The 144,179-nt window shown below is 38.8% G+C and overlaps 1 protein-coding gene and 1 long non-coding RNA gene across 19 annotated transcripts in view; one reads left to right on the top strand and one right to left on the bottom strand.

Annotated features, from left to right (window-relative positions):
- LOC102554306 (uncharacterized) overlaps positions 1–8,706 on the top strand; it is a 14,506-nt gene extending 5,800 nt beyond the window's left edge. Inside the window, exons 2-4 of one of the 2 annotated variants that reach the window (XR_590807.4) lie at positions 2,194–2,306; positions 5,893–6,084; positions 7,484–8,706. This is a non-coding gene — a long non-coding RNA (uncharacterized LOC102554306). The remainder of the gene's footprint in view (positions 1–2,193; positions 2,307–5,892; positions 6,085–7,483) is intronic. The other variant, XR_010064032.1, reaches the window with a different exon arrangement.
- Positions 8,707–44,739: 36,033 nt separating this feature from the next.
- Positions 44,740–127,005, bottom strand: Tmem161b (transmembrane protein 161B). Of its 17 annotated transcripts, none has more exons than XM_063282659.1 (12): positions 122,737–127,005; positions 89,081–89,184; positions 77,105–77,188; positions 75,265–75,362; positions 65,808–65,964; positions 57,906–58,057; positions 57,408–57,468; positions 56,673–56,813; positions 53,835–53,948; positions 47,986–48,164; positions 47,101–47,193; positions 44,740–45,996 (listed from the first exon to the last, which is right to left on the bottom strand). In XM_063282659.1, exons 1-12 carry the CDS (start codon positions 122,737–122,739, stop codon positions 45,719–45,721), a joined length of 1,464 nt encoding a protein of 487 aa, XP_063138729.1. In that variant the 5' UTR covers positions 122,740–127,005; the 3' UTR covers positions 44,740–45,718. The 17 variants fall into 17 exon arrangements, 16 of the variants coding, with proteins under 16 accessions (XP_063138729.1, XP_063138738.1, XP_063138731.1 ...); XM_063282668.1 differs by having other exon boundaries at positions 123,909–123,928; XM_063282661.1 differs by having other exon boundaries at positions 123,548–123,691.
- Between the last annotated feature and the right edge of the window lie 17,174 nt (positions 127,006–144,179).

The raw sequence follows: 144,179 nt of genomic DNA, 5'->3' as shown, positions 1-144,179 counted from the left end.
GAGATGTGTGGACTGTAGAGAAAAGCACTACACGAAGGCAAAAGAATAGAAGCACGCATGTAAATAACGCACACAATCACATCAAGAACACAAAACACAAGGGCAGATACAGACAGATCACCCGGAGAGAACATGGGCTGCTCCCAAGGTCCTCAGAGTCTACATGCTTCTCACACGCTGAAGCACACACCCGCTGACGAGCCAATGGTCTTTCTGAACACACAAGCACACACAAGCACACACACGCACACGTACAGAATCCACACCTCAGAAAATGCATTCATGCAAATTCACACGCAGAGAAAATATTGCCGAAGAAATACTAGAGCAGAATTAAAATGGTTCATCCCCTCCCCCTCCAAAATATACTCAAGCAGAATGATTCTATTTGCATATTACTAATACACGCAGGGCGCTAAAAGGGGGAAAATGGCTCCATTTGAGGCACACACTAGAGAATACATGTATACAATACACACGCACGCGCGTCTGTGGGCGGGACACACCCACAGCCTGTGTCCTCCGCCCATGGGCACAGGCAGAGGACAGATCAGCAGCAGCGCTCAGTACAATTGTCGGAAAAAGAAACCCACCCTATTCAGCTATGAAACATGTCAGAGAGCCAAGGGTTTCTAAGACCCACACCAATACATTCTTGTTACCAAAGTGAGTTGGATTCAAAGAAATAATTAATGCATCTTAGATAATTGAGTGCTGGAACCTATTCGCTCAAACAATACTTCGAAATGACTTCAGCCTGAATATAGCTTTCTGAAACGCTTCTTTAAAAATCTCTAAGAAATTAGACATTCATTTGCTATGCTTTCCGTTGGTTTGTCTTTTATTATTTTTTTTGAAAGCACGGTAGAGACAGCATTTTTCTCTTTCTCCAAAAGACGGGAACTGATCTAGTTTTGTGAACCCAGGAGCTTCCCAGTTGTTTTCCCAGTAAAAAAAGGTGGCAGGGAAGGTCCTCTGCTTACCCTCCCAGCCAGACAGCACCACAAAAGGCATTATTACACACCCCAAATTGCAAGGGCTGTCTATATATTTACGAATCTGTTCAAATATTTAACCTCTTAACTTGCTAAATACCCCCCTCTTCTTCTTTTCTCCCTTGTGCTCTCTCTCTCCCCCCTGTCTGTCTTCTCTCCAGTCCTTTCTTTTTCTCTTTCTCTTTCTAAAAAGGAAAGGCATAGAAAGCCCCCTTTCTGGAGTTCTTGGCGTTAATGTCACAGTCTCCACCTGACACTGTTTTACTCTCGATTTCATACCCTAACAATTGTGGGAGCTTTTTTGTTTGTTTGCTTTTTGCGGTCCCAAAGACCGAGTTTGAATCACCAGTTACGTGTCTTAAGTAGAAGCATTGGGGCTGCCCCCACCCCGCCCCCTCTGCCAGCTTTTAACAGCTCCTCGGAATGCTTCACCTAAATCCGAAGGAGCTTACTGACACTCTAGAAATCTTCAGATTCCCCACCCTCTCCGTCCCCACACTCTTCATCCGTGATGAGCGATAAGCGCTTCTTTGGTCCACTTCTTTCCTGTCAAGGAATGAGTAGGGGGACAAATACATTGGAAGAGACCTTCCAAAGACAACCTGAAAATTTTGTCAGTGTGTGGTGACCTACCAAGGCCAGGGGCGAGGTGCACATCTATTGCTGGGACCGACTGGGACTGACTGGGACCATCACAGAGAATTTCTGCCTAAACCTTCTTTTATGGGTCAAATAACACATTCTAAGGGGTAAAGCAAAAAACGAAGGTATCTGGTGGTGGGCCTTTATTACAGCAGGTGCATACGCTTTGGAAAACATTGAGGTTTCCTTGTATTGATGGGTAGAACGTGGGCACAGCGGTCTATGGAACTGATCCTTCATCTCCCAAGCTGCTGCCCAGCACAACTCTGCAGGCGGCTGCCGAGCAGAGGATTCCCTTTGATGGGCAGGTTCACAGATCCATTCCCCAAGGTGCTCTTGCATCACCTAGACTTTCTCCTGTGACACCCTTTAAAGTAGCCTGAAGGTGCTTCTCTATGCCACTGAGGGAGAGGGAGTCTCAAAGAATGTCAGGGAAAACAAAATAAAATAACGGTGCCTGTAAAGTTGATTCAGGAAAGGAGTTGACTCTCAGCGAACTTCCTCTGGCCTAAAAAACAATAGCTTTATTTATAATCTGTTGCCAACTTTCTTTCAGAGATGGTGAAACAATGAGGGGGCAGTTTGGCCAGAGAGTAAGATGAGTTTTCATTGCCCTTTGTTCAATGGTTGACGCATACCAACATACTTCGGGATCCCTCAGCCTGCAAGGTAATCCAGCTGGCAGCCCCCATAAGCATCTTACAAAGAGCCCTCATCCTCGACACTTGCCCTCAGCAAGCTTAAGTTGAGATCACACCTGTGAGTGCTCCAAGAAACTAGCGCCCCCAGAAACCCCCAGCAGCTGGCCTGACTTACTAAAAAGCTCCCTTCTGTAAGGCAATGAACTTTGCTCGCTGCTGTCGTCGGAGCTAGCACCAGGCATCAACAGCTCTCAGAGACACAGAAGCCTTGAGCAAAGGGATAGCAGACATATTTTCAAGTGGTTTACAAATAAAAAGAATCTAAAAAACAACAAAAATAAAAACATTTACGCTTGCTGAAGAGGATGAAAAACTGTTTCAAAACCAACCAGCACACAAGTAATGCTCTCTTTGTGTGCCACCTCCGAGGTGGAGGGACACTGGTACTGCGTACCTTAGGCACTCCCTCTAAAATGTGTGGGTTGGCAGGACTGTGTGATTGTCCACCTACTCTCAAACCCATAAGAAAACTGCGGCGGTTACTGTTGTTCTAGTTTCTTATCAGAAAAGATATTCATTTGGACACATTATCTAAATCTGCGTAAGAATGAAGGCTGCTTGTCATGCGTCCTTCGTTTTCAGTAATGTGTGCCACCCAATTAGAAGCAATTTAGGCAATCAAGACCGTAGGAGAGAAGAACGTGTTAAAAATAGGTTTTCTAAAGCCTCAGAACTCTAATTTGGAGGAAAATCTAAAATTACATATGTAACGTTTCTTTACATAAAATAAATACATAATCTGGGAGTCTCTTGTTCCTTTTTCCCTCGGGGTACCTCTTTCCTTGCCTGCCTGGTTTTTAGGTATTCATAATAGAAGGGAAGTGTAAAGCTCAGGAAAAAAAGGATCTGAGGTTTCTAAAAGACCAAAAGGATCTGGATAGGGCTTGGGACAGTTTTTTCCTGGTTTCTCTCTGTCATCATGTCCGGGACCTTGGTATCCTGGCTCCATCTGCCCTGGCAGGAAAGTGCGGGGAGCCTTAGGGACTCCTTTTCAGGACTGGAGTTTAGAGCCACAGGCCCCTAGCTGGTTAGGGAAGGCAAACTGGGGAGGTGTGCTCAAACCATTGGGGCAAAGTCGAGAAAGCAATCAGCACCTTCTGAGGCTTGGAAGTGCAGAAAAAAGATGAAGACATTGAGAGAAAGGGGGAAACACACGGAGGTGCACTGCACGTGTCCACACAGAAGGGAGAAAGCAAAACTAAAAGATGAAAAGGAAATGAATCCAAGTGATAGCCTCCAGAGGACAAGAGAACGTGCAACTTAGAGATTTCACTTGGCATCCATTTTTTCTGAGGTCTTACAGTCAGAATGTGCTATTAGGGGATGAGAGCGGGAAAGGAGGAACTGAGGCCCAAGGATGGATTTAGGCACACTCTTCTAACCAAGCCTGCGTGCCCAGCACCCAGGCGATGTTTGTGTTTCCATCCCAGCAATCATAAGAGAACTGGTACAAAATAAGACCAGAGTGAAGTTGGCAGAACTTCTCGGAAGTGGTTCAGAGAAGGCTCAGCCCCCTGTGTGTGTGGGGGGGGGGGTGTTCTTTGGATGGGGGAAGGAGCCCTTAATCCTTTTGGCCTGAGGATCCAGATTCCGAGAAGTGAGTATCACTCGAAGTTAACCTCCCAAAAGCTGAACCTTGAGGCTCCTGGATGAGATTGGTGGACTGGAAAGAAGTTTACAGAGACAGTCAGAGCACACCCAGACAGTCAGGCAGGCAGACACGGGAAGTCCTGTCAAGCAGGACGGACATCTTCCAGAACAGAAATTCTACAATAACCCCCTTCCAGAAGCCAGCCACACAGACAGAATTTAAAGTCAAACCCACAGCTATTCCCTTCTGTGGAGGCAGGGAGGAGCGCAGAAGTGGAGACAGTTCTTGCGGATGACTTGTGCATGCCTCTGTTGTTTCAAAACAAAAGAGTCTCCTGAGGAGATGGCCATGCCTCCGCAGGACATGCTTGAGGATGAACTGCCCCCAAGCACAGGCAGATGCCACAGCCTCACCCCAGGTGGCTTTTTGCAAAAGTGTCTCAGATGGCAATCTTAAAAACCCTTTCTAACAGCACCTAATTTATTAGCCATTTGTTCTGCTTGTTTGTGTCTGACACATGAATCGAAACCATTTTATTATTAACAAATTTATCAATTCAGAAATATTTTCATTGTCAAATAATTTCCCCAAAAATAATTAAAAAATTCTTGAAAAATTCTTTTAAAAAGTAAATAGACTGCATTTTTTACAAAATTGAATTAGAAAGGATATTTAAATATATGCATATATAATATTTATGGTAATGAAGTGTTCTGATTCGGTAGAGATAAGCAGTTCTAAATATAATTTAATTCCCTTTTCTTTGTAACACCCACTCTGTTGGTGTGCAAAATAGAATACATATTACTGATGAGTTACACATTGTTTTTTCTTCCAGAGGCCCTCGGTTTGTTAATTTAAGGGCTCGAACTAAATAAAATCCACACTTTGAAAGTTACGAAGTTTTAAAAAGTTTATTTCAGTGAATTTTGCAATTACATAAAATAACAAGTTACTAATACTAAAAAAAATTACCAGTTTCTTATGTTTTTCTGTGATTAGCACCAATAGTTCTCTATGTGTTAACTCTCCACAAGGACTTCCTAATGCATCACTCCATCACTCTGAGTCTATGAACACAGAGCACAGACAAGGAAGACGTCAGTATCTTTATGTACATCTACTTATATGTAACGGGAGTGTCTAAGAAGCATTCTACAGTACTCTGGACATTTGCAGAACCAATGTACAACAAGGGCCACAGCACTTTATATTTACTCTTTAGATCTCCCAGATACAAGATACAAGTATAATCACGTTCCTAAACACCTTGGAAAGCACAAGGTCACTAAATTGAGCATTAGGGAATTTGAATCTGGAATCCCAAGCTCTCTTCTAAATACCTAGTGACCCTAGGAGGCACCTAATCCCCATGAGCACTATTTCATCTGTGAACAAATTAGAAACCAGATCAGACAAGCTCCACATGCCATCCAGTTCAAACAGTGCATAGGTTTCACGTTCTGTGAAGAGTCAGTAGGTCTACAGCTATTCAGCTGTTTTCAGAGCAAACAGCGTTAGCTCCTAATTTAGGAAAGAGGTCCATGCTTCAGGCTTCTCATCATTGAGATGGGCTCCTCACTGTAGATTTCCCTTTGCACAGATAAAAAGGTTGACTCTTAAAGCAGCTTAAGGGCACCAAATGCTATGTGAACTTCTCCAATACTGCTACTTTCAGTTGGAGGAAATGAAGTTCTCAGGAATGGTGTTATCTATAAGAATGTCATGTGTCTAAAAAGAGCTTGAATTTTCCCTTTAGCTGTTGAAGTTGGTGAATCAGTCCCTTTGGTAATTTTATAACTTTCTTTAGGAGACAGCTGGTTCACCTCGACAATTATAAGAATCAAGAATTATATTGAAAATGTGCTGTCTGATAATGTCCTTGAGGTTGTCTTTTTCTACAGTAACAGAATCGTGTCTCAGTTTCCTGTCTCTAGCCACCTCTGTTCCCTCTGCTTCCCAGGGCCAGCCCCCGACTAAGGTCCAGCTTATTTACCTGAAGTAACACATTCTGGAATCCATGGCAGCAGATTACAGTGACCTCTTTGCCTCAATTCAGTCCTCAGTCTATGAAATTAATTTCCATTTTGATAACCAAAAGGCTTTCTTTGGAAATATCAGTGACTGCACAAGCCACAGGACAGATCGAGGGCAGGTAGGTGCTCCATCGGGAAAACAAGACTGGGTTATAGCTTCAGTCGCAACAAGGTATTAAGTGACCAAGCCTGGACCGTAGACATAGCACTCTCATCAAACACCCCCCATACCACCCTTTTTTGTACTAAAAAGCACAAGGACAGTTGATCTTTGGCCCTGAAACTCTCCAAGGGAAACATGGAATGCTACCAAATATCATGTATGCTAATAACATACTGACTCTTCCTATCCCATCCCAGAATAAATGCTGAACAGTGCTTTGATACCTCCGCACATGTGCACGTGCACAAACACACACACACACACACACACACACACACACACACACACACACACACACACACACTGTTTATTTTCCTTCAGTCAACTGCTAAAGATACTCTCCCATTCATTGAGAAGATTTTTGGCTTATTCTGCTATACAAATACATAACCTTAATTGTTAAATGTTAACACCTGACAAGTGATTTAGGTCGTATGGAGAGAATTCCAGGCACCAATCTGGGTCTTACCTCACTTAACATTTACACAAGATAGATGCTCCAACAGCAATTTGAGCACCTTGCGTTGCCTGCCTTGGACCTGATACAATTAGAACAACAGCTTAGCAATGTATTACTCGTCTCAGCATGCTGGACACATGACTGAGGAAAGGACTGAACTAGCAAATGAATGAAAATATACATGACACCAAACATCTGTGTGTCTGCTTGGCTATTGGGACTGGGAAGAGGTGAAGATCAACAGCCTTTTCATGATTACTAGCATTTGAAAATAGAAATTAAATTCAATACAGTTAACAAATCTGCACTTAGACTGTTAAGCAGTTCATTATCATAAAATTCCCATAATTCTTTCAGCTCACCAAAGTGGGAGAAGTGAAAACTAACTAGTGAAGTGAAGCAAGCTGCAGCATGTTTCCATGTTTGGTCTGGGATCCTTCCGAGGCATGGACTGGGACCAGTTTACAGGGAAGAAGCCAATGTCAAGAGAGTTAACTCCATATATTCTGTGATCTTGATGGCTTGAATATAATGGTGACTAGACTCAAGGGAAGGTTCCTGACTCCAGAGTTGAGGCTCAGTGTTAAACTGATGACAACACAATCTGCTGAAAGAAGTGTGAGATTCAGAGATCAGCTAAGGCTTCTAATAATCCAAAGACAATAGCCATACTGCTAGTAGGGAGACTGGGGAGGGGGGACATGGTGAGGGAGGAGAGAGAGAGCAATAAGGCATGGCATGGTGGCATGGGCCACAGAGTTTACTAAGAGGGGTTCACTCCCCATGTACTAACAGTGAGGCCTTTGAAAAGTCTGGCTCTTTCTAAACCCCAGCTCTTTGGCCATTCACGGGCAGTAAGAATGCTAACTCACCTCTCTGTTCCTCCCTGTTTCAGAAACAGCTGAATCTTCTTGCACAGTGCCAGCCTTATCCCTGAGATGTGATGCTGGAGGTTGAAGTGAACAGATTTGGCTGAGTTGGGTGCCTGGTTACCAGGGCTTCTTTCATGGCTGAAAATGTACATGCTGTTGTCACCAATGACCCCTTCCTTGACCTCAACCACATTATCTGCATGTTCCTTATGACCCTTCCATATAAAGCTCAACTGCACAGTCAGGGCTGAGAAGAGGAAGCTTGTCATTAATGGGAGGGCTGTCACCTTCTTCCAGGAGAGTGATCCTGCCAACAGCAAATAGGATGATGTTGGTGTTGGGTGTGTTGTGGAGTCTGTTGGTGTCTTCATCACTATGGAAAAAGCTGGGACCCACCCACTTGAGTGGTGGGGCCAAAGGGTCATCATCTCTGCCCTTTCTGCTGCCGCCCATGTTTCTGATGGGTGCAAACCATGACAATTCACTCAAGATTGTAAGAAACACTTTCTATATTAACGATGGATTAGCCACCTGGCCAAGTCATCCATGACAACTTTGGCCTTATGAAAGAACTCATGATCATGGTCCATGCCATCACTACCACCAGAAGACTGTGGATGCTGTGGTAGGATGGCTGTGGGGCAGCCCAGAACCTCCTCCCTGCATTCACTTAGGCTGCCAAGGCTATGGGCAAGGTCATCTGAGAGTTGAATGGGAAGTTCAATGGCATGGACTTCCATGTTCCTACCCCCAATATGTCTGTCATGAATCTGACATGCTGCTTAAAGAAAGCTGCCAAGTATGATGACATTAAGGTGGTGGTGAGTTGGGTATCTGAGGAACCACCAAAGAGCATCCTGGGCTACACTGAGGACCAGTTTGTTTCCTGTGACTTTAACAATGATTTTCATTCTTCCACCTTTGATGCTGGGTCTGGCATTGTTCTTAATGACAACCTTGTAAAATTCATTTCCTGATATGAAGATAAATATGGCTACAGCAACAGAGTGGTGAACCTCATAGCCTACATGGACTCCAAGGAGTATGAAGCCCTGGATCACCCACCCAAGCAAAGAGATGAAAGCAAGAGAGAGGCCCTCAGCTGCTGAGGAATCCCTGGCCCAACTCAGCTCCCTATACTGAGTATCTCCCTCACAATAATGGGAGGGGCCTATGGAGCCCTATTCTCTTGAATACCATCAATAAAGTTCACTGTACCTCCAAATGAATAAATAAATACAATGCTAACTCTATGGTCTTATAACTATTATACATACATATATACTTAAAACGTGTTCTAATAGGATACAGTATTAAGTGGTATCCCAATTGCTATTTGATTAAGATTTATTTGACAATTAAAAGGCCAGCATTTAGTTAGGTTGGTTTGCCCATGCTGCTTGTCCAACATCCTGACTCTGCTTTCCTAATCTGTTATTTTGAGATAATTATCTGTTGCATTCAATATGAAACCAAGCAGCTAGAGTCTTTTGAATTTCAGAGGTAAACTTACATTCATTTTGCTCCACAGAAAGGGCTGCCTTTGGTGATACAGAAGCCCAACTGAAGGAGGTCTGTGAAAGAAGACTAATTTGAGATCAGACTTAGACTTTCGTTACATAAATTTTTAAAATGTATTCTCTCATATATTATTACATCCTGACTGCAGTTTCCCCTCCTTCCTCTCCTTCTAGTTCCTCCACACCTCTTTCCTTCTCCCTCAATCCATTTTGTTTCTCTTTAGAAAATAGCAGGCCTCCCAGGGATAACAACCAAATAAGATATATCGAGTAAGACTAGGCATCTCTTCTCAGTAGGAAGGAAAGGGGCCCAAAAGCACACAAAAGAGTCAGAGACAGCCCCAATCCCACTGGATGGAGCCCCATGAGACCAAGCTACACAACCATAACATATATACACAGAAGGCCTAGATCAGACCCACGCAGGATCCCTGATTGTCAGTTCAGTCTCTGTAAGTCTCTGTGAGCCCAGGTTAGTTGATTCTGTGGGTTTTCTTGTGGTTTGACAGACTTTCTAATCAAGTCATCTATTTTCCTGTAGGAGGAGATTTCCCTGTTCATAATGCTTTGCATGTTTAACATTTTTAATTGTATTAAGATAAAGCATATACAAAATTTTAAAATATTGTAGAATAACTTATAATGAAAACCTTTAATCTCTCTCCTCTTTTACCCACCTTTGGCTTTTGGATTTTCTCCTCTGTTCTTATTTCTTATGAATTTTTTCCCATAGCCTTTTTCATTCACAGTGCAGATTTTCCTCAAATGACTAGAAATACTTTGTTTCTTTTTATAATTAAAGAATAATGAAAAGAGTTTAAGTGTGGTAGTGTGCACCTTTAATCTTAGTACTGGCAAGGCAGAGTCAGGAGGATTTCCGTGAGGCCAGCCAGACTACACAAGGAGATACTGTTATAGTAAAACAATAAAAAATAATAAAAATAAATCATAGTAATAAATAATACAGTAATGTTATAAATTGACTGGTAGCTCCCCGATACGAGTGGAAGTTCACTGGTAGTTCACGTAGTGAAAATTGGCTGTATATGAAACACCCATACATTCCACAAGTTTGGAAAGCTTACATGCCTGTGTCAGCTTCCCCGGACTTTGCTAAATTATAGATGATCTTCCTATTTGCCTGGGAATTTGTATGGTTGTCCATATCGTACACAGTAGGGACCATTGATACTTCACCTAAAGTCAGTTTAAAAGACTGACTTTCCCCACAACTCTTGCCCATCTCTGATAGCCTGGGCTGTGAGCCTTCCAGTGTTATACAGAGCTGGTAGCTCCCTCCACTGTAGTCATTTCTGGGTGCGTTCTGCAGAGCGGTTGCTTCAGCCCTAGTCCATCATGTGCCATTTAAATCCATTTCAAAAGATGATTTATTTTTATTTCTTTGTTTAGTTTTGTTGTGTATGTGGAGGAGCACTGTTGGTGAAAGTGCCACTGGAAGCCAGGAACAGTTGTCAAACCCAAGGAGCTGACCTTCCATATGTTTGTCAAGGTCTGCAGCAGATGCTGGGAACTGAACTCCATTCCTCTGTCTGCAAGTGCAGCACTTAACTGATAAGCTCAGTCTCAAGGCCTCATCCCTGATTTTTAATTTTGAGAACTTTCCAACTCTCTCTCTCTCTCTCTCTCTCTCTCTCTCTCTCTCTCTCTCTCTCTCTCTTGCTTTTATCATTTTTCAGTGTTGAGTGCTTTCTGAAATTTTATATGGTTTCTGATAATTTATTTATGTTGTAGGAAGGTCACATTGATCTATATTGAAGAAGAAATTTGTTTTAAAGTTTTAAAAAATGTTAAGTATAGTTTTCTCTTATTTAATACAACACCTTCCATTGACTTCTGTTGAAAATGGTAACCAGTCATCAGTCTGAGATTAATTTACTGTGCAATTTGGAATGCTCATTTTGTTCTAAGGTGACCTCTGATTATTTTAGTGATCTCACACAAATTTTCAAACTTTTGCTTTATACCATGAAATAAATGGGAAACATTTCATTTGCTATAGTCCTACATTTAGTATCAAAAACCTGAAGAAAAAAAAAACCTTTCACGTTTATTTTAATTTGTTCACACCCTTCATCTTTTCAAAAGCAACTTAAAGAAATAGGAAATCCTCCTTGAACCACAAATATTCAGACCAAGAACTGGCAATCGAACAGTGGCTCTAAGTTTGCTTAGTACAAAAATGGGATCTTTGATTCCTCCTCAAAATTATCATCACTGCCACACAGTGTCTAGTGTGTCACATATAATATTTTGAATGGCATAGATCCTTAGACTAACTCTTGCATTCACCATAGGTCGTACCTCTGCATTTCACCATTATACCTCCAGAGCCTAGGAAAAGTGCACATCATGATCTATAGGGAACATTCCTAAGTTAGAGGGACACACATCCTGACAATGTTCTGAAACTGTCATGTGAGAATGAGAGATGAGATGCATCATCTTTACACCAAGAATAAGAGTTTGCAGCACGTACATGTCATATGGGTCACCTAAGGAGAATGCAATAATAAGCATTCGAAAGCTGAATGAACGATTAAACAGAAATGACCAAGTACCCAGAAGAAAAGTAAGGGATAGAATACAGGGGCCTGAAGAGATGGCACCAAGTGCTCTTCCAGAGGACCCAGGTTCAAACCCCAGTGCCTACATGGCAGCTCAGAACTGCCTGTAACTCCCTCACACAGACATACAGACAAAACACCAATAAAAATAATTTTTAAAAGAATAAAAGAAAAAGAACCTGGATAAGTAGGAAGGAGCAGGGAAGAGCTTCAACTTGTGCCAAGATCTTAAGTCAAATATGAGCCAGCTTGCGTATTTAACAAGAGTAACAAGCTTTAAAGAAACAGTTCCCTTATGAATCACTGACAATAGAGGCTTTCTTTTTCCCTAGATCTATTTATTAAATGATAGGTTTAAATACTCATGAAGTTGTATTCATCATGTCATATAAAACCATGTTTTTATACAGGGGAGGAGTTTCATACTACATCTGCTTAATTTGGGGCAATTCCTTACTTGTGGTTGGCTGCTCAGAAAAGAAGGGAAAATACAATTTTCTCCTAGTTTGTGCAGATTCTCAGTTTCACCTCATGACTCTAGATCTCCTTTACTGAAAACAAAATGCCTAGGCATTTCTCTAAACATTCAGATGTGTGTACCATAGTCAAATGAACTGGAAGGTGAATTTAGCAAAATTCTGAACTGACATGAGCAGATCACGGCTCTGGGGTACATATTTGCAATGGGACCGCCCTCCGAACAGAGATGGAAGTCACCATCAATTCTAGTTTCTCTGACATGGGAAAACAGCATTTCTACCAGAGCAGAGACATCCAGGACTGAAGAAATATAGCAGGTAAACAAGGGGAGAAAGTAATGATGGTAAAAAGGTCAATTGCCCTTGGTTCCTCATTCGCATTAGTTCATCTAAGGAGCCAAAAAAAAAAAAAAAGTCAGAAAGAAACAGTGTGTGTAGGGTTGGAGGTGGTAAATTCATTTTCTTAAAGTGTTGAGTTTCCTTACAACCACATATGACCTTCCTTTTGCCTTCTCTGAGGAAGGAGGAGGAGCTGTTTCTCTGCCTTATCTATTGTGGCTCTTAAGTCTTGTGAGACAGCAACCAACCTACTTCTCAATACAGGATAGAGAAAGCAGACAGAGGTATGCTTTAGAAATGCAACCAAGACTGCTAAATAGATGAAATAGTTAGGAGCTTTAAAAGTAGGCACTTGGGTTAATTATATTAACAATCTTAATGCAAAAGTTTCCTCTATCTCAACACCCCTTCATGATAAAAGTCCTGGAAAGAATAGGAATTCAAGGCCCATACCTGAACATAGTAAAAGCCAAATACAGCAAACCAGTTGCTAACATTAAACTAAATGGAGAGAAACTTGAAGCAATCCCACTAAAATCAGGGACTAGACAAGGCTGCCCACTCTCTCCCTACTTATTCAATATAGTTCTTGAAGTTCTAGCCAGAGCAATCAGACAACAAAAGGAGGTCAAGGGGATACAGATCTGAAAAGAAGAAGTCAAAATATCACTATTTGCAGATGATATAATAGTATATTTAAGTGATCCCAAAAGTTCCACCAGAGAACTACTAAAGCTGAGAAACAACTTCAGCAAAGTGGCTGGGTATAAAATTAACTCAAATAAATCAGTAGCCTTCCTCTACACAAGAGAGAAACAAGCTGAGAAAGAAATTAGGGAAACGACACCCTTCATAATAGACCCAAATAATATAAAGTACCTCGGTGTGACTTTAACCAAGCAAGTAAAAGATTTGTACAATAAGAACTTCAAGACTCTGAAGAAAGAAATTGAAGAAGACCTCAGAAGATGGAAAGATCTCCCATGCTCATGGATTGGCAGGATTAATATAGTAAAAATGGCCATTTTACCAAAAGTGATCTACAGGTTCAATGCAATCCCCATCAAAATACCAATCCAATTCTTCAAAGAGTTAGACAGAACAATTTGCAAATTCATCTGGAATAACAAAAAACCCAGGATAGCTAAAACTATCCTCAACAATAAAAGGACTTCAGGGGGAATCACTATCCCTGAACTCAAGCATTATTACAGAACAATAGTGATAAAAACTGCGTGGTATTGGTACAGAGACAGACAGATAGACCAATGGAACAGAATTGAAGACCCAGAAATGAACCCACACACCTATGGGCACTTGATTTTTGACAAAGGAGCCAAAACCATCAAATGGAAAAAAGACAGCATTTTCAGCAAATGGTGCTGGTTCAACTGGAGGTCAACATGTAGAAGAATGCAGATCGATCCATGCTTATCCCCCTGTACAAAGCTTAAGTCCAAGTGGATCAAGGACCTCCACATCAAACCAGATACACTCAAACTAATAGAAGAAAAACTAGGGCAGCATCTCGAACACATGGGCACTGGAAAAAATTTCCTGAACAAAACACCAATGGCTTATGCTCTAAGATCAAGAATCGACAAATGGGATCTCATAAAACTGCAAAGCTTCTGTAAGGCAAAGGACACTGTGGTTAGGACAAAACGGCAACCAACAGATTGGGAAAAGATCTTTACCAATCCTACAACAGGTAGAGGCCTTATATCCAAAATATACAAAGAACTCAAGAAGTTAGACCGCAGGGAAACAAATAACCCTATTAAAAAATGGGGTTCAGAGCTAAACAAAGAATTCACAGCTGAGGAATGCCGAATGGCTGAGAAACACCTAAAGAAATGTTCAATATCTTTAGTCATAAGGGAAATGCAAATCAAAACAACCCTGAGATTTCACCTCACAGCAGTGAGAATGGCTAAGATCAAAAACTCAGATGACAGCAGATGCTGGCGAGGATGCGGAGAAAGAGGAACACTCCTCCATTGTTGGTGGGATTGCAGACTGGTACAACCATTCTGGAAATCAGTCTGGAGGTTCCTCAGAAAATTGGACATTGAACTGCCTGAGGATCCAGCTATACCTCTCTTGGGCATATACCCAAAAGATGCCCCAACATATAAAAAAGACACGTGCTCCACTATGTTCATAGCAGCCTTATGTATAATAGCCAGAAGCTGGAAAGAACCCAGATGCCCTTCAACAGAGGAATGGATACAGAAAATGTGGTACATCTACACAATGGAATATTACTCAGCTATCAAAAACAATGACTTTATGAAATTCATAGGCAAATGGTTGGAACTGGAAAATATCATCCTAAGTGAGGTAACCCAATCACAGAAAAACACTCGTGGTATGCACTCATTGATAAATGGCTATTAGCCCAAATGCTTGAATTACCCTAGATGCCTAGAACAAATGAAACTCAAGACGGATGATCAAAATGTGAATGCTTCACTCCTTCTTTAAAAGGGGAATAAGAATACCCGTGGCAGGGAATAGAGAGGCAAAGATTAAAACAGACACAGAAGGAACACCCATTCAGAGTCTGCCCCACATGTGGCCCACACATATACAGCCATCCAATTAGACAAGATGGATGAAGCAAAGAAGTGCAGGCTGACAGGAGCCGGATGTAGATCGCTCCTGAGAGACACAGCCAGAATACAGCAAATACAGAGGCGAATGCCAGCAGCAAACCACTGAACTGAGAATAGGACCCCCGTTGAAGGAATCAGAGAAAGAACTGGAAGAGCTTGAAGGGGCTCGAGACCCCATATGTACAACAATGCCAAGCAACCAGAGCTTCCAGGGACTAAGCCACTACCTAAAGACTATACATGGACTGACCGTGGACTCTGACCTCATAGGTAGCAATGAATATCCTAGTAAGAGCACCAGTGGAAGGGGAAGCCCTGGGTCCTGCTAACACTGAGCCCCCAGTGAACTAGATTGTTGGGGGAGGGTGGCAATGGGGGGAGGATGGGGAGGGGAACACTCATAAAGAAGGGGAGGGGGAGGGATTTGGGGGATGTTTGCCCGGAAACCGGGAAAGGGAATAACACTCAAAATGTATATAAGAAATACTCAAGTTAATAAAAAAAAAAAAAGAAAAAGAAAAGAAAAAACGGGAAAAAAAGTTTCCTCTATCATGACTAAAGTCTAGAGTGACATATTTATTTTAATAAACTATAACTGTTGTTACAACATAGGTCTTATTTTACAGTGGTATATTGTGAACTTTAATGAGAAGAATGGGTAACATGGTAATAAATCGCACACAGCCAAGTGTTAGAACATGTGCACTCCAGCTCCCACTGGGAAACATCATCGATACGAAAAAAACCACACACAGCAAAGTTACCCAGACACCTGTGACCTTGCTAGAACCTAGGGATCTCACAAACCCCTCCAAATAGGCTATTTCTTTGACCTTCTACATCTTCAGCTTTTGTCTAGTTGAAGATGTCTCTTTTCCTTAACTAGTTGAGCCCCACAATTGTCATTCTACAGAGGACAATGTACTGTTAACAGTTATGACACCAAGGAGTCTACATTTCACTCAGACTGTGTCTCAGCTTCATGAAACCAACTGGAGAAGCAAAGTTAGCAGTGTGCTGAAGTCGACCTTTAACATTACAAGTTAAATCTTGAATTGGCTGTTCATTTTAAACACCAAAGATCATGTCTCATTTTCCAGTTTTATAAAAATGGAGCTGTTCGTTGTTTAAATATTTAAATCAAAGTAATGGTAACTAACGGTGGGACAGAAAGAAATTTTCAAAGCCTACTTTTTACAAAGCTTCTCAAAAGTATCAGATTTTACAATGTTAGTCTCTAATGTACTGCATACCTGCCTAGCCTCTTTCAGGCACCAAACGGAAAGCCCTACAATTGAATTCTGTTCTCATTAGAGCAATTATTTCTTCTTTTGAAAAAAAATAGAGGGTTACCTTAGAGTCTACATCATTACCCTAAATGGGATCTGTGTGTGAGCAGGCGTTTTGCTGTATCCCAGCTCTGAGGACAGGCACTCAGCTGCTGCTGCTGCTGGGCATCTCTGTGCACGTTGGTTCCAAGTCCCCATGTGTAAAGGGAGGGATGCCTGGGAAGACTGTGGCTGCAGGCTGGACACAGACCCCAAAGCTCTGTTGAGTCTGTCTGCTCTTGTTCTAGTCTGTCCCAAATTGAAGCACTTTATAAAATTTGTGGCTCTTCGATAACTTTGAATCATTTTAACCTGCTCACGAAGTCTTTCTTAACCACTGCAAATGAACGAAAGGCACATCATCAAAATGACAGTAATCAACTTCTTCAATTTTAGGTATGAAATTTTTTCTACCTCTCTCCTCTGTCTCTGTCTCTCTGTCTCTCTCTCTCTCTCTCCCCCTCTCACTTCTTCTCCCTCCTTTTCTCCCTCTCTATCCCCTCTCTCTCCCTCCTTCCCCCGTCTTTTGCTTACCAAGTGAAAACAAGCAACAACAAGTCTTAAGGACAACATGGAGAACCTCCCTTTCTCAGCAGAATCAAGTAAGCCAATTCCAGAAGGTTCTTAGATAAACAAACATATTTCTTTTGGATCTCTCAAAGAAAGCTGTCTCTGCTTCTCTGCTCTCTCTCTCTCCCTCTCCCTCTCCCTCTCCCTCTCTGTGAATGTGCATCTGTCCAGGATCCTACATAATTGGAAAGAAGCCATCTAAAGGTACAAGGACCACTAGTGTAAGTCTTTAAGAATATTCTTGAAGTACGTACCATGTGGTCAAGGGGAGTGGTGCTGCAGCTGGAAGTGGAGCACGCTGTAGGAGTCATTTCCTTTGACCTGCTCAGAACAGCAGCACTGCCCACCTCAGTGCTCCCTGGTTTTCCTCTGTATTTAAATTACTGAGTAGATTCTACTCGGGTTAGATACTCTCAGCTAATGCATCATTTCAACTCTTGTTCACAATAAAAAATAAACACATAAAACTAAGTACTGGTTTTTCAAGGAAAGTGTCTCAGGCAACGTGTTGAATAACTGTCTTCCATATCCAGGATAGTTTAGTACAAGCATCCTATATCCATTTGGAGCACAATTTAAATATACTTTATAGGAATGTAGAAATGCCTCAGCGGTTAAGGGCACTAGTTGCTCATGCAGAGGACACAAATTTGTTTTCCAGATTCCATGTGGTGGCTCACAACTGTCTCTGACTCCATTTTTATGTCTTTTTCTGTTCTCCATGGGTACCAGGCACACACGTATATGCAGATGAAACACTCATACACATAAAGTATTATAACATTTAAACACAGTTAAAAATACGTATAAAAGTAAAAACAGTCTTCAGAAGGTAAGGCTGTAGGAACACCCATTATTTCTGTTCCCCTCTAGCTCCCATTGGATGGCACAACCTGTCACATTGTTCCCCATGTACACAACAAGATAGAAGGTGTCTTTAGAATTTCAGAAGGCATGGCAGGAGACACTGAGTGCTGTCCAGGCTTGTTTCCTAAAAGAAAATATTGACTATAGAAAGTGTGAGATTTCATTATGACATTTGTACACATACAAATAATATACCATGACCATAATCACCATTGCCCTTTTTACCTCACTTTTCTCCAGGTTTCGTTTTTTATATAGCACTTTTATTAATTGAGAATTTCCTGCATATGTACAATGCAGTTTGTTCATATTCATATTCCCCTAATGCCTTCAAGATCCACTCTCTACTTCTTTCCTCTCCAAAACCTTTACAAATTATTTTTCCTCCACATTAACAATGTTCCTCTTATTTCCATCCTGCCCCACTCAGATTTCCAAATATGAGAGAAAAATATATGATGGGTGTTCTTGAGAGATGAGCTTTCTCATGGCTGAATACAACTCTATGGTGTTCTTCTTTTCCTACACAGTCTTCATATACTCATTCAACGATTGTCTCCTGCACAGAGCCTGTAACTTTAGCCAAGACCTCCCCACCCAAGGGGGTTGCTTGTATAAACACTAACCCAGCTAATATACACAGCTTCCATTTCATGAGGTGGGCCTTAAATCCAATCAGAGAGTGGTTGGTTATCCCTACATTTATGCCACCATTACACCTATATATCATGCAAACATGTTACCACTGTAGATTTCAGTGTTTGTAGCTGCATTAGTGTACATTTCTCCTCTGGGAGCATACAGCGTACTTTCCAGTGCAATGAATATCTAGTAGAAGTGAAAGCTCTAGTTAGGAATCAACTCGACTTCTTCATGTTTGATGAGATACGTAAGTGTTGTCTTCAGCAATGCGGTCTCGGCATCAATTTTCAAAGAGCTAACAATAGCTTTGGCAGCAGCCTTAGTGGTTTGGGAGTTTCCATAGGGTCTTTTTGGCCAACAGCTCAAAATATAACCCATTCTCAGCATTGGAAGTTTCATGTGGTGACAGGAAATGTCTAGGCTTTGTCTCTCTTGTTATTTTAGCCCAGACATTTGAAACAAGATTTTGGTTTGTCTAAATAAGAGATAATCTTAAATTTGTATGAAAATAGATAAGAAGTCAATAGAACTCATATTTCACACATGGCACTTACACCTCCCGTTAAAGACTTTACTTACAATTGCTTCAGATGATCAGGTACCTCTGGAAGTTTTATGTTCATTCAAGGAACATTTCAGTAACAGTGAAACTCCATTTTAAAGTAGCATCTGCTTTGGGACCTCTGAATCCCAAATAAGATCAATAGGGAACACTTACCAGGGCAATCACAGTGTGATATTTCTTTTTTTTTTTTTAAGGTATCTTAATGCTACAAAATTAGAATACTTTTGTAGAAGAAAACACCAATGTAGGTCTCCCTGTGAGTCAATCTGAGCCTAGGAATGTACTAGAAGTCACTATTGTATGAGTTGTAGAGTTCCGAGGATTATCAATTTTGGGGGATTATCATACTAGGAGCTACTTGAATACTTTATGGTTGCCTTTGTTTTTATATTTTGACAAATATTTTTTATTTCGGGGTGCTGGGTAGATAGAATGGGGCAGCTCCCTAGTGACAACAGTGAAGGGGAATTTGGGTTGCAAAATATCTTTCAATGTTAGCGCAGTCCTATCATAGAAACTTGAGACTACTAAAAGTGTTTCTTTGAGAAATACTCAAATGTATAAACACAGATATGCTTAAGAATAAAATGAGAAAGCACCAATGTTTTGTTATATTACTCTTCAAAAGAACAACTCTTCCCATCAAATACTCAGGCAAGTGTAGATTCTTCGGAAAGAAATGAGACACACCTAGAGATTAAAGATTATGGAACAAAGACAACAATATTTTGTTTTAATTTTTATTTAGATATTTAAGGAGTACTCTTTTGCTCCTTCCTTTTTGTGAAAATGTAGTCTTAAAGACGTGGGATGGGCTGAGCAAGGTAAGTGTCTATGTTGCAGGAGAAAGCTCCTGCTATAGTCTGAAGAGATGATTAAACTCAAGTTCATAGGATGGAACCTAGGACCCTGGGAATGTTCCAGAATTAAGAGGTGGGGCCTTTAGAAGACGATTAAGTCCTGAGAGTTCCAGTCTCACATATAAGGTCTTAATTAAATGAAATAGACTATTTTTCCCTTCTGCTTTTGAATGCTTTATGGTTGCCTTTGTTTTTATATTTTGACAAATATTTTTTTATTTCAGGGACAAAATGTAAGGGGACAACACGTGTTCCACCTAGAAGATGTAGTAGTATGGTCATCATTTCTGAAACGGATACCTAGGGCTCACTCAGACACCAAATCACTAACCATGACGTTCCAGTGTCCAGACAACGAGTACATAAATTTGTGTTATTTATACATTTTCCAAGCAACAATGTTTTTCATTGTTTTTAAATTGTTTTTAAAAAAATGTATATGCATTGGTGTTTTGCCAGGTTCCCTGGAAGTAGAGTTACAGACAAGTGTGAGCTGTCATGTAGGTGCTGGGAAGTGAACAGAAGTCTTCTGGAAAAGGAGCCAATGCTTTTAACCTCTGAGCCATTTCTCTAGCACCCTACCTCCCACACACCCCCACATATAGTGGTTTTAGTAGCAACATAAATGGACAAAGATATGCCTCATGTTGTAAAGCAGTACACTGAGCATGTCTAAGGTCTTAAGAGACACCTTGCAGAAGGTAGATAAGTCTGGTATTAATGCACATGAAATAAAAGTGCTAATAGATAATGACTCATACAATCAATGTTGTAAACAAGTTGATTCCTTTATAAAAATAGCCAAATTATTTCTATTATTTCTACATACCTCTCCATAATATACTGAAACATTACAGAATAGAATGCCTTTAAAGAGGTAAACAGTATCTTAATCAAGAGATTAAAATGATTCTCACCAGCAGTTGTGTACCAGCCTAACAGGACACAATGAGAGCAGCAGCAGCACAGGGCTATTCATGTCATAACCCTTCCCAGTGAGCAACTTGAACAGACACATGTGGAAACATCCAGGACATCTAATCTAAAGATCATTGCACAATCACTACATAGTCTTCAAAAACAGTTAAAATCAAGAACAATAATTCAAGACAGAAGAAATGTAAGAATTAAACTCATTTTTAATTGGATTTTTTAAATTTGCATTTCAAATGTTATCCCCTTTCCCAGTTTCCCATCCATAAACCCCCTAACCTATCCCCCCTTCCTCTTCTTCTAGGACGGTGTTCTTCCACCGAGCAACGAACCCCTTCCCACCTTTCCGCCCTGCCATTCCCTTCCACTGGGGAGTTGACTTTGGCAGGATCAGGGGCTTATCCTCCCATAGGTGCCCAAGAAGGCAATCCTTTAATACATATGCAGCTGAAGCTATGGGTCTGTCTATGTGTACTCTTTGGGTGGTGGTTTAGTCCCTGGGAACTATGGTTGGTTGGTATTGTTCTTCTTATGGGGTTGCAAACTCCTTCAGCTCCTTCTTCCTTTCTCTAACTCCTCCAAAGGGGACCCCATTCTCAGTCCAACAGTTGGCTGCCAGCAGATCCCATCTCTGTATTGTCCATGCTCTGGCAGAGCCTCTCAGGAGACAGCTATATCAGGCTCCTATCACCAAGCACTTTTTGGAATCATCGTGATTGTCTGGGTTTGGGGGCTGTATGTATATGGGCTGGATCCCCAGGTGGGGCAGTCTCTGCATAGCCAAAATTCCTTCAGTCTCTGCTCCAAACTTTGTCTCTGTATTTCTTTCTATGGATATTATTGTTCACCCTTCTAAGAAGACTGAAGCATCTACAATTTGGTCATCCTCCTTCTTGAGTTTTATGTGGTCTGTGGATTTTATCTTGGGTAATCCAAGCTTTTGGGCTCATATCCACTTATCAGTGAGTGCATGTCATGTGTGCTTTTTGTGATTGGGTGACCTCACCCAGGATATGTTCTAGTTCCATCCATTTGCTTATGAATTTCATGAAATCAATGTTTTTAATAGCTGAGTAGTACTCCATTGAGTAAATGTACCATATTTTCTGTATCTGTTCCTCTGCTGAAGGACATTTGGGTTCTTTCCAGCTTCTGGTTATTATAAATAAGGCTGCTATGAACATAGTGGAGCATGTGTCTTTATTATACATTGGAGCATTTTTTGAGTATATGCCCAAGAGTGGTATAGCTAGGTCCTCAGGTGGTATTATGTCTACGTTTCTGAGGAACCTTGAGACTGATTTCCAGAGTGGTTGTACCAGCTTGCAATCCCACCAACAGTGGAGGAGTGTGCCTCTTTCTCCACATCCTCTCCAGCATCTGTTGTCACCTGAGATTTTGATCTTAGCCATTCTGACTGGTGTGAGGTGGAATCACAGGGTTGTTTTGATTTGCATTTTCCTGATGATTTAGGATATTGATTATTTCTTTAGGTGCTTCTCAGCCATTCGATATTCCTTAATTGAGAATTCTTTGTTTAATTTTTAGTACAGTTATTTGGTTCTCTGGAGTCTAACTTCTTGAATTCTTTGCATATATTTGATATTAGGCCTCTATCAGATGTAGGATTGGTAAATATCTTATCCCAATCTGTTGGTTGCTGTTTTATCCTAATGACAGTGTCCTTTGCTTTACAGAAGCTTTGCAGTTTTATGAAGTCTCATTTGTCAATTCTTGATCTTAGAGCATAAGTCATTGGTGTTCTGCTCAGGAAGTTTTCCCCAGTGCCCATGTGTTCAAGACTCTTCCCCACTTTTTCTTCTATTAATTTCAGTGTACCTGGTTTTATGTGTAGATCCTTGATCCACTTGGACATGAGCTTTGTACAGGGCAGTAAGAATGGATCGATCTGCATTCTTCTACATGCTGACCTCCAGTTGAATGAGCCCCCATTTGTTCAAAATGCCATCTTTTTTCGACTGGAAAGTTTTAGCTCATTTGCCAAAGATCAAGTGACCATAGGTATGTGGATTCATTTCTGGGTCTTCAATTCTATTCCACTGATCTATATCCTGCCTCTGTACCAATACCATATAGTTTTTATCACTATTGCTCTGTGATACTGCTTGAGGTCAGGGATGGTGATTCCCCCAGAAGTTCTTTTGTTGTTGAGGATAATTTTGGCTATCCTGGGTTTTTTGTTATTCCAAATGAATTTGCAGATTGCTATTTCTCACTCTATGAATAATCGAGTTGGAATTTTGATGGTGATTTCATTGAATCTGTAGATTGCTTTGCCAAAATGTCTATTTTTACTATGTTAATCTTGACAATCCATGAGCATGGGAGATCCTTCCATCTTCTGAGATCTTCTTCAATTTCTTTATTCAGAGGCTTGAAGTTCTTGTCATACAGATCTTTCACCTGCTTGGTTAGAGTCACACCGAGGTATTTTATATTCATTGTGACTATTGTGAAGGGTGTCATTTCCCTAATTTCTTTCTCAGCCTGTTTGCCCTTTGAGTAGAGGAAGACCACTGGTTTGAATTAATTTTATATCCATCCACTTTGCTGAAGTTGTTTATGAGCTGTAGGAGTTCTCTGGTAGAATTTTTGGGGTCACTTATTTATACTATCATATTATCTGCAAATAGTGATATTTTGACTTCTCTTCCAATTTGTATCCCTTTGACCTCCTTATGTTGTCTGATTGTTCTGGCTAGAACTTCCTGTACTATATTGAATAAGTAGGGAGAGAGTAGGCAACCTCGTCTAGTCCATGATTTTAGTGGGATTGCTTCAAGTTTCTCTCCATTTTGTTTGATGTTGGCTACTGGTTTGCTGTATATGGCTTTTACTATGTTTAGGTATGGGCCTTGAATTCCTATTCTTTCCAGGACTTTTATCATGAAGGGGTGTTGAATTTTGTCAAATGCTTTCTCAGCATCTAATGAAATGATCGTGTGGTTTTTTGTTTGTTTGAGTTTGTTTATATAGTGGATTACGTTGATGAATTCCCATATATTGAACCGTCCCCTGCATTCCTGGGATGAAGCCTACTTGATCACGGTGGATGATTGTTTTGATGTGTTCTTGGATTCCCTTTGTGAGAATTTTATTTTTGCATTGATATTCATAAGAAAAATTGGTCTGAAGTTCTCTTTCTTTGTTGGTTCTCTGTGTGGCTTACATTTAAGTGTAATTTTGCCTTCATAGAACGAATTGGGTGGTTTCCTTCTGTTTCTATTTTTTGGAATAGTTTGGACAGTATTAGTATGAGGTCTTCTATGAAGGTCTGATAGAATTCTGCACTAAACCCATCTGGTTCTGGGCTTTTATTGGTTGGGAGACTTTTAATAACTGCTTCTATTTCTTCAGGAGTTATGGGTTGTTTAGATGGTTATCTGATCCTAATTTTACTTTGGAACCTGGTATCTGTCTAGAAAATTGTCCATTTCATCCGGATTTTCCATTTTTGTTGAGTCTAGGCTTTTGTAGTAGGATCTGATGATTTTTTGAATTTCTTCAGATTCTGTTATGTCTCCCTTTTCATTTCTGATTTTGTTAATTTGGATCCACTTTCTGTGCCCTCTGGTTAGTCTGGCTAAGGGTTTATTTATCTTGTTAATTTTCTCAAAGAACCAGCTCATGGTTTTGTTGATTCTTTGTATACTTCTTTTTGTTTCTACTTGGTTATTTTCAACCCTGAGTTTTATTATTTCCTGAAGTCCACTCCTTGTGTGTATTTGCTTCTTTTTGTTCTAGAGCTTTTAGGCTTGCTGTCAAGCTGCTAGTGTATACTCTCTCCAGGTTTTTTTTTTTTTTTTTTTTTTTTTTTTGAGGCACTCAGAGCTATGAGTTTTCCTCTTAGGGCTGCTTTCACTGTGTTCCATAAGCTTGGGTATGTTTTGCCTTCATTTTCATTAAATTTTAAAAAGTCTTTAATTTTTTTATTTCTTCCTTGACCAAGTTATTATTGAGTAGATTGTTGTTCAGCTTCATGTGTATATGGGCTTTTTGTTGCTTTTGTTGTTATTGAAGACTAGCCTTAGTCTGTGTTGATCTGGTAGGATGCATGGGATTATTTCAATTTTCTTCTATCTGTTGAGGCCTGTTTTGTGACTGGTTATATTGTCAATTTTGGAAAAGGTGCCATGAGGCACTGAGAAGAAGGTATATCCTTTTGTTTTAGGATGAAATGTTCTATAGATATCTGTTAAATCCATTTGGTCCATAACTTCTGTTAGTTTCTCCGTGTTCCTGTTTAGTCTTTGTTTTGATGATCTGTCCATTGATGAGAGTGGGATGGTAAAGTCTCCCACTGTTATTGTGTGAGGTGTAATGTGTGCTTTGAACTTTAGTAAGGTCTCTTTTATAAATATTGTGGCCCTTGCATTTGGAGCGTAGATATTCAGGATTGAGAGTTCATCTTGGTGGATTTTTTCCTTTGGTGAGTATGAAGTGTCCTTCCTTTCCTTTTAAGATAACTTTTGGTTGAAAGTCAGTGTTTTCTATAGTAAAATGGCTGCTCCATCTTGTTTCTTGGGAGCATTTGCTTGGAAAATTGTTTTCTAGGCTTTTACTCTGAGGTAGCTGTCACTGAGGTGTGTTTCCTGTATGCAGCAAAATGCTGGGTTCTCCTTACATATCCAGTCTAGGTCTTTTTTTATTGGGGAAATGAGTCCATTGATCTTGAGAGATATTAGGGACCAATGATTGTTGTTTCCTGTTGTTTTTGATGTTGTAGGTGGAGTTATGTTTGTGTGGCTATCTTCTTTTGGGTTAGTTAGGTAGTGTAATGCCCAATTTTCTGAGGAACCTCCAGATTGATTTCCAGAGTGGTTGTACCAGTCTGCAATCCCACCAACAATGGAGGAGTGTTCCTCTTTCTCTACATCCTCGCCAGCATCTGCTGTCACCTGAGTTTTTTATCTTACCAATTCTGACTGGTGTGAGGTGAAATCTCAGGGTTGTTTTGATTTGCATTGCCCTGATGACTAAGGATATTGAACATTTCTTTAGGTGCTTTTTGGCCATTGGATAATCCTCAGCTGAGAATGCTTTGTTTAGCTCTATACTCCATTTTTTTTTTCCGGAGCTGGGGACCGAACCCAGAGCCTTGCGCTTCCTAGGTAAGCGCTCTACCACTGAGCTAAATCCCCAGCCCCTATACTCCATTTTTTAATAGGGTGATTTGGCTCTCTGGAGTCTAACTTCTTGAGTTCTTTGTATATTTTGGATATTAGCCCTCTATCAGATGTAGGATTGGTAAAGATATTTTCCCAATCTGTTGGTTGCCATTTTGTCCTAATGACAGTGTCTTTTGCTTTACAAAAGCTTTGCAGTTTTATGAGGTACCATTTGTCAATTCTTGATCTTAGAGCATAAGCCATTGGTGTTTTGTTCAGGAAATTTTCCCCAGTGTCCATGTGTTTGAGACTCTTCCCCCCTTTTTCTTCTATTAGTTTGAGTGTATTTGGTTTGATGTGGAGGTTCTTGATCCACTTGGACTTAAGCTTTGTACATGGTGATAAGAATGGATAGATTTGCATTGTTCTACATGCTGACCTCCACTTATACCTAAACCACACATGGCTTCATAGAAGGAATTTGGTAGTACTCCATCTGTTTTAATTTTGTGGAATAGTTTAGACAGAATTGGTATGAAGTTTTCTATGAAGGTCTGATAGAATTCTGCACTGAACCCATCTGGTCCTGGGCTCTTTTTGGTTGGGAGACTTTTAATAACTGCTTCTATTTCTTTAGGAGTTATGGGGTTGTTTAGATGATTTATTTGTTCCTGATTTAACTTTGGTACCTGGTATCTGTCTAGAAAATTGTCCATTTCATCCAGCTTTTCCAGTTTTGTTGAATATAGGCTTTTGTAGTAGGATCTGATGATTTTTTTTAATTTCTTCAGATTCTGTTATGTCTCCCTTTTCATTTCTGATTTTGTTAACTTGGACACACTCTCTGTGACCTCTGGTTAGTCTGGCTAAAGGTTTATCTATCTTGTTGATTTTCTCAAAGAACCAGCTCCTGCTTTTGTTGATTCTATGTATAGTCCTTTTCGTTTCTACTTGGTTGATTTCAGCTCTGATTTTGATTATTTCCTGCCTTGTACTCCTCTTGGGTTTATTTATTTCTTTTTGTTCTAGTGCTTTAGGATATGCTGTCAAGCTGCTGACATATGCTCTCTGCTGTTTCTTTTTGCAGGCACTCAGAGCTATGTGTTTTCCTCTTAGTACTGCTTTCATTGTGTCCCATAAGTTTGGGCATGGTGTACCTTCATTTTCATTAAATTCTAAGAAGTCTTTAATTTCTTTCTTTCTTCCTTGACAAAGTTGCTATTGAGTAGAGCCTTGTTCAACTTCCATGTGTATGTGGGCTTTTTGTAATTTTTGTTGTTATTGAAGACCAGTCTTAGTGTGTGGTGATCTGATAGGATGCATGGGATTATTTCTATCTTCCTGTTGAGGTCTGTTTTGTGACCGATTATGTGGTCAATTTTGAGAAGGTTCCATGAGGTGATTAGAAGAAGGTATATCCTTTTGTTTTACGATGCAATGTTCTATAAATATTTGTTAAATCCTATTGGTTCATAACTTCTGTTAGTTTCTCTATGTCTCTGTTTCATTTCTGTTTCCATGATCTGTCCAGTGATCAAGGGGGGGGGGGTGTGTTGAAATCTCCTACTATTACTGTGTGAGGTGCAATGTGTGCTTTGAGCTTTAGTAAGGTTTCCTTTATGAGTGTAGGTGCCCTTGCATTTGGAGCATAGATATTTAGGATTGAGAGTTCATCTTGGTGGACTTTTCCTTTGATGAGTATGAAGTGTCCTTCCTTATCTTTTTTAATGACTCTTGGTTGAAAGTCAGTTTTATTTGATATTAGAATAAACTCTATATTCTGAGAATACAACACAGAATCTTTTTCACGTAATCTTCAAAGTGTAGCTGGGAAACAGGACTGTAGCTTTATTTGCCAAGGACAGCACTGGCTGAACATGCCTTGTGGTGCGAGCTCAGCACCCCTGGAGGACAAAGGGCTGAAAACTGAATGTCCCAAACTTTTGCTCTGTCAAGTGACATAAAATACAAAATGCTACCACCTTCAGATTTATAGATAACATAATAATTTTCTACTCGAAAATATCCTCCGAACTTGATACTAATACTTTCTTTATATGCTTTGTCCATTAAAACTTTGCAAGATTAAGATGCCATATTAAGCACCATTGTGAGAACTAGTAATCTTGTAAATGTACAGAAAGTACCAATCATTTCTAGTCTACACTGAAACTCTTTTAACATAGTTCAGGGACCATTGAGGTGATGGATGACTTTAAAAAAAATGATGTTTCCCAACCACCGCAGAGCAGCTCTACATATGAACTAATAGCTCGGGGGCAGCAAGTAAAGGGCCTGTTCAAGCAGGATACAATTCCAGTATGGAAAAGGAAGATGGACATTAAGTCCCACCTATAGTCAACATGCTACTAGGCGAGGGGTAATTCAGTTGTTTTTAAACATATAGTCCCTGAAAGGTAAAACCATAGTCTAGTGGGAGGCACACATCCAAGAGTATATGGGGAGCAGTAATTGGATTTGATGGATTTGACAAAAAAGAGGACACAAAGTTGCACTTGGATGAAGGGGGTTCTGAGAAATAGAGATAAATGTGATCGGGATACATTGTGTAAAATTCTCAAAGAACTAAGAGATTCCAGAGCTGACAGCATTGATATAGTAAAGAGGGGTTACACCAGCTGCATGCTTCTAGAACATGTGATATCATTTGGCACACTAGCATATAACTGCTAATTAAATGACCTTTAATCATGCAGTCCTATTTAGGCCTCCAGTCTTATCTAGAAATTCCACTCATCTTGTGAAAATTAATTTAAAGTTAAAATGTTGCCTCAAGAATTCTGTAAGTAAAATTTCAGAAGTACAGCTCTCCTATTTATTTACTTTGAAACAGAGGCACAGCCCTCAGTCAGTTTCTTAAATGAAGGACTCCTGAAGGGAAACTTGTGATGCAGACATGAATTCTAATTCTATACCACTGAACATGTCTGTCAATCCATGTAAGCTCTGTGGAGGTTGGGTTTATGCACACTCACACATTCCCTCCCTAGTGCAGCCTCTCACCCTCCCTGTTTCTTATGAAACAGGGTTTTCATGTAGCCCAGGAAAGTCTTGAATTCAGTTTATAGCTGAGGATGACCTTGAACTCTGGATCCTACCTCCCCAGTGCTCTGTCTGTCTATCTGTCTGTCTGTATGCATGCATGTATTATTTAGCAGCTGACAGAATCCTAACCTTGGGAATTTAAGTAATTCAAGAATATGAATGTAAGTTTAACTGTTCACATTACTTTTCCCTTTTTCCTTCACATTGCTACTATTCTTCAATTTTTTGACTGAGCTTTTAAAACTAATAATTAAAAATTTAAGAAAACTTTATTCTTTTTATAACCTAGCACTCTGATTTCTAGCCATAACAGAACACTTTTAAACTATAATCTACTTATTCAAAATAGGTTTTTAAAAAACTTCCTTATCATAACAATATAAATTTGAACATTTGGTAGAACTTTATTTCATGCTCGAGTTAACTATTAAAAGCAGTAAGGGAAGAGCAAGCATAAACATATCCACAAAACAACAATTGCAATAATTTCTGTACCCTTTCATTGCTGATTTGTACTTTCTTACTTCTAATCTTGGGATTTTTTTTATCAAAAGTATGAATTACCTCATTTTACTATTACAGAATGAAAAATCGATTACAAATACAAATAGGTGCTAAAGCCATGTAAAAGTAACTTTTATCTGCCAGATGTAATTGTTGTCTTGGAGGCTTACTGCTGAGTAAGTTCACCCTTTCTAGTTCTTTATGAACTCTAGCTGGCTGGTTCAACTCAGTGATTCCAGCTCAAAACTCCTCTCCGAGCTGACAGATTCAATCTGGCTTCTCTTGGCTTCTCAGTAAATTGCTCCTGCTTGGAAAAACTGCCTCTGAACTCTGAACTCTATGCACTGAACTGCATTGACTTCATTGACCACCAGAGCTGAACAGAGCTGAAAAGAACTACACAAACTCACTACAGTGCCTGGACTCAATTGAATTGCTCTCCACACCTGATTCACTCTGAGCTGCTCTCAGGAAGCTACTCTTTTCTGTGTGCTTTCCTGAGAGTTGGGCATATCCCATCTCTGACTCATTCTGTCATATCTTTCTCTAATTTGTCAATTTGTCTGCCTCTCAATTAGATGTTGTTTTCAAACATACATGCTTCCTTCTACAAACCAATTTTACTTTCATTGTTTGTGGTTAAAGGTGTATTGTAAGGGTGTTTCTGTATTCCAGCCAGAGGATTAGAGGGTATGTCATTCCAGCTGGATCGTACAGACCAGGTCTTTGAATGTGACTCCTTGCAAGTACAGCCATATTGCTGGATTAAAATCTATGAAGCTAATTTTGGTAGACAACGTTAAAAACAACACAATATCATCTTTTTCTTAAAAAATAAATAAATAAAAGCCATGCTGGAATCCAAATTGCACATGCTTTCAATCAGAGGTATCTACCACCTATACCATATTATGGTATTTAATACATTGTATTTATTATATATTAATATCAGTATGAATTAAAATGGTAAGGTATATACACATTTATTTCCACGGTGGTCTCATAGCAAGGAAAGTCCAATAGTCAGGCTGTTTGTCTTCTAGTGAGTGCACTACAGTAATAATGATATTATCAAGCTGTGTTCCTCTGTGCACACCTGTCCTTCATGTTCTGAGAAGCCAATCTCAGTGATACTTTCTGAACTCAGCCTACTTAAAATTTAAACGTTATCTCCAAGTCCATGTTCCCCTTTGAGGACTTAATCTCCTACCTTGAACTTGCCAGATCTCATGCCTATTAACACATCCTATGAGAGAGACATCCATTTGTTTATTTTAAGCATCCCTCACTAAATTCCGTCCAAGGCAGTTTAGCTGCATTTAATTAGTAGGAATTGAGGGCCCAGTGCAAAAAATAAAATAAAAATAAAAACAAAAAACCCAAACAAACAAACAAACAAACAAAAAACCAAAAAATAAAACCAAGCAGCAAATTGCAGACTGAAATTGAATGAGCTAATTTTTTATTATTAAGTTAGTATTTCTGCAAAATCATGTTAGTTCATTCAAGAACATAAACTGTCTTTTGCCAAATAGAAAGGCTTATATGGAAGAAATGCAAAATGGATAAAAAAGAATGGAAGATCACAGACTATAAGCCTGTACCTTATTTTTCTTCTATAGGAAGAAAACGCAAATGAGTGAGAATATTCACTAGTCTAATGAAGGGAAATGTTGACCTCAGCTTTCTAAGCAAGTGTCAGGGCCTATGCAGCTTGTAAACAGCATAATGCATAATGACAAGAGTAGGGGCTAAGAGACCACATGTCCTTAAATCTGAATCTTCAAGCTACTTGAAGTTCTGTGAATATGAAGAATGAACCACATCAAAAAAATCACTTAGTTTTATTTTTCTGCATAAAGCCATGTACTATAGGAGTATTTTCAATTATGTGATGGCTCAGAAAACGTGTATGAATTCAGAGAATGTTGAAATCTTATGCTTCACAATACTGAGAATTTAAAGTTTGCATTGAAAAGAACTTTAGTGATATTCCAATTATATATTTTATAATGAATTTGACTCACTGCTTCCTGGACCTAATAGTTCCATCAATACATGATTATCTGTTCTGAATCATGACTCTAGAAGACACGGCCGTATTTTTTTCCAATGGCATTTATTTAAAAAACAATAACACCTAGCACAACTGGAATTTGAAGGAAAGATAATAAATACCCATGTAAATACAGAGAAAAAAATGACAGGCTTTCGTTTTAGAAATGTGGGAAAAAAGCTGTCATGAATTTTATAGCATTAGTTGGGAAAGGGCCAAAAATTGTCAAATAAAATTCTACAAATTGTGAAATGCAGTGTTGTAAGAGTTCCTACTTAACGTTTCAAACATAGATTTTAAAGAATGGACTTCGGAGCAAATAACAATGAGTCTAATACAAAAAGCACAAAGAACTATACTGGTCGAAGTGAAGGATATGAATATTACTTAGCAGATAGGTGTGGTGGTGCAAGCCTTCATTCCAGCATTTTAGAATTTAAGGCCAGCCTGGTCTACACAGAGTTCCAGTTTCAAGACACCCAGACCTACACAGAGAAACCCTGTCTTGCAAAACAAAACAACAACAGAGAAAAGAATAATAATTAAAAAAAGAAAAATGTGAAAATATTATTTGGTTTATATAAATTATAAAATATGATTCAATTAAAGAACATAATTTTGGGCAGAAAGGTAGTTAAATATACTAGTTCAAATAAGAATAAAATAACTTATTTAAAAAATGTGTCTTTTGCCTAAGTCTACAGACTACTTAGGGAGAGTTCTATAAATAAATGAGCCCACAAAACATTAAGTATATACTGTTCCTTACAGCACTGAAGCATGTGTCTTTCATCTGACATGCCATATGCAATATGTGAAACATAAAACAGAAACCTTTACAATTGCTGACCTTTAGTAGAAACAATTATAAACATGGGGTGCAATTCTCACCAAGATTAGCATCTCAGAACCTACATACCCAACATAAGCTCAAACTCACCCAATACAGTATTGTTATAAGGTATTGTACTGACTGGTTTTATGTGTTAACTTGACACAAGCTGGAGTTTTTCAGAGAAAGAAGCCTCTCTTGAGGAAATGCCTGGGAGCTCTGGTTGGTTGGTATTATTGTTCTTATGGGGTTGTAAACCGCTTCAGCTCCTGCAATCCTTTCTCTAATGCATGCAATGGGTACCCTGATCTCAATTCAATGGTTACCTGCTAGCCTTCAACTCTGTATTTGTCATATTCTGGCAGAGCCTCTCAGGAGACACCTATTTTAGTATATGTGCTGCCGAAGCGAGCACTCAGGAGACACCTATATCAGGTTCCTGCCAGCATTCACTTCTTGGCATCAGCAATATTGTCTGTGTTTAGTGGCTGTATGTGAATGGGTTAGATCCCCAGGTGGGGAGGCTCTGAATGGCAATTCCTTCAGTCTCTGCTCCAAATTTTGTCTGCATATCTCCTCCTATGAACATTTTTGTTCCCACTTTTAAGTACTGAAGCATTTGTACTTTGGTGGTGCTTCTTGAACTTCATGTGGTTTGGGGATTGTATCTTGGGTAATTCGAGATTTTGTGCTAATATCAACTTATCAGGGAGTGCATACCATGTGTGATTTTTTTTTTGTGAGTGGGTTACTTCAATCAGGATAATATTTCTAGTTCCATCCATTTGCCTATGAATTACATGAAGTCATGGTTTTTGATAGCTGAGTAGTACTCCATTGTGTAGCTGCACCACATTTTCTGTATCCATTCCTCTGTTGAAGGACATCTGGGTTCTTTCTAGCTTCTGGCTATTATAAATAAGGCTGCTGTGAACATAGTGGAGCATGTGTCCTTGTTATATGTTGGAGCAACTTTTGTGTATATGACCAGGAGTAGTATAGTTGGGTCCTCGGGTAGGACTATGTCCAATTTTCTGAGAAACCTCCAGACTGATTTCCAGAGAGGTTGTACCAGTCTGCAATACCATCAACAGTGTTCCTCTTTCTTCACATCCTCGCCAGAACATGCTGTCACCTGAGTTTTTCATCTTAGCCATTCTGACTGGTGTGAGGCAGAATCTCAGGGTTGTTTTGATTTGCATTTCCCTGATAACTAAGGATGTTGAACATTTCTATAGGTATTTCTCAGCCATTCAATATTCCTCAGCTGAGAATTCTTTGTTAGCTCTGCATCCCACTTTTTAATTGGGCTATTTGATTCTATGTAGTCTAACTTCTTGAGTTCTTTTTATATATTGGATATTATTCCTCTATCAGATATAGGATTGGTAAAGATCTTTTCCCGTTGCCATTTTGGTCCTAATGACGGTGTCCTTTGCATTACAGAAGCTTTGCAATTTTATGAAATACCATTTGTCGATTCTTGATCTTAGAGCATAAGCCATTGGTAATCTGTTCAGGAAATTTTCCCCAGTGCCCATGTGTTCAAGTCTCTTTCTCACTTTTTCTTCTATTAGCTTGAGTGTTTCTGGTTGTATGTGGATGTCCTTAATCCACGTGGATTTGAGCTTTGTATAGGGGGATAAGAATGGATTGATTTGCATTCTTCTACATGCTGACCTCCACTTGAACCAGCACCATTTGTTGAAAAGGCTATACTTTTTCCACTGGACGGTTTTAGCTCCTTTGTCAAAGATCAAGTGACCATACATGTGTCGGTTCATTTCTGGGTCTTCAATTCTATTTCATTAATCAACTTGCCTGTCACTGTAATAATACCATACAAGGTGGGTTTTTGTTGTTGTTGTTGTTGTTCTTTCGTTTGTTTGTTTTGTTTTGTTTTTTATCACTATTGCTCTGTAATACAACTGGATGTCAAGAATGGTGATTCCCACAGAAGTTCTTTTATTGTTGAAAATAGTTTTTGCTATTCTGGGATTTTTGTTATTCCAAATAAATTTGTACATTGCTTGTTCTAACTCTATGAAGAATTGAGTTGGAATTTGTGGTAGATTTTGCATTGAATTTGTAGATTGCTTTTGCCAAAATGGCCATTTTTACTATATTAATCCTGACAATTCATGAGCATGGGAGATTTTGCCATCTTCTGAGATCTTCAATTTCTTTCTTCAGAGACTTGAAGTTCTTGTCATACAGATCTTTCCCTTGCTTGGTTAAAGTCTCACCAAGGTATTTTATATTATTTGGGACTATTGTGAATGGTGTCATTTCACTAATTTCTTTCTCAGTCCATTTGACCTTTGAGTACAGCAAGGTTACTGATTTGTTTGAGTTAATTTTATACCCAACCATTTTGCTGAAGTTGTTTATCAGGCTTAGTAGTTTTCTGGTGGAATTTTTGGGGTCACTTAAGTATACTATCCTATCATCTGCAAATAGTGGTATTTTGACTTCTTCTTTTCCAATTTGTATCCCTGTGACCTCCTACTGTTGTCTAATTGTTCTGGCTAGGACTTCGAGTACTATATTGAATAAGTAGAGAGAGAGTGGACAGCCTTAGGTAGTCCTTGATTTTAGTGGGATTGGTGCAAGTTTCTCTCCATTTAGTTTGATGTTGGCTACGGGTTTGGTGGATATTGATTTTACTATGTTTAGGTTGGGCCTTGAATTCCTGGTATTTCCAAGACTTTTAACAAGAAGGGGTGTTAGATTTTGTCAAATGTTTTCTGATGTGTTCTCTTTCAGTTTGTTTATATAGTGCATTAAGTTGATGAATTTCGATATACTGAACCATCCCTGCATCCCTGGGATTAAGCCTACTTGATCATGGTGGATGATTATTTTGATGTGTTCTTGGATTCTGTTTTTGAGGACTTTATTATTTTTGCATCTATATTCATAAGGAAAATTGGTCTGAAGTTCTCTTTTTTTGTTGGGTCTTTGTCTGGTTTAAGTATAAGTGTAATTGTGGCTTCATAGAAGGAACTGCATAGTGTTCCTTCTGTTTCTCTTTTGTGGAATAGTTTCAACAGTATTGCTATTGGGTCTTCTATGAAGGTCTGCTAGAATACTCCACTAAACCCATCTGGTCCTGGGCTCTTTATGGTTGGGAGACTTTTAATAACTGCTTCTATTTCTTTAGGAGTTAGGGGACTGTTTAGATGGTTTATCTAATTTAACTTTGGTACCTAGTATCTGTCTAGAAAATTGCCCATTTCATCCAGATTTTCTACCTTTGTTGAGCCTAGGCTTTTGCAATAGGATCTGATTTTTTTGAATTTCCTCAGATTCTGTTGTCTCCCTTTTCATTTCTGATTTTGTTAACTTGGACACACTCTCTGTGACCTCTGGTTTACTCTGGCTAAAGGTTTATCTATCTTGTTGATTTTCTCAATGAACCAGATCCTGGTTTTGTTGATTCTTTGTATAGATCTTTTGTTTCTACTTTGTTGATTTTAGCCTTGAGTTTATTTCCTGCCTTCTACTCCTCTTGGGTGTATTTGCTTCTTTTGTTCTAGAGCTTTTAGGTGTGCTGTCAAGCTGCTAATGTATGCTCTCTTATTTCTTTTTGGAAGCACTCAAGAGCTATGAATTTTCCTCTTAGCACTGCTTTCATTGTGTCCCAAAAGTTTTGGTATTTTTTACCTTTATTTTCATTAAATTTTAAAAAGTCTAATTTATTTCTTCCTTGACCAAGTTATTATTGAGTAGATTGTTGTTCAGCTTCATGTGTATATGGGCTTTTTGTTGCTTTTGTTGTTATTGAAGACTAGCCTTAGTCTGTGTTGATCTGGTAGGATGCATGGGATTATTTCAATTTTCTTCTATCTGTTGAGGCCTGTTTTGTGACCGGTTATATTGTCAATTTTGGAAAAGGTGCCATGAGGCACTGAAAAGAAGGTATATCCTTTTGTTTTAGGATGAAATGTTCTATAGATATCTGTTAAATCCATTTGATCCATAACTTCTGTTAGTTTCTCTATGTCTCTGTTTAGTCTCTCTTTCACTAATCTGTCCACTGATTACAGTGGGGTGTTGAAGTCTCCCACTATTATTGTGTGAGGTGCAATGTGTGCTTTGACCTTTAGTAAGGTTTCTTTTATGAATGTAGGTGCCCTTGCATTTCAAGCATAGATATTCTAGAAGCGGTTTCATAATAGCAATTTTAATACTCCATCAGAAAACGCTAGAAGAAAAAGAAGAAATCATACCCAAAAGTAGTAGATGGCAAGAAATGAACTCAGGGTTGAAATTAATAAAGTAGAAAGAGAATAATAGGAAAGGTAAAAAAAAAAATAAATGAAACAAAGAGTTTATTGAAAAAAAAATAAATAAGATCAACAAACCTTTATCCAAATTAACTAAAAGGCAGAGGAGTACACAGCAATAGACACCAAGCAAAGCCAGGTAATCATAAAGACATACTTTAAAAATATGTACTCTACGAAATTGAACAAAATCTAAATAGAAATGGATAATTTTGATATATACCTTGTACCAAAGTTAAACCAAGATCAGATAAACAATTTAAAAGACCTATAATCCCTAGAGAAGTAGAAGTAGTTATCAAATGTCTCCCAATCAAAAAAGCCCAGGGCCAGATGACTTTAGAGAGAACCAGATGGTTTTAGCTCAGAATTCTACAAGACTTTCAAAGAATTAAAGCCAATACTCCCCAAATTATTCCACAAAATTGGTACAGAAGGAACAGTGCCCAATTCTTTCTTTAGGGCCACATTTACCTTGATAACCTAAGCAAACAAAGACCAAACAAAGAAAATTATAGATCAAATTCCCTTATGAACATAGATGCAAAAATACAAACAAACAACCCACAAAAGATCATCTGCCAAGATCAAGTAGGGTCCTTCTCAGAGATGGAGGGTGCTTCAAAAAAAAATTAATGAAAGTATTCTACCATACAAAGTGCAGGAAAATGAAAACACATCATTATCTCATTAGAAGCATAAAGGGCCTTTGACAAAGTCCAATACCTTTCATGATCAAAGTCCTGGAGAGAGTAAGGAAACAATGGAAATATATAAACATAACAAAGGCAAAGGCAATTTACAATAGGCCCATTGCCAACATCAAAATAAATGGAGAGAAACTCAAAGCAACTGCACTGAAAGAAAGATAAGAAGGCTGTCCACTCGATAACTAGTCACAATAATACCTGAAGCCTGAGACACTTTTAGCTGATAGACACAGAAAAATAGCTGGGTACAAAATTAACTCACACTAATCAGCCCTCTGTGGTGGTTTGAATATGCCTAGTCCATGGGAAGTGGCACGATTAGGAGGAGTGGCCTTGTCACGGGAGGTGCAGTCTTGTTAGAAGAAATGCGTCACTGCAGAGGCAGCGCTTTGAAGTCATGTATGTCTATCTTTCTCATATCTGGTCAGGTCTACACTGCTCGAGTTTGCCTTCACACTCCCACGTTTCCCACCATCATGATGTTCTCTGAAACTGTAAGCTAGCTCCCACCAACTATTTTCTTTTATCAGAGTTGCCTTCGTCATGGTGCCTCTTCACAGTAATAAAACCCAAACCAAGAGAGAAGTTGGCAGAGACTGGGGCATTGTTGTGACAGGCCTTTTTTCCTTTTGTCTGGAGGGAAGTGGACTTTTGGGTGTAGCAGTAAATAATACAAAAAACCTGTGGAGACCAGTTCCGTGCGCACTGCTCCTTTCTTTCTGTCCCAGGCTCCCTTTGACCTGGGCAGTTGGCCAGCTGCTTTAGCGTGGCACCCTGCCACATCCTGCGCTCACCCAGTTCCCTTGGCAGGTTGCCACCATGCCAGACATACACATCCCAATTCTGTGGCAAGGCCCAGTGCAGCCCACCACCTCACACTCTTTTGAACTCAATTAAATAGCCACATGAAAGAACACACCACACAATAACCTCTGATCCAATTGATGATATAATTTGTCCATCAAGACAACACAAAATCCTATACACACCCATCCCTTAAAAATAGTCATAACAACTTGTATCTGTGCATATAGAAGAATCTTAAATTCTGTCGCCATGTTCTCCCAGCTTCTCTTTCTTGCTCAGGCTCCTTCTCTCCTGCTCCTCCCTCCCTTCTAAAACCTCTGTCCTGGCCTTCCTTCTTTCTCGTCCAATGACAGGCCTCATTTTATCTTGTCTGCCTTCACCTGCACAATGACATCAATCTACATTTGGGGAGCACTGGAATGCTTTACGTGGACCATAATAGGCCATACTAGTAAAAATATCAACTCTGGGGACCTAGCTCAAAAGAGATTTCAGAGAAGAATGTCAACGTTGCCTAGAGATTGTTCTTGTGATAGTTTGGTGAAGAATGTGGTTGCTTTTTGACCTCGTCGAGTCTGCCTGACGCTAAAGTGATTTAGGTTAATTGCCTTGAGAAAAGAAATGTCAAAACAGCTTACCATAGACTTTGTCCTGTGGTTCACTCTTATGAAAAATGTTTTGATCAAGAATACCAAGTTTAGACAGAAAAAGTACATGTATGGTTTATATCACAAGGACACGTGTTCCACTATGTTCACAGCAGCTTTATCTGTAATAGCTAGAAGCTGGAAACCCAGACGTCCCTCAACTGAAGAATGAATACAGAATATATAGCCCATTTACACAATGGAATACTATTTAATTACTTAAAATAAGGACATCATGAATTTTGTAAACAAATGGACAGAACTAGAAAATATCCTGAGTGATGTAACTCAGACTGAAAAGGTCTTTATGTACTTACTGATAAGTGGATATTAACCAAAAAGTACAGAATACCCATGATATAACCCACAGACTGTAATAAGTTTAACAAGAAAGGCCAAATTGAGAATGCTTCAATCCCACTTAGAAGGGGAAACAAAATAACCATGGGAGGAAGAGAGGATGAATTGGGGGTAAGGGGGCAGGATCTGGTATGGGAAGAAAACAGGAGAGAAGCCCAGAAGAATGAATGAAAATATGCAGCTGTCTAGGGTAGGGAAAACCTCTACAAAGTTCCAGAGACCTGGGACATGAGAGGCTCCCAGGATTCAATGGAGATAACCTTAGCCTATATGCCCAAGAGTGGGGAGATACAATCTGAGGAAACCACTTCCACTAGATAAGACAGGGCCTTCAGTGAAGGAATGGGGTCACCAACCCACCTTCAAAATTTTGACCCAGAATTGTTCCTGTTTAAAAGAAATTTTTGTACCTGTAGGTACAAAAATGGAGCAGAGACTGAAGGAAAGGCCACCCAGTGACTGGCCCAACTTTGCATCCATCCCATGAGTAGGAACCAAACCCTGACACTATTACTGATGTTATGTTGTATTTGCAGACAGAGCCTAGCATGGCTGTCCTGAGAGGCCCTATTAGCAGCTGATTCAGACAGATGCAAATACATACAGCCAACCATTAGACTGAGGTCAAGGACCCTTATGGAAAAGTTAGAAGGATTGAAGATCTGAAGGGGATGGCAACCCCATAGGAAGTACAACAGTGTCAATTTGGACGCCTGGGAGCTCCCAGAGATTAAGCACCAATTAAAGAGCATACAAGGGATGGTCGACGGCCCTCAGCACATATTGTAGCAGAGGACTGTCTGTCTTATCTGGGCTCAGTGGAAGAGGATGTGCCTAATCTTGTACAGACTTGATTTCCAAGGGAAGGGGGATGCCCAGGAGGTGAAGGGAGGTACCCTCTCAGAGGCAATGGGGGAACATGGGGTGAAGAACTCTGGGAGGGGGGACCAGAAGGGAGGCTCAATATTTGGAATGTAAATAATTAAACAAACAAAAATGTATGGTTCAAGTATTAAAAGAGCAACAGGAAGTAGATGCAGCTAAATTCTGTGTTCAAGAAGATAAAACAGATTAAGGTTTTGAGTGGTGACCTTGGGGCAAGATCGAACCCAGTTATGCTTATTGTTTCTGTGTTTGCAGGTGAACAAGGAATAGTTATATCTTATTAGGTTATGCCCTCGTTATACTTTTCATTTGGACATAGGAGATATTATCCTGTGTCAAATTGACAAGGGATGATTGTTGATGGCTATTCTTGGTTGACAACTTGACTCTATCTGGAATGAGCTACAATCCAGAAATGGAGGACACATCTGTGATCCAGATCTTGAGGCATAGTTTACCAAGATCTTTGAAAAATAATTAAAGAAAAGTTACAGCAGTACACACTTTTAATCCCCAAGGTAGAGAGGCAATCAAATCTCTGAATTCAAGGCTAGCTTGGTATAGTGCAAGTTCCAGGCAAAGAAAAGCTTAGGTCCAAGTGTGGTGGTACACACCTTTAATCACAGCACTCAGGAGACAGAGCCTTGCAGATATCTGAGTAATATGTAATAGAACTAGGGGATCATGTTCCAGCTTCAGGAAGCAGCCAAACATGGTTGCTTCTGCCACGTGGCCCTAGCTTTAGAGTCAAATATAGAAGGGATTACTGGGACAAGTGATGCTTGTTAGCTAAGAAATTGGTGGTGATTAAGAAGAAACCAACATCACTGAGGTGAAATCTTCTGGGAAATGTTCTCTGAAAGCAAAGAAGCTGTTCTAGAGATAGACATCACGCTGTCAGCTAGACTTGGTAATGTGTAAGAATTACCCAGGTGGTACTAGTTTTGAAGACACAAAGGGCTCATAGAGAGAAGCTGAAGGCTAAAGATCGAAGGTTTCATGCAAAAAAGTTGAGGCTTGGCAGCATGAAGAAGCTAAGAGAGGCTACTGGCGAAAGTGCAGTCTAGTTGCAGCAGAAGACCCTGGCATACTGGAGATGTCAGTATTGTGGTGATAACCAGCACAAACAGCAGTAGTAGAGTGGAGTCAGCCAGAGCATGCAAAGTGCTACAAAGAGCAGAGCTGGAGATGTGACCCAAGGCATTTGGAGATGCTCAGACGACCATGTGTGGATCCCAGTCACTGGAACAAGAAGCCATGAAGTTGAAGTTGACTTGGAGACCCCAAGATGTTAGAGATGCCAACGCCATGGAATACCAGCTGAGAAAAGCTGTTTACTAGAACAGTCGGCATAGGAGAAACAGTTGTGTTGTAGTCAACAGAGCTGAAGGAGTTGGAGATTTGAAAAGCTTTGAAATCTGATATACAGATGCAGAATTTGGAATTTGCCCAGTTGTTTTTGGTCTTGTATTGGTACAGTATTAACTCATTGTGCTCCCTACCCTGTTCTGGAATGGTAATACCCTATGACATGCTAGTGTTGGAAATACGTGATCTCCTTTTTTGATTTTAAAGGGGATTACAATTAAGAGATTACACAAATCTCAGCAAAGACTTTGAACTTTGGACTTATTGTCATTATTGAGATTATGATAGCCTATGGGGATTTTTCAAGTTGCACTAAATGTGGATTTTGCATTATGGCTAGGTGTGGCCCCATACACTCAAGTGTTTGAGCAAGTCTATGTAGGCAAGGGAGTGGAATGAGGTAGTTTGAATATGCTTGTCCTATGTGAAGTGGCACTACTAGGAGGTGTGGCCTTGTTAGAAGTGGTGTGTCACTGTGAAGGCAGTGTTCTGAGTGCTCTCTCTCTCTCTCTCTCTCTCTCTCTCTCTCTCTCTCGTGTGTGTGTGTGTGTGTGTGTGTGTGTGTGTGTGTGTGTGTGAGAGAGAGAGAGAGAGAGAGAGAGAGAGAGAGAGAGAGAGAGAGAGAGATGCAGTCTAGCCAGTGTGACACAGTCCATTCTGCTGCCTGTGGATCAAGTAGAACTCTTGGGTCCTCTAACACCAAGTCTGTCTTCATGCTGCCAAAATTCCCACCATAATACCCCAGCTAAATGTTTTCTCTTTTAAGAGTTGCCTTGGTCATGGAATCCCTTCACGGCAATGAAACCCAAACTAAGACACCTTCCTCTACATAAATGACAAAGGGGCTGTGAAAGAAATTGAAAACAATACCTTTCACAGTAGCCCCAAATAATATAAAATAACTTGAGGTAACACTAACTAAACCAGTGGGGGAAAATCGTATGATTAAAAACTTCAAGTTTTTGAAGACAGAAGTTGAAAAAGATATCAGAAGATGGAAAGATCATACATGCTAATGAATCAGTAGGATTAACACTGTAAAAATGGTCATTCTATCATCAAAAGCATCTACAGATTAAATGTAATCTTCACCAAAATTTCAACACAATTCTTCAGAGATCTTGGAAGGACAATTCTCAATTCCATATAGAAGCATTTAAAGTAAAACAAAATAAAAACACTTGACCTCAAGTCATATTACAAAGTAACAAAAATATCATGGCAATGGCACAAAAGTAGACACATTGGTCAACTGAATACTGGAACACAAATTCTACGAACATCAGTTTTCGGTAAAGATGGCAGAAATACACACTGGTAAAAAAGCGACAGCATCCCTAACAAACGGTGCTGTTTAAACTGGACATCTGTGAGTAGAAAAAAAGCATGGAGATGGCTAGTTATCATCTCCAACTCTGCACAACGCTCAACTCAAAATGGATCCAAGACCTCAACTTAAAGCTGGGTACCCTGAACCTGACGGGAGAGAAAGTGGCGAACAGTGTTGAACACATTGGTACAGGAGACGATTTCCTAAACAGAACACGGACAGTACAGGTGCTAACACAGAGTAACAATTAGTAAATTAGACCTCCTCAAACTGAAATGCTTCTGGACAGCATCAATAGGACAAAATTGCAGCCCACCAAATGGGAAAAGATTTAGAGATTTTACCAACTTTAAATCTATTAGAGGACTAATATCCAAAGTCTATAATGACCTCAAGAAATTATACCTCAACAAACTAAATAATCTAATTTAAAAAGATATAAGAGATTTCTCAATAGAGGAATCTCACATGGCTGAGAAGCACTTAAAGAAATGTCCAATATCCTTAGCCATCAGAAAACGCAAAGCAAAACTACTATGAGATTACATCTTTCACCTGTCACAATGGCACAAGTAGCAGCACATGCTGGTGAGGATGTGGAGCAAAGGGAACACTTCTTTATTGCTGGTGGGAGTGCAAACTTGTATAGCCACTATGGAAATCAGTATGGTAATTCCTCAGAAAGTTCTCTCCCTCAAGATCCAGCCTATGGTATTCTTGGTCAATGCTTTATCATACCACAAGTTTACCTGCTCAATCTTGTTCACTGCCACTGTATTCCTAACAGCCAGAAATTAGAAAGCAACCTAGATGTCCCTCATCATTAGATAGAGTAGATACAGAAAATGTGGTACATTTACACAATGGGTTATTATTCAGCTATTAAAAATGAAATTATGTAATTTGTAGGCAAACGGAGGGAAGTAGAAAAAAAAAACTCATGCTGAGTAAACGAGACCCACAAAAATAAATATGATATGTAGCTGTTAGCTGTTAAATAAGAATAAGCTACAAGTAGACTTTGAGAGGTTTTAGTATACAGGGACCAGTGAGGTGACACATGGATTTTCCTGGAGGGGGATATAAAGTACACTTTCTGACTGTAATGAAGCTGGTATGGGGTGGGAAGGCTGAAAGGAGACAGAGTTGAGAGGGAATGAGGGGAGACAGCTAGAACTGAAGGGCATTTGAGGGCCAGAAGGAAAGCTAGAGCAGTCAAAGGACAATAAAATGACTCCCAATGATTCTTGTATAGTCACGGATCAGTGCCTCATTCAGCCGACATCAAAGGCACTTCCTCTTATAGCAGATGGGAACAAAAAGAGACCCACTATTGGACATTATGAGGTGGGGAAGAAAGGGAAAGACAGACAGACTGATACATCCTGGAATACAAGGTCTAACAAATTTGTCTCCATTAAATCCCTCTCCTCAGGGCTCAGGAAACTACAGAAGAGGCAGAAGGTGTCTGCGAGACAAAGGGGACAACAGAGAGCAGAAGAAGGCCCTCTAAAACATTTGAGCGAAGCTCATATGAACTCAGAGACTAAAGCAGCAAGCACAGGGTCTGTACCAGGTCCCTGTCTATATCCTATGGTATCAGTTTAGCATTTCATAGGGATGGACTGCTGAATAAATGCAAAGTGGTCTTTAATTCTCATGCCTATTATTGGCACTCTTATTTTTCTGTTAGCTTGGCTATGCTATGATGGTTTTTGTTTTATCTTATTATATTTTATCTTGTTATGTTTTGTTGTTATCTCTTGGAAACTTGTTCATTTTAATGAGACAGAAAGGGAGTGGATCTGAATGTGAGAGGAGGTGAGCAAAGTAGAGGGAGAGGGAACTGTATTTAGATACGTTGTATGAGGAAAGAATTTGTTTAATAAAAGGCAAAAACAAAAAAAAATGAAATTTGTGAGAAATCACCTAATCACCCATGACATTTTACAAACTATTATTATATATGTACAACAAATAAATTATTCTGTTGAGCTTTTAAAAATGTATTTTAATCTCATTCCAAACAGAAATTTCTAGATACAAATACATCTCATTCAATCATTGTTTAACGGACATTCTGTAACTTAAAATATTATAAGGATTCAATATTTTCATCTTTTATAACCTCAATATATTATATATTTAATATATAATATATATACAATACATACACTTAGCAGGATTACAAAGTAATTCTCAAATTTGATCAGTATTGATAAATATTTTTAGATTAAACATAACTATTTAGAATCAAAGAAAAAGTAAAATACAGGAGGCCCAAAACTAACAGTGAGACTGCTAATGTTCGTTTGGCCAATCATTTCAAAAGAACTTTCAAGCTGGGTGGCACACACTTTAAAACAATATTCCTGCTACTCTCAAGTAACAGTGCTTGTAGACATTAGGCGATTTATATCTCCATTCAATTTAAAATGACTATGCAACTTTTCTTACTGTAATATACAGTAGCTTTCTCTTCCTTTCTGTTGGATTTTTTTTGAAGACTAATACATTACCAACAGAAGTAATTGTAGTTCCTTTCCCTTCCCTCGAGCATGGCTCAGTTTGAAGATTGTTCTACAGGCAGCAAATACGAGTAATAACAGTACCACAACACCACGGAAAGCAGTCAGTTACTGGAGTCCTAGGAGAAGCCTAAAAGACTGTTGTAGGTTTGCAACTGTAAACCAAGGTAATCCGCAGGATTGCCTCTGCAGATAGCCCTCTCACATTGGTTATCCCGATGAGTTACAATTCCAATGCCACAGTGTAACAGTGTAACAACCTATCTTGTGATTTTTAAATATTACAACATGAATTCACCCTGAGAGCACAGAGGAAGCATTCAAAACAAGACACTCCGATACGTTTTTCTCCGTTGTATTTGCATTCTTCTTTTGTCAACCTTCAAGGGCACAGATATTTGAATTTAAAGTGTGACTTGGATATCCATTTTTGACTGAAATTCATGCCACTGTCAGATACTGATGATAGAAAAGCCCAAAAAGGCTTGTAGAAAAGAGGCAAGCAGCAATCCACCATGTCAAAAATGACAGAAGTCCTCGAAAAAGGAGAGGCGTGAAGATGTTTTTTAAGCTGCTCAACGCCACTGTGATTTGCATAACAGTTACCTTCATCTTCCCATCAGGTGATGGTAGTTCAGGGTAAACCAAGTTGGATGGGAGATTATTATCCACTGGCAAGGGAGAAACAGCTTCTGGATAAATCCCCCAGGAATGATTACCTAGAATATTCAAGACACAAAACTTGATAAGTAAAATGATTCTAAGGCTCAAACAAAACAAAAAAACAGAAGAAAAGAAAACCTTAAATCCCCACCCATATCACACATTAAAAAGTTTGGTGAAACAGTAAATCATGTTATGTTGAAAAATAAAGTAATAATTTTGCTATCTGTTAAAGTAATACAATTAATTAAACCATATTATAGAATGGTTTTAAGTAAAAGTATATTAAAAAAACCAAGTCTGACAGACTGTTAATTCAGTGCAGTGAATTCTGGCAATACATAAGCTATGAATCAACCGCCTTCACTGATAGAGCAGACTCATTAACTTCCTAGAAATCCTTTCTATCTCTACAGTATCATACCAAATATCTTTCTGAGAAACTCTATATGACGTCAATGTGAGAAACTGCTACTGGCTTTCAGAACTGTTTTCACCCTAAGCTTTTTTACCTTGCACGGGATGTGAATCACACATTGCAACAGCTACCCGTCTCTTATGGTGCACAGGTTTGAAGACACACTCAAACTTAGGATCTGTTCTCAAATGTGAGTGAGTCTGTTCAGATCACACTTAAGAATTTCTTGGAGCTTCTAAAGCCCCACTGCGGCAGGCTGCACGATCTAAGAGAAGGGTAGGTAACCATGGGTAGTTCCTGAGTACTACCACACAAGGAGCCTTGACAGTCCAGACTCCACTTTCACCCTGAAAACCTTCCCCCTTCAAACCTAAGTTACCTGAAGACAAACTATCTATTTAATCTGCAACCTAGCCAAGTTTACAAAGAGTTTGTAATAACTGAAATGTTTGACCCTAACAATTTAATTCATCTGTTTAGAACGCTCAAGTCTAAACAACAGTGCTTAGCCACATAATTTGAGAACTCTGGAATTAACCTTAAGTGAAAACCCTTTAATCATATAATAAAAGTGCACACACCCTAGCTTCTAAACTCAAGACCAATCAACTTCTCCAGAAGATTTTCCCGGCTTCCTCCTAAAGCTACAACAAGCAGCAGCAATGTCATTAGGTTCATGTCCACGCTGGTTACAGAAAGCAAAGGGTGTCCCCTGGGTGCCAGGGCATGCACGCATGCCTACCTAGTGTTTTCAGAAGCAGAGTCATGTGAAGCAGCATCACCAGAGGTGCCACATATTGCAGGGCAATGACACACAGGTAATAAAAGACTCGCGCTACCTGTAACCAATGACAGCCGACAAGTTATGAGTGAATGAAAGCCATCACGCTGCAATGCTTATAACTAATTCTTTCATAAGAAGTGAACTATTATTAAGTTTACATTTCATTAAGTACCCTAACGTCAAAAAGGCTCAACCTAAAGAAAGATTTTAGAATTTGAAAATATTACAAAATTGAAAAAAAATCTCAAAAGTAAAAGAAATTACTAAAATCCCCATGGAGAGCTACTTAAACATCATAGTAAACAACTACTGCAGGATGTTATGGACACGAGTTCTTTATAAATAAAACACTATATCTTCATTTCATATGAACATATTTTGGTCAACCTTTAAATAACACAAAAATATATAAAATAAAAGATGAAAAGCAGGGGTCAACATTCTAGATAATCTAAAAAAAGGATCAGACCCTAGCCTCTAGGCCCAGTGTAATGGTGACCCATCACCCACATCTAACGTCTGTGCTAAGGACTTAGAAGTCACATGGATGCACATGGAGGAGTTAGAGAGAATACTCAGAAGGGATGCAGGCACTGCATGCCCAGTCTTCTAGTCACAAGATGGCTCCCCACTCAGCTTTCCCCATGTCACAGCTTTCCCCACGTCACAGCTTTGTAGCACCCAACAGTATTGACACTTAAAGAGCCAAAGGCAGGAGGATAAGCCCCTTTCAGCAGCAGAATTGGATAAAGGTCTCTGACAAATGCCAGCTTATGACGATTCCACTCGTTTACAGGAAAGATATTACTGCCATTACTTTTTCTGTTTTGACTGTTATAAAACTTGCCATTTTCTGTAGCTCCACTGTACTTATTCGGCCTGCTTCTTTCTTCATTTGATCCACACATTTCTGGGCCAAGTTTAAATACGCTTGCAAGTGACTTCGCATCATGGCCAACCGCAAAACACATAGCAGAACTATTAACCAGAGTCGAAGAGTATCGAATGTGGCTTCTGTCATTCTAGAGATCAGAAAGTTGATATGGTGCTCTGAGGGATCACAATATATTAGCATAGTCGTCAAATTACTTACCATTCACCGAGTAGAACACAGGAAATCTATACTTTCCTAGACTGAACTGGGAGACCCAGGACAAAAGAACTCCACTCTGCCAAGAATATATCTAATGGCTTCATTTGTACAAAATAACTAAGCATATAAATGCATAATTAAAATATAAGTCACAATAGAGCCTCCTTACTACCTATGTCTATGGAAAAAAAAGTGTGAGCTATAGCCTGAATGCTCACAGATGACTGTGCCCAAAGATATTATAGGTGAGCACAGGTCAACTAATCAAGTCAATGACTCACTCACAACTCGCTATAGTTTTACATGTTTATATACTTATTTGGTTGGAGAGATTTCAGTCTGCTGTTTTTAATTAGGACCACTGGAAAACTAAATAAAAAATATTCTCACAGTTTAGAAAACTCAAATTTCTCTTAATCTGTTATGTTCTAAGTGGTGCCTCAGCGGTAAGTTTAAGATTTTATTAGCACATATTGTAGTTCAAGACTGAGGTGACTGGGGGGAACAGAAGAGAAGTGATGCTCACTGGGCAGACAGTCCAGCTGAATCAATAAGCCTCAAAACACTCTGTCCCAGAAAAATATTAGTAGAATGTGATCGAGGAAAGACACGTGATATTGACATTGCCTTCCAACCCGTAACACACACACACACACACACACACACACACACACACACACACACACACACACACACACACAGCATCACTACCATATATACATGCGCATACCCTCCTCCATTGTGGTAGTTTGAATAGGTGTCTCTTCCACAGGCTCATGTTTGAATGCTTGGCACATAGGGAGTGGCTTTATCAGAACTGTGGCCTTTTTTTTTTTTTTTTAAAACAAAATGGGACAGGCTTTGAGGTCTCCTATGCTCGTGCAACACCCAGTATGGCATGCATTCTGTCTGCTACCTGCAGATGATAATGGACTAAACCTCTGAAATTGTACGCCAGCCCCAATTAAATGTCCTTTATAAGAGTTGCCTTGGTCGTGGTGTCCCTTCACAGCAATGAAACCGAGCTAGCCTCCACACACAATTTTCTCCTTTGCGTGTTTCTGTTCATTCTACCACTGATTGCAGGGAGCATCTTAACATCAGCTCTTATTTGGGAAATCAGTGTGTGCAATTAACACCAAGCATCAACGAGTTAAATCACTCACAAGGTAGCCTTTATTCAAACAGAAACCAGTTCTTATAAAAGAACAATAAAATCTTTAAGCCTTAAAGAGAATCACAAAGTTCATCTTCATTATGAAACTACTTTAAGCTTTTCTGAGCAGTCTAGCTTTTGAAAAGATGTCATAAGAGTTTGTGTTGTCATGTCTGGCTTCTAATGTGGGTTCTGGGGACCTGAACTTAGGTCTTTGTGCTTGTCCAGTTGTCAACTTTACTAAATGAACCATCTCCCAGTCTGAAACAATGAAAAAGCCTAGAATGACTCACAGTAGGTCTTCCCTATACATGCTCTATCACTCCATCATCCCTGTCCAACACCAAGTGTCTGGGAAGTGAGCTCCAGGTCCCATGTCGGTGCTGGCACACCATGCTGTAGACTAAGAAAGTCAGAGGAAAGGCAGAGAATACTGACAACGTGATTTTGTTTGAGTGTTTTCTGAGCAGAAGGTCACAATGGGAATGAGCCAAAGAACTTGATAATCCACAGTGTTTTGTTCCCTTTATAAAGTTATGAGTGCACACGAATAGAAAACTCCAATGCAAAGGCACTGTTGGCAAGAAAACATAAACACATAAAACATTTCCACTAGAATAAGTGAGACAAACAGGCCAGTCAAACATACTAACAGTATACAGATGTAAGGGCTGTGCAGCCTTGAAGCTGTCATTCCAAGTGACCAGTCTAGAAATCTATTCCCTGGAGTGTGGAGTACAAACTGACTGGGCACAACGAAGATGGCTACTTCACACCGATGCAGGAGAACAACATAAAAGTACTAGAATAAACTAGAAAATGACGGGCTCACTTTCCACGTTCAGGATCTGGAATCAGCGACTAAGTAAGTATCTTCTAACACATACTAAGGAAAGACAAGTTTCTGATAATGTGATCTAATGGAAAGTCTCAAGCAGGAATCTGAGATGGGTTAAGCGTGTAGCTAACAAACAGGCAGAAGTCAAGTGCAGCAGTTCCAGGTGAGCTGTATCAGAAAGTGAAACAGAAGCTCGCATATGACAGACGGTATGGGGAGGCAGAGGCAGATGACCACTGTGAGTTCAAAGTCAGCTGGGGCTGCAGTAAGACACCAACCAACCAACCAACCAACCAATCAGAGACAATGGGAGCAAGGATTCTTCCCATATTCCCAGGTGATAACAGTCTTTAGGATACCGTCTGGTTTTCCTTTCTGGCTATAAACACACGAAGACTGAATGCAGCCACATTTTACTTTTTCAATACTGTACCAGAATATAAACACAGACTTAAGAACATTTCCAAACAGAATAGCAGCATGTCCACTCTGCTTCTGACTACAAGCACAATGCTATATACTTGGTACTTTATGTGACAGAAAAGGAACCATCACTTTCTTTTCGACCAACAGTCATTGTTTCACCATCTACCACATGAAAGCTTAACTTTAAACACATTTTATTTTGAGACAGTATTTCTCTTTGCATTCTGGCTGTCCTGGAATTTGTATCATGGATCAGGCTGGCCTTGATCAAGACATTCACCTGCCTCTGCTTTCAATGTGCTGAGATTAAAGGTGGGTTCTACCAGTGGCCAGGATAGACCACTGGGGAAATCAGCCTGGAGGTTTCTCAGGAAACTGGACATGGTACTACCTGAGGACCCAGCTATACCACTCCTGGGCATATACCCAAAAGATGCTCTAACATATAACAAAGACACATGCTTCACTATGTTCATAGCAGCCTTATTTATAATAGCCAGAAGCTGGAAAGAGTCCAGATGCCTTTCAATAGAGGAATGGATACAGAAAATGTAGTACATCTACACAATGGAGTACTACTCAGCTATCGAAAACAATGACTTCATGAAAATTCGTAGGCAAATGGATGGAGCTAGGAAATATCATCCTGAGTGAGGTAACCCAATCACAAAAGAACACACATGGTATGCACTCACTGATAAGTAGATATTAGCCCAAAAGTTCAGAATACCCGAGATACAATTCATTGACCACATGAAGCTCAAAAAGAAGGATGACCAAAGTGAGGATACTTCACTCCTTCTTAGAAGGGTGAACATAATGCTCAAGGGAGCAAATACAGGGACAAAGTATGGAGCAGAGACTGAAGGAAAGGCCATCCAGAGACTGCCCTACCTGGGGATCCATCCTATATACAGACACCAAACCCAGACACTATTGCCGATGCCAAGAAGTGCATGCTGACAGGAGCCTGATAAGAGCTGTCTCTTGAGAGGCTCTGGCAGAGCCTGATAAATACAGAAGCGGATGCTCACAGCCAACCATTGGACAGAACACAGGGTCCCAATGGAGGAGTTAGAGAAAGGAATGAAGGCGCTGAAGAGGTTTGTAACACCATAGGAAGACCAACAATATCAACCTACCAGACCCACCAGAGCTCTCAGGGATTAAACCACCAACCAAAGAGTACACATGGCTCCAGCTGCATATGTAGCAGAGGATGCCTTGTTGGGTATCAATGTGAGGAAAGGCTCTTTGTCCTATGAAGGCTCGATGCCCCAGTGAAGGGGAATGCCAGGGTGAGGAGGTGGGAGTGGGTAGGTGAGTAGGGGAGCACCCCCATAGAAGCAGGAAAAGGGACGATGGGATGGCGGTTTGCAGAGGGGAAAATGGGAGAGGGGATAACATTTGAGATGTAAATAAATAGAATATCCGATAAAAAAAAGTAAAAACACTGAATTATTAACTTACAACTAAAACAGAATAAGATAGAGTATATTTAGGCTATAATTTTGATTGTTTATGAAATAGAGAAAAAGCAAACATAAGAAAAAGGAGAAAAATGTTTCAAGACTATTACCTAGGATGTTGTATATAAACAAATTGGATAATGAATTTTGGTACTGCTACATTGGGAGGAGGGTGGGAGCAGGTAGAAATGAGAATTTTACTATGCTGCCCAGCCTGACCTTAATCTCCATGACTGGGATTATTAGATGTGCATCCCCATGTTTGTCTCCCCCAAAATTGTTGAATAACACCACTAGTCAACTACTTATCTTTAGAGGTGGCCATCTCATCTAGTCAGTGGGAGCAGTAACTATGAACAATCACCACACGAAAGAACAACAGAACGTGCTGAGAATCACCGACACACAACTGGTTTCTGACAAATGCTTGTTCCCTTGTTTTTCCTAATTTTAGCTGCAATCTGTCAAGTTAAAGCCATTATTAAGGTTTGGGTATATGAAGAACAGACATTACTTCTTCAGTGGACACTTCCCTACTTCAAGAAGATTAAGTAGAAATAAAAATGTCATTGTCATCACAGGTTCTGTTCTCCAAGGCAATCGAGTATATGCTGCACACTACACAGAGAGCATGTGCAGCAAGCGAATGTCAGACTTCTTGACTTTAATTCTGATGACACAATAGCCCTTTCCAAAGGGCTGCATTACATGTGATCTTTCACTTCATTCTAGCAAGACCCCTGTGAGGTAGGTATCACTTGCTTTTCTAGATGGGGAAACAGAGACCTAGTGCACTTCAATACCTGCCTCAAGGGACGGTTTCAGTGAGGTGCAAGGTTAGAGTGCGAAGCAGCCGTCTACCTTTCTAGAACTGTAACAATCCACAACACGGAACTAGCACACAGAGCAGTTATTAATGCCTGTCAATAAACTGCTTCGGTATTTCCTTGACATCTTATTCTACTAAAACATAGTTGTCTAACTGGGAAAATATGAACAATAATAATAATTTTAAGACATTACTTTTAATTTTCCTAAGTATGTTGTAGAAAAAATCTCTCATTTGTTAGAGATGGCAATTGCAGCACTTATTGTATAAAAATATGTCTCTAATTTATTTGAAAAACATTTTATCTAAAACCCATGAATGAACCAAAAGGAAATGTTAAAAATTTCCATGGGTAAGGAAATAAATTCCACTTCAGTTTCCATTAGCATTACTTTTCCTGTGTAAGATTCACAACAGAACAATAATTGAAGCACTGTAGAAGGATCCAAATAGGCAAAATGGCAGGTGGCAATTGGACATCAGGAGATGAATTCCAAGGTATATATAGTTAATATTAGTGTACAGTAATAATCATTAATGTTCATTTTTTAAAAAAGGTCAAAAGTAGATTATATGATGGCCTGAAGCTTCAACTTCAAAACTTATCTTCAGAACTTCCACTAATATTAAAGAACAAAGCACCTCAACTTATCATAAAAACAGACAAACAAAAACTTTAGAAGTATGACATGTCTTTTAGTATTCAGGAGGCAGAGGCAGGCAGATCTCTGAGTTCAAGACCAGACTGACTCACACAGTGAGTTGCAGGATAGTTGGGGCTACATACTGTCTGAAAAAAGTGAGCAAAGCTACCTACCATTAAGAAAAGTAACTTTGCTGTATAATGAAACAAAGCACAGTACTCAAGTACCCATACTTACAAAGGGACACTCTCTTTACCCAATGGTGGGTTCATGATGTAGTCTTTGGTGATTGGTTTCACCCAGAGCAGAACCATAAATAAAGGTGCCAAGAAGTTGATATGAAGTAATGTTCTGAAAGTATACAAGAAATACACATAAAGATCTAGAAACAAAATGCGCAAGTGTAGCTCAGGCATGACATTTCTAATCATTTACTGTTAGCCAAAGCCCTTAAGAGCTGAGTTATTATCTTAGTGTTTCGGGTGAGAACAACACGCAGACCTAGAAAGCTCAATCCAGGGCTCAATAGATGGGTGTTTTAATGATTATCTAATTTCAGTGATCCCAATGGGATGTACATACGAGTCATCTGAACATTTTCAACTCAGCTAAGTCAAACATTTGGTTCACCGTTAAAAAAAAAATGACAGTGATTAGAAAAGTCATACTATTAGAAGGCATATGGCAAATGAAACACAACTTACAACTGAGCGACCTTGCAATATGCAATGATCATTTATAATGTTAAAATTTTATTACCAAAAATCACACAGGACTCAAAATTTGTATTTCTTCTTGGACTGTTATAAACACAGATGAAATTAACTTCTTTACCATATGCAAATAAGATCATTTATTTTTTGTTCAGTTCTATGGACCAGACCTTGTTACCCAGCCTAGCCTGGCCTTCATGTGACTGTCAGCGTCACCAGAGATGGAAGTACAGTCCTGAGGCACCAAGCCGGTGTGGCTTGTGAGTGTGCTGTCATAAGGGGTGTGGCTTGTGAGTGTGCTGTCATAAGGGGTGTGGCTTGTGAGTGTGCTGTCATAAGGGGTGTGGCTTATGAGTGTGCTGTCATAAGGGGTGTGGCTTGTGAGTGTGCTGTCATAAGGGGTGTGGCTTGTGAGTGTGCTGTCATAAGGGGTGTGGCTTGTGAGTGTGCTGTCATAAGGGGTGTGGCTTATGAGTGTGCTGTCATAAGGGGTGTGGCTTGTGAGTGTGCTGTCATAAGGCTACATTCCTAATGCAGGAGAGGCTTTCAGGACGGAGCTGTACCCTCTGTTAACCAGCATCTCACTCTCTATCCTACACATACACATGGCTTGCCAAAATTTTTCTTTTTGGAACAAAAGACAAACTTGTCACACTACTTTATTACAACATACTTCTTTCCTTATCAACCAGAGAAGGCTTAACTACAGGTTTTAAGACACACAGATTCTTTACTATTACTACAGACAGGTCTGAAGGACACAGGGCTGAGTCAAGAACAGTAAGTCCTCACAAGGAAAGGTGGTTACAACCCAAGGACAGAACAAGCTGCAGTGCCTTGCCACAGGGGTGCAGTCAACGCCCCGCCTTTGCCACTCAGGTTACCCACGGCAGAACTAGCTTGCCCATACCGTTACAACATGGCAGAGTGCTATGCTACAACACAAGGCTGTAATAAACTGGAAATAACACAAATCCCAAATTCCCTAAAGGAAAACCCTTAAAACAAAGCCACATTTTACTGAAGATAGATGTGTCCGTCACCCCTCTCTCCAGCCATCACTAAATGCTTCATGTTTTATAATGGGATTCTTTCATCCCAGAGTCTTGGTAAACCATCCAGGGCAGGGAAGAAAGAGCAGTATTAGGTATGCAGTGTTGCTAGGGAACACTCCAGTATCAAGGAGAAGCCCACAGCGGTTTCAGTAGCTTGTGAAGGGCTCCCCTCCACCCACCCTTTTCAGCTTATTTAAATCCTAACACTGGGGTTAGTGGACTGCAGTGTGTGTGTAGAGAGGAGGGGGAACCAGGTTTTGTCTTAAAAGAAGCCTTTAGAGAGCTGTGTGGTGGGAAAGGCAGGACAGAGTGAAGAGCATGCTGAGTAAAAGAAAAAAGGTGGGGGAGATGAAGTAGTGTGTAACAGGGGCGGGGCAGTAGGAACAAGTAAACACACCTAACCATGGAGAAAATGGAATCAAGGAGGAAAAGTGAAAATTAAAGAACATAGGTAAGAGAGAAGAATGCGAAGAGAAGAATTAGCATCATTTAATAGTGTCTTAAAGGACAGTGAGTTCAGAATCCTCCTACAGGAGCTCAATGACTATACATATGTATATAAAACAGAGTATTCTCAAGTATGGCTTGTACTGCAGGTAAGACAAGGACCTGGATATAGACCAAAGTATACACAAGCTCACCTTTCTGATAAGATGTCTCTACCCATAAACAAACAAAACCCAACCAACCAAATAAACAAAGACCCCCAAATAACTACAGACAACAGCATCGGCTCAGAACTGCAGGCAGAGGTTTAACGTTTTCTCCCCTTGAGAATCAAAACAAGATTTGGGGATTAAACTAACTCGCTATAGGATGCTGCACAGTTCTTAAAATCTCGAACTAAAATAGTCAATTACTTTAAGTCTAGCGTGCAGATCAACAATTTAAAACATTCTTAAAAATATAACTCAGGCTTAAAAATATATAATTATTGTAAATAAAAATATTAAAATATTAGAATAAACTTTAAGTACCTTAAAAAATAAACCTTTAAAAAGGAAATTTCATTAGATTTTCAGTGTGAATGTAGAGACTGAAATATTATAAATCTCTGAATTAAAAAGAATTAACATAAGGCTTGATATTTTCACTTAAACAGGTAAAAATGAGTTTAACAACTAATGTATTTTTAAAACAGGCTTGAAATTTCAAACAGAAACTACTCATAGGTAATAGGAAGTGGTGTGACATCAATATTTATTAATATTAATTTTAATAGAATTCACTTTATCGCAATAATATACCTTAATTAAGATGGAAAACATATATTTATCTGCATGTGCTTATGTACATTTTCCGCTTACTGTGTAATTTTTTCTGTTGCCAAATTCAGGGCATCCAGATGCATTTGAGCCAGCCGTAATCCAGGAAATGTCAAAAAAGCCCCAATGAGTGAACAGAAAACAGCCAGGAAAAATTTGAAAGTAAGTTTTGAAACAGGACCCCTAAAAATAAAGTTTAAAAAAAAAACTATTAAGTTTTTTGATAACTTACTAAGAAACATTTTTTCCATCTAGGTAATTTAGAAATCGTAATAATGTCAGTACATCAAAGTATGTACTACATAGATCCATATCAATCTTATTTATATCACATCATGAACTATAAACTAAACCAGGTATTTCTTAAATAACAGCCAACAATCCAAGGTACACAATAATGACATATGGCTTATATACAAGTCAGTGTCATCTTTGGAGACAGTGGGATTGTAAGAGCAAACACAGCTAAGAAGAGTCTAACTTCAATGACTGTACAAAGTATGAGGAAAGCATTCCTGGAGGTGATGACCCAGGGCTGGCAACAGAGTTCAGGGGTAAATCTCTCTCACAATGAAGTTTGGGGGTAAGGCCCTACTTGTCTGCATGCGCTGGCCCCAGGCTTGATCCCAATATTGAAATGTGGGAGGGAAAGAAGTGAGACTCCTATCTATTACAGGGAATTATTTTTACTGAATAAATTCAACTATTTATAGCATGAACTGCTTTAAGAATGAAAAATGTTAAATTTAAATAATGTTCAACTTGTAAATAACTTACTGAGATTCTAAACCTTGCTTTTCAAGAAACTGCATCGCAGTGTCTGAAAAATTTGTAAACCCTGTAGGGAAAAAGAGATTACTGTCATCATAGCGTGAATATACTCTTCGAAAACAGAGAGCATCTTATATTCTAATGACTGGCTTCCGTCTGTGTTTAATAAGTAAACTATGATGCAATAAAAGTCAGTTATTAGCAAGAACAGTCTCTAAAATATCCCTTTGATACTTGTACACTCCATGAGTTCATAAAATTTAAATTAATTATCTTTAGCATTACAGAAATTGATTAAACCTTAAGAAAAAAACTAAGGGTGCACTATTTTGGGGATAAGGTTAATAAAACAATAACAATACAGATCTCACTGAAGATTAGTAAAGGTTAAGTAGAACAGAAACCAACTTCAATTTTAAATATTTATCAGACTAAAACTTAAATACCGAAATAAAAATTATAAAACTAAAATTGACTTTTAAAGTAGTTGTATAAAACTTTTACCTGTTTCAAGTCCAAACTCCAGGTAGTTCTCTGTTACGATCAAAACTGCCATTGCTTTAACGAAGAAAAAAAATCCAAAGGTGACACAAACTGACCTCTCACCTCCATCTTCTACTTTAAAATAGTGTGTAGTTAATGAAAATAGAACTTTGCTGCAAAAGGAAAAGTTCAGGAAAAACCACAAATAACTTGTGGGAGCTATGCACAGCCACCTTTACATGATGCAAATGCCAAAAGAATACACAGTACTCGCTCTGATTCTATCCGTCTCTGTCAGAGGTCCTTGGGAAGTGACAACTAATGAAAATCTTAATAGAAATAGAACACAAAGAGAAAATCTAATATGAGTTATATTTTAAATTAAGGAAAAGTATGACAAAATTAAATTGTAATTATATAATGTATTTCTTATGTATATGATTCGAATTTAAGGTGGTAACAACAGAATCTGAAAACAACAGGTTCAGGACAGCAGCAGCTTGGAAAGGAGGGTAGAGGTTTTAGGCTGCTACTCTTATAGGGCACACTTATCAAACATTTATATTTATTACTTTGACTTATACAGTACATATTGAAATACCACAGGAGTCATTAAACTATAAAATTTGAAAATTACTTATAGCTGCTGGTAAGCTGATATAAGAAAACTATTTAGAACCATCATTTATATGAGGGTTAAACAAAGACAATTCCAGAATATTCCAAACTGATCAAAGTCTCAACCTGCTTACCTTGAAAATAAACAAAAGAACATGTTACCTGAACCCCACATAACGCACATTCACTCCTTTAATTAGGATCAAATCAAATGTAACACAAACCTACCACTTGGCCCTCATGCTCCTTGAAAGGATAAATACACAACATAATGTGGCCAGTAAACAAATCTAGACATAAGCAACGTACAAAACAAACCACAGCTAAAGAGATCTGTGCCAGAGGCTAAGCAAAAACCTGGAAGTTATGCAGTTAGACATATATACAAAATGTAGTTAAGATCAAAACACAGAAACAACACCACTTTAATAGCAAACCCTTGATAAAATTCAGCATCCCTTCATGATAGAAGTCATGGAAAGGCTAGTAATGGGTGAAGTGAACATCAACATATTAAAAGATATATATAACACTCCATTAGCTACATCATATTAAATGCAGAAAACATCAAAAAATCACACTAAGATCTGGAATAAAATGAAGGATGTTCATTCTTTCCATTGTTATACAATAGTTTGAAGTCTTAGCTAGACCAATAGGACAGGAGAAGGAAATAAATAGGATACGAATAGGGGAAAAACAAACAAACAAACAAAGTATCCCTTTTTGCAGAAGATGTGATTATGTAAGAGTTCCTGACAACTCCACCAAAAATTTTTATAGATGATAAATACTTTCTGCAAAGTGAGACGATACAGAACACAGGAAAACCAAGAGCTGTTTTCTATACCAATGACAAATGTAGCAAAAAAGAAATCTCATTTACAATAGCCATAGTAAATTAAAATAAAAGTGGCTAGCAATAAACCAAACCAAGATATAAAAGAACTCTACAATGAAAACCTTACAACAGAGAACAAAGAAATTAAGGAAGATACTAGAAGATTGAAGAGTGGCCATGCTTATGGATAGGCACAACTAATCTTGTGAATATGGCCATTCTGCCAACAGCAACTTAGAGTTAATGTAATTCGAATCAAAATTCCATGGCCTCTTCACAGACACAGAAAACCAAAAACCAATCCCAAGCATTTCCGGGCCAAAAGGAAGTAGGATAGCTATGGAGATGCTGATCTAAAAGATGTTGAGGGAGTTCCATCATACTTGATTTCAAATTATACCACAGTATACTACAATAATAAACACAGCATAGTACTGGCACAAAAACAGAGATCGATGGGAGAGAACTGAGAACCCAAATATAAGTTCATGTAACTACAATTATATAACTTTTGGCAAAGATGTCAAATATATATTGAAGAAAAAGTGTATTTCATCACAGGATGCTGAGGCCTAGATATCAACATGCAAATAAAACTAGTTGCACAAAACAACTACAAAAGGATCAAGGGCCACTTCGAATAATTCTGACACTATAAAATAGGAGAGGAAAAGCTTCCCCTTACAAGAACAGGCAAAACGTTGGCGAATAACACGCCAGTACCCAAGGGAATAAAAACAACTGACAAATGGTATCTCACAAAACTCAGAAGCTTCTGTACAGCAACGTGAACTGTGAAACAAGTAAAAGGCCCACGTTTACCAGCTATTCACTTATTGGGGGTTCATGTACAAAATATATAAAGAACTCAAACACAAAACATTAAGAAAATCAAGAATCCAACTAAAATATGGGCTATGGAACGGGAAGAGAAAATTCTCACACAAAGAGCCAGGAGACACCTTAAAAAGTGCTCACCGGCACCGCTGCCTGTCAGGGAAATGCGATCACAACTCTATAGATTCCATGTCACCCCAATCCAAACAGCCATCTCCAGTAATACGAACAACAGCAAAAAGGGAAATCCTTATGTACTGTTATTGGTGGAGGATAAACTAGTGGAAATCAGTTCTGAAGAAAACTGCTTAAGATCCAGCTATACTCCTCCTGGCCACATTCAAAGGACTCCATACTCTACCTCAGAGACACTCAGCATCCATGTTCATGGCTCCTCTATTCCCAAGAGCAAGAAAATACACAGCCGGGATATTCCAACAGACGAATATGTAAGAAAAGTGGGCATACAATACAGCGCTGTTCAGGCACAAAGAACAACAAAATAAATGGATAGACTGAAAAACTGGCATTTCAGGCCCACATTTCCTCTTATATTTGTATCCTAGTTACAAAGTTTTGTTTTGTGTATTTAACTTGGAAAACAAGTTGAAGCCAGGAATGGGGGTTATGGGAAGGTACCTTATAAGGGAGGGGAAAATAGATAATAGGCAAAAAGAACGTAGCAGAAAAATTGGGGGTGGAGAGGCTTATGCAGGAAGCAGCATGTAAGAAAGGGTGTGTGGAAACCAATGGAGGCCTAAGAGGATCCACGGGATATAAAAGGAAGGAGACTGGGGTGAGCTTAACGAATTATGTGGAGGTGTGGGTGGGAGAATGGGCAAGCAGAAAGAAAATAGCAAGAAGGTTAATCAAAACTACGGATGTATGAAAAAGCATTACGGAAACCGACTTGCTTAGCATGCTAATTTCAAAACAGTAGTTTGAGCAAAGGGACCCTATACAGATGGACAATGCCATTCCCAGAAGACACGGGTATTAAATCAAAATCACAGTGCGCGGCATGAAATGCTTCCCTATGAATTATTAGCTAGGGAAGGCCAAGAGACATTAAAATCTATCACAGATCAATGCCACTGCACTTGGCCATGCATCCTAGCTACATGGTAAAATCCTATTGCTCATGACACCACACACTTGGGCTACTGGACGTGAAGAAATGAATGTCACAGCAAACAGGGGACTTCCTGATAACTAACCTTCACAGTGCTATACAGAGAACATTTCCTACCTCAACTGAACTTCATGGAAACTGAAATGTTTTCAACCACTGAGAGATGATATACTTATTTTTGTGACTATTATTAAAAATGCTAGTCTGATTTTTCCCTTATTCAAACGATTGTTTCCCACTTCTATTTTTCTTGGTGGAAAAGCAACTAAAAAACAATTACATTTTTCATTTTATATTATAAAACGAGACAAACAAAATCCTAAAAATATTAAATCTCTATTACAAATTTTCATTTAAAGCTAATTTATAATAAGCACATACATTCACTCCTATGACCTATTTAGCAAAATCTTTCAAGATAACCATTCCAATTCAACAGTACAAAATGTTTGTAACATTGCCTTAAAGTTTTATTCATATTTTACTAAATGTGTAGGCTTAATTATTACTTAGGAAAAAAAAAAAGAAACATAAAATTCTTCCAGACACTAGAAAAAAGTATCACACATATTTTCAAGTACATCAAAAAATAACCTTACAGTGAGCCAGGGACAATCCAACCAGATAACAGAGAAAAATACCAATCATAGATGTATCAAAGCATAAAGATGGGCATTATTTCAAAAGACAGAAATGACCAAGGTTCTAGATTCTAATAAAATAAAACGCCACCCTTGAATTTTTAGCTTCAGAAAAAAAGTCACTTCCTAGCTAGAAGGAGCATATCAAACTAATTATAGATCAGGAGACAGACAAGGGACTACTTTTTAGCAGCTGTCTCTCATTCTGCGGTTCTGACTAGAAATCTTAGTAGTCTGAAGTACTGATATCACAAAAAGCCTCATAAAGTTAGAAACAAGCCTGGGTTGGCAGAGTGGCCAGTTACAAGTCTGTACGTGTGTACACACACACACACAAGACAAGCTTAGACATGCTTGTTATATCAAGTTTTCAAGTTCAAGTTGGTACCCCGGCCAAGAGTCGGTAACTGTTCCTTTTGGATTAGACTTGACATCTAAAGCAAACTACTTCAGAGGTCCAACTTCCATACTAATTTGAAGCAACACATTTGTACAAATGAAGACTGTAGTCATTTGTAATCTTTTAAGGGATTTAGAAGTGGTTACCAACTGACTCACCCAACTTTGCTATGGCTGTTTCCCACAGCAAATAAGGGAGCATTTAACTTCTTTACCTTGCATGTCTACAAATAAAATGGCCTCAACTGGAAAGCCGTAGGGACTTATTTTCATTTAAACTATTTACAACTTGGCTTTATAAATGTTTGCATGTCCATAATCATAGCAAATTAAAGTCAGTAGGTATAAAGACACGCACAATGCCTTCTGAATCTTACACATTTGACACTGTAAAATACAGTGTGGGAATGTGACTAATGAGTTAGTCTTTAGCCAAGCACAATTGGTCTGAGAAGCCTTAGAATTCTTTGCAGCCCAGCTTTCTCCTTGAAATTCATGGAACTGACCTGACACTACTCTGTGCTACAGTTTATTCTGAAGAAAGTTTATTTTAAAAAACCTGCTTGTATGTTGTAAACTACTTAACATTTTTACTTCTATCACAGGATCATTGGCTTTTGCTAAGATTTTACCTTTTTACTTTTCATTTATTCCTAATGAGATTAAAACGCTTCATAATCCTAAGATCATAGACATTTTTTGATAACTCTACAATGTCAAATGAATCAAGGATCACCAGTCCAGGTGCTTCCCTGTGCTGTGAGGTCTTTGCTGTCATTGGACACTGCAGCTCATGGCGTAAGTGGGACTGAAGCATGTAGACTAGTCACTGATGACCTGCAGACATGCGAACCAGCAAGGGGAAAGCTCAGTCAGTGGAGTTTAGAGTGCACTGATGACAGAGGTGGCCACTTCCAGGCTCCAACACTTAAATTTAGTGTCATGCATTCAAAATGCCAGTCTCCTTCTAGGACTCTCAAGACTACAGAAAACATTTCTGCTGTCGGATGTAAGTACATCAATATAAATAAACCAAGAAAAGAAACAAATGATTATGGAAATAAAACAACTGGCTTATGTAACTTAATCACTGAAATGATTAAGTTAAATGTATCTAATTTGAGAACTACTCTGACCAAGGATATTTCATTAGTAAGAACTGAAGAGAACTTCTGAGTCAATTAATATATATGTGTTTGGAATTCTGCAGACCTTCATTTGATTCCTAAGTAGGGACATACAGTAAGTAAGGAGATGGAAAAATCCCAGACAGCAGTCTAGTAGTCTAGGAAATTTGGCTCACCGAGTTAGAGATGAGAGCAGGTATAACTAGGACGAGCGTAGGCTGTCACCACATTTTTCTCTGGTGTCAATGTAGGCATCTGGCACCTAATTCTGGCCTCTTGAATGGATGTAACTGCAGTAGGTTATCATCTCACACTCAGTGTTAAATAAAGCTCGCACACTCAAGTTAGTTATACTGTTCTACTTCCTTCTTTCTCTAACATCTTCACAGAGAGCTAAAGCTTAAAGAAAATGGCCTGCCTGGCTTGTAAGTAAACTACCATTTTCTGTAGTCGCTACTAAAAGCACACAGCGAAGCCCAATACTTCTGTGGGGGAGATTGTTCAGAAGCCTTTATGACAACACCACTTAAATGGAGTAAAACTAGTAAGATTGCTACCATCACATGAAGCAATGTGAAATAAAACGAAAAATGACAGAAAATATGTGAGTAGCTAGTTCCAAGTGTGTGTTTGTTTCTTTAGAAATATACCAATGGCTCTGCCCCAGAACATAATCTGCATAGGAAGCATATACATTCTCACATAGGTATAGACTGTAACTGAAGTGGGGAAAAAAGCATTCGATATGGAATATTTATCATTAATAAAGATATACAAAATGTAATCATGAGACAGGTTTTCATAGGAGTTAAAAATTAAAGACCTCATGAACATTTTAAACTATAGTAAAAGTCTAAGCAAGAACCATAAGAAAAGAGTTGAGAAAGTTAAGAAAATTTCCTAAAAACCATACATATGAATACAGACGATTCTAATAATGCTAATGTAGGTGAGTCTACTTACTGTCTCAGCAATGAGTACCCCAAATGTTGAAATGACGAGGAACTCAGCAGATAGCTAATTACAGAAAAGCTTCCTCGAATTCATGAACATGAATTTTCAAAACAAGTGATTTTTACAAGAACAAGAGCAAATCCTCCCTAAGACACAGAATCTAACTTTTGTTTTTTTAATCTAAAGGGTAAAATAGGACTTAACAGAAAATTTTCAGAATACAAATAGTAATTAAGAAAACAAACAAACAAACAGAAAATAGGAAAAAAAGGAAAAGAAGTTCCAGAGAGGTCGTACTTAGGTAGGGGAGGTACAACATGAGAGTTAACAGGGCATCCAGTTCTTCAACACTTTAAAGCTCTAAAGAAAACCTTGGTTTTGAATTTTCTGCTGAGCCAAAATATCAAACAATTAAGACAGCTTGACATACACAACACTTCAAAAGCTTCTTTCTAAAGAATATCACACAAGAGTTCATGCTTTCACACAGACAGTGAGCCACGGGACACCTCAAAGGTTCACAGGGACTTTAGGAGGACAGAAGGGAACAGTGTTCCAGGACAAGACCTCTGCAAACCAAGGCTGGTGAAGCCGGAAGTGGAGAGGGCGTGACAGTGCAGGGCAGCCTGGTGACCTGAGCTCTTAAACCAGCACGGTAGAGAATGCAGACTCCAGCCAGCTGTCTGTCCTCTGCTCTACCAACATGTGCACACACAGAGTAACACACTAAACACAACTGTCTAAAGTTTATAAAGAAATGAGGGTTTCAGAAGGAGAGTTCTATGGCAAACAAGACGGACCTGACACACTGACCCACTGATGCATCACTGCTCCGGAAAAGCTTACTTCCCATGAAATGAAAATAAATTATTGAAGGATGGCAGTAAAATATGCTTTATACAAACAATATTCTCTAGGAAACTTAATAAAATGCTGTCTGCATTGGAGGGAGTGGAGGAGGAGAACAGAACATCATAACAGAACATCTATGTCTCAGGAACACAGAGGAATAAGCACCTGGAAGGAAATCCTCCCTTTGTTACAGAGGGGAAAATGTCTGCTCGCCTTTCTGATATTCTACATGGATAAGAAAGAAATGGAATGAAATTACACCTTTTTCTACATTTACCTATTTTGAAATTTTTAAGAAGTTATAAAAAGAATGTTTGTTGAACACGATCAAGTTACACTGTACACATATAAGAAACTGTCAAAGAAGAAAGTTCATATATCCTAAAAATTCTGTAAAGAACTCAAAAAGGAAAATTCTCTAACAATCGACGAATTTTTTCAAAATTAAACACAAGGTCTAATGGTATAAGTTAAAAAAAAAAACAAGTAAGTTCACAGTGTTAATGATGGTTTGAAGGATACATTGCAAAAGACAAAACCAGGAGGCACCAGACTAAGCTGATATTCATTTCCTGTGTGGGCTTCATAAAGCTGTAATAGACTTCAGTTACTAAATACACAACAGTAGCAGCCACCGTGAAGTCCACCAGCCACTGGTATTCTGGAAAGTAATGCAGTGCTGAAAAAGAAAAGGTCAAGACAAGTTGCAGTTAAATTTTAAGCTTACAAGGATAAATCCATATACCATTAAGAATGTTAGTCTCCATCCTATCTGCACACTTGAACTGTAAATTTTACAACTATTAAATATGAAGGGGGGTGTTGAGGAACTGGGGATAGCCACCAGAGGGTTCCAGACACTAGGGAAACGAGGTTCCCAGAAGCCAACCAGGATGATTTTAGCAGAGAAGCGGAGAAATCCAGTAGATAAGACACAATCCCTGGGGGAGGGATGGGGCCACACACCCATCTTAAAGTTTTGAACCCAGAAATGTTTCTGTCCAAAGGAAGAACAGGGATAAAAAATGGAGCATAAGCTGAAGGAAGGACCATCTAGGACTGCCCCACCTGGGGATACATCCTGTCTGCAGATACCAAACCCAACACTGTTGCCACTGCCAAGAGGCACCTGCTGACAAGAACCTGGAGTGGCTGTTCTGCCAGCAACTGACCAATGCAGATGTGGATGCTTGGAGCCATCAGACTGAGCTTAGGGACTCTGGTAGGGGAGCAGGTAGAAGGACTGGAGAAGTTAACCCGGACTGCAACCCCCAGGAAGAACAACAGCAGCTGGCCAGACGGCCCAGTGCTCCCAGGGACTAGACCACTAACCAAGGAGTGTACACAGAGGCTTCCATGGCTCCAGAGACATAGGTAGAGAAAATGGTCTTGTCTGACATCAATGGGAGGGGAGGCCCTTGGTCCTGGAGGGGTGTGACAGGAGAAGGAGGTGTGGTGGGGCAGGAGAGGGTGGGTAGACGGGGAAGACCCTCACAGAGGCAAAGGGGAGGAGAGGGAGGTTGTGGGATGGGGAGCTTGTGGAGGGGTAACCAGGAAGTAGGATATCATTTGAGATGTAAACAAATGGAGTGATTAATAAAAACAAAAAAATGCATCAAATTTTAAAACCAAATTTTGATAGTTTATAAATTAAGTAATGAAAATAATTCTGAACTGATCATTACAAATTATTTATATTGCTGTTAAAACATGAATGCAAATATATTATTTGTTTTCTTAACCCACTAGCTTATTTCTACAAAAATTACATGAAAAATTTTCTTTTGGTTATATTTAGTTAATATATTGACTTCAATGAATGCAATTTGGTTTAAACTACAGAAGTTAACATTTGTTCTTAACCACTGATAGAAGAGGAATAACTCTTGAGTTACTGCACAAACAGTAAGTGAACAAGCGCACTTTTTATTCTCTCTTAGAAATAAGAGGGGAACATGATCTGGTGGTATTGGGTGGGGGGAAAGGACTGAAGCCCCAAGGGCCAGCAGAAAGAATGGAAACAGGCGACCTCAGGAAGAAGGAGGCTGGGAGGACTCTCCAGAATGTACCAGAGACCTGGGAGGAGAGAGACCCTCAGGACTCAAAAGGGAGGCCCCTAGATGAAAGGCCCTATAGTGGGGAGAGGCAACTTCTAGAACCCACCTCCAACAAAAAGAGCATCAAGTGAGGGATGGGGTTGCTATTCTACAGCCAAAGCTCTGACCCATAATTCCTCCTGTCTGAAAGAAATGCAGGGATGAAAATGGAGAAGAGCCTGAGGAAAAGAAGGTCCAGCAACAGGCCCAAAGTGGGTTTCAGCTCAAGGGGAGGCCCCAAGACCTGACACCATTACTGAAGCTATGGGCTGTTCACAAAAAAAAAAAAAAACAAAACAAACAACAACAACAACAACAACAACAACAACAACAAAACCCCCAAAAACAAAAAAACAAAAACCTACCATGACTGCTCTCCAAAAGACCCAATGAGCAGCTGAATCAGATGCAGATATGGGCACCCAACCAACTAACAGAAGCTGCTGGCCCCTCTGGATGAATTAGGGAAAAGCTGGAGGAAGCTAAGGAGGAGAGCAACCCTGTAGGAGGACCAGCAGTCTCAATTAATCTGGACCCCTGAGATCTCCAACCAGGCAGCTTACACCAGCTGAGACGAGGCCTCCAACACATATACAGCAGAGGACTCCACGGTCTGGGTTCAGTCAGAGAAGGTGCACCTAACCCTCAAGGGATTGGAGGCCCCAGGAAGTTTAGAGGTCTGATGGGGTGGGTAGGGTAGGGACATCTTTGTGGAGACTGGGGAAGGGATACAAGGGGTGGGGTCATGGGATGTGGAACCTTTAGGTGGTGGACTGGGAGGGGAATAAAAACTGGAGTATAAAATTAATTAATTAATTAATAAAAGAAAAACTGATATAATGCTGATTTTTACATACAGCCACAGCCCTTCAAAAAAATGACTCCATAATTCAGCGCTTATTCAAAATACAATTTTCTGACAAGTACAACTAATTACATATTTGATTTAAACTTTTTTCAAAGTATAGTGTGTGATTTATTTCCTCCAAAGTATGATAATTACCAATTATGTACACAGGCAACCCAAGTAAAACTGATATCCTTGGCTATATTAACCTATCTGATCACATTTTTTTATTTCTATTCAATAAAAATACTGAATTCATATTCATATATTTCTCTTCAATAAAATAGCAGGAGTCAAAAGAAGTTCCCAAGGGCAGAAAGCTCAGCTGTGAAGTGACCCCTCCGCAGAGCCATACAGACATGGCATGCACTAATGGAAGCACATCGTCAAGGGACATGCCACTGCTACTCTGCTTAACAAGAATGCTCCTGACCAAAACTGTTGTTCTTCCTATGGGGCTGCAAACCCCTTCAGCTCCTTCAGTCCTTTCTCTAACTCCTCCATTGGGCTCCCCATGCATGGCTTCAGCTGCATATGTAGCAGAGGATGGCACTGTCTGGCATCAATAGGAGGTGTAGTTCTTGGTCCTGTGAAGGCTCGTTTCCCCAGTGTAGGGGATGCCAGGGTGGTGAGGTGGAAGAGCATCTTTACAGAAGGAGGGGGAATAGGGAATGGGACAGGGGTTAACCAGAAAATATAAATTTGAAATATAAGTACATAAAATATCCAATTAAAAAAAAGAATGGTCCTGATATTAAATAACCAGTTATTAAACTCCATTTGCAAGTAGTTCTCAAAACTGTCTACATAAAACCGTATGTTCAAGAAACTACATGCTAAAGCCACATTACTGAAGTAATTGTTAAAAAATAGCCAAGTTCTCACTGGGTTGTTCTTTGACATCCAGATTATAACTGTGCCCAATTATTTACTTTTTTATAAATTAGAAAAAAGTTTGACACCTAATGGTATCTGCTGCTCTCATAGATGGTGTCCATTCTAATCGCCACCAGGGAGGCTTCCTCCAGCAGCTGCTGGGAAGGTGCAGCCACAGCAGAGCGATACTTTACGCATTATCCAAACTATTGTTAAGGCTGGTGTAGCCATCTTACTACATGGCAAAATAGACCTCCAAGGAAAAGTAATGAGGGTAGGGAATGCCACTACCAACTCATCCAAGTAAACTCCATGAAAGACACTGAAATTCTGAAGACGTGTGTATATATATAAGGGCACCCAAGTTCATAAAAGAAACACTACGACAAATAAACTTACATTCTGACCCTCGAACAGTGATAGTGGGAGACTTTAATACCCCACTCAGACAGAGAAATGAAGGCCCTAACAGACCTTAGAAACCAAGTGCACCTAACAGATAACACAACATTTCACCAAACACAAAACTATTTACTTTTTTCTCTGTACCTCATGAAACTTTCTCAAAAATTGATCACTTATTTGGACTCAAAGCAAGTCTCAACAGACACAACCAAATTTAAATAACTTCCTGCACTCTATCTATCATCATGGACTGAAGGTGAATCTCAACAACAGAAGCAACAGGAAGCTTGCAAACTGATGGGAACTGAACAACTCTACTGAATGAAAACTGGGTCAAGATCAAATTAAAGAAAGTAAAAGCCTCCTAGAATTCAGTGAAAATGAATACACAGCATATCCAAACTTATGGGACACAATGAAAGTGGTTCTAAATTTATGCAAGTTCAGAGAATTAAGTGTTTACATAAAACAAAGAAAACAAAACTAGAGAGATCTCGTATAAGCAACTTAATAGTACACATCAGAATTCCAGAACAAATAAAGAAATAATACCCAAAAAGAGTAGACAGAAAGAAATAATCAAACTCAGGGCTGAAATCAATAAATAAGAAAAAAGTGTGCAAAGAATGAATAAAATGAAAAGTTGGTTCTTTGTGGATATCAGCATTGATAAGCTCTTAGTCAAATTAACTAAATGGTGAAGAGAAAAATATCCAAATTAATAAGAGATAGAGATAAAAAGGGAACATTACAACAGACACCTAGAAATGCATAGAATCATAAGGACAAATTTTAAAAACAAATGTACTTTACTAAACTGAAAAAATCTAAAAGAAATGGAGAAACTTCTCGATATATACAACTTAACAAAGTTAAATCAAGACCAGATAAACAATTTAAGTACCTACAACACCTAGTGAAATGGGAGCAGTCATTAAAAGTCTACCAACCAATAAAAGCGCAGGGCAAGGTTAATTCAACAGAGAATACTAACACACCTTCAGAAAAGAACTCATACAAGTACTCCTCAAATTATTTTGCAAAATACAAACTGAAGGAAGACTGTCTAATTCTTTTTATGAGGCCTCAATTACCTTAATACCTAAACCACCTACAGACCCAACAAAGAAGAGAATTACGATCTAATATCTCTTAATAACATAAGTGTATTAAATCTTAATAAAATACTTGCAAACCAAATCCAAGAACATGATCATCCATCATCAAGTAGACTTCGTAGTAAAAAGGTAGGAGTGGTTCAACATAAATAATAGACACAATTCACCAAATAAACATAAAGTACAAACACAACATGATCATCTCATTAGATGCAGAAAAGGCCTATGACAAAAATCCCACAACACTTCATGATAAAAATCCTAGAAAGACTAGGGATACAAAGGACACACTTAAACATAATAAATGCAAGTTGTAGGAAACCTATAGCCCACATAGCCCTAAACTGAGAGAAACTCAAAGAATTTCCAGTAAAACCAAGAAAAAGACAAAGGTGTCCACTCTCTCTCTCCATCTATTTACTATATAGTACTTGAAGTCTTAACTAGAACAATCAGATAACTGAAGATCAATGATATACAATTAGTAAATGATATGACAGGATATATAAGTAACCTTAAAATGTCCACCAGGAAACTTCGACAGCTGATAAACACTTCAAGCAAAGTAGCAAAATTTGAAACAAACAAAAATCAGTATACAAATGACAAACTAGTGAGAAATAAAACAGGGAAGCAAAACCTTTCATAATAGCCTCAAAAGCAACAAAATCACATGGGACTCCTCTAACACAGTAAGTGAAATCAGTGTATAATAAAAATTTTAAGACACTGAAAAAAGAAATTGAAGACATCAGAAGATGGAAAGATGCCCCATGCTCATCAATAGGTAGTGTTTATACTGAAAACTGCAATCTCACTAAAATTAATCTACAGATTCAATGAAATCCCCATCAAAATCACAACACAATTCTTCACAGAAACTAAAAGGACAATTTTCAGCTTCATATGAAAACACAAGAAACTGAGAATAGCTAACCCATGATGGAATAAAGGAACTGCAGGAAATATCACCATACCCCACGTCAAGGTATACTACAGAACTATGGTAATAAAAGCAGCATGGTATTGTTTTAAAAGTAGGTACACAGATCAGTGGAATCAAGCTAACGACCCACACATATGGACACCTGATTTCTGACAAAGCCAGAAATTCACACTGGGAAAAACATTAACAAATGATGCTGGTCCTACTGGATGGTTGCCTATAGATGAATGAGTAATATCTGTATCTATCACTATATACAATACATAACTTTAAATGGATAAGGGCCCTTAACATAAGGCCAGCCATACTGAATCTGACAGAGGAAAAAGTGAGGAATAGTCTTGAACTCCTTGGCAAAGGAAAAGATTTTCTGAACTGATTACAGACATAAAGAACAATTAAAAAATGGATTTTCATGAAACAAACTGTAAAGCTTCTGTATGGTACAGAATGCCATCATTTTGACAAGTGATAGACTACATAGAGAACGGGGAAAGATTTTTACTAATTACACATCCGGTAAGGGCTAATATTCAGAATATGTAAAGAAAAATACTAGACATCAAGAAATGTAACCCAATTTAAAAATTTGGTACAGGTCTGAACAAAGAATTCTCAAGAGAAATCATGAACAGCTAAAAATCACTTAAAGAAATGTTCAACATCTTTAGTCATCAGGGAAACCCAAATCACAATTACTTGGAGATTCATATCATTCCTGCAAGAATGGCCAAGATCATTACAACAATGATAGCTCGTGGTGGCCCAGATGTGGAGTAAGGAACATTTATCTATAGCTGATGGGAACACAAACTTGTATAGTCACCACTGAATTCAATGTGGCAGTTCCTCAGGAAGCTGAGAGTCCATCTACTTCAAGATCTAGCGAAACCACTCAAGGGCACATACCCGAAGGGTTCTACAGCCTACTGGAGATACTTGCCCAGCCATGTTCATGGTTACTCTTCAGAGTCAGAAATGAGAAACCATGTAGATGCCCACCAACTGAAGAATGAAAAATGAAAATGTGGTACACTTCAAAATGAAATGTTATGCAGCTGTTAAAGAAAAAGACCCTGAAATTATGAAACTTGCAGGTAATTGGATGGTGTTAGGAAAAAATCATCTGGAGTGAAGTAACCCAGACCCAGAAAGACAAATATGCTAATATGTAGATGTCAGCTTTCAAGCCTTCACTTGGCATGCTCCAAATATAACTAGACAGCCATGGATACTTGGTACTGAATAGCAGGCTAGCAGGATTGGGGACCTCCCAAACAAGCAGAAATGAAGTATACAGTTATAGAGAGACAAGAGGGAAACTGGAGTGGGAGGATTAAATGGGAAGAAGATGGAATAGAGGGTAAAGAATGAGATATCAGGAGGGACAGCTAATACTAAGGACCAGTTGAGGGGGTCATATGAAAGCCTACAGAAGCTTCCTATTATACATGCATGAACAAAATGTAATTGGAGTAATAATGCCCCAACTAGACAGCTTTCACCACCAAGCGAAAACTTCAGTGCTAGGAATAGGTAACATCTAGTTTGCGTAGGCAAAGAGGTGCCAGGGAAAGCCCAAACATCTCAGGCCATTAGATGCTCTCTATAAATTATGGTAAGGCCCTATTGCTGAAGAGAGCACATATAATTTCATTGAACACAAAGAGGGCAAGCTGATAGCTAACCAGAGCCTTTCTGGCTACTGCCTAGGTTCATGGCACTGGAAGAAACGCTGCACGTACAAGAGGAAAAGGTAAACATTAACTCAACTACGAAGCCTGTGATCTGTAATGATAACCTGCCTGCAGGATATTCTGGTGCAATACTCACACATGTTGTGCGAGTGACTCTTTGGCTGGATTGAAATCCCACTCCAGGACATGGAAGCCATACCTGCACTGCTCAGGTGGCCATCAGAGACTGGATAGGCCACAGGCCTAGGAGAAGAGCAAATGGTATTGTTCTGCTAAATAAAGGAGCATAATGATTCTTAAGGACACTTTGCTAGACATCATTGTCTTGCTTAGCCATCATCAGGTAGCTTCCTACTGCAGGAGACAGGATCTGACGCAGACATCTAACTGAACAATGTGCTTCAGAAGCGTCAGTCCTGACTAGGATGTCTTTATCGAGTCAAACCCTCCTCACAGGGTTCAGGAAGCCACACTGTAGAGGAGGAGGAAAGACTGTAAGAGCCAGAGGTGACAGTGTCTTCCAGACAACAGAACTGACAGACATGACCTCACAGAGACTGGCAGCGCAGCACGCAAGGACCTGCTAAAGGTGAAGTCAGATGGGCTCCCAATGCAAGAACAGTGGATATGGGATTCACGCCAGACAAACGGACACTGGCTTGCAAAGGCAAATCATTTTCTCCAGTCGTGGCTTAGTGGGTATTTTTAGTCACATTTAAGTGTGCCCCGTGTCCAGCAACAGATAGCCAGCACAAAACAAATTCCCTGGTATTTTTGTTAATTTTCTGTCTCATAGTGTTTAGGGTATTTTTGTCTTACTGATCTTTTGCTTTTTTATTATGGTATGCAGTTCTGTGTTTGTAATAGATTTTAGTGGGATTTTGTTGGCAGTGGCGGTGGTGGTGGTTTGTGTGGTTTTGTGACTTTTTAAAATTCTGGCTTGACTGGGGTTTTTTTGTTTTGTTTTATTTTCTAAACAAGGGGGGAGGGGCTTGGAGCTGATAGAGTAAAGAAGTGGGAGGATCTAGAGGAGTTAGGGGAGAGGAAATCTTGACCAGAATATAAAGTCTAATTTTTTAAATAAAAAATTGATTAATGTGGTAGTTCCCCATTTTTCATGTATCCCAGTGGGGTTCTCATATCTGATTTAGAATCAAATCAGATATGAAGCCAAAATCCCAGAACCAATGAATTTTTTCAAGATTTATTTAATGTATGAGAGTACACTGTAGCTGTCTTCAGAAACACCAGAAGAGGGCATTGGATTCCATTACAGGTGGGTGTGAGCCACCATGTGATTGCTGGGAATTGAACTCAGGACCTCTGAAAGAGCAGACAGTAGTCTTAACCACTGAGCTACCTCTCCAGCCCTGAATCAATGAATTTCTTCTAAATTATTTCTAAAGATCTCTTCAATAATATAATGTATAAGGCTTGAAAACCAGTTAGGAACAACACTTCAGACACCTTCCCCTCTAACATTCAATTAGCTTTATATAAAATTCATTTTAAACCTAAAATCATTATAGTCATATTATTACAGAAACAAGGGGGAAAAGTTCATTATTTATTTTGATACACTCAATTGATAAAGGTGAATTGTGAATAAAATCTTCTCAACTTCTTAATCCCTAATACCATTAGAATAGTTGAATTACTAAAGTTTAGATAACTAAATTTGCAAATGTAGTTTAAAGTTCATTATGACAGTAATAGATTATTAAAGGAGATAAGATTGAAATTTATAATCACAAGACTGGTTTCAGCCCAATAACGAGAAGCTGTAGCAAGGCTGAGTAAACGTGCCGCTCTCCAGACTGGGGAGAATACCATATAAACGGAAAAGAGAAATTTTATTTGAATAAAGTAAAGTCTTTGGAACTGGAGAAAGTCAGTTGTTAGATTCCTTGCAAACAAAACATAGCTACAACAGATACAATATTTTCACTGCCGTACACTGGTGTATGCAGAACACTTTACAAGATTCCCCTTACCTAAAGTATCCACTTCTGTAACGGACTTGGTTTCTAGATGAAGGTCAATATCTTTTGGAATGGTTAGTGGCTTATTTTCAATATGGCCATTGTATTTTCTGCAAAAATTAGATAAGTAACACAAAAACAAAATACTTAGTTATCCAAGCACTTACATTATCCTAAATGCAAGATTTTAGTTTCATTCTAACCTTACTCTAGAGGTCAGATACTCAAAAGCAGTTTTCCAAAGCAGACTACAAGATGCTGAGGTAAATTATGTGACTGTCAGTGACCAGAGGGAGAATTACCTAAACTGCAAGAGCATCACAATCTTGCTTGCTTGCTAGCATCATGTTTCACACCCATTTTTCCTACTCTCTTTTGCAAATTAAAAAACACCCCTAGTATCCCTTTGGTAGGTACAAGATTAAAGGAAAGGAGGAGAAGATGAAATTCTCTTTGAATGTACATGTACACACACATACACAAAAACAGCTGTAATGTAGGTCAGAGATGAGTAAGTTATCAAAGTTAATGTTCGTAGGAAATTCAGAAACATGCAAAGGCAACCGTGCAGGTGCCTCCGAAGATGTACAGATGGAGGAAACTAACGAAGCTCTTTAAGTGTAGTCTGCCACTCCCAAACTTAAGCTTTAAGGACAATCAAATGGATATACAAAGTTTTAATAACATTACTTTCAACTCTGTATTTCCTCATAAGTAAGCAAGCATGGAGGGCTCTTGGTGACAGTATCTCACCCAAATGAACAAGACCTGATTGCTGTTATTAGTGAGAAGAGAGAACATCACCAGGGTGTCCCACACTGAGCTATCCGGGAAGAGCTGGGCACTCAGCTCAGCAGACACTGCCAGCCTGGCTTGCATAAATCCCTTGGTTTGCTCTAGAATGGCATAAACAAGGAATGGTTATATACATGGCTGCTATTGAGAAGGTCATCCTCTGTACCAGCCTGTGGCACACGATAACCCATTCTAAAAAAAGAGCAAATTAACAGACTATGAGGAATCCAAAAAGAATCTGAATATTTTTGAAATGAATAATAAACTACATAATTAAATCCATGGTAACATGGTAACAATGGCCAACAGCAAAGTTTTAGTGGATGAAACAAAGAACAAAAAATAAAGAAAATAAAAACCAACCTGTATCAAAAAACTGCTTCTTAAACACATAAACTTGAGAAATCCATTTGACATTTTTAAAAATTATTTTTTATTATTTTTGTATGTATGAGTTTTTGTGCCAGAATCTGTGCAGCACATGCATGCAGTGAGTGCTCTTTGAAGACCAGAAGAGGGCATTGTAGTCAACAGAACTGGAATTAGACAGATGGTGAGCTGTCATCTGGGTGCCAGAGACAGAATCAGGACCTATAGAACAGCTGGTACTCTTAACCACCGAGCCATCATTCTAGCCTTCGAATCAACAGAATTTTAGTAAATGTAAATTAAATTATGTAGGGTGGCTGTCTATAGTAAGTTGCAGCTGCACATAAAATTATTTTGTGAACAAAAACATTGGTTAAGAATACTTTATTAAAGTACTGAAATTTAAAAAGGGGAAGGGCTCATGATTAATAATCCACTGAAATTCAAGATTAATATAAAAGATATCCTCAGTTGATGAATGCCCAGTTGAGAACATTAAAGCTGATATGGACTTTCTCATCAACATACTTTTTCTAAAAAGAACCCCCATGCTCCCACCCCAGGCAAAGACTCCAAAATGGCACGTAAATATCAATAAAATAGTTCTCATAACTTAATGAGAATAATAATAATTAATCAATCAATTAATTAATGTTTAATAAGTTAGAAGCTCATCAACATAATTTACCTGTCTTTTTTACTTTTTCCTTTCTGCTGCTTCCCTGCAAGGATTCTTAATTCTTCTTCGGAAGGGTGTTGATACCATCTCAAGCTAAGGGAGAAAAAAAGAAGCCTGTGAAGTAAGTCACTTAAATGACCAGGTCATCTGTTTACTCTCCAAGTCTTTACTGAGTTTCCAACTGGAGGACACTGTGTGGAAATAGGTGACAAGTATGGTGCAAACAGACACTGCTGCTAAGCCGTGGGCTGAGATGCTCACCCTGCCAGCATTAGTAAGCACTTACTAGATGCCAGGCCCTGCTACCCTGTATTTCTAACAGCTGCCATTTCATAGGCAAAAATGACACCAACTCTACAAGCAATTTTCCACCTATCGTCCATTCAAACCAAGAGACAGTTATCTTTAAGAGAGCTGACAGCATGCTCTCACATTTACAAATCTTTCCTTTTCTTCCTTTCTATTACACAAAATATCCATGTCATTTAATCTTCCCAAGCACCAACCACTTCACTATGACTTTCCTGCTTTACTGAGGTCTCACTATTTACCAGTCACTTAAATATAATAGTTATATCATACCCTTAGTATATCCATATTCTACTATCATTTTTGTGCAATGCTGTAAACTCTCCCCACTCTACAGCAAACACTACTCCAGACCTGTGCTGTACCTGGTCTTCTGTAGCCATGACTATCACAACACTCTCTTACCTGATCTTCCTGCTTCCCCTTGGACATCCTCCTCGTCCTCCCACCCTGAGCCCATTCTTAGTGCTTTTCCGTAATAGATACTCTATCAAAGTACATCAGCCAATTTAAACCCTTCTCAAGGGTGCTCAGGCAGTACAATGCGTAGACTGCACAGAGGCTTTCATCAAGGTCCTCACCCCTATATCGCTGCAAAGAAGGAATACAAATCTTGTGTTGCTATACTACTTTTTAAATCACGAACTCTAGATTATAATGAGATAGCTAAACTTAAATATCAACAACTAACTTGCTGTTTCAAAAAATGCTACAGAATTGACAATCTGAGTCATGACTCAATATCTGATATAAAAAAAAGGTTAACACTCTAAGATGGCATTGGGATCCTGTTAATTTTTAAGCTTACATAATTTAGAAGGATAACTGAGACATTTATGGCTAAAATAATACAATGTTTGAAATTTGCACCAAAACATGTTGAGGTGAGTGTAGATGGGGCCAAGTACAGGAAGAACAAGTCTAGCTACTGTAATGCGTGCACAGGGATTCATAGTAGTCTGTCACTCTGAGAATCTCCACAAGACATGGTACAAGGCCTGAAATGTGCACAGGATTTGTGACTTCCTGCTTCCAAGGCTTGCAGGATGAGCCCAGAGCTCACCTCTCCAGATACCTTTTTAGTCATTCCCTATTTCAAAAGAGCACACCACCTTGAGTAAATGAGAGTTTATTTCTAAGAAATTCTTTCAGTTTTTGATGCTTTTGCATATATTCTTCTCTGTCTATAAATATCTGTATTACAATTTATTTCCTGTTTCACAGGGCAGGATTCCAGTGATATAATATAGAATGTACCATCTGTTCACTACTCATTCTGGACAATGCTTCAAAGTCCATCCTGACAGTCACTTGTTATGCTAATGAAGTAACACTAGCAGACTCTGGCCATGGAAACCCCATACACATGATTGAAGCGCTGAAAGTTTCAGTCACTTAACCTCCAGTCACGGGAGAGACTAGAGTGCGAGTTCAATCAGTTTAAATCAATGATATAAAATCTATTGCATAAATCCTACCTTTCAATGAAACTCCCTTAAAGACTGTGGGTGTCAAAGCTTGTTGTAACCTTCCAGTTGGTTAACACCGGGATGAGCACAGAAGGGAGCCCTTCATGGTGTTCTTAATGTTGGCAGCAGTGGGATGGCCACAAAGGACAAAGTCTATTTAGTAACACAGCATTGCTGTGGACACTCTGGACACTCAGCATGCATTCTAATCCTAGACACATCCAGAGGGCCAGACAGGAAGCACACTGTAGACTGGGGAAATCTCCAGTGAGCAGTGATAGCATCTACGGATGACTCTGTTGGCAAAAATGCAGCTTTCTCATGGGTTTTACATAAACAGTCTTAAGACAGAGGCCGGTGTCCCTGTGTCTGTCTACAGGCCTGTGCACCAGCCTGCAGAGGTGACTAAGCCCTCTGATGAGTACCCTGAGGCCTTTGCCTACAGTTTCTCATCTGCCTGTGACTCTTCCCATCTCCTAAACTCCAGGCCTTCCATGGCCCACCTTTTTCCTGGCATGAAACTTAGATCTCACAGTTGAGCTCTGTCCAGGAACCCAGACAGAGTTCTGCTTTCCTGCCTCCTACAAACCCTAAACCCTGCCTTTACCCAAAGAAGGGAACCAAACTGCATTAATCCCTTCTGGCGGGCAGCTTTTGAACTGAGCATCCAAACTTTTATCATAGAAGTGTGTTATATATTTCCCGCAATTTCAACCCATCTCCTAAATGCTTATAGGGTTACCTCTAAAAGGAAAATGTTGAGATGTCAGGAAAAGGCCTTTACCTTCTAGCCACAGAAATGAAATCTGTCTGCGCAAAGACAAACTGGTAAGAAGAGGGGAGCAATATTTTACTCCTTTAATGAGTAACAGACCTTCCTTCCCAGAATCCCCATCCTCTGTACAGTTTCTCACAGAGCAGCTGCTCTCTTCTAAAATGCTGAGAAAATTGTAATTTTTCCCTTGTCTTCTTTCAATCTCTTTATAACATGCTGCACCTGATGCTTTGGGTCCCTGGCTCTTTGTCTAACAATTCCCATCCCCAGTTCTTAGCAATGGCTTCCTGCTTCTGAGCCTCCATGCCTAACTTTAAGAGGCACTTTCTCCTCTCCAGTCTGGTATTCCAGGCAACTGCCGAGATCTCCTGTTTGCCTGCCCTGTAGTTTTTCTTTTAAGAAAAACTTAAAAGTTGATACAAAATTTTCTTCTGAGTCTCTTCTTAAACTCTTTTATTAATGAGAATAAAGACCCAAGAGGGGGATCTGCATGTGAGGACTCTAGTGGTCCTTCTCAAAGTTTTTGATAATATTCTGATCCCACATACAAAGGACACAGAAAACAATGTGCCTGCCTTTGCCCAGATCTTATCATATTTGCATCTTTGACAATATTATAAGGAAAGAAGTTTCCAGAACTCTATGAATCCCTCTACATGCCATCTACAAGTCAGCTAGATGGAAACAGTAATCCTCTAATTTTCCTGAAGCTGACTTACTATTTTTCTATTTTTTGTATAATGCAAAGCTAGTATAGTTGCTGGCATATAGTAAGTGCTCAAAAAGGAACACTGAACCAAAATAGTTCAATTTCCCTCCTAGTTTACTGAATATAAATATACATATTTGTTTCTACACACATACACACACCACAACACACACACCACAAAACACACACACACACCAAAAAGTCTCTAATTACAATTAATATACACACATCACAACACACACACACACAACCAAAAAGTCTCTAATTAAAATTAAAATATACACACATCACAACACACACACACACAACCAAAAAGTCTCTAATTACAATTAATACACACACACACACACACACACACACACACACACACACCAAGTCTCTAATTACAATTAATAGGTGAGGAGGAACTTCCTGCAATTTCTATTCAAGTCCAGAACTTTGACTTACAGTTGACTCCTGTTATTCGCGGTAGTTATGTTCTATAAAGTCGCCGCGAAACACTGAATCATTGCTCCTAGGGGAAATACAGGGTTAGGTTCCTGCGAGCCTCTGGTCACAACAACTTTCATTAACTGATCGAGACGTAACCCTGCTATATGTGTTTCTGTTTTGACATGCTTTATATAAGACTGCTGATTCATTAACACTGGCTTCACAGCAAGCAGCACCGTCTCATGCCTGAATACAGCCCTTCTAATGTCTGCAATCATGAATATAGCATTTTCCCGTGTTCTGCTCAGTCCAGCAAAATTCCTATGAGATACATCACAGCTTTTGTATCCATAAGAGTATCAGGCAATGACTCTGCCTTATGTTTGGAGGCTATTTTATTTTATACTTTATTTGGTTTTTGTGACAGATCTCTCCATGTAGTAGTCCTGGCTGTCCTGGAACTTACTATATAGATACAGAACCTGCCTCTGCTTCCTGAAAGCTTGGATTAAAGGTGTGCATGCCGTGCCTGAAACTATCAACTAAAAGTCAAAGTAAAATAAAAGTGACCTCAATTGGAGAATTAAAATAAGCAAGCATGTCCTTGTTAGCCCCTAACTGGGAACATTCCTGAAGGTCCACATAAACTTTTCACTATTTGTGGAAGTCCATGGATGACTAGTAAGGATCTACCTACATAGCGACTCTGCTGTTACAAACTTTAGTGTGTGAGAAAATCTCAAATGTAGAATCCACAAATCATGGGGAATGTATGGTATTCAGAAGAACACCTAAGTAATAATTCCTTTAAAAGACTAAATTTAGTTTTTTGGCTTTGAAAAATAATATATGAATGAAAATCACAGAACTGATGAAGTATCTTAAGAACCTGTTATCTTCAAAGAACTTTGCCTTTTAAAATTGCTTCAAGGTGGTAGTGTGGGAAATGGTGTATGCAAGTGTATTATACACTTACACATACACGGAGTAGAGGCAGACAGGGCCCTGGTGCCCCCTCTCACACCTCACTCTTCTGCCCTACTCCTTGGAGGCAGGCGTCTCTCCTGGAACTAGCAGGGGCTCGTACATGTGTGCATTTGTTTGTTGTTTGTTTTCTGTCAGTCAGGACAACAAGCTTCACAGATCCTCCTATCTCTGTCAACCGCAGTGACAGGAGCATTATTTGAGCACATTTGGTTCGTTCTGTGGGTGCTCAGGATCCAATTCAGGTCCTCACAGCCGCACTGCAAGTATTTCTCAGTCACTGAGCCCTCTCTCTGATCCCTAACTTATTTTTGTAAGTCCATTTTTCTAAATGAAATACATAGTATAGTTCTTATTAGATAATTTAAAATTATTTTCTTTAGTAATATTTTTACATCTAAACTACAATGATGTGGGAGCCAATGAAGAAGATGCATTTCTGGTCTACCTCCCAGTTATTCATCAGCTATGGTGATGATCTATGGAGAGTCCAATAAGATCCAAATACTCTGACATGGTTATACACGTGATTCAAAATCAAATCCAATAAAAGCCAAAAGTCTGCCCACTTTGATGATTCTATTCCAGTCAGGGTAGAATTATTTTTCTAATGAAAAATAAATTGGAAGTTGTGATACCACATTAAAAAAAAAAACAAATGAATGTGAAAAATATGAGTCTTCACTTATTAGATATAGTAAAAAACGAAGAAAACAAGAAAACTTCCCTGGAACAGGATTTTAACAGCATCCTAATGAGTAAGAAACTGAGAGAAGAACATTGAAACAGCATGTCTGAGAGCACAAAAGCCTAAAAAATACGTAACTAAAAAGCCAATGGGCAAATAAGGTCAGCAGAAAATGCAGGGGGTAAACTCAGAAGCTAAGAAAGGATCAGAGCATGCGGGAGTCTACAGGTGAGAGAACGGAGGGTGGATCTTATATTAACTTGGGAGAGAGGCACTGCACTTACACTTTGAGACTTGTTTGATGCTCTGTAAACCTGTGGAAGGCCAGAAGAACTGGCAGGCAGATTATTCTGGATTGTAAACCAACAGGCTAGACTCAGAAGGGTCCTTGCCTGATTCCTTTACTAACAGTCAGGACTCTGTACACAGTTCCATTCAACAACACATGGTTCCCATTTTCTCTACTTTGTCTCAAGAAAATAACTGCATGTTGCAGTGTGCTTTTCTAGCATGGCTCTAAGAAAGTACTTAAAGGAAGATCGTTCAGCATGCTAAGTAAAAAGCATAATGGAAATCTCTACACACACTATGGCATAACTAATGGACAAAACCAAGTAGAAAAGATTAGGAAGAAATACAGTAAAATTGACACTGATTACCTGTAGGTCATCAGCATTTAATTAATCTGATACCATATATATATATATATATATATATATATATATATATATATATATATATATCAGTTTGTCATCTTTATTTTTCATACTATAAAAGGCTCTCACTATGATTGAAACTCTTACATTTAAATGTATTAATTTCAATATATTTGCCAGCAGGTAACTTGGTTTGCTACTTACTCTGTGTTTTTGTTTTGTTTTGTTTTTTTAAACTTATGTTGAATTTATATTAGTAGTAATCTTCCAAATAATAAAGTTAAGCTGCTGTTGTACTTTACTAAATTCCTGAGTCAGGTTTACAGCAGTCATTCTCATATAAGCCACTTCCATAAAATATGTGAGCACGGTAACAATTCAGCAACACTGAAGAGGGAGTAGAGGAAACAACAAAATTACCAGTCTGGACTTCACATGCAGTTAAGAGCAGTGCCATTTACACCAATCCTCTTTAGAAAGTTTAAATGGAAATCTGAATATTGACAAGTATACAAAAGCAGTATTAAAAGAACAAGGTATAAAACTTTGACCATGTAATTATGAAAAAGTTTACTGCACTGTATATAACACAGGACATTGCTAGAAACAGAATGTTTGTGCCTCCCAAACTCTTCTGTTAAAATCTAGTAGCCATTGTGAGAATATCTGGCTCTGGGCTCTGGGAAAGAAATGAGGTCATAACCATGGAGTCTCAGTGAATAGGCTCCATGCTCTTTCAGAACAGAGCTTTACTTACACTTTCTGCCATGTTGAGGATACAAAGAGTCAGCGAGCAAACTAGGAAACTAGGATCAGCCCATCCTGATCTCTGTCTGAGCTGTAGAACTGTGACACAGGTTTTTGATTTTACCAGCCCCCAGTCTATGGTACTTCGTTATAGCAGCTCACACTGACAAAGGCAGAAACTGATCACAAGCTTAGTTTTCACTCTAAATGTCTACAGGTGGGGAGAAATAATCCTCTGCTATTTGTTGAGAAATTTCAAGGAACATTCTGGACCTGGAAGTTAGCTAAGGCAAAGAGAGCAAGGACTCTAACTTCCATAAAGGCAGAAGGTGAGATTTAGCTCTTTCCATTAGGGCTGAGGTCCTACCTACTGTGCATTTGAATAGGTTTCTCCCATAAAAGGGAGCCTACAGATTGTTCATTCAGACAACATGCAACCAACAAGAAGCAAAAACGATGCGAACAACTGAATACTGAGATGTTACATCACCCTGCCCACACAATATGGAAGGAAACAATATGGCAGTATATCTGACCGAACTATTAGAGAGAAAGAGAGGGAGGAAGGGAGGACAGGAGGGAGGGAGGGAGGGAAAGGGAGAGAGAAAGAGATGGGGGAGGGAGGGAGGAAAGGAGGGAGGGAGGGAAAGAGATGGGGGAGGAGAGACAGAAAGAGAGACAGAGAGAGAGAGAGAGACAGAGACAGAGAGAGAAACAGACAGATAGACAGATAGGCAGAGAGAGACAGAGAGACAGACAGACAGACAGAGACAGACAGACACACACACACAGAGAGAGAGAGAGAGAGAGAGAGAGAGAGAGAGAGAGAGAGAGAGAGAGAGAAAGAGAGAGAATGAATATGATAGTACAAGAGCATGCGTGCCAGGGCACAAATGTAGCAAATTAGCTTTTTCCTCTACCATGAATTTGAGTAACTGAACTCAGGCCTTCACGCCTGTGTGGCAAGCACTTTCCCCCCCTGAGCCATCTCACAAACCCCTAAATACATTTCTGCTAAGAGATGTACGATTGAAGGAGGCAGAGCCAAGTGAGAGATTAGAAAAAGAACGTGTAAAGAGAAGGACTGCATGCATGAGACTCAGGCTGAGCAATGGGAAATCTGAAAAGCAAGGTAAGGGAAAGAAGCATGGGCGTCAGAAGCACGCTGTTCATGAAACCCACCACTCAGAGGTAGAAAGACTGTCACCTAACACTTACCTCTGCAAAAGAGGGGCCAAGCAAGCTTCAAAACAAGTCACTTTAATTTCAACAGTTTTACGTAGAGAAAGCTGCTCACTCTACGTAAAGAAAGCAACTTCTCAGAACTGTCCTTATAGTGAGAAACTGGGCATCTTAAAGTCTCAGATTCTAGAGTTGTTTTCAAGGTCAGCAATAGAGCTCATAGGTTACTGGCCTAGAAATGCTACACACTATACAGCTTCGTATTAAAGGAGAAATTCCTTCACCGTAGTCTAGCAATCTTACAAAACAAAAACACTAACATTTCATGTAAGTGAGGCCAAGTAAACCTGTAACCAAATGCTTAGGACCAGATGAGTTTTAGGGTTTAGATTCTGGAACACCACTAAGAACACAGTAAGTACGATCATATACTAGCTGCAACCATCTGCGTGTGAGTGTGTGATGTGTTTATATAAGGACACAGGACACATCCATGACACTCTGAGAGACAAAGCACTTCACGGACAGAGGAGAAAAAGACAACCCTACTATTTACTCAAGTGCCAACAGGAATCTCAGTTCTACCCATGGCTAGAGATCACATTTACAATCCTGTTCACACAGGACAGTTCCAGGACAAGATGTAGAGTGCATGAGAAGCCATCAATGTAGCAAACTGGAGTTCACCCTATTCAGTGGTATGTACCATATAACCTTAGTATTTGAAATTGCAGACACATCAAACCCTATATATGCTGCTTTTATGCATATATACTTCTTGATAAAGTTTAATTTATAAATTAGGTACAATAAGAAAGTAGCAATGAGAAACAAGTAGAAAGACGATAGCAAGACACTATAATAAAAGTCGTTAATGTTTCCTCTCACAATCTCACGGTACTACTGACCTGTTTTGCGACAGAGTGAGGTAATACAATGCCTGGGTGATCAGATAATAGGAGGGGTATATGATGTAAGCAACCTGATCTATGATGTAAATATAACTTGAATAAAGCACCATGGTATCACAAAAGTAAACCTCGTCCCTACCTGGGATTAACTGACAGACAGGCAGGTCACGTGCAGTGTGAGCAATTAGGAACAGAGTGCAGTTTCCTTACGTTACTCAGAATGGTGTGCCACTTAACAAGCTGTTTATTTCTGAAGCTTTTCCATTCAGCGTTTTCAGACTGTGATGGAATGCAGTGCAAAGCACCATCACAGCTTTAGGGGAACTACTGCACTAGACCATGACTTGGGCTTCGAAAGGAAGGTCTGGAAGTGGTTACTTCTCATCATATGGCCTGAGTACATTACTCACAACTTGTCCCTCGTGTAAAGTGGAACTGACACTACCTATTCCAACAGAAACACAACTACGCACTAATCTTGGTATTTCCAAGTACAATACAATCACCTCAGCTTCCCTTGACATCAGCTGCTACTCGCCAAAAGGCCCAGCTTATGAATGTGGGAGTCTGACTTCTAGGCTTGATACCCCAGAATCTTTTGATTCATCGTCCACTCCTCACTTGCTAACCAGCATAGCATTTTAACAGTCAACTCCGAGGTCATAGAGAGAAAAGCCCATGAAATGCAGAACGAGTAGAATCTCTTTCACCACTTAAAAGATAACTAAATTCCTTCATCACCATTTTGTGAGGAGTCCACCTGAGCAGCTGTCCAAACACACTGCTGCCTCAGTTGACCCCATTCCTGTCTGACACAAGTGAAGCCATATTAACCAGGCACTGGAACTCCGGAGGTTACAACATGTCCCAATATATCTCTTTCCTGCTTCACTCAGAATATCCAAATGGTGTACTGGGTTTTTAAAAATTTGTCAGTATACTTTATATGAATACGAAGACTTTACAGGGTTTTTTTTTTTCCTTTTTAAATAACAACAACAATAAAAAAAAAACCCACTACTTTCAAAAACGGTAGTATCTACTCACGTGAATGGTCTTACTAAACCGTTCTATTAACATAGAATTCCCAAGCCATCACATAATAGTTTTCAATTGCTCAAATGGCTTCAAATAAAAACTATCATTTATGACCAATCGTACATAAGCCACTAGGATGGTATCAATTTTAAAAACAGTATGATTTCATATCACTGAAGGTCGACAGTAGAGTAATTAATCCTAAATGCTATAAATCAATGACCTTATTCTATTGAGTTAGTTCACAGTCCTGAGAATTGGCTTATGTTGACTTCAAATGATGTCAGCATAAAACTTTAAAAAGGTTGGTAATTTTAAAACACAAGACAAAACAGTAAGAACAGGAAATAAGAATAGAAAAGTAACCTTTCTCTAATATATGGCTTTTTAATAGAACTTCATTTACCATTAAAGGAAGCCTTAATCAATATAAATTGTTTACAAGAACAAGTTACAAACACAAGAAAATCAACTTCATGTTTCATTTTAAAGACTGAGTATCATTTAAATTATTTAAATAGTCTTATGACACATCTTATAAGAGATCAAACTTCCTGGGTTCGGTCCCCAGCTCCGAAAAAAAGAAAAGAAAAAAAAAAAAGAAAGGAAAAAAAAAAGAAAGAAAAAAAAAAAGAAAAAAAAAAAAAAGAGATCAAACTTCCATAGAATGTAGCTCAGTAAGAACTCTTACCTCTTAACATATACATTACAAACCATGGGCTCAACTGAAAAGCTTATAACATATTACTTTGAGATTAACAAGTTTATTTTATAATTTAAGATTTTATATGTTTATTTCTAAGTCATTTACTTAAGCCTAATGATAACTGGCCCAGCTGATATTTTATTCTTTCATAATCTATTGAATAGAAATTAAGTTACAAGATTATGGAAGGTAGATTAAACCTACATAAAATTCCAGTCACAAGACAATTTTATCAAAAATGTCCATCACTCTTTATTCACTTAAAATAAACTTGGACAGTTTATTTCAGTACATAATAAGTACACATGCAAATATGCAGTATTAAAAACTTTAAAGTTTGAATATTTTCCTATATTTGACTATCACAAAGAAAAAAGTATAAAACATAGCAAACACGAATAAAACAGCAAATAAAGGTGAAGGAAACTTAAATTCTGTAAAGATAATAGCTTAAAGTAAAGGCTTACTTGTCTTGCTGTACAAAAAAATTATTAGTAAGAGAGCCACTCATGGTGTTGAAACTTCAAAGATCTAAACAAAAACAGTAGCCAGCATTTGATCAGCTACTCAAGTAGCTATTTATCACTGACATTTCCTAACTGCACAGGATTGCTCACAGCTTGTATTTTTGTATACAGACTTCTCTATAACTTTATCATCTAACTTCTTTTTTTCTCATTTTATTATATTATGAGAATCCTAGCATGTCAACCTAAGTCTTTTTTAGAAGCAAAGGAGATAAATAGTATTATGCTTACAGTACAATACATTAAATAATACAATATAATTCCCCTCCTTCCTCACTGAATTGAGATTAAAATTATCTGCAATAAAACAAAGAGTATCTGGTTCTTATACTAATTTTTAAGTTAAATCATTAAAAGCATGGCATTTATTCTAATTTATTTCCAACATTTAAGCACTTGCTTCAAACTTTTCGCCCTCTTGCTGACCAGATTTTCAAGGTAACTAGAAAGGTATTTCCTATTTTCAGTGGTCAGAGTAGACAGAAGGAAAAGAAAGAATGGAACTCGGAACTGAATTTTATCTGTTGTCCTAAGCCTTTGTGCTACACAGTTAAACCACCATGTCAAGAGAGAGCAAGATTTTCTCCTAACATTCACGCTGTTATTTTACAATCAGACTGAAATTAGTACATGGAGGAAGTTCCTCAGCCTTCTATGCGGGAGCCTCCAGGCTTGTCCAGGAGAGCTGGTGTATGCTCACAATCCTAGTACTTTTAAGGCAGAAAGATAAAGACAGGGAACTGAAGGAACCTTAACTACATAGTGAATTCTAGGCCAGCCTGGGCTATAGAAAAGCTTGTCTCAAACCAAACAAAAAATGTGCCCATTTCAATCAGCCTATCCCTTCCTTACCTGCCATTACAGAGTAGCCATCGAGCAAGAGAATAGTGAGGTATAATCTTCTGCATGACACTGGCCATCACCATGGTAACAACCAGCTGTATACCTATCACACCCTGTATGAAAAAAGAAACAAATAAATTTAACAATAAATTATTAATGTTTGGGGACCCTGTTGGAAAACTCTCTATACATTTTGAAAATTAGTTTTAAGAAAACTGGTTTTAATATTAAAATATCTTGTTCCTGTAGCATTTAGGTATTAAGAACAAATACTTAGTTTAAACTACAGTATGGGGTGTCACTTCCATAATTCTCTTCAAATTACCAAAGTATCACATGCATGTGAATACGTGTAAAATAGACCAAACATTCAAAATTTATTCCCAAGAATACTCCATATAAATTAAGGATATCTGGTCAAGTTTGGAAAAAGTTCTATGAGGTGCTAAGTAGACTGTTGATTTCGTTTGGGTGAAATGTTCTATAAATATCTGTTAGGCTCATCTAGTTTTTAACATCACTTAGCTCTAGTGTTTCTATCTAGTGCTTGTCTGAATGGCCTGACTACAGGCAGGAGTGAGACAGTAAAATTTCCCACTATCAGCAGGTGAGGGTCAATATGTGATTCAAGCTTCGTAGTTTTTCTTTTATGAACTTGCACATCCTTGTGTTTGGTGCATAGATAATACAAAGTTAAATGCGTTCTTGGTGGATTTTTCCTTTGATATGTATGTAGTGTCCTTCCCTATATTGACTGATTTTGAAGTTTATTTATTTGTCAGATATTAAATAAACTATACCAGCTTGCTTCTTAGCAATTTGCTTGGAAGATCTTTTCTATCCCTTTAACAACCTAAGACAGTGTCTATTCTTGATAAGGTGTGTTTCTTGGATGAGGCAGAAAGATGGTTCTTTCCTGTTCATTCTCTTAATCTATGCCTTTTTGGTGGGGAATTGAAACCACTAATGTTGAGAGATATCAATGAGCATTGTTTGCTGATTCTTGTCTGTGTGTCCCTCTATTTGCTAGCCTGAGATTATTGCATTTTAACACACACACACACACACACACACACACACACACACACACACACACACAAGATTCTTCATATATGTATTTATGGCTTCCAGTTTATTAACTTTTTAAAATGTGAGTCCTAGGTAACAAGTGGGTCTCCACATCTACATCTGTTTCTTGTAACTTTCCCTGGAAAGTTGTCCTAATCCAATGTGTTAGTTTTTCTTTTCTTTTATTATATTTTATTTTACTATTTACTTAGAAGCCTACTTATTTTCCAATAAATGATAGAAAGGGAGTAGATCTGGACTGGAGGGGAGGTGGGGAGAAAATGTGAGGAGTAGATGGAAGGAAAACTATAATCAGGATACCTCCCATGAGGGGGAAAATCTATTTCCAAGAAAAAAAAAAAACAACAACAATAAATTAAGAGTATGAAATATGGTGAAAGTACTAATTTCTTCATCATTGTCTAATTCATTTAAGAACAAAACCAGTAAACTTTAAAACTATCAGGCTGGGCATAGTGGCATATACCTTCAATGCCAGCCAGAGGCAAGAGGCCGCATAGTAAGACCCTGTCTCAGAATACACACAAAGAACAGTAGACGCAAAGCCAGGCCTGTAGTGAACGGTAAAGGAAACTGAGGCAGGAAGACTGATTCAGAGTCAGAAGCCAAGGCACATCTCTAAAGAAACAGACAAAAAACAAAACAACACTAACAAAAAGCAACTCAAGCCAGCTCTTTAGTCCCTGACTGACTGCACAAAGTGAGAGAGTAAAGACCATTGACTGAAGAAGTGTGCAGGCAGAACAGGATTCCTCATCAACTCCTGATCTACTTAGCTGAGTGGCTCCCGCATACCATCCAAACAGTGGACCTTTGTTTCCATGGAGACAACAATCCAATCTACCTCACTGAACTGGGTAAGAGTAAGAACGAAGTGATTATTGTCATTAGAAGATAGAGAATTTCTCAAATAAGGAAGTTGAGAGGTGCTTCTTAAATAGGACTGCTTTTAAAAGGTCTATCAAATCTGGCTCAAGTCTACTTTTTTGGCACATGTTTTACTGCCTTAAACTCGGGCAACTGGATACAAATAGGCATCTTTCATTTGGTTTTGCATTCATGGTTATATTACTGTACTTTACATTCTCCACTGTCTGACCTGTAGTTTGTAACTGAAGTTCTGTACTGTCTATACCCTGAATGTAATCACAAAAGACTCTTCAACAGCCTTGGCTTCTTTACAATTACAGAGTAAATGGCAAAGAAGTTTTGAATTACTAGTTGTAGTAGTTGGGTGTTGTAGACAAAGTGAGCCTCACCCAACCTGGCTTGAAAATGGTTCTAGCAGCCCAGAATCCCAAGGTCAGCAATACAGCCACTCACAGACCCGCTGTCAATGTAACAGCACAGTCATTTCTATCCTTAATAGTAAAACCATATTTTAGTCACATTTAATAAAACTACTGCTATAAAATGCTATTGCAGGAAAATTGATCTAAAAGTTATATATGATAAACTGGAGAAGGCTACCACTTCTCTTCTTTCAAATCACAAACTATACTGAGATACTGCTGTTAACAACTCTACCATTAAAAAGATGCAAACCATGTAATGTACAAATAATCCATCAAAAATCAGAAAAACAGATTTAATGATCCAGGTTCCAAAATAATGACATTCTACCTTTGGTACCTAAAGGAGAAAAAACATTCTAGAGATAATGTTGAAAAAATTGAAAGACTGATCAAATATGAAGCCAAAGACAAACTTAAACTCACATTGAGAAAGGCAAAGCTGTTATATTCTCAGTATTTTACCTCATGTACAAATCAAAAGTCAAACTCGCATCTGTACAACTTACTATGTCACTTTCCCCTTCTGAAGTGAAGCTGAAAAAAGCTTTTGAAAGCCTCATCCACATGTTGTGCTAAGCACGTGTTATATAACAGGAACAGGAATTTCCTAAAGGAAATCAAATCTTCCCTGGAAGGTGTCCCTGTGAGAGGACTACATACATGATGCTAAAAGCAAACATTACTTCTACCAGACAGCATGGATCTAGGGAAAGAGGTTCTTTTAAAACTAGTGAAAACAACTTCACTATAGTTTCTTCTTTCCACACACATATAGAAGGACACTGTCAAATTGTAATTTTTGGAGAATTGTCTCATTAATTTACTATTTTACTAGTACTAACTTAGACCAAGTTCTACAGCATAAGCAACTGTAGTATTATCAGATTTGAACGTTTTCAAGTCTCTTAAATGTTCTGAATTTTTTAAAATTTCTTTAACAAGATACTTTTGAAGAAATGTAACTATTAGAAATGCAGTTTTTTAATTGTGAAAAAAAAAAAGAAATGTAACTACGGAGTTAAGCAAATTTCACAACACAAAACTTTTGAACAGATGCACTGAAGCTTCAAAGACCGTCTTGGCTGAATCTCAAGCATGCCACCATGTAATCTTGATGGTTTTATTGGGGCCTTAAAGTAATAACTCGGCCACACAGTTTCTATTTGGATTCACTCACTGCCGCTGTTCAAACCCCCTTGACAACTGAAACCAGGAAAGTTAACTTATGAAGCAGTTAGAACACAAGAAGCTCGTGAAATCTAAGGCCATGAAGAGCGAGGAATGGTTTAGAATGACTATTTCAACTTTTGTCAGTAATAATTTCTGAGCAGGTTAAAAAAAAATCTAACCAATGAAAATTAGGTAGCTCTCCAAGAAATCAAAAATGCCAAATACCCATACTTTCTTTTGCTTGACAAAACTTTTGCTAGAAACAAAACTTCAATAGAGAAATACAAACAAACTGCAATTTTAAATTTCAAACTTTGAAACTTATGTCACCTTCAGTGAAGTTGACATTGTTGTTTCATTAAAGTAGGTCTCCTGCTGGCAAACAAATTGAAAGGAAACACACACTATTTACTATTAGAAGGCATATTTGCATGCAAACTTGGGGCTCACATCCCCCTAAATAGTTTCAATTATCTTCTCCTGAGTAAGTTAGGTAACAAAAAGGAGAAAGACTATTTATTACCCATTGACCTTCACCTTTTTTCCCCCTGTTTCTCAACAGTTTAAAATGTTCAGTGGCTAATAGCAAAATATGTTGAGGAAGATTTCTTAAACATGTGAAAATCGTTTTACTCCAAAAGAACAGAAAACACACCATTTCAACCTAGAATAATACAAAACTTCAGAATTCATACTTCAGGTACTTAAACAAACCTTTTCTAGGCAATAATAAAAGGAAACATCTTAAACGACCTAAATCATACAGCTACTTGGTTATAAACTTAAAAATAGAACCCAAGTACCTAATTTCAAATTTAATGATTCTTCTACTAAACTCTATTGAGTTCACTAATTAACATGTACTCAGGAATAAGCCATTGCTTGGTGCTTTAGAAAAGCAGCAAGGAAATGTCTATGGTCTTGACCTTGTGGCTATTCAAGTTATGAGAAGATGGGCATTCTACGACAATACAACAAAAGGGGAGAGAAGTTGAGAACAGAACTATGACAGGTCACTTTGGAAGGTCAATTCAAGAGGCCACAGTTTGGTCAATCAAACGTGCTAGCTGCTGTATAGGAAAGATGGGAGGCCCAAACCAGATATCAAGAGGTGAAACTATCAGATTTAATATTTAAACGTAAGGCTATAATATCAATGAAACACGGTAGGATATGGTGAGTAGTTAAGAAAAATTCTTCTGGAGACAAGAATGACTGCAGAAGAGCAAAGCAGCACTAACCCAGTGGCTCAAATTTGAGGAGAGGACCTGAATTTCAATTAGAAAACAGGGCGGCAGTGTCTCTTACCTCAGTGACAGGAACTATTTATTTATGTCTGTGTTTGTCACACAGTTATAGTTTAATAATTTCACACAATAACAAAGCACTATAAATCAATTATATCATAACAGAAATAAATCTACAAAGCAAAACTGTGCTGTCCTGCTGGTTACGGTGACACATGTCTGTAATGTCAGGAAACTGAAGCAGGAAGATTACAAGTTTGAGGGTAGACTTGGCTAGGAAAAGTTTGTATTCTGCCTGGGCTACACAGGTAACATATTTCAAAGCAAACAAAACTCCAAAACCTCTAATATACAGCTGATATCTGGCTAGCAGTGATCAGGGACTTAGCATAAAAGCGTGTTTTTACTGACAGTTACACCTCCAGCACTCAGAGCAATATCATTTAGAATAGTTTAGAATGTGACAACCGAATGAATGAAATCATAAAGAATCAGTGTTATCAAAATTTATAATCCAAGATTAACATATCAAATAAGATAGCATTTGGGCATAAACTTGCACAGTATAAGGAAGTGCTATAGAAATTGAAAAACTGGATATATAAGTTTCATAGAAATGAGGAAACCTAAGATGGAAATTGAAATTTCACAAAAGAAATTCCAGTCTAAATGACAAACATAAATGAGAGAGAGAGAGAGCGAGAGAGCGAGAGAGCGAGAGAGAGAGAGCGCGCACGCGAGCGAGCGGAAGCGAGTGCGAGAGTTCCCAAATTTTAGATTACCAAGAATCCATGAAACACAGGAGTACTAGGTTGAAACTGAAACATACCCTCAAAAGAACTCATCTCCAGGCTGCTAAGTGAGAGATAATATAATTGACCCAAAATAACGAAAGCTCAAACTTACTGAGTGGACAATCCACGGATGGGGTCATAATCTGATGGCATTACTGGGACGTGGTAGGACTAAAAGGTGAGTGGGCACTGATGAGAGAAATGAAGTCCCTCGGGAGTATCTTTAAAAGGTACAATTTGTTCCAATCCCTTGCCCATGTGCCTTTCTGTCTTCTTTTCGAAATGACAAGTGCTCTCCTGCCTCTGCAAACTGTCAGAAACAAGGGAGCAGTTGTCATGGGCTGATAAAGTTTAATGCTTTTGTATTTAATCATGTCAGGTATTTTGTCATGGCAACAAAGCTTCTAATGTGGGACGTATTTAACTCATATTCTGTTTGATTAAAAATATCATTCTAGAAGTCTAAGTAGTCAGAAATAGGGCAAAGCGTACACAGAATTAGACACATTGGTATCTGCTTAATCAAGGAAAAGTTCTAGTACACTTTAAAAAGCACTTAAATCCAGGAGGCATGGACACAGAGAGAGAGCATTTCAGAAAAATCAAACTGAGTATGTCTGAGTGTAAAGGGTAACAACAGGAGAGTACAGCTGAGGAGGGCTCATGCTATGTTGAGAAGTTCCTTTTGGGGTGGAAAACAGAAAGAATCCCAAGAAGCAGCTGACAAGCCTCAGAGACGCTTCCCAAGAACACTTCAGTGCAGACTCAGCTTTTCAGAAAATACCTGTTTACTGATGTGGTAAGAGTAACCAATCTGCTTGTGACAGAGTAACAAAACTCAGGTTTGTAAGAGTGAATGGTATAACTTACCTTACAGGAAAATAGAAGCTAGCAAGAAGATAAAGCATTGAGTTTACTAAGGACCCATCCAATTACTGCCTTAATGTATAAGTCACACACGTAATCAAACAGGCTGGTTGGTAAGTTTAGCACAGAAAACAACAAGTATCACTAAAGGACATTTCACTTAGGCAATGCTTAAGACTGATGAAAATTCACACGCAGTAGACCTTTGTAGTATATAAAATACATTAAACCACAAATAGTTATGAATATGTTTTACTTGACTACTTAAAATATTTTCTTTAGACTTAAACTGATAACACAAACTTGTCTTCTCTTCATATAAAAAAAATCTCATGAAACATTACTTCTTTTGACATGTAAATACAACTGATATGGATATACTCTAGACTACATAGACCAAAGAATAAAACCGTATCTAAGTTCAATGTAAAAGGATATATTATTTCTTAACATTGTATGTTGATTTCATGCAACTCTGAAATGTTAAATGTTAATCCTTCAAGACCATCTACAAATAAAAGGTGGTAAATCTTAAAATAAACATCACTGTGCAGTGTTAAGTAACCCTCCAAGTTTAGGGAACAATTAAGTCTACAAAGGTGGTCTCAGAAAGCCTGGTTCAAGGAATGACATTTGATTCACTCAAGGGCCATTCCAGTCAAGTAGGCTAACAGTGGACCCATACCTTTCCTCCTTCCTCCAGATTCCTGGTCTCATCCTCAGCTCTGTAGCAGGAAACCTGCTGAGGTCTCCCTCTTCTCTCTGACTCTGAATCACAAAGATCTTTTCACCAAACCTTCCTTCTCTCTATCATCCCACTCTCCTAGCCTCCAACACCAATAAGGAATTCACTGGGAACAGGAGACAGAGCTGAGAACAGAAGGGCAAGGACACAGGTAAGCCAACCTTCATCACTCCCTCCTTCCCCTCCAAACCCAAACCTGGAATCTCATGCTCAACTCTGTAGCACAACATTCACGGCAGCTCTTCCTACTTCCAATCCTATGGATTCTAACAGATCTTCCCCTTCTAACTTCCCGCCCAACTGCTAACCCACCACAATCGAGAAAAGCACACAGGATACCTGCAGGTCCACTCTTCTCCATCTGTTCCACAGATCCAATAGCCCAGCCTCATTTCGAGCTCTGCAAAGGAATGCCTGCTGAAGCTTGCTTTCTTTCCTCCTCTGCCTGCATCCCTTGTGGAGTTCACAGACCTTCCCCTTCTACCTTCCCTCTCCCCATTTGCTGCTTTATCCTATCCCTCAATTCCAAGCAGGGACCTCCCTTCTCTAACCCATACCTAGTCTCATTCCCAGTACTACATCATGCCCTGTGGGGTGACCTCTCTTCACTGCCTGTCCCCCACCCCCATTCCCACTTTTTTCTTTTCTTTAATTGGATATTTTATTTATTTACATTTCAAATGTTATCCCCTTTCCCAGTTTCTACTCCAGAAACCTCTATCCCATCCCCTCTTCCCCTGCTTCTATAAGGGTGCTACCCACCAACTCTGGTCCTCCCTACCCTGGCCTTCCCCTACACTGGGGCATCGAGCCTTCACAGGATCAAGGGCCTCTCCTCCCACTGATGTCCTACAAGGCTATCTTCTACTACATATGCAGCTGGAGCCACGGGTCCCTCCATGTGTTCTCTTTGGTTGGTGGTTTAGTCCCTGGGAGCTCTGGGGGCTCTGGTTGGTTGATATTATTGTTCTTCCTATGGTGTTGCAAAGCCCTTCAGCTCCTTCAGTCCTTTAACTCCACCACTGGGGACCCTGTGCCCAGTGGTTGGCTTTGAGCATCCACCTCTGCTATTTGTCAGGTTCTAGGAGAACCTTTCAGGAGACAGCTATATCAGGTTCCTGACAGCAAGCAGTTCTTGGCATCTATAATAGTGTCTGGGTTTGGTGTCTGTCTATGGGATGGATCCCCAGGTGGGATAGTCTCTGGATGGCCTTTCCTTCAGTCTCTGCTCCATACTTTGTCTCTGTATTTCCTCCCTTGAGTATTTTGTTCCCCCTTCTAAGGACTGAAGCACCCACACTTTAGTCTTCCTTCTTCTTGAGCTTCATGTAGTCTGTGAATTGTTATCTTGCATATTCTGAGCTTTTGGGCTAATAGCCACTTATCCGTGAGTGCATACCATATGTGTTCTTTTGTGACTAGGTTATCTCAGGCTGATATTTTCTACTTCCATCCATTTGCCTAAGAATTTCATGAAATCATTGCTTTTAGTAGCTGAGTAGTATTCCATTGTGTAGATGTATCACATTTTCTGTATCCATTCCTCTGTTGAAGGACATCTGGTTGTTTACAGGTTCTGTCTATTATAAGTAAAGCTGCTATGAACATAGGTGCATGTGTCTTTGTTGTATGTTTGGAACATTTTTTGGATATATGCCCAGGAGTAGTCTAGCTGGGTCCTCAGGTAGTACTATGTCCAATTTTCTGAAAAACCTCCTAACTGACTTCCAGAGTAGTTGTACCAGCTTGCAATCCGACCAAGAGTGGAGGAGTGTTCCTCTTTCTCCACATCCTCTCCAGCATCTGCTGTCACCTGAGTTTTTGATCTTAGTCATTCTGACTGGGATGAAGTGGTATTCCAAGTAGACGAAATAAGCAGTATCTTTGAACACTGTGCTCTCCTCCCTCCTGTGGATCTCTTTACACCCTTAGCCTACCCTATTCCTATGTGTCAGCCCCCAATACCCAGGCAACACCCAGGCATCACACTCAAAAAGACAAATCCAGAAATCAGCACCTAGGCCTAAAATCAAACCAATTCCAGATGCCTAGACACCAGCAGAAAAACACAGTAACAACCAGGATAACACATCTCCACTAGAACCTCGTTATCCTATACCACAGCATGACCCAATATCCCAACATAGCTAAAGCACAACAAAAAGAACTTAAAACCAACCATACGAAGATGACAGAGGTCTAAAGAGGTAACGACTAAATCCCATACAGAAATGAGGAAAACTTAAGCAGTGTGATGATATGAAGAAAACTGTTTAAGAATATAGAAATAGAATTAAAAAAAACCTACAAAAGGAAGGAAGGCAAGATATGAAAAATGTAGTAATTCCAACAGGAACTACAGATGCAAGCTTCATGAACAGACTATCAGAGACAGAAGAGAGAATCTCAGATGTTGTAGCTATGATAGAAGAAATAGATACATTGGTCAAAGAAAATCTCAATTCCAAAAAAGTCCCAAAACAAAACATAAAGGAAATCTGCAACACTATGAAAAGATCAAACCTAAGAATAATAGGAATAGAGAAAGGAGAAGAAAGGTCCAGAAAATGTTTATCACAAAATTCTCCTAACCTAAAGCAGATGTCTAGTAGAGATACAAGAAGCATAGACTACCAAATAGATTGAACCAGATAAGAAAGTCACCTTGAGGCAGGGCATGTAACACATGCCTTTCCTATCAGGACTGAGGTAAAGGAAGGCAGACCTCTGAGATTTCAAGGTCAGCCTGATCTACAAAACAAATACCAGGACTGTTACACAGAGAAACTGTGTCTCGGGTGTAGGGGGTAGTCTCCTCGCCACATAATACCACAAGAATATTAAAAACTGCAAGGGGAAAAAGAGCAAGTAACATATAAAGGAAGACCAATTAGAAAAGAGACTCTAAAAGCCAGAAAGTCCTAGACATATATGCTGTAGTGATCACAGATGCCCACCCAAACTACTATACCCAGCAAAATTTTCAATCACCGTGGAAGGAAAAATAGAATATTCCATGATAAAGCCAAATTAAAATACTATCTACCTACAAATCTACTCCTACAGAGAGTGCTAGAAGGTAAACTCCAAATTAAGGTAAACTATACCCATGAAAACACAGGTAATAAACACCAGCAAACTCAGAAGAGAAGCATGCACACACGGAAGCACAAGCATGCACAAAAATGGAAGCGCAGTCTCATGCGTGCGTGCGCACACACACACACACACACACACACACACACACACACACACCACTACCACCACCATCACCAATAAAAGGAATCAAGAAGCAAACATTGATATCTATCAACATCAATGGTCCTCAATCCCCCAGCAAAAAGACACAGACTAACAAAAGGGAAGTGAAAACAGGATCCATCCTGCTATATCCAAGAAACACACTCAACATCAATGACAGTTACTACCTCAGGGTAAAGGGATGGAAAAACTACTCTAGGCAAATGGACCCCAGAAGCAAGGTAAAATAGCTGTTTGAATATCTATCAAAACAAACCAAAACAAATCAAATCAGAAGATATAGAAAAGGACACTACATACTCATTAAAAGAAAAACCTACCAAAGAGACATTTAAATTCTCAGCATCTACGCCCCAAACACAAGGGTACTCAAGTTTGTAAAAGAAACACCAGCACAGTTTAAATCACATATTAACCTTACACACTGATAGTGAGAAACTTCAGTACCCCAGTCTCACTAATGGATATGTCATCCAGACAAAGACTAAGCAGAAATAATGGAGCTAAGAGACATTACCAACTGAATGACCTAATAAATATCTTCAGAACATTTCACCCAAACATAAAAGCATATACCTTCTTCTCAGTACCTTCTGGAACTTCCTCCAAAGTCGACTACATTTCTAGACATAAAACAGGTCTCAACAGACTCAAGGAAAGTGAACTAACTCTCTGAATGCTATCAGAGCACCACACATTAAAGCTGGGTATCAACAAGAAGCAACACTAAGCTTACAAACTCACAGAAACGGAACAACTCTACTGAGTGAAAATTAGCTCCAGAATTCAATGAACGTAAATACAGAGCACATCTGGACTTACAGGACATAATGAATGCAGTTCTAAGAGGTAGGAATAAAGCAATAAGCACCTACATTTAAAAACAAAGAAACAAACAAAATAAAAAAACCCAAAAATTAAAAAAAATTGTAAAAAACAAAACAAAAACAAATAACCTAAAGAAATCTCATACAAGCAATTTAATAGCACACCTGAAAGCTCTAAAACAAAGAAATCACACCCAAAAGTGGTAGATGGCAAGGAATGAACTCGGGGTTGCAATCAATAAAACAGAAACAATAATAATAATAATAATAATAATAATAATAATAATAAATCAATGAAACAGTTTATTCTTTGAGAAAAAATAAAATCAACAAGGCTTTATCCAAATTAACTAAAAGGCAGAGAGAGACTATCCAAATTAACAAAGTCAGAAATGAAAGGGGGAATAGCAAGACACCAAGGAAAGCCAGGCAATCGTAGGACATCCCTAAATAACCTGCACTCCACCAAATTAGAAAATCCAAAAGGAAATGGATAATTTTCTCGATAACCACTTACCAAAGTTAAATCAAGACTAGATAAGCAATTGAAAAGATCTATAACCCCTATTAAAATAGAAGCAGTCATTAAAAGTCTCCCAAGCAACAAACAAACAAACAAACAGCAGAGGGCCAGACGGTTTAGCACAGAACTCTACCAGCCTTTAAAAAAAAATAAAAGAGTTAACACCAATATTCCTCAAATTACTCCACAAAATAGACAAAAAATACACTGCCCATTCACTTTAGGAGACCGAAGTCATGAAAACTGCATAAAGACAAAGGAAGAGAATTATATTCCCTTATGAACATAGTTGTAGAAATTAAAAAATAAAAAATAACCTTGCAAACTGAATTCAAAGACACATCAAAATAACCATCTACCATTACCATGAAGCCTTTATCCGAGAGATTCAGGAATGGTTCAATGTATGAAAATCAATAAATATAATCCACAACATGAACAAATCGAAAGAACAAACAAACAAACAAACAAAAAAAACAAAAACAACAACAAAAAAATACCCACCATCTAATTAGTACAAAATACATCATGATAAATGTCCTGAGACTAGGGATATAAAGGACATACCTAAATATAAAAGGGAATTTACAGCAAGCCCATAACCAATATCAAATTAGAAATGCAAAACAACTCCACTAAAATAAGGAACAAGACAGGGCTGCCCACTCTCTCCATAATCATTCAATACAGAACGTCAAGCCTTAGCTAGAGCAGAAGACAGCTGTGAAGATGGAGGGGATCCAGGTTCCAAAGAAAGAAGTCAAAGGAGATGATTTTATTTGGAGATGATATGACAATGCACACAAGTGACCCTAAGACTCCACCAGGGAGCTCTGATATCTACCTTCAGCAAAGCAGCAGGATACAAGAGTAACTAAAAATCAGTGGTCCTCCTATGTACCAATGACAAAGGGGCTGAGAAAGACATCAGGGAAGCAACACTTTCACCATTCCTGACTTCAAGTTGTACTACACAACTATGGTAATAGAAACCTGCATGAAAAGGCAAAGGACAGTCAATTAAATGAAGCAGCAACCCACAGAATCAAAGAAAATATTTTTACTAATTCCGCATCTGATAGAAGAATAATATCCAAATCATATGAAGAATTCAAACTAGGTATCAAGAAATCAAATAACACAATTTAAAACTGGGGTCCAGACCTAAACAGAGAATTGTCAAAAGTGGGAAATCAAATGGCTGAGAAGCACTTAAAGGAATGTTCAAAATCCTTAGCCATCAGGGAAATGCAAATCAATACTATTTTGAGATTCTATCTTATACCTGTCAGGATGGCCAAGATTAATAACACAAGCAACATCTCATGCTGGCAAGGATGTAGAACAAGGCTAACACACATCCATTGCTGATGAGAATGCAAACGTGTACAGCCACTATGGAAATCAATATGGTGTTTCCTAAGAAAGTTGGGAATCAATCTACCTCAAGACTCAGCTATACTACTGTAGGGCATATGCCCAAAGGAAGCTTCATCCTACCACAAGGACCCTTGCTAAACCATGTTCATTACTGTTCTGTTAATAATAAATAGAAATTGGAAACAACCTAGGTGTTCCCTAGAATAAGAATGGAATATACTTAGCTGCTAAAAAAAAATTAAATTAAAAAAATAAAAAGAAATTGAAATCATGAAATTTATAAGCAAATGGATGGAAGTAGAAAAAATCATCCTGAGTAAGGCAACCTAGATGCAGAAATGTAAATGTGGTATATATTTACTTATAGTGGTTATTAGCCAGTGAGTAAACACCCAAGACTGATGATACACCTCCATCCGTATCCAGAGAGGCTAAGCATAGAGGGGACTATGCATCTCCTGGGAGAAGAAAGAGATGTTCTGGGTGGACTGAGGTGGGGCCGGATACAAATGGCAGGGTCAGGAAGAGGGGGAAGGGAGACAGGGTTGAGGATGGGAACGCAGAGACAGGTAGAATCCGAGGCGCATTTGAAGTATAGTATGGAAACCTCCTGCAGGGGAAGCTCCCTGACATGTGATGGTGATCCTACCGAGGCCTCCTAATAATGGAACGGAATGAGTGCAAACTGGCCATCTCATCACTAAAGGACTCTTCAGGACTGGGACTAGGTGTCATTCAAATGAACGGTTGGCCAGCAGGGTACCAGAGACAACCCCAAATAATCCAGGGGTTGCTAAGACAATGGCTTCCTCTTTGCAAACTCTGCAGGGCTCCACTGCCAGGACAACTTCCACACAACTCAATGAACATGGAGAAGTCAAGGTGGAACCGATGAGCACTTCACCCACATATTTTAGTATCTTTCCTGTGGGAAGGTCATCTGCAGGCTCCCAAATGAGAAATGGAAACACTAACCCAGCTACAAAACCTGTGACCTATATAATGCCTGCAAGATATGCTAGGGCAATGGTGGCAAAGAATTTATAGGAGTAGCCAACCAATGTCTGATTTGACTAAGGCCATATCCACACAATGGAATTCACATCCAGCACTGTTTGTATGACCATGAACCTGAGACTAGATAGTTCAGAGATATAGAAAACCAACACTACTGTTCTAAAGAAAAACAGTAGCAGTAAAATGACTACTAATGATACTCTGCTATACACATAGCCTTATGCATCAGAGAGGCTCCCTCCTGCAGCAGATCAAACAAATAAACACAGAGACCATAGGCAGGCATTACAGAGAGAGGGAGACTTTAAAACCTGCCTCGGGAAACTCTACAGAAGAAGTGTAGAGTGAATTTAGGGGAGAGGGAAGATACGGAAGACACCAGGAGAACAGGGCACTCTGAATCAACCGAGCAAGGCTCATGATCTCACAGAGAATGAAGCAGCAGGCACAAGGCCTACACCTGTTCCTCACATCACACAGCTTTATGTGTGTGAAGGAGTTGGTCTCTGATTCTTGTGTCTGTTCTTGAGGCTTTCCCATTGTATCATGTTTTGTTGATATCTCCTAAAAGTCTGTTCTTTTCTAATAAGAGACAGAAAAGGAAGTGGATCTGGAGGGGAGGAAGGGAGGGTGCTTTGAAGAATAAAGGATGGGAAAACTATAATCAAGATACTATATGAGAACAATCTATTTTCAATAAACAATCAAAAATAGTTCAGACCAAAAACAAACAAAAAACACAAACAACCAGACACAGACAGACACACACACAAACACACGTACAGTACATGTGTATAGCAAAAGAGGAAGATTCAATGTTATCATTTATGGGTCAGATTAGACCCAAGTCTTAAGAACAAAGTCTATCTTTAGGCCCCTGTCCTATTGAGTGGGAGTATAAATGTAGACTACATCAAATGTGAAAACTGTGGTCATCAAAGATATTAACGAACCAGCTCAGGATAAAGCAGATAAATGGTGTCAAGATTCTAGAAAACTTTGCTACTACCATACAGTTATGTTGAAAAACCCCTTGGATTTTTTTTTTCCTGAGTTTTCAAATTAGCTCCTGAGAATGAGAATGGGCAGAGGATATAAGCTATAAAAGGATGGAGGCCCTCCAAGTTATGAGAGTTTTGGTTAAGCAGCACGGAGGCCTTGCACGGATGATTACCCAAGCAACTGCTAGTCTGCCCAAGTGACTGCAAGTTTAGGTACAGTATCAGAAAAATGAGTTATCAGGATTAGAACCTTTAAATGTTACGAGAATTAATAATCACAAGATGAAATAGCTTATCAATAGCCAAATAAAGCACCAGGCGACATTTGAGATGTCCTTGAAGAACAGCCATACAACCAACAGGACCACTGAAGGTGGGAAAGAAGTCATAAAATAAATACTAGGGATAACATTAAAATCAACGTCATTCAAAGAAGGGTTAGAAAACTAAAGGGAAAACTCTGATAAAAATCACATAGGTAAATGACTAGCAGTCCTAAACTGAAGCTTTGAAGACAGGTGCTTTAAGAAGTCAAAGCATTAGAATGGTTGCTTTAATAGGTCAAGGGATTAAGAACAGTTTAGACTTAATCCAAAAGAGAAATCCTCTACATACTCCACACCTGGTAAAAGCAACATAAAACAGTCATGAGCGTCAAGAAGTCATTCTCATGAGCCATCTCCAGTACCACAGAATTGAGTACATGAGCTACCCCTGCCTACAGTCAGCCATTAGTCTCACAGTAAACTGGACTTTTCAAAACAAGGCATTCACTTTATAGTGAACGAGAATAATAGAAGAATTTTGTAGTAAAGTAGCCCAAGAGGGCTGGCAAAACGGCTCGGTGAGTAAAGGTGCTTGTAGCCAAGCCTTATCACCTAAATTCAATCCCTGAAGGAGAGACTACACTATCCTCTGACCTCAGCAACACATGTGTCTCCCCCAAATAAATGCTTTTTCTGTAATGATAAAAAGGAAAGCAGCTAAAACATAAGTGCAGCAATCGATACAATTCATTGATTTATGAATTCATATCAAATAGCAGATAGCTAACCATCTTCTGCTATAAAATAACTATTATAATGTTCACTTTATTCCTGCAAATAAAACCATTATATCAACTATGAGTTGAGCTCAAAGGATAAATTTTTAAAATTTTTATTTTTATGTGTATTGGTATTTTGCCTGCATGAATGTCTAGGTGAGGGTATCAGATCTTAGAGGTAGAGACAGTTGTAAGCTGCCATGTGGGTGCTGGGAATTAACCCAGGTCCTATGGAAGAGAAAGCATTCAGTGCTCTTAACCACTGAAAAACTTTAAGCTGAATTGTTGACAGAACTCTTTAGTGTGCTAGTATCAATGTTTCATTAGCAAAAATGCTTTTTAATTTCTTTAAAGTAAAAGAAAAGTTTACTGTTCTTTTTCTAACTCAGAAAAAAAGTTAATGCACTTTAAAACTGAAGTGCTGGCTTGAAGAGATAGCTCAATAATTAAGAGTACATACTAGCAGTCCCCACCTTTAATCCTACCTCTCAGGAGCCAGGGGCATTTGGAGCTCCTGAGTTTGAGGCAAGTTTGGTTTACATAGTATATTCCAGAACAGCCAGGGCTACAGAGACCCCATGTAAGAAATGAAAAACAAACAAACAAAAAAAAAAACAAAACAAAAAAACACACACACACACAAAAAAAATACCCCAAAAACAAACCAACAAACAAAACCACCAGAGTGCTCTTGTGAAGGACCTTAGTTCTGTTCCGAGATCTTTTTCAGGAAGCCCACAACTGGCCAGTAGTCCTTCTCCAAATGCATCCAGCATTTCTGGCTTCTTTAGGAGCCTGAACTCTTGGGAACATACCCACCCGCCACAAACGCATAGATAATTTTTAAATAGTAACAAAATACTGCTTTTTAAAGATTTATTTATTTTATATGCGCTAGTGTTTTGTCTGTGTTTATGTCTGTGAGGGTGTCAGATTCCCTGGAACTGGAGTTACAAACAGGTATGAGCTGCCAAGTGGGTGCTGGGAACCAAAACCACATCCTTTGGAAGAGCAGTCAGTGCTCTCAACCACTGAGCCATCTTTCCAGCCCCCAGTAACAAAACAATTTTAGAAAATTGTTAAAAGTGATGTTTAAAAGCACAAATTCCCAAGAAAATGCCAAGTAACTTTCCTAAGAATTAAACCTATGATACAACAGAATACATGCAATTGACAGCCTGTATTCAACAGCAGCAGCTCTACAGTTTTTGGTAGACATCTAGGAGAACTGATTAAATTAAGAAATAACAGAAGAATTTTTCTTCAAAACAAGCTGATAAAGCAAACAAGAGACTAAAAAATAGAGCAAAGATAAAGACGCATGCAAATTATATACAATTTATAAACTAGCATACTGGTGTTGAAATTAATAGTTGTCTATCTTAAAAGATAATTTTCCAGTTATAGCGGTTAAATAAATTGTGCAATGCCTCATATAAAGCAATACTGTAGTCATAAAAACACTGCCAATGAAGCAAGCATCGTAGACGTTCGTCACTTCATCTCTAGCTAAGGTTCTTGTTCTGAAAAGTTACAGAGACGGTTCAGTGCGAAAAGCCATCCTATATTCCCCACTCTTAACTATAAGAATGTTTTCTGACATTGCACAAAACAATCCTATAGGTCTATATTCAATGGAGCTATTTGCTGAAAGCAATGGACATTTGATTTTTACAAATCATCTTGTTCAAAACAATTTCAACTCAGTTAACATTCACTTTCTGAAACCTTTGACAGGTTTCTACCTACAACTGGTAAGGACACTCCAAACTACCCACTGTGAGCTCAGCTCTGACCAGTGACTGAAGGGAGGATCTCCCCACTAAAATTGTACTCATTTCCTCCACTTCACTCCAACCTCCACTCCCAGAAAGTTATCACGGTAGTTTTAATACCACAAAGTTAATATTTACTTCTTGATGAAATAAAGGATAAAGGATAAACTTGCCCTACTGCTTAATTACAGGCACTGTATGAAGAAGCACTGAACTTTAAAATAAAGAAAAAGTACTCTTTTCTTTATGAAAAAGTCCGATATATCAATCATGCTCTCTATGCCTCCAAAGACAAGACGTGCGAGCAATAATCGTCTCCATTTACAGTAAGGGCTATTTGTGTTACAAACACTTTCATTTACACTTTCATTATCACAACCATGTTAAACACACTAGGAATGGTTCATAAGCAAATTAAAAACAAAAATTCAGTTACAAATTCAAAGTTATAAGTACAAAAGCCAAGAATATATCTGTACAGTTAACAATTCGTTAAATGCATTCATGGTGAATATTTTAATGCACTGAATAATTAAACACACTAGAGTACTAGAGTTTTGTTACTAACAACACAATTAGAAAATCTCTCTCCTGGACTTATTTGCTATCTCTAAAATAAATGCCAAATGATATCTTGAATCCCAATTTACCAAATATACAAATAGCATTTGAAAAAGTTAACACTTCTACACCACCAGCAAAGTCTCTGATACAGGTTTTCAGTCAGCGGTAATAAATAGCAGAAAGAATAAAAGGAGCTACAATTTATAAGAAGTTTGAAAGGAAACTAAGATTTGCAAATTAATGTAAAGTAGTAGACTTAGCCCACTACTCAACTGCAACTAGTGCTTTAAAACAGACAGACAGACAGACAGACAGACAGACAGACAGGATCTCCAGGGTCACTGATCTGCTTGGAGGGTTAAGGCCTTTACTGCCAGGCGTGAGGACCTGAGTTGGATCCCTGGGACCCACCGGGTAGAAACTCTTAAGCCCCAGTAATCTTCAGAGCTTCATGCACGCTCCACATCACCGCGGGTGCACCTGCTGCACACCCACAGACACTCAACTTCTCAAACATGCTACTCAGCTCCAGAGACTTAGGACCCACTGAAGCCTACAGTCTTGTTTTTATTTATTTATTTGGTTGGTTTTTGAACTCTATATCAGAAACTTAGTAAATTCTCTCTTTAAATGACTTGGAGAATTTTATTTTTAAATGATACAGTATTGTTTTCTAGTCAGAGAAAGGAGTTGAGGATATCACTTAGCACTAGGAAAGTAATTAAACAAAATTCTCTGAGGGTATTAGTCACACTCAGCACCTGACAGGATCTTATCAGGACAATGGGATCAAGATCAGCCTGACCTACAGCATTACATTCCAGGGCACCCAGAGGTCCGCATGGAGGAAGAAGGAAAGATGACATGAGACCTGAGGACCACAATAGCTCTAGTAAAAATGACTAATGGATAAGTTATAAAAATAAAATGCAAGCACTCAATAGTAAGCACTGGCTAAATTATACTAGAAAAGAATTTCAATCTTAAAAAATAAAGTGTTTCAATGTCATAATCTACAGTATATTGAATGTTTCAGATTTTTTTCTATGTGTTTCTAATGGTTAGAAAAATGTTGGCAATTACTTCCAAAATACAATTGCCAAGTCTTCGACCTTTTTTTTTTTTTTTTTTTTTTGTCTTAAAGAACATAAGACAATTTTTAAGGACTATAATGCAAACCGTAGCTAGGCATGGTAGCCTACACCTGTTGGGAATCTGTGGCAGAGGGAGCAAGAGTTTGACACAGCAGGAAAGACAGAGCTGAGTTCCATGCTAACCTGGACTCATTAGCAACTATGGCAAGTATCAAAAAGCAACATATATGAGATAAGAAATCATGCTTTCCCATTTGAATAAGGCTAAACAGAAAGGAATGGTATCAGTGACAGAACAAATCCATTTACACAGACAACACCACAAGCCTCAAGAATATGAACCGTTTATAATTAATCACTTATAATCATCATAAATATTGTTGAAATCTTCTGGGATGATAAAACGTTTAAAAATAATGAGCTAATGAAGTTTTGGCTTTGGTGGAAAACCATCTTCAAGTATGACTTCCCTTCAGGGAAAGGAAGCAGAAGGTGACATTCGTTTCCCAGTAGATGATAGTGGTAGAGCAAACAGTAGCAATCAGCAAAGATAGCATAACACCAGTGGAGCACAGCATGGTGTGAAGGACAAGCAGATACTTCAGATAAGTGAGATTATTATTTTTAAATGTTTCTATTTACCGCAAAGATAAATATGTGAAGTTTACTTTAAAAAGTGAACTCAGGGTTCTAATTCAGTGTCAAAAACTTTCCTCACCATTGCCAAAGTCAAGTAAAAAGAAAACCTGATTGTGCTAAGTATTCATGGTAGACATCAACCATTGGCGACCTACAATAAAATATGCATAAAACACAACAGAACATGCTCAAGAGTCCTGTAGATATGCCAGTTACACTGAACAAGTTTCTTTTTCTCTTTTCAATGTCCACTCAGACTAACCATATTTCCTCATAATCCAAACTTCTCTATTCCCAAGATTTTGCTGCAAAAATACTATCAACCAGTGATACGCACTGCAGGACAACTATGAATGCAACCCAACATAAAACTATAAATTTTCTAAAATTGTTTTTAATATGATTTCTCTTGTAACTCAACTGTTGTTGAGCATGACCTTGAGATGGCATATACTTTATCAAAATATCCCATTTTTCCTCTTAAAAAAATCCATGCTAATGAAACAGTGCTCATACAGAAGTAACATGGAGAGATAGTTTTGTGTCTGCTGACCATATGGAAGGGAAGGGAAATTTCCTAAGAGATTATAGCTTTGTTTGAACTCATTCAGAAGCAAAGATTCAGATGTAAGCAAATCCTCACAAGTGCAAAGAGGAGGAGAGAGCCAACTGTTGGAGTCCTGGGAAAAGCAATGGGTAAGTATGACACATGCTTGGAACAAGTAGGGTATTGAACCCTTACAACAACTAATTCCCCTTCGCAGCTTCTCTTCTGCAATTCCTCCTCATTCATCAGCATTGTTTCAAGTGTGTGACTGCACAAGTTACTCCAATTTCGTGGTGCCTCCCTCTGTACAAGTGGAAGTCAAAACAAAACAAAACCACAGAACTCAACTACTTCCTAAATATTTAAACTTCTAAAAATACACTTAGGTTATTATAGTTACTGATGAAAAGTAAAATTCAATTTTTATTCATCTGTAGCACTTATGTCTTTAACTTTTAAAAATCTTACGTTTCCTGCTGTGATAACCCTGAGAAAAGCCAAGAAGCTTACCTGGCTTACAGTCCTACAGTCAGGTCACACTACATCCACAGTAAAGCCCAGTAAGCAGTGAACTAATACACTCATACCAGGGACCAGCATGCTTCCTCACCTTAACAGGACGATCTCCTTCCTATAGAGCAATTTACTTACAGAGAGGATGGGCCTTCCTACCGCAATCAATTTCCTTAGGAAACATTAAAATTTTTCCTTTTAGCTTTAAATCTTACAATTTATGCCAAAATTACAAAATATATTAAGTATAATTTAATATTAAAAGTATTATGTCATATTTAATGTTAAGAAAGTAAAACTGGGATTTTGGGTGGCCAGGGTATATCTTCTCAGAACTCTATGAGGTAGAGCACTACTGTAGCAGGCACACTGTGGACACAAAAATGAATATATAGCAAGGCTGCAGAATATAATCTAATATTCAAAATAAATGTACTCATTCCATTAATAGAACAAGACCCTGCCTTTAAAAATTAGCATTTTACCGTTCCTACCTCTGCCCAGAGCTAAAAGCTAGTGGCCAGGAGCACTGACACATCTGAGAGCAGAGGTAAGACCAACTCTTCTGCTCTAAGCAACCCGCCTAGTGGTCTCAGGACACACAAATGCAGGAGCCGTCTGGGACAGGACCCTTCCAGTTTCTGCCTGCACTCAGAGCTGACCCGGTCCCACAGCTCTGTACCCAGATCCAGCAGAAAGAAAACAGGTCTACAGGAGTGCTGACACATAGGCATGCAGAGACAGCAAGACAAGCTAACACCAGAGACAACCTGATGTCAAAGGGCAAGCTCAGGAATCTAAGCAACAAAAACCAAGACATCATCAGAGCCCAGTTCTCCCACCAAAGCAAATACTGCACGTCCAAACACGCCAGAAAAGCAAGGTTTAGATTTAAAATCACGTCTCATGATGATGATAGAGGACTATAAGAAGGACATAACACCCTTAAAGAAGTGCAGGTCAACACAGGTAAACAAGAAGCCCTTAAAGAGGAAACACAAAAGTCCCTTAAAGAATTACAGGAAAACACAACCAAAAGATGAAGGAATCGAACAAACCCATCCAGGATTTAAAAATGAAAATAGAAACAATAAAGAAATCACAAAGGGAGAAAACTCCTGGAGATAGAAAACTAGGAAAGGGATCAGGAATCATAAACGCAAGCAACCAACAGAATACTAGAGATAGAAGAGAAAATCTCAGGGGCAGAAAATAGCATACAAAACAATGACGCAACTGTCAAAGATAATGTAAAACACAAAAAGCTCCTAGCCCAAAACATCTAGGAAATCCACGACACAATGAGAAGATCAAACCTAAGGATAATAGGTATAAAAGAGTGAAGACTCCCAACTTAAAGGGCCAGTAAATAAAATTATAGAAGAAAACATCCCTAATCTAAAGAAAGAGATGCCCATAAACATGTAAGAAGCCTACAGAACTCCAAATAGATTGGATCAGAAAAGAAATTCCTCCCATCACATAATAGTCAAAACATTTCTATTTCAATAGCATTTTCAACAAATGGTGCTGGTTCAACTGGAGGTCAGCATGTAGAAGAATGCAAATCGACCCATTCTTGTTGCCCTGTACAATACTTGAGTCCAAGTGGACCAAGGTCCTCTGCATAAAACCAGAAAAACATTAAAACGAATAGAAGAAAAAGTAGGGAAGAGTCTTAAACACATGGGCAATGGAGGGAAATTTCCTGAACAAAACACCAATGACTTATGCTCCTAGATCAAGAATCAACAAGTGGGACCTCATAAAATTGCAAAGCTTCTGTAAGGCAAACAACACTGTCATTAGGACAAAACAGCAACCAACAGATTGGGAAAAGATCTTTACCAATCGTTCGTTCATCCAAGGGCTAATATCCAGTATATACAAAGAACTCAAGAAGTTAGACTCCAGAGAGCCAAATAACCCTATTAAAAATAGGGTACAGAGCTAAACAAAGAATTCTCAGCTGAGGAATATCGAGTGGCTGAGAAGGACTTAAAGAAATGTTCAACATCCTTAGTCATCAAGGAAATGCAAATCAAAACAACCCAGAGATTCCACCTCACACTAGTCAGAATGGCTAAGATCATAAATCAGGTGACAACAGAAGCTGGTGAGGATGTGAAGAAAGAGGAACACTCTTCCATTGTTGGTGGAATTGCAAACTGGTACAACCACTCTGGAAATCAGACTGGAGGTTCCTCAGAAAATTGGACATTGTACTACTTGAGGACCCAGCTATACCACTCCTAGGCATATACCCAAAAGATGCCCCAACACACAACAAAGAAACATGCTCCACAATGTTCAACGAAGCCTTATTTTTAATAGCCAGAAGCTGGAAAGAACCCAGATGCCCTTCAACAGAGGAAAGGATATAGAAAATGTGGTACATCTACACAATGGAATATTACTCAGCTATCAAAAACAGTGACTTTATGAAGTTCATAGGCAAATGGATGGAAAATATCATCCTGAGTGAGGTAACCCAATCACAGAAAAACACACATGGTATGCACTCATTGATAAGTGGCTATTAGCTCAAATGCTTGAATTACCCTAGATGCACAGAACACATGAAACTCAAGAGGGATGACCAAAATGTGAATGCTTCACTCCTTCTTTAAAAGGGGAACATGAATACCCTTGGCAGGGAATAGGAAGGCAAAGTTTAAAATAGAGGCAGAAGGAACACCCATTCAGAGCCTGCCCCATATATGGCCCATACATATACAACCACCCAATTAGATAAGATGGATGAAGCAAAGAAGTGCAGGCCGACAGGAACCGGATATAGATCTCTCCTGAGAGACACAGCCAGAATACAGCAAATATATAGGCGAATGCCAGCAGCAAACCACTGAACTGAGAACGGGACCCACATTGAAGGAATCAGAGAAATGACTGAAAGAGCTTGAAGGGGCTCGAGACCTCATTAAAAAAAAAAGAAAGAAAGAAAATATCATCCTGAGTGAGATAACCCAATCACAAAAAAACACACATGGTATGCACTCACTGATGAGGGGATATTGCCGAAAAGCTCGAATTAACCAAGATACAATCCACAGATCACATAAAGCTCAAGGACGACCAAAGTGTGGATACTTCAGTCCTTCTTAAAAGAGAAAACAAAAATATTCATAGGAAGAGATATGGGGACAAAGTTTAGAGTAGAGACTTAAGGAATGGCCATTCAGAGCCTGCCCCACCTGGGGACCCAGCTTATAAATATACAGCCACCAAACGTAGACAATATTGATGAAGCCAAGAACTGCATGCTGACAGGAACGGGATATAGCTGTCTCCTTAGAGGCTCAGTCAGAGCAGGACAAATACAGAGGCAAATGCTAGCAGCAAACCATTGAACTGAGAAATGGGTCCCCATTCGAGGAGTTAGAGAAAGGACTGAAGGAGATGATGGGGCTGGCAATCCCATAAGGACAATGCCAATCAACTCAAGCTCCCAGGGACTAAACCACTACCCAAAGAGTACACATGGACAGACCCATGGCTCCAGCTGCATATATGGCAGAGGATGGCCTTGTTGGGCACCAATGGGAGAAGCCTTTGGTTCTGCCAAGAGTGGACCCCCCAGTATAGGGGAATGTCAAGGCGGGGAGGTGGGGAGGTGGGAAGGGGGGTAGTTAGGGAGGGGGAACACCCTTATAGAAGTAGGGGGAGGAGGATGGGATAGCAGGCTTATGAATGGGAAACCGGGAAAGAAAGTAACATTTGTAATATAAACAAAAATGTCCAATAAAAAAATTACCATTTTAGCTGAAGATTTGTCATAGTTGTAGAGCACTTGCCTGGCATGAAAAGTGTTTGCCTTATTCTTCAGATTCAAACAAACCAGCATTTTTATATCAGTACCAAAATAAAGTAAAATAATTAATTAAACATGTAGGAAGTTATAGCTAGGCATGGTCACACACACCAATCTCAGCACTTGGTAGGAGAATAAAATAAAAGATTAAGGCAAGAAAGGAAAAATTTTAACTTAAAAATACATTATTTTAATTAAATTTCTGAAAATTTCATAAATGCATACAAAGTATTTTGATCATATTTACCTGACTCCTCAGCCTATCTTCTAGTTCACCCAAACCTTTTAACTTCATGTTCTCTTTTCTTAAAAACTAAAAAACCACACAAACATACAAAAATATTTAATATATAATATATATGTAATATATAAAATCACACACACAGAGGAAAATTAATTTTAATTGAGGTAGGGACACCCTCTCTGTCGATGACTAAGAAAGAGATTGACTACTCTATGAGATTAGAAAGCAAGTTGACCACAATTAGAAAGCAAGTTAGCGGCAAGCTGGACATCAACTTGGTCTGTATACAAAGTGCCAAGCCAGCCAGGACTACAGTGTGAGACCCTCCCAGTCTTAAAAATAGAAAAAGAAAATATATAAGCAAGATCTGATGAGGAAAACTGAAAGACTCTAATATCAAATGCAGAGGCCAAAATGAATGGGATATACATCATGTTCCTGTTCACAGATAAGCAAACTCAATATTGTCACGATGTGGGTCCTTTTTAGCATGATGTATACCAATTTAACACTAATCAAAATCATGGGAATAAAGACTAGATTGGTGACTTCTGATTAACCCTATATACTGTTCTTATCAAAATCTGGTTCCCAGCATCCACTTCACACAAATTACAACTGCGTACAACTTTAGCTACGAGGCAATATAATGCCACTTTCCTTGGGCACCAGAGCACTCAAGTGCACATAATCATAGACACACATAGTTATAAATAACAAATCTCTAAAATCATATAAAATTATTCTATACATTTAAAGAATGATCCCAAAATTTATAAAGACAGGTTAAAAGAGCTAAGATAGAAAACAAAATCTTGAAGGTACACAAAATTGGAAGACTGACATGGAAAGACGAAGACTTATAAAGCTATAGTAATCAATAGCGTAGTATCCCAAAAGGACAAACAAACCAATCACTACAACAGAATAGAGAAGCCAGATACAGGTTCACAGAAATAGAGTTAATTCAGCTTTGACAAACAATAGTATCAAAAACAAAAGTCAGTCTTAGGGAAAAAATGATGTTGGAACAACTCAATATTCACAAATGAACACCATTACAAAATTTTATTTAAAATCAATCACAGCTTTAAATGTAAAACACAAAACTTAAAAGAGTCCCTATAAGATAACTAGGAGGCAACTTGGTTGATCTTAGGTATGGCGCTGGCTTTCTAGACCTCTATCAATAAGGCAAAGTCCCTTCATTAGAAAATTAGTTGAGGGGACTGGAAAGATGGCTCAGTACTTAACAGCCCTGGCTGCTCCTCCAGAGGACCAAGGTTTGACTCCCAGCACCCACCCACAGAAGTTTACAACTGTCTTTAATTCCAGTCCTAGGAATCAGAGGTCCTCTTCTGAACTTCATAAGCACCACGCATGTAAGTGTTACACAGACATTCATACAGACAAACCACCCATAAACATAAATGTAAGAACAAAACAGTGGGTTTTGTTGTTTTTGTTTGTTTGTTTTGTTTTTAATGAGGTCAATCTGAGCACGGTGGTCTGCTGGCCCAGGTCTGCTTTTCCCTTCAGGGTATCCAGGTACACTGAGTACCAGGCTGGACTGGAAAGAGTCTAGCTTAGCCAGGCAGGGCGGTAAGACAGGATCTCAGTTGGTGTGTGCACAGGAAAAACAGCCTTTTCTGGAGATGGTTTTGAGTTTATTGGGGGCTTTATTGGGGGCTGGGAGGAAAAGGGCTTTATAACCTTGGGGAGTGGGTAGGGGTTTGGAGAGTGAGCACATATTATTATTGGCTGGGGCCCAAGATGCTGGGAATACCTCATTTGGATGAAGAGGAATTCCAGGTGCTTGCTGGACATGTCCTTATAAGGAGAGAGAAGTTTAACCAAAAACATGGCCACAATGCTATGTGACCACCTCAAGGACAGCAGAGGCAGGGGTCTTAAGGCTCATGTGCTGGGACAGAGAGCCCAGAACAAGGAGGAAACAGTCCTGCTAGTCTCAAGATGAGACTTTCAGGATTTGGACATGTACTCTTCTCGTTCCAGACTAGCTCCCTGATGCATAGCTTTCAAGCCCCATAGAGGTTCACCAGGTTGGTTAACAGTTCCCTTAGAGATTAAAACATTCCATCCAAAGGGAAGCTTTTTTAAATAGGAAGGTAAAAAACGCAAAGTAATTCAGTAAGACCCTGAAACTAATCAGACAGATTCCCTAGTGCCTTCCCGGCCAGAGTAAGCAATAAAATCTGAGAGTGACCCTGAGACAGAAGGATGTCAGGCTGTGAAGAAGACTCAGACAGCCAAGCTGCAAAGACTTGTGATTACAAAAGCTGACTGGAAGAAGCAGGAAGCAAGCCAAACCTGAAGAGGCTTAGCCCAGCGGAGGCACCTGGAAAGAGCACTCTGCAGCCTACTGAGCTACCTGCAGGGTATGCAGTGCCCTCATGGTTCCCAGCTTTGTGAGCTGTCGCCTGTGCTAGGTGTGTGTTGGGTGGGGTGGGGTAAGGGGAGGGCCCAGTGATATAGATGTCCGAGTCATTTCTGCTACTGTAAGTAGCCTCTCCTCACCCATATTCTTTTAAGTTACCCTACAACACACATCAAATTGGACTTTGGTGGTATCTGCACTTAGGTCTGTCATGGGCTCCCTAGGATGTGTGTTGCATCTCCCCAGGACAAGTTTTGTCCCACAGCACACCCCCTGCAATCCAAGTACCACTGACTGGCAAGTATAGGACCTGGCTCTGTCTTAAAATAAAGGTAAGAAACATAGTAGGAAAGGAAGAAGAAAACTATCAAAGACCTGTAGGGGGTGGGACCTAAATATTAAAAAGTAGAAGCCAATGCTCAGGGTTATAATATTGCATGGTTCCATTTATATAGAATTCTGAAAAGCCTTGATTATAGAAAAAGATCAATTGTTGTCCCCAGCTCCGAAAAAAAGAAAAAGAAAAAAAAATCAATTGTTGTCAGAGGAAGTATGATTTCAGGGGAGTTAAAATACTCTTATACCATAACGATGAGTATACATAAAAAAAATCTATTCATCCAAATCCATAAAAAGTATGATCAAAATACATTATAAAATTCTCAACGAATGAAACTATATTATTTAAAACAATGAAGAGACATATCACTCTGGTAAAAACGGAGACATAGAGACATAGAGAGTGGAGAAGACATAGAGAACAATAGAATCTGTGCACACAATCTAAAGCTAAGCTAAAGCTCTCTTTAAAAAAATGCCTGTGGGGGCTGAGGAGATGGCTCAGTAGTTATAAGCAGCGGCTATTTTCCAAAGGAACTTGGTTCAGTTCCCAGTACTGACATGAGTACTAATAACCACCTGTAACTCCTATTCCAGGAAATCTGATCCCCTTCTATGTCCTCTTCAGGCACTGCATACACATACATGCAGGCAAAAGAACAATATACGTAAAACTTAGTTAAGTCAAAAGTAATTGGTTAAGGACTCGCTAGCGATGGTTCAGTAGTTAAAGCACTTGCTGCTCTCCTAGTTCCAAGACGGGTTCAGAGCACTTGCATATGGACTCACTGTCTGTTACTGCAGTTCCAGGGGATCAACACCCTGTCTGGACTCAGTACCAAACCTACAAATGATACATGTGTATTCATACATGCATACACATGTACATATACACACACAGCCTTCACTTTTTTCAGGACATGATGTAAAACTACATCTATGAAATAAATACCATTACCTACATGCTTAAAAATAGCTATCATCATCCTGTTCACTGAAAACCTATAGCAATTTTACTGGAAGTCTTATACAGCTAACTAAAAAGTAAATTTGTGACTGTTTCTTGGTGTCTTACAACTGCTTAAATGCAGTTGCTGAATTTGCATACATATTTATCAGTGAGATTATTTACATGTCCCCCTCCCTCACTACACCTTACAACACCACCATCATTTTCTACCCTCTGCCTTGTGTCACTTACCATGGCTAGAAGACTGTCCCACTAGTCAGCCTCTCCTAATGAAAAGAAAAGCTCCACGAAGCATAGGTGTCTGTTTTGTAAGTAGTTATATCCTTGGCCTGCCAACGTTGACAAACAGTGAATGAGTGACTGAACAAGTATCCTGAGATAAGAGGGCTTTTGGAAAACAGTTGTCTGGTAAAGCAAAGGGTATGGCCATTTCAGCCAAACCACCAGAATATTCACTTCACAAGGACTTGAAAGTTGCTTTGTTTGTTTGTTTCATATAATTCCAGAGCAGTTAAGATGGCAAACTATGGTTTGTCCTCTCTGAAATTCACACTAGGGTTGAACTTCCATTAAATCAGGAAAATAGAAACTTCACCTAACTCATTTTTCAGGGTAGTGCCACTGGGATGTGATAAAATTCCACAAGATGATCATAGTAAAGTTCCTATAGTTAAATCACAAAAAGGAAGGACTCATGCATTCACACACATACACCCCACCTCTTGTGATTTGTTAAAATGGTCCACTGTCAGCAAAGCCATCGCCAGATGAGTCCTTCTACCTTGGACCAGGACTCTGAGCAAATCCATACCATGTCATTAACAATGAAAATAGAATCAAACAAGCAAAAAAGTAGAAGGCAGTTTACAAACGTCTGTTTCTGCAAAGGTGGTCAGAGACACGCTGAACTAACGAAATACTAACTGGAGAAACACCAAGTTAACATAGATTGACTAGGCCTCTTCAAAAAGAGCAAAGAATCTCAGGAAAGGGACATCAGACAACTTCAGAAGAAACTCAGATCTCTGCTACTACACATTCAATGTTAAAACCTCCTTAAAATCTTCAAAATGACTGATTTTCATTCAAATGCAAAAGAACTTCTAATAAATACACCCAAGGTTCTTAGCCTTCCATTTTCCTCTAGGAAGACCACTTATTTCAGACTTAACTACAGAATTTATTAAGAATTAAATTCTGACTTGGGAGTGACAGTTCATACAATATCCTAGCAGTTCGGAGGCTGAAGCAGGAAAGGAGGGAGTTCAAAGATAGACTGAGCTACTATGTTAAGAACCTGTTTTGCAAAACAAACAAACAAGCAAAGATTCTGAAATTTTATTACTCAATAATGGGATCCAAATATACATTTTTTAAAATTTAACCAAAAATCATAGGTAATTTTTTTTCTGAATAACACAGAATTCACTATATACCGGGCTGGCCTTGGGCTCACAGATCCCATGCTGGAATTTAAGGCATGTACCACCATACCCAGCCATTCTTAAAGTCAAGGATCCCACATTCACTACTCAATGACTCTCCACTAGTTTTTTTGCATTTGAATGAAAATTAGTAGTAGTCAGCTACTCAATGACTCCCCACTTTACCATCAATTCATTGCTCTGTACTCTAAATGTACTGTGTTTCTCTCATACACATACCACATTACTCTTCCCTGCTCTACTTCTCACCAACTCTGACTATAGCAACGCTTTCCGTCTCCCCACAATTTACAGCAGCAAATTATTAAACTGCTACATTGACTAAACAAGCCACCAGGGACCTGTAGCTCAAAAATGCTGCTCTAATTGTGCTACTGTTCTCTCATAAATCAACATGAATGCAAGATTTCCATCACAAGATTAAGTGGAACAATTAGTATACCTGCAGTACATTTTCTACCAAATATTTTCACAAACTGAAAGCAAATAATTTAGAGAGCTCAGTAATTTTGGTTGTATCACAAGCCTATTGTCACTGCTCACAATACAGGAACCTGATATACAAGGCCCATCTCTGAAGTTTGGGACTACATACCAGATCAGAGCATGAGAGGGAAGAATAAACGTATAACCAATTAAACATCAGTAAGTCCAAAATATCCATTGTGGGGTAGCATTTATAACACAGTAGTGAAATACTTGGTCTACTATAAAGACAAGGATTCTCAGACTACCCAAGTGATGTAAAAGAAGTGATATATATATATATATATATATATATACATACATACACACACACACACATATATATATAATGATTTTGAAAGGGCTTTTTTTTTGCTCTCTTTTTTTAACTCATTTACTTTACGTCTTGATCACTGCCCTCCTCCCACAATCCTTCTCCTGCCCCTTCCTTCTCCTCTGAGCAGCAGGTGGGGGTCCCCTGGGTATCCCCCAACCTAGGCACATCAAGTCTTCGTACCAGAGATTAAATCTTATTCAGAAACATGTATTCATCATGAAACAAGGTTCTAAGTCTCTGAATGTAAAGAATCAGATGACTAAAAGCCAATTCTACTTTTGTCAGTTATTTAGAACTTCAGAGAGTTCAGACTCTTAGCAAATTCATGTAGGTAAAGTAATGGGCGGGGCCTGTGTCTTGAGAGTTCACGTCCAGTGAGTGCTCTTCTCATCCTACGGCTCACAGTTTAGAAGTGAACTGTTAATTCAACCAACCTCACCTAAATTCAGACCATCCTCACTTTATTTTGTTTAAGGATTCCAAGCATTGGCTGCAATTACATATACAAACACGATCAATTTCATAGCGGTGAACAACTTCAGTCAAGTAACTAACTCAAAACCAAGACAGATCAATGTCACAATGGAGACAGGCCCCACATTGTGAACCATCACCATGAGACTAGCTTCTTCTTTAGAGCTGCCAGAATGATTCTGTGGATCTCAGAATAGAGAGAACACATTCTCATTCAGCTTCTCTGTGACTGTCATGTATTTAATCATTTTATTTAAACACTATTGTCAGCTTTCTAGGTAAGACCAAGTTTATTAGACATCACTCCAGGTATGTCATTGCCTCTTTCTAGACTCCACATTCTTCCTTCTGTAAAATTTAAAGGGATGGGAGGTTGATAGATTTTAATTCCTTCTAGTGATAATGTTGCCTCTCTAATTTCATTATCCCAAATGAAAACAGAATTCTCTTATGGAATGTAAGTCATACTATTCAGAGGTTCAAATAATAATGACAATAATAATAACAATAAGTCACTAAAAGAATCATAAGTCACCTGGTAGTGTGCTCCACAAAGTCCTGCTAAAATCATCATACATAACAGCTAAAACTGGCAGTATCTGACCCTGAAAATAGGGGCGTAGTCAAACTGGGAGTAGTGGCACATGCCTTTGATCCCAGCACTTGGGAAGCAGAGGCAGACGGATCTCTGAACCAAATGGCAGTCTAGTCTACAAAAAGGGGCAGCAGTATGGTCAACTGAAGCTTGAACCCAAGACAGAAGTCCCTGCAGATCATTGAAATCTTTCATGTGGCTGATGGCCTGTTCAACTTTTCTTGAAACATCAAGTATCTTTTTAAAATCCTTTTATGTTCCAGAAGAGTTGACTGCAGTCACCTTCACTTGCCCTCCTCCCATATTCCTACAATAAAGCCAAACCTAGATGTTTCAAAATCTCATTGTTCATTTCATAAATTAACTTCTGAACTGTGTCATCAGTCAGCACCCATTGCTTCTTATCTAAATGTGATTAAGATGTTCTTTGTACAAGTCCCTAAACTTCTTTTAGCCTAAAACAGCACGGAACTCTCAGAATGACTTGCCTCACAGTAAAATATCCTTTGTTACTCCTTTCCCTGCAACCTTCTCACACCAAGTTCTTTTTACATTTACTTATTTCTATGAAATCCTTTTCACCTTACCTTTAAAACACTTGCAAATAATACGACTATTCTTCCTACTCCATAAAACTTTACAATAGGAAATTACAAATTTTCCTTTCAGGTTAAATGTGTTGGGACTCAACTTGAACATTTTCTTTAAAAGTGACATTGGTTTTTCAGTTCTGTAATAGTTGAGTGTTAAGACAAGCCGATTTTGTGTTAAGTGCCTTGGTTGTGTCCAAGGAGACAGGCAACTGCTCAAAAGGTACTCCTATGTTCTTAAATTCTCGGTCAAAGTCTGCGGCGGGAAAAGGTGGCAGGGACACGGTGGTGAGTTGAGCAAGGTCATCTGTGGGCCACCTGATGCCACAGGCCACACGCCACAGCAGGCTACTTAGTCTGGGTACTCAGACAGACCCGCCCCTCCCGCGACCCCACAGGTCCCCGGGCTGAATGGAACCCCTGCGGAGGCCGCGCGCACTCTGGGCAGGTGGGGATCCTGCCAGCGGTTCATCCCAACGCTCCAGCAGGCTCCATTCTAGCAGGGGCACCAACCGGCTCCTTTCACAGACTGACCTCCCCGCCCTTTCCTCCTGAAGGTTGTCACTCTGACGCTCACAAGACTCACCATAACGCCTATAGACACTCTAGAGTCCACAGTACGGTCCCGACTCGCCCCTCCAGGTTCTGCAAAACGGATCTCCAGAAAACGCGAGGGAAAAGGTCTTCCGCCTCGGCCGGAAGTCCTGCCCGCACGGGACAGGAAGTTCCTCCCTCTCCTGACCGCCAGCGACCCCACGCCACGCAGAGAGGAGGAGACGCAAGGCGTCCTTTAAAGCTACTTCCGTGGGTGTGAGGCTAGGGCGGGAGGCGGGGCTGACCTTGAGAGCGCAGGGGCGCAGGCGTGCAGGTAGGTGGGAGGGGCGGGGCCGGGCGGGACGCTGTGCCTGCAGGATTCCTAGGTAGGTGTGGTATCTTTCTCTGGACCCTTTCACCGGTCTGTGTAGGAGCAGGATCAGCTGAGTGGGTGTAGACCTGGTACTCTATCGGTTTAGTGAGGGTAAAGAACATTCTAGGTTGTATTCATACTAAGATCACTCAGAAATTGTCTAGCTCAGGCAGCCTCCTTTCTGGCTGCTTTCCTTATGCAGTACCTTGGAATCTCAGTAAAAACTCATGCTGTCCAAGCACCTTCCTCTCTTAGGTCAATGGAATGTGACCTTTAGAAGTTATTCGCTCTTCACAGATGCCAGCTGAAGCCAGACGATATCTACCAAGAGCAGAGGAACTAAGAAGAAAATTCAGTATGGACACTTTTTACCTACTTAATACCAATGTGAACAAAAAGGGTACTATAACACTTCATACACACACACACACACACACACACACACGTTTTGTGACACCTCCTCCTTCCAAATCTATACCGGTGAACTTACCTTTTTATTGTGATGAGAGTCAGCCGAGAGTTAAGTTTGAAATAAGTTCACAGAGCATCTCTTCCCAGAAATCACACAGCTTAACAATCCTTACAGAAACTTGCTTTTCTTACCCTTCTCCATGAGATACCTTTTATTATAATGTGATTTGGTCGTGAAGTCAGAACTGGGGAGGGAATTAATCTTTAGCAGTCAATGATGCAAAACTGAAATGACTATGAATACGGAGTTTTAGAATCCTGACAGAATACCTGAAAGTAATGATGTTCAACATCCAAATGGCACAAGGACCCTGGGAATCAATTCTGAGCCACCTAAAGAAGTTAAATTGGGCTATTTGAAAAGAATACAAATTTTATACCTTATGCTGATTTTTAATGGTGGGATAGGATGATAGGTGATAGGAAATTATGAGAAATGGGAGAAGCTCCTCCAAGTCCAACAGCCTTGAGGAATAGCTTGTGAGACAGTTTGTTGCTGATCAACCCTGAACTTCCCCCAAGGGTTCTGCTTTGTAGAGACAAGGCCCCAGGGCAACTGCAGTGTGGTAAAGGGGGACTGGGGTTTATTGCTGCTGTATCTGGGAGAAGCAATTGCTATTCTTGAAGAAGAAAAGGTGGAGAAGAAGAGCGGCTATCAGCCTGTCAGTGACATCACATTCTGTGAAGTCTTATCTTTCTTTTGTGACACAGTGGGTCTTCCATCTGTCCTAAAACTGGCAGCCTCATTGATGATCAGAAAATGTCTCCCATATGATAGTAAGTTTGGAGTGATTAGCAGGATAGAATCCATTCCTGCTAGAGGAAAAAAACAAGAAAAGAACTCAGTTTTTGCTATCTTATCACTTTTAATACACTGTCATTCTATATTTTTTATTTTGTACGTGGCACATTAATTAGCAATCCTTGGTTAAAATCCTTTAATTTCACATGATTATCTTTGATAAAACTATTTTCAAAATCCATTACACAAGTAGTATTGTTAATGATTTGTATGTGAATATGTTTACATATACAGCTATTTCAAATCTTTTCATCTTAAAAAACAATATATTCGGGTTGGGGATTTAGCTCAGTGGTAGAGCGCTTGCCTAGGAAGCGCAAGGCCCTGGGTTCGGTCCCCAGCTCCGGAAAAAAACAAACAAACAAAAAAAAAAACAAAAAAAAACCCAATATATTCTATTGATTACCTGTTTTTTTTTTATTTACCCCCTTCTACTTCTTAAATGGATAGAAGTCTTTGATGAAGATTCAAAGAAAGAATTGAGAAAGGGAGAGAGAGAGGAGATGTGATGGTAAAGATTATAAGGTATTTTTGGCAAATTAGTTATTATTTTGGCAAATTAGTATTAGTTTTGTCTTTGACAAAAGTCTTGGTTGCTTACCATTTGGGGTTTGTGATATCTTAAAATGTTCTCTCTGAGAACTGATCTCAGATATGTTTAAATATCAACAGAAAGTTATTTCTATGCGCACTCTGACCCAAAACTCTTCCAATTATTAATATCTATCACTTTAATAGTCTAAATCCTGTCTTTAACAAAATGTGTTGATTAGTTTTACTTCTAAAAAATTCAAACCCTTTTCTCTTTCATTTACTAAATATTGTATGTTTTATTCTGTGATTTATATTGTTTTATAATTAGTCTGTAGCTATATGGAAAGCTGGGTCTTGTTTTTGTTGAGTTTTGTTTCCTTAGTTAAATTGTGCTTAAAGTTCTTTATAGGCCATAGTAGGAGCAATCATGTACCAGTAGCAATAATGTATCCGTCATATTCTGCCATATATTGTTAATGGAACATTTTGTAATTATTCTGAAACACCACTAGACTCTATAGTGGAAAATAGTTGTCTTTTAATTTAGAAGGAGGACCAGAGTATAGAACCTTCATGATATGCTAAATGTCCTTGTCAGAAACAAAGGAGCTTGCTTCTCCATTGTTTATTTTGCACCATGTGAGAACTTAATCAGAACTCATTTGCCAACCACAAAGAGGGCCCTTTTCACTTCCACCATTGATAAATCTGAGAACTGATTTTGTGGTTTAAATCACCCAGTTTATGGTACTTTTGTTATAGCATCCAAAGTAAAGAATGCAAAATTATGTTCAGTGTAATTGCTTTGACCTGAAAAAAAGTCCCTACACTCACAGAAAAGATAATTCAGAATGTATTCATTACCCTCAGCATTCATTTCCAAGACTGTTCTATAGTAAGGAAATGTTTGAAACAATTGTTAGGAAAAAACTGTCCATCAATAAAGCTTCTTCCTAATTTGGGAGAAAGGGTCTTCAGAAGTTAAAGCAGACATATGACCATAATCTCAGCAGTTGGAGGGTACAGACAGGAAAATCAGGAGTCCAAGGCCAATCTGTGATACATAAAAGTCACAAAAATAAAAATGTAGTGCACTCCTTCAATAATTCAGTAGCATTCCTATAAATCTTTATTTCCATGTTGCTTCCCCTCATTGATTGTAGAAATTGAGTGGAATGACAAATTTTGTACAAGTTGTATAGTGTACATTTTCATAGGATCTGGGGTAGAGGGAGCCAAAGACAAGTGCCCATCCTCAGGAGCTGCCCACCAAGCGTTTAAAGATGTAGCCCTCCCTCTGACCTCTCCCCTCACCTGGAACTTGCTATTACATTAAGCTGGGTGGCCAGCAAACAATAACAAGTTTGCTTGTGTGTGTGTGTGTGTGTGTGTGTGTGTGTGTGTGTGTGTGTGTGTGTGTTTCGAGAAATTGGTTTTAAGCATAGGTTCTAAGACAGCCAACATTTTATTACCAGAGCTATCTTCCCATATTGGGATCTGGATGTCATTTGAAACTTTTTCATTTCCCCTCCTTCAAGTCATCTCAGATCCTCCCCATATTCCCTCACACTCATCTTCTTCTTCTTTCTCTCTTCCTTTCAACCTAAACAAAAACTCTAAGAAAACAAAAAAACAAACAAACAAACAAACCAAAGCCAAAAAACACAAACAACCAAAGAAAGCTATCAAACTATTAACAGGAAAACACCAGAGGGCCTCATAAAACTAAAAAGTTTCTGTGTATCAAAGGACACCATCAAAGTGGCAGCCTATAGAATAAGAAAAAAGATTTACCAATTGTACATTTGACAGAGCCTTCCTATGTAGAACGTTAAAGAAAAGTAACTGAACATCAAGAAAACAATCTAATGTAGAACTAAGAGTTCTTAAAAGATGAAACAAAAGGGATGAAAATATTCATCATTTTTTTCTTATATATCCCAGGTTGCACAGTCTACAATGGTCTAACCCCAGCTCCACATCAACTGTTATTTAAGAATACATTCCACAGACCAGTGATGAAGCCAATTACTTAACTCAGGTTCACTTGACGACTGCAGCTGGGACACTAAATTATTTTCCTAGCTGTAGAAATGTCTTCTTCAAACACTCTACCTAGATTTAATCCTCAGTAAAATACAACAGAACACACATACATACACACAAACACACACACCCATCACAGACAGCTTTAAATAAAACCTTATAAAAGTACCTCTAAAATATAAGCTAGCTTTATTCTATCATTAAATATTTCTTTTCATCTTTCTACCAATTATTATTATACACTAAAGAAAATGGGAGAAGTGTATTTCCTATGATCTGAAGATTTTTTTTTTTACTACTAAAAGTTACTTTACTAGTAAAAGAAGTACTTTTACCAGAAATGGCTCGTAAGTGAGTAAACAAAATATAAGGGTTAATTACTACTAAAAAGGTGCTATTTAAGCCATGTCAATGACAAAAAAAATCCTAGTTTTGCAAAATTTTGGGAAACACAAACCCAAAACTGTAATCCAGCTGAATATATTTCAAACAATTCTCTCTACAACACTATAACTAAGCAAAACCAAAGAGTCACTCAACCATAGAGATAAGATTTCATACCCTCGTGGTAACAACTTTAAACTGGCAGTGTCCCTGGAACATTTATATATGAACATTTATATATTTGTAATAGTTGGCACTGATACCAATTCAGAAAACAATTTGACTTTCTAATAAAATTCAAAATAAGCAGTATCTCTGATCCAAGAAAACGTACTAAAACATAGACAAGAACATTTGCAACAATGGCATATAAACTAGCAGAATTTTAGTAATAATACATTGTAGCTTGATAGGAAAATAGGAAATTATGTTAAGAATATACATAAAGTAAAATTTAACAGGAAAAAAATCTAAGTATAAAATGGATAATACATTAAGGATTTACTCTTTTTTTCTTCATGTGTACCTTGCATATACATGTTGATGTAGTTGAGAAGGCTCTGCACCTTAAGACAAGTTCTCTCATTGAACCCAAGCTCTCTGTTAGACAGACTAGGCTAGCTGGACATCGAATTGCCAGGATTTGCTTGTCTTCTCTTCCATCATCAACCCTCGAAGATGAGGTTACAGGTTCAAGCTGCGAAGCTTGGCTGTTCATATATTAATCCTTTTGTTTAAATAATCCACTTGCTTGCCCACTGAGCCATCTTCCCTGTCCCTAGTTATTCTTAAAGTAACATTGTATCTACTAAAATTAGACTGTTCATTGAATGGTTCATCTGTGTCTCTTATATTTTTTTTGGTAAATACTCATTTGAAAGTAGTCAATGAAATGATTGTAGATGATAGCCAATGATAATACAGTTTTAAAATATTTGTGTATATAATAAATGTAAATAGGATCTAATTAAAACCATTATCAATATAGACATTATGGATAATATGTACCTGACATTTGTGTTACATGTTTTATAAAAATGACATTACCTTTATGGAAATATCTTTAAATAGTTAGTATATATATTTTACCTCTGAAGAATAAGTCTCCCAAAAATCTACATAATTTTTCCAAAAATGTAGCATATTTAGCAAATCAGAGTTTAAGTGAGTGTGATACCAGACTATATATTCTCAACCATAGTAGTAGGAAGTATAGTATCCATTGCCATATATATCACTGATAGTCTGATAAAATCTATATAGCTCTCTCTTTTTTTTTCTTTTATTGGATTTTCTTTATTTACATTTCAAATGTTATTCCCTTTCCCAGTTTCCTGGATATAAGCCCTCTCTCCCATCCCCCTCCCCTACTTCTATAAGGGTGTTCCCCTCACAATCCATCCCCCTTCCTATCTGCCCCCCAACCTTACCCTACACTGGGGGGGTCCAGCCTTGGCAGGACCAAGGGCTTCTCCTTCCATCGGTGCCCAACATGGCCATCCTCTACTACATATGAAACTGGAGCCATGTGTCAGTTCATGCATAGTCTTTGGGTAATGGTTTAGTCCCTGGGAGCTCTGGTTGGTTGGTATTGTTGTTATTATGAGATTGCAAGCCCCTTCAGCTCTTTCAGTCTGTTCTCTAATTCCTCCAAAGTGGATGCCATTCTCAGTTCAGTATCTGGCTGTGCCTCTCAGGATACATCTGTATCTAGCTCCTGTCAGCCTGCACTTCTTAGCTTCATGACTCTTATCCAGTTTGGGTGGCAATATATATATATATATATATATATATATAATATTTTATTTATTTTTATTTATATTTATATTATATTATATATTATAAATATAATTATAATATAAATATAAATAAAATAAAATATAATCTATTATATATATATTTACCATGTGGGGTGGGCTCTGAATGGCAGGTCCTTCAGTTCCTGATCCAAACTTTGCCTCCATATCCCCTCCTATGAATATTTTTGTTTCCCCTTTCAACAAGGAATGAAACACCTGCACTTTGGTAATCGCTCTTCTTGAGCTTCATGTGGTCTGTGAATTGGATTTTGGGTAATTTGAGTTTTGAGCTAATATCCACTTATCAATGATATTTTCTGGTTCCAACCATTTGCCTATGAATTTCATAAAGTCATTGTTTTTAATAGCTGAGTAGTACTCCATTGTGTAGATGTACCACATTTTCTATATCCATTCCTCTGTTGAAGGGCATCTGGGTTTATTCCAGCTTCTGGCTATTAGAAATAAGGCTGCTATGAACATAGTGGAGCACGTGTCTTGGTTTTATGTTGGAGCATCTTTTGGGTATATGCCCAAGAGAGGTATAGCTGGATCCTCAGGTAGTGCAATGTCCAATTTTCTGAGAAACCTCCAGACTGATTTCCAGAGTGGGTTGTATGAGTTTGCAATCCCATCAACAATGGAGGAGTGTTCCTCTTTCTCCACATCCTCACCAGCACATGCTGTCACCTGAGTTTTTGATCTTAGCCATTCTCACTGGTATGAGGTAGAATCTCAGGGTTGTTTTGATTTGCATGTCCTCAATGACTAAGGATGTTGAATATTTCTTTAGATAATTCTCAGCCATTCAGTATTCATCAACTGAATATTCTTTGTTTAGATCTGTTTCCCATTTTAATAGGGTTTTTTGGCTTTCTGGAGTTTAACTTCTGAGTTCTTGTATATTTTGGATATTAACCCTCTATTAGATGTAGGATTGGTAAAAATCTTTTTACAATCTGTTGGTTGCCCTTTTGTCCTAATGCCTTACAGAAGCTTTGCAGTTTTATGGGGTCCCATTTGCCAATTCTTGACTTGAGAGCATAAGCCATTGGTATTGTGTTCAGGAAATTTTCCCCAGTGCCCATGTGTTCTGGACTCTTCCCCACTCTGTTTTCTATTAGTTTGAGTATATCTAGTTTGATGTGGAGGTCCTTGATCCACATGGACTTAAGCCCTGTACACGGCAATAAGAATGGATAGATTTGCATTCTTCTACATGCTGACTTCCAGTTGAACCTCCAGCAACATTTGTTGAAAATACTATCTTTTTTCCATTGGGTGGTTTTAGCTCCTTTGTCAAGGATCAAGTGACCATAGGTGTGTGGGTTCATTTCTGGGTCTTCAATTCTATTCCACAGATCTACCTGCCTGTCTCTGTACAAATACCATTCAGTTTTTATGACTACTGCTCTGTAATTCCGCTTGAGGTCAGGAATGGTGATTTCCCCCAGAAGTCCTTTTATTGTTGAGGATAGTTTTCACTATCTTATGTTTTTTGTTATTCCAAATGAATTTTCAAAGTGCTCTTTCTAACTCTATGAAGAATTGAGTTGGAATTTTGATAGGGATTGCATTGAATCTGTAGACTGCTTTTGGTAAATAGCTATTTTTACTATATTAATCCTGCCAATCCATGAGCATGGGAGACTTTTCCAACTTCTGAGCTCTTCTTCAATTTCTTTCTTGACAAGAGTTGAAGTTCTTGTCATACAAATCTTTCACTTGCTTGGGTAGAATCATACCAAGATATTTTATGTCTTTTTGTGACTATTGGGAAGGGTGTCATTTCCCTAATTTCTTTCTCAGCCTGTTTATCCTTTGAGTAGAGGAAGGCTACTGATTTGTTTGAGTTACTTTTATACCCAGCCACTTTGCTGAAGTTGTTTATCAGCTTTAGTAGTTCTCTGGTGGAACTTTTGGGGTCACTTAAGTATACTATCATGTCATCTGCAAATAGTGATATTTTGGCTTCTTCCTTTGCAATTTTATCCCTTTGAGCTCCTTTCATTGTCTGATTGCTCTGGCTAGGACTTCTAGTACTATATTGAATAAGTAGGGAGAGAGTGGGAAGCCTTGTCTAGTCCCTGATTTTAGTGGGATTGCTTCAAGTTTCTCTCCATTTAGTTTAATGTTAGCTACTGGTGTGCTGTATATGGCTTTTACTATATTTAGATATGGACCTTGAATTCTTGATCTTTCCAAGACTTTTAACTTGAAGGGGTGTTGAATTTTGCCAAATGCTTTCTCCGCATCTAATGAAATGATCATGTGGCTTTTTTCTTTAAGTTTGTTTATATAGTGGATTACATTGATGGATTTTCATATATTGAACCACCTGTGCATCTCTGGGATGAAGCCTACTTCATGATGATGGATGATCGTTTTGATGTGTTCTTGGATTCAGTTTGCAAGAATTTTATTGAGTAGTTTTACATCATTATTCATAAGCAAAATTGTTCTGAAGTTCTCTTTCTTTGTTGGGTCTTTGTGTGGTTTAGGTATAAGCATAATTGTGACTTCATAGAAGGAATTGGGTAATGTTCCTTTTGTTTCTATTTTGTGGAATAGTTTGGACAGTATTGATATGAGGTCTTCTCTGAAGGTGATAGAATTCTGTACTAAACCCATCTGGTGCTGGGCTCTTTTTCCATTGCGAGTTTTCTAATAACTGCTTCTATTTCTTTAGGAGGTATGTAGTTGTTTAGATGGTGTATCTGATCCTGATTTAACTTTGGTACCTGGTATTTGTCTAGAAAATTGATCATTTCACCAGATTTTCCAGTTTTGTTGAATATAGGCTTCTGTAGTATGATCTAATGGTTTTTTGAATGTCGTCAGATTCTGTTGTTAGGTCTCCCTTTTCATTTCTGATTTTGTTAATGTGGATACTGTCTCTGTGCCCTCTGGTTAGTCTGGCTAAGGGTTTATCTATCTTGTTGATTATCTCAAAGAACCAGCTCCTGGTTTTGTTGATTCTTTGTATGGTCCTTTTCATTTCCACTCAGTTGATTTTGGCCCTGAGTTTGATTTTTTCCTGCCTTCTACCCCTCTTGTGATTATTTATTTTTGTTCTAGAGCATTTAGGTGTGCTGTCAAGCTGCTGACATATGCTCTCTCCTGTTCTTTTTACAGGCACTCAGAGCTATGAGTTTTCCTCTTAGCACAGCTTTCATTCCATCCCATAAGTTAAGGTATGTTGTATCTTCATTTTCATTCAAGTCTAAGAAGTCTTTAATTTCTTTATTTCTTCCCGAACCAAATTATCATTGAGTAGGGCATTGTTCAACTTCCATGTATTGGTTGGCTTTCTGTTGTTACTGTTGTTACTGAAGACTAGTCTTATCCATGCTGGTCTGATAGGATGCATGGGATTATTTTTATCTTCTTGTATCTCTTGAGGCCTGTTTTGTGACAGATTATATGGTCAATTTTGGAGAAGGTATCAGGAGGTGCTGGGAAGAAGGTGTATTCTTTTGTTTTAGGATGCAATGTTCTATAAATGTGTGTTAAATACATTTGGTTCATAACTTGTTAGTTTCTCTATGTCTCTGTTCAATTTCCATTTTGATGATCTGACCATTGATGAGAGTGGGGTGATGAAATCTCCTGTTATCATCATGTGAGGTGCAATGTGTGTTTTGAGGTTTTGGAAGGTTTCGTTTATGAATGTTGGTGCCCTTGCATTTAGGGCATAGACATTCAGGATTGAGAGTCCATCTTGGTGGATTTTTCCTTTGATGAATATGAAGTGTCCTTCCTTATCTGTTTTGATAACTTTTGGTTGAAAGTCGATTTTATTTGATATTAGAATGGCTACTGCAGCTTGTTTCTTGGGATCATTTGCTTGGAAAGTTGATTTCCAGCCTTTTACTCTGAGGTAGTGTCTGTCTTTGCGTCTGAGGTGTGTTTCCTGTATGCAACAAAATGCTGGGTCCTTTTAATGTATTCAGTTTGTTAGTCTATATGTTTATATTGGGGAATTGAATCCATTCATGTTAGGAGATGTTAAGGAATAGTGATTGTTGCTTCCTGTTATTTTTGTTGTTAGAGGTGGAATTACATTTGTGTGTCTCTCTTCTTTCGGTTTCATTTCAGGGAGATTTGTTTCTTCTTTTTTTCTAGAGTGTAGTTTCCCTCCTTGTGGTGTAGTTTTCTGTCTATTATCTTTTGTAGGATTGGATTTCTACAAAATCTTTTGTAGGATTGGTATTCTGTTGGTGATGCTTGTGTCTATGACTCCTGATCTCTTCTCTAGGCTTTCTATCTCCAGGGTTGTCTCCCTTTCTTCTTCCTTTACTGTTTTTATTTCCATTTTAAAATCCTGGATGATTTTGTTCAATTCCTTACCTGTTTGGTTGTGTTTTATTGTAATTCTTTAAGGGATGTTTGTATCTCCTCTTTAAGGGTTTTCTACTTGTTTCCTTGTGTTGCCCTGTTTTTCTTTAAGGGATTTATTTATGTCCTTCTTAAAGTCCTCTACCATCATTATAAAATATTGTTTTATATCCAAATCTTGCTTTTCCGATGTGTTTGGATATCCAATATTTGCTTTGGTGGGAGAACTGGGCTCTGCTGATGCCAAGTAGACTTGGTTTCTGTTGCTTAGGTTCCTGAGCTTGCCTCTCACCATCAGGTTTTCTCTGGTGTTAACTTATATTGCTGTCTCTGACAGTGACTTGACCCTCCTGTAGGCCTGTGTGTCAGCACTCCTCTAGACCTGTTTTCTTTCAGCTGGATCTGGGAACAGAGAGCTGCCCCTGGGTTTATGTGACCTAAAGCTTCCAGGTGAGTTGCTTGGTGCAGAAGAGTTGATCTTACCTCTTCTTTCAGGTGTGTAGGTGCTCCTGGTAACTGGCTTTCAATTCTTGGTGCAGGCAAAACCTAAGGGTCTTACCTCTGACTGTTCCTAGGTCTCTGTGCCCAGACACAGATGGCACTAAGTGATTTCCTCTTGGGTCAAGAATGTGGGCAGAAAGTAGTTCTCTCCTCTGAATTCTCAAGAACGTCTGCACTTCTGGGTCTCCAGCTCTCTCCCCCAAGGGATTTGGGAGCAGGGACCTGTGGACCAGTTCAATTCAGTTCCAGGCGCAGCCAGAAATCAGCAGGTTCCTGCTGCCGACTGCTCCTATATTCCTGTATCTAGAGACACTATGCAGTTTCTTCTTGGGCCAGAAATGTGAGCAGAAGTGGACAGAAGTGGTGATCTTCCCTGAGGTCTCAGGATTGTCCACACTTCTGGGAGTTCAGCTCTCTCCCCCACATGATTTGGGTGAACTATAGAGCTCTCTTTAGAATGATGCTTTTAAGTACATAAAACATAATAAATCGTATCAACTGTTTGTGATACAGCAATATAAACATTAAATGTACACATATACTTTTAAATGACTGCATTAATGGAGGGTCTAATTGTAATGTTTTGGAATAACTTCCAGTTATATCTTGAGACACATAACTATGATTATGTGACAGAAAAATATCTATCTTTTATAAGCAAAAATGTCACCATTACACTCGCAACATTGATCTATTGTCTGTGTCCACTAATTGAAATTAGATTAGACTTAGAAGTCAGCAGACATAGGAGTCCAGATCTGGGTCATTGGAAGAGCATTGGTTAGCATGGATGAGATCCTGGTGTGAACTCAACATAATTTAAAAACCTTAGCAGACATGAGACTGCAGGTGTGTGTCAGTAAAAGCAGTCTTGAGACCCTGTGTTTGATCCCCAACATAGATACATGGCAGACATGGGACTGTAGGTGTGCATTAGAAAGAATGACTTGGTTAGTGTGTCAGATGCTGAGTTTCATCCCTCATGCAAATAAAACTGCAGAAAGTGAGATGGTAACATTTTTCTCATCTTGATTAAAGCCTGCTTTATTATCTCAACTTGTAGACTTTCTGACATATGTTTTACTTAAAAAGATCATCCTCGAAAAACCTACTTTCTGTCTTAAGATTATAATCAAAAAGTGATATGCAAATGCATTCAGTTTATTAGAAAAAAATACTTCCTCTGGTGAGCTTGTGGGTTGAGAAATGTTAGAGTAACCAACATCCTGTACAGACAAAAGACAGCTCAAGGCGCATACACAAGATTCTATGCACGAGCTTTGAAATTGGTTGCCGACATTTACTGCCATATGCTATTCATAAAATAATTTATTATTGATTAAGTACCATACAGCATATGTGAACTTTCAATATCTATAGCCATGCCATCCATATTCAGAGAAGAACATTCAAATAACTGGACTCCTTTAAAAGTTTCCTTGGGCTAATTTTTTTAAGTGAAGTTTTATACTTGCTTTTCTTATGATTTTAGCATACTGGCACAGCACCTGGGGAACTTGACTCTGACCAACAAGGAGGAATTGCTTGGCTAATTGAAAGTGACAGAAACCTTGGGAGAAAGCAATAGCACACCAAGGATAATTATAAAAAGTAACATGAACACTAAAGAATACTGTTAAGATCCTAAAGCTCCCAAATGAGGTTAGACTTGCAAAAACAATCTACAAGAGGACAAATAATGGACCTTTTAAAATTCCGCTCAGAACCAGGAGATAATCAGGGGAAAGTCAGGTGCAGCTTCTCACACTGGCTCGGTGCTAACAGAGAAAGCACAACTCTATGTCTTGCTCCATTTGTAACAAAGGAAGCATGTGCTAGGACAGTGAATGAGCCGTGTTTGTAGTGTCAAGCGCCTGGGTTTGATTTCTGTTCACAATATTAAAATGTATCGAGGGCATGCATGGTATTGAACTGAGCTTCTGCTACAAACGAGACAAAAATGGAGGCTCCCTGCTAAAGCTGGACACCACCAAACTGAAAGCATCCAACCCCCAATTAGCTAGTTTTAGCCACAGAATAAGGAATATGCTCTGTTGTAAGCCTGCTAGGAGAGTAGCTCTGAAGTGACCAGTTGGCTTTGTATTCCTGGTTTGTGCTCTCTAGCCTGTTCTGCTTATGAAGCCCATTGCATCATCCCAACTCATTGGATCACCTGTATTAGAGAATGAAACACTACTCAACTTTAGATTCATCTATAAAAGCCAGTCTGTATTTTAAGATAAATGTATCGTGATTTTGACATTTGGCAACACTTAAATTTATTATGCTGGATAGGGGTTTCTCCCATCTATAAGATTGAAACAATATTTCTCATAGGAATTTTCTGAATAATGGAAATAACATTTTTAACACACCAAATCAGGCTCACAAATAATACCTGAAAATACTAACTCCAACTTGCTAATTCTTCTTAAAAGTAAAGTTTAAATAGTAGTGAAAAGAATGCTATTCCCATATAGGTGAAGAAATTCTGATAGTTCCTAACAATTTAAGTTTAGATTATTGCACCTGCTATGAATTATTTGCATTCAAGGCTTCTGACAGAAAATTAATAAGATCTGAAAACAGTCATACACATTATTTGAGGAATTTCAGGAAACAGAGCAAAGTAAACTAAACTTGAGCAAATGTGTACCTTTTAGGGCAAGAAATGGAACTCTTGAAGAATGTTGGAAATATCAGGAATTCAAAACCATACCTAAAAATAATAAAAGCAATGTACAGCAAGCCAACAGCCAAAATCAAATTAAATGGAGAAAAACTTAAAGTAATCCCTCTAAAATCAGGGACAAGAAAAGACTGCCCACTCTCCCTCTAATCAATATAGTACTTGAACTTCTAGCTAGAGCAGTAAGACAACAGAAAGGAAATCAGGGGGATGCAAATTAGAAAGGAAGAAGTCAAGGAATCACTAATTGTGGATGGTATCATAGTATATTTAAGTGGCCACAAAAATTCTACAGAGGAAAAACAGCTTCAGCAAAATGGCTGGATATAAAATTAACTCAAACAAATCAGTAGCCTTCCTCTATACAAATGATAAATGGGCTGAGAAGGAAAATAGGAAAACAATACCTTTCACAATAGTCACAAATATTATATAATATCTTGATGTTACTCTAACCAAGCAAGTGAAAGATCTGTATGGCAAGAACTTCAAGTCTCTGAAGAAAGAAATAAAAGAAAACCTCAGAAGATGGAAAAATCTCCCATGCTCACGGATTTGTAGGATTAACATAGGAAAAATGGTCATCATATCAAAAGGATTCTACAGATTCAATGCAATGCAATCACCATCAAAAGCCAACAAAAATCTTCACAGACATGGAAAGAAGTCTCAATTTCATATGGAAAAACAAAAAACTCAGGATATCGAAAACAATTCCCAACAATAAAAGAACATCTCGTGGGAATCACCATTCCTGACCTCAAGCTATATTACACAGTAATAGTGATTAAAAAATAAAGACTGCATGATATTGGTACACAGTCAGACAGGTCAATCAGCGGAAGGGAATTGAAGACCCAGAAATCAACCCACATACCTATGGACATTTGATCTTTGACAAAGAAGCAAAAAATATATATACAATGGAAAAAGGATAGCATCTTCAATAAATGGTGCTGGTCTAACTGGTGACCTGCATGGAGAAGAATGCAACTTAATCCATATTTACTCCTTGTTCAAAGCTCAAGTCCAAGTGGATCAAGGACCTCCAGACTAAATCAGATATACTGAGTTTAATAAAAGAGAAAGTGGGGAAGAGCCTTAAAAACTTTGGCACAGGAAAAAATTTTCGGAATACTATACCAATGGCTGAGGCTCTAAGATCAACAGTTGACAAATGGGTTCTCATGAAACTGGAAAGCTTCTTTAAGGCAAAGGGCACTGTCTATAAGACAAAATGGCATCCTACAGTTGGGAAAAGATCTTCAGTAACCGTAGATTAAATAGAGGTCTAATATCCAAAATATACAAAGAACCCAAGAAGTTAAACTCCAGAAAAATCAAATAGCACTATTTGGGATACAGATCTAAACAGAGAATTCTTTTTTTAAAATTTTTTATTAGATATATTTCTTTACTTACATTTCAAATGTTATTCCCCTTCCTGGTTTCCTGTCCAAAAGCCCCCATTCCCTCCCCTTCTACTCCCCCATACGGGTATTGCCCCTATATATTCCTCTTCCTCCCCCCAACCCATATTACCCTGCACTGGGGGTCCAACCTTGGCAGGGCCAAGGGTTTCCCATTCCACTGGTGCTCCAACTAGGCTATTTTCTGCTACATATGCAGTTGGAGCCCTGGGTCAGTTTATGTATAGTCTTTCGGTAGTGGTTTAGTCCTTGCAAACTCTGGTTGGTTGGCATTGCTTTTCATATGGGGTTGCAAGCTCCTTCAACTCTTTTAATACTTCCTCTAATTCCCCCCAAGGGGGTCCTGTTCTCAGTTTGGTGGTTTGCTGCTAGCATTTACCTCTGTATTGGACATACTCTGGATGTGTCTCTCAGGAGAAATCTATATCCAGTCCCTTTCTGCATGCATTTTTTAGCTTCATCAATCTTACCTAGTTTTGGTGGCTGTATATATATGGGCCACATGTGGGTAAGGCTCTGAATCGTCATTCCTTAAGTCTTTGCTCTAAACTTTGCTTCCATATCCCCTCCTATGGATATTTTTTTCCCTTTTAAGAAGGAGTGGGAACATTTGCATTTTGGTCATCCTTCTTGAGCTTCCTGTGGTCTGTGGATTGCATCTTGGGTAATTTGAGCTTTTTGGCTAATATCCACTTATCAATGAGTGTGTACCAAGTGTGTTTTTCTGAGATTTGAGTTACCTCCCTCAGGATGATTTTTTTCTAGTTCATTCCATTTGCCTATGAATTTCCTGAAGTCATTGTTTTTGATAGCTGATTAGTACACCATTGTGCAGATGTACCACATTTTTTGAATCAGTTCCTCTGTTGAAGGTAATCTGTGTTCTTTCCAGCTTCTGGCTATTATAAATAAGGCTACTATGAACATAGTGGAGCATGTGTCTTTGTTATATGTTGGAGCATCTTTTGGTTATATGCCCAGGAGAGGTATAGCTGGGTCCTCAGGTAGTAGAATGTCCAATTTTCTGAGGAACCTCCAGACTGATTTCCAGAGTGGTTGTACCAGTTTGCAATCCCACCAACAATGGAGGAGTGTTCCTCTTTCTCCACATCCTCGCCAGCATTGCTGTCATCTGAGTTTTTGTATCTTAGCCATTCTGACTGGTGTGGGGTAGAATCTCAGGATTATTTTGATTTGCATTTCCCTGATGACTAAGTATGTTGAACATTTCTTTAGGTGCGTTTTGGCCATTCAATAATACTCAGCTGTGAATGTTTTGTTTAGCTGTGTACCCCATTTTAATAGGGTTATTGTCTCTCTGGAGTCTAACTTCTTGAGTTCTTTGTATATTTTGGATATTAACCCTCTATTAGATGTAGGATTGATAAAGATCTTTTCTCAATCTGTTGGTTGCCATTTTGTCCTAATGACAGTGCCTTTGCCAGAAGCTTTGCAGTTTTTAGACGTCCCATTTGTTGACTCTTGATCTTAGAGCCTAAGCCATTGGTATTTTTTGCTCAGGAAATTTCCCCCAGTGCCCATGTGTTCAAGACTCTTCCCCACTTTTTCTTCTATTAGTTTGAGTGTATCTGGTTTGATGTGGAGGTCCTTGATCCACATGGACTTAAGCCCTGTACAGGGTGATAAGAATGGATCAATTTGCTTTTTTCTACATGCTGACCTCCAGTTGAACCAGCACCATTTGCTGAAAATGCTATCTTTCTTCCATTGGATAGCTTTAGTTCCTTTGTCAAAGATCAAGTGACCATAGGTGTGTGGGTTTATTTCGGGGTCTTCAATTCTGTTCCACTGATCTATCTGCCTGTCTCTGTACCGATACCATACAGTTTTTATGACTATTTCTCTGTAATACTACTTGAAGTCAGGGATCGTGATTCCCCCAGAAGTTCTTTTATTGTTTAGTATAGTCTTTGCTATCCTGGTTTTTTTGTTATTCCAAATGAATTTCCAAATTGCTCTTTCTATCTCTGTAAAAAATTGAGTAGGAATTTTGATGGGGATTGCACTGAATCTGTAGATTGCTTTTGGCAAAATGGCCATCTTTACTATATTAATCCTGCCAATCCATGAGCATGGAAGATCTTTCCATCTCCTGAGATCTTCCTCTATTTCATTCTTCAGAGCCTTGAAGTTCTTGTCATACAGGTCTTTCACTTGCTTGGTTAAAGTCACACCAAGATATTTTATATTATTTGGGACTATTATGAAGGGTGTCATTTCCTTAATTTCATTCTCAGCCTGTTTATCCTTTGAGTAGAGGAAGGCTACTAATTTGTTTGAGTTAATTTTATACCTCGACACTTTGCTGAAGTTGTTTATCAGGTTAAATAGTTCTCTGGTGGAACTTTTGGGGTCACTATCATATCATCTGCAAATAGTGATATTTTGACTTCTTCTTTTCCGATCTGTATCCCCTTGACCTCCTTTTGTTGTCTGATTGCTCTGACTAGAACTTCGAGTACTATATTGAATAAGTAGGGAGAGAATGGGCATCCTTCTCTAGTCCCTGATTTTAGTGGGATTGCTTCAAGTTTCTCTCCATTTATTTTGATGTTAGCTACTGGCTTGCTGTATATTGCTTTTACTATGTTTAGATATGGGCCTTGAATTCCTGATCTTTCCCTGGCTTAAACAGAAAATTCTTAACAGAGGAATCTCAAATGACTGAGAAGCATTTAAAGAAATGTTCAGAAGCTGGAGAGATGACTCAGCGGTTCCTGAGTCCAATTCCTGGCAACCATGTGGTGGCTCAAACCATCTGTAATGAGAATCTGATGCCCTCTTCTGGTGTGTCTGAAGACAGTGACAGTATACTCAAATATATGGAATAAATAAATTTTAAGAAGTAGTGTTCAACATCATTAATCGTTACAGAAATGAAAATCAAAATGACACTGAGATTCTACCTTACACCAATCAGAATGGCTAATATCAGAAACTTAATCAATAGTACATGCTGACAAGGATATGGAGAAAGAACACTCCTCCATTGCTGGAGGGAATGCAAACTGGTACAGTCACTCTGGAAATCAATCTGGACATTCCTCAGAAAATGGGAAATAGCTCTACCTGAAGACCAAGCTCTACTACTGTTGGAAATATACCCAAAAGATGCTCCACCATACCACAAGGACATCTGCTACACTATGTTCATAACAGCCTTATTTTAATAGGCCAAATCTGGAAACAATCCAGATGTCCCTCAACCAAAGGATGGAAACAGAAAATGTAATTCATTTACACAATGGAATATTATTCAACCGTTAAAAATGAGAAGACCATGTATTTTGCAAACAAATGGATGGAACTTGAAAATATCATCCTGAGGGAGGTAACACAGACCCAAAAGGACATACATGGTATGTACTCACTGATAAGTAGATATTAGGCCAAAAGTTCAGAATACCCATGATACAACTCATAGACAGTAGGAAGCTTAACAGGAAGGAAAGCTTAAGTGTGAATATCTGAAACCCTCTTTGAAGGGGAAGGAAATAATCATGGAAGGCAGAGGGAAGGAGGAAACTGGGTGGGAGAGGGGAAGGGGAAGGGGAAGGGGAAGGGGGAAAGGGCAAGATCAAGTATGGGAAAAGACAAGAGAGATACCCAGAGGGTCAGGAGAATGAATTGAAGTATGCAGTCATAGGGGTTAGGGGATAGGAGGAACCTCTAGATGGTCCCTGAGACTACCTGTGAGAGACTACCAGGACTCAATGAAGATGACCTTAGCCAAAATACCTAATAGTGGGGAAGTGAATCTAAAGAGACCATCTTCCGTAGATTGACCTGGCCTTCACTTGAGGCAGTGGGCTACCTACCCATCTCAAGATTTATGACCCAGAATTGTTCCTGTCTAAAGGAAATCCAGGGACAAAAATGGAGCAGAGACTGAAAGGCCATCCAGTGACCAGCCCAACTTGGAATTGATCCTATGCATGAACACCAAATCCTGACACTGTTACTTGGGCCATATTGTGTGTGCAAAGAGGAGCATAGTATGGCTGTCCTCTGAAAGGTTCTACTAGCAACTGATTGAGACAAATGCAGAAGCTTTCAGCTAACCATGGATTGAGGTTGGGGACCAATATAGAAGAGTGAGAGTAAGGTGCTGAAGAGGATAGCAACCCTGTAGGAAGAACAACAATGTCAACCAATCCATTTAGTTCACTTTTACTTTCCCAGATACTTAACCCAGTTTAGTTTACTTTCTCAGAACTTCCAAAGAATAAGCCAAAAACCAAGGAGCATACCCAGGCTGGTTTGTACCCCCCTAATCCCCCTAACATACCCCTCTCCCCTGCACAGAGGTAGAAGAGAATGGCCTTGTCTGGCCTCAGTGCGATGTATTGTATTTAATTCTCTGGAAATTGATGCCCTAGGGAAGAGGGATGCTGGTGGGGTGAGGTGGGAATTGGGGTGAGGGAAGGAAGCACCCCTCTGAGATGGGAAGGGGAGGCGGGATCAAGAAGGGTGTAACTTTTGGAATGTAAATAAAATAATTTAATAAAAAATTAAGAAAAGAAATGGAACTTTCACAAAAATGTGTGTGTGTGTGTGTGTGTGTGTGTGTGTGTGTGTGTGTGTGTGTGCCTGAGTGGTAGATTCTCAGGAGCTAGGTCATAGGCCGTTATGAGCTTCCTGATGTGGATGCTGAGAATCAAACTCAGGTCCTCTGCAAGAGCAATTTATGTTCTTCACCACAGACCCATCTCTACAGTCCAACTGAATTAAAATCATGTTTCAGATAATATTTTGGCTGTCAAGAGGCCATACATATGATAATGATCCCATCAGATTATTTTTGGCCCTGTGATATTAGCCATCTTAAAATTGTAGCTCGGGTTGGGGATTTGGCTCAGTGGCAGAGCGCTTGCCTAGGAAGCGCAAGGCCCTGGGTTCGGTCCCCAGCTCCGAAAAAAAGAACCAAAAAAAAAAAAAAAAAAAAAAAAAAAAAAAAACAAAAAATTGTAGCTCAACACATTATGGTTTATGGTAGTTCTAGTGTTATAACATATATAACTGTTGGTCATATGAAACTATAATCCACACTTGATAACATCTATGTTACTACATGTTTCAAATACTTTTGACAAAAAACCAACAAATGCTGCTTAAGGAAGAATTTATTTCTATTTGTAATTCTGGAGGTTAGACTTTCCCATGGAAGGGAGGGTGTGTGGACAGGACCAAGAAGCAGCTGGTCAATCACCTTTCCTCCAGTGTCAGGAAGCAAAGAGTGATGAAAGCTTATGCTCAGTTTAGTTTCTCCTTTTTATTCAGGATCCTAGACATGGGAATGGTTTTGCCCACTGTTAAGGTGTGTCTTCCCATTTCAGTTAACCTAAACTAGAAAATTCCTCAGACATGGTCAGAGACTTGACTCAGGTGATGCTAGAGCTTGTCAAGTTAACAATACCAACCATTACAATGTGCTTTTATCATTTTTGAGTGCAGTACTACATATTTTTTTTAATTTACTGGGCCAGCAAGATTACTCAATGGGTAAAGGTGCTTACTGCTAAGTTTGATGATCTGAGTTCAGTCTCTAGGACCAACAGATGGGAGGAAGTGCTAACTCCTACAAGTTATCCTCTGACCATACACATGCTGTGGCATTCATCACAACCCCATACAAATATACACAAATTAATATAATTTCCAAAATGTACTCTAAAAACACTGTACCTTGTTAAGCCAGAAGTGTCTTTGCGGTGTGTTTACCACATCTCTTGATTCATTCAAGATGACGAGTTGAGTGACTGGCTTACATATTTGGGCATTGTACCAGTCCAACCTATGATGGACATGCATAAAGACATTTCATTTCTCAGAATGCGTTACCATTTTCTTTAAGTGATGTATGCCTATACATCGTAGGCCTTATAGTAGTGACTTCCCTCGCCAATGTTATCATATTCATTTACTCAAGGCAAAGAGATTTCCAAATAAACAAAAGAAGCAAAAAATAAAGTTACTGAAGAAATGCTTAAGTGGAAACTTAGAAACTAAAGTGATATGGAAAGAGTAAGCTTTTTAAATTTCGTCAAAGCATTCAGAAGTAGTTGTAAAGGAGAAAAGCTGTGTCCTTGGGCAGGAAGTCGTGGTTG

This window comes from Rattus norvegicus, chromosome 2, assembly GCF_036323735.1.
Source record: "Rattus norvegicus strain BN/NHsdMcwi chromosome 2, GRCr8, whole genome shotgun sequence".
Taxonomy (NCBI): Eukaryota; Metazoa; Chordata; class Mammalia; order Rodentia; family Muridae; genus Rattus; species Rattus norvegicus.
Note: the sequence above shows the minus strand (reverse complement) of the source record. Positions and strands in the feature narration are given on the sequence as shown.

Excerpts from the sequence above, each read along its gene's own strand:
- Tmem161b (XM_063282659.1), bottom strand. Across the intron at positions 77,189-89,080 it reads TGGCTACTCTGTAATGGCAG|CTTGAGATGGTATCAACACC; the intron begins GTAAGGAAGGGA and ends TTTCTCCCTTAG. Across the intron at positions 53,949-56,672 it reads GCAACAGAAAAAATTACACA|AACATTACTTCATATCAACT; the intron begins GTAAGCGGAAAA and ends GTATACTTTCAG.